Source organism: Cottoperca gobio, chromosome 14 (genome assembly GCF_900634415.1).
Source record: "Cottoperca gobio chromosome 14, fCotGob3.1, whole genome shotgun sequence".
Lineage (NCBI taxonomy): Eukaryota > Metazoa > Chordata > Actinopteri > Perciformes > Bovichtidae > Cottoperca > Cottoperca gobio.
Window position 1 is genome coordinate 12,091,148 of NC_041368.1, and position 144,179 is coordinate 12,235,326.

The 144,179-nt window shown below is 38.9% G+C and overlaps 1 protein-coding gene across 1 annotated transcript; it reads right to left on the reverse strand.

Moving 5' to 3' along the window:
• Nucleotides 1-22,927: 22,927 nt before the first annotated feature.
• Nucleotides 22,928-115,541, reverse strand: LOC115018902 (protocadherin-1-like). The gene is given in 6 exon segments (XM_029448158.1): nt 22,928-26,976; nt 44,627-44,846; nt 102,403-103,457; nt 103,460-104,588; nt 105,334-106,148; nt 114,994-115,541. Coding segments are annotated over 5 exon segments (3,570 nt in total). The 5' UTR covers nt 106,129-106,148; nt 114,994-115,541; the 3' UTR covers nt 22,928-26,605.
• Nucleotides 115,542-144,179: the final 28,638 nt, after the last annotated feature.

The window sequence follows — 144,179 nt, forward strand, 5'->3', positions numbered from 1 at the left end:
ATTTTTTGGGGCATTTTACGCCTTTAATGACAGAGAGAGAAGTGTATATCGTGAAAGGGGGAGAGAGAGAGATGCAAATGGCCACGGGTCAGACTCGAACCACGGGCCGCTGTGGCAAGGACTCAGCCTTTGTATATGGGTCGCCTGTGCTACCGGGACGCCTATATATAATTTACATATATATATATATATATATATATATATATATATATATATATATAAAAACATCATACATGTCATTTACAATATCACTTAATATCACGTCTTAAATCCAAATAATCTTTCTTAAAGGGGACATGTCATGCTCATTTTCAGTTTCACTACTTAATAACTAAATACCTAATTTAGGTTTCTACTACAACATGGGTATATACTTTAATATTGACAACACATAATTTTTCTGAATATACCTGTATATTCTCTGTCGAAACGCTCTATTTTAGTGCCCGCCTCTTTGGGCCCCGCTCCCGAAAAAGCCCAGTCTGCTCTATTTGGTCAGTGTTTCTGGGACTTCCACATCTGCGCTCTCGTAATCCGTGTACCGTCATAGCAGTCAGGGAATGACTGTAACAGAACTGTTGCGGCACGTTCTACATACGTATGTGTCGTTGTGACATCACAACCTTACAGCAGTCCAGACGGCTTGTTAAAAAGGCACAGTTCCTGAATACAGACTGTGTGTATTTTCCATGGATTGAGCATTTTAATACTTTTGCACTATTTATATAGCACCTGCACCTGCTTTATAATAAAACATTTTTATCTAACTTTTTATAATATGGGACCTATACAAAAAAAGGGTGGGGGGGTGAGGGGGAGTCAACTCAAAACATCTCATAGTATATAGTATGCTTTCAGAAGATGCAATTGTGCATTAATGGTGTTGCAGTAGTAACAGCACCTCTTTACATATATAATTTACAAACATTTCAAGTTGTAAATAAATATTCTAGACTATTTGCTCTTTTATAAGAAAGTAGATTTATTAACCTTCATGTCGTATTTGTATTTTTGTACTTTTGCCTGCTATTATATAACCTTTTCATAAATACATAGTACATAAACATAATTCATATTCTATGGGCATACATACATCTAGTGCTGACTTTACAGTAAAAACATTTATTAAAAACTATTATAAATAACCCTAATGCATTGTCATCAATTACACAGTTTCACATCATATACTATTGGAAGACAAAATGCATTCAGTCTTTTGATATGTAGGCTGTTGAACAGGGGAACATATGGAGAAGATAAAATGAAATTGTACCTCATTGAACAGATTTGCCTCCCATATGTCTAGGGCGACAAAAGAGAGGCTCCTGAGAGGAAACCAGAAGCTTCAGGAGTGATGCAGGAACAATAGGAGATGTTGGGATCTTGAACATCTAAGAGAATGGGCTCTATTCCAAAGAAAAAAGCTTTAGAGTTTCAGGGAGGAAGTAAACAAGCAACAAAAAACTGATTGGCTGGAAACCAAGGTGAGAGGTGTGTTGAAGGAGCAGATAGAATGCCTAAAGCCCAAGGAGGGATATGGGGATATTCAATTACAGATTTTCTAATTTACTAAAGACGCGAATGTAGGGGAAAGAAGAGAAAGAGTTTATTTGGTTGGGAGCGGAAAGAAAAGGGATAGGGTGAGACCTTTATTTGATGAGTACCAGACACATGAGGTGAGGGGAAGAATGAGAGACTTTTAATTAGACAAGATCGACAGTGAGAGGTTGTGAAGTCTAATTGGGTGTGTTTGAAAAAACGGTTTTGCAAGTGAGATCGCTCAACTGAATGAGAGACTTCATTATAGCTGAAGGAAAGCAAGAGATGGACAATGCATTTTTTTTAAAACACTATGGGCGACATTTTAGATAACAAGTGCTTTAATTCTTCCGTCTTTTTCATTAGTGAATGAATTTCCTGTCCATTTAATTTTCATGACACAGAGAGCCCTAATTTGGCACCAGAGCAGATCAAGCGCCGTGACCTTGTAAAGTGACAGTCTCATTGGGTACAAGCATGTATTTTCCTGCCTGCACCCATTTGGTAATTTCATGGCTCTCCATGACATCAGCTGGATCAGTGACAAAAATGTGAGGGGGGAATATTATACTGCACACTGCTTCCAAATGTCTCAGCACAATGTCCTGTTTCTTTAGCTAAACATGGGAGAGGCCCAACATAGATGAACAATGTCCCCGAAGTGATCATCTACACTAAATCATCAAATGTTTCTACGTTGTTCAGTAATCCCTTTTTAAAGTTGGATTTGTCATGACTCTTAAAATGTTATAATAAAATAATTTATCAAACTACCACTCATCTCCCTTAATTATGTTGTCTCCGTGATTATAATTGTGATGGTATTAATATAAATAGATGTTATTGAGAAATTTTCCATACTGTTCTGGCGAAAGTCTTCGTTCTAAATAAAAGGCTAAATGACCTCATCATACAGTAGTCTAGTGGCACACCATATCTTTTTTGTTAAATTACACACACACACACACACACACACACACACACACACACACACACACACACACACACACACACACACACACACACACCAAAGACTATATATATTGGTTTGTTGACGGTTTTGAAGCCTCACGTTTGGTAGTTTGGCCATTAACATCTTGGTTTTTGACTGTCACCATCTTGTTTTTTTGAAAGCAGAAGTGCAAAAAAAAAAGTCCTTGCACTATATGTCTAATTTTAACAACCTTTCCATCCACAAAGAAAAGCCAGTAGTAGTTCAGCTCCCACACATGTATTGAAAAAGGCTGTCCAGCTCCCAGCTATACATGAAGCAATATTCCAGCATCCAGCTTTCTAAACAATACAGTCCCCTCATAAATCTCTCTCTCTCTCTCTCTCTCTCTCTCTCTCTCTCTCTCTCTCTCTCTCTCTCTCTCTCTCTCTCTCTCTCTCTCTCTCTCTCTCATATATTCATATATATATGAATATATATGATTATATATATATATATGAATATATATATATATATATATATATATATATATATATTCATATATATATATATATTCATATATATGTATATATATATATATATATATATATATATATATATGACCAAAACACAATGTTTCCACTGCATTAAATAGGTCTAAAGCTAATTAATAAAATCCGGCAGAAAATGGTTGCATCCCTGCACATCTACTGCAATGTCCTTGAAACCAGTCGTAAACCACTGACTAAAGCACCACAAATAAATTCCTGATCATAGGACCAGAAGTAAACAGCTGACTACACAACTGGAAACAAACAAGCAGCAATGAGACCAGAAATAAATGACTGACCCACGGAGCTGGAACTAAACTGGTGATCACAGGAGAGTAGATAGATGACCAATTATCAAGCAGAGAACAGGCAAAGCTCCAAGGGTTTGACATCCGTGAGCTGTGTGCGTATCCCCTTCAGCAAGCCGGTGCCCTTTCGGCTGCCTCTTAAAAGACTTGTTCGCTGTGAATTTGGTGTCTGTCTACACTGACTGTCCCTGAGGAGATGGGCCAGTCTCTGCTAAAGGTTACATTCTGTCACTTCAGGGGAGAGGGTCAGCCATTTGTGAGGATTACAATTCACTAGTAATTGCTGTGGAGTATAGGTGTGTGTGTGTGTGTGGAGAAATATGCATAATGATTTGAAAATAACGTCAATATGTTTCTGTACAGTAGGCTCTTTAGAGTGAAAGTGTACTGTAATAACCACATCACAGCACAGATAGCGCTAGTCAATTAATGTTGGACTGTGGTAAAATGTCCAATAAGTGTTAAATGCAGCTACATCTGCAGTGTTTAAGTTATTAAATTGGTAAACACTCGGAAATTAATATGGCAATAAAACCCCCGTTGGAATAAAAGGTTTCTGCAACCATATAACGTAAAGCCTCACATATGGCGTTAGGATAATGAGTCAATCAATTATTTGGATCTGCTCAAGTGACAGTTGGCTTTCACCATTTAACAAAGTCAACTCGCTGCCTGCTCAATGTCTCTGGGTGTTTCTATTTTGCACAAGATTCCACCACCACCTAAAACTAAATACCCTCAGAGAGAAGAATACGCATAAAACAAAAAAGGAAGTACAACAGCTCCCTCCTGGAAGAAAGTGAACCAGAACCAATTATTCTCTCACCTAGAGGCCTCTATAAAAGGTTGACGGATTGTATGAGACAGGTGATTAGTTTTGAGTGTCAGATGATTGGGTTGTGAACTCTGCACTTAAATAACTATTACAAGGACTAATGGAAGGAAAGCTAATATTTCTCCGAAAAACTCCCTAACAAGCGTTCTTACTTTTTTAGTTAAACATAATGAAACCACCTTAAATGTTGAAACAGATTTCTCTGTCAAATACCTAGGAGCTCTTTTTTGTTGCAGCCGATGTTCCAACTTGTAAGAACTACTACTCTAATTTATTTTGACAATAAATACGATTTTATTTTTACACTAGATCAAGACAAAAACTAACATTTGAAGGAAGGTTACTCTGATGCTAACAGTTACTCACCAAGAAAGATTCTGCCAATTAGACATAATATATAATTACAAATCGCAGCCTGTAAATTATACAGTAATAGGCCAACACTATCTTCCAACAACAGACTGTAATGCCCCCAAGCGATACTGTGTTTCTACACATTGCTCTTGTTTAACATTTAATTTGCTCTGAGATTTCTTCTGTTCTTACGGATGACTTTGGATGTGTCATGTCATTTCACTTGACGGTAAATCTTGAATCCTAATGAATGAACACGCTCTGATACTGTGACCTATTTATTATTATTATCTCCTTCATTTTTTATTAGCCATGAGAAATCATGCTTTCAACTACCATATCATATAGATAATATTTATTTATTTACCTATGTGTTGTCCTTATTTGTATCTTTTTTTTTATATCTCTTCTTCCTCAGAACAAACATGCATATTTTATGGCCCCTGTCTGCCCCTGTCTTCATTCGCCCACTGCTTTTGTGAGCAGCCTATTCTGGCCCTTTTTGTGGTTCTTTACAGTAGCTCGTATTACTGAGAGTAATAAGTGCCACACATACCTCTTCCAATCCATCCTCCAATCATTGACGTTTTCTTTCCATTCCAATCTCTACCTGGTTCAAACTGGGTAACATCAGTCTCAAAAATGTTTTTTTTCCCCTGTAATTGCACTTGACAAACAACCCACTGGCCCAAGTAAGTGTTTATTGACTTGTCTCTCTACAGTGCTGCTGCTCCTCATGCTGCAGTGCCACTGTAGTCGTTTGAGAGGCATAAGGTGCTGGCTTGCACCCATCCCCACCCAGGTGCCACAGTGTGTAAATGTAATGATCGATTTCAAATTTGTTGTATACCAATATACCATTTGCTCTCTAGTTACATGTTCTATGTCCCCCTGGCAGCAGCAGCTAAAAAAAGGCCTAATAAAAAGATGAAAAAGATGAGTATTTGTGCAAGCAAGCATGTACAATATGTACTCTTGTGTGCCTGCCTACTCCAGATTATTCCAGTTGCATAAGGCCTGTTATTGATATGCTTATTATTGTTTTTGGATAGTTTTCACTTATTCACATTAAAGGGAAAAATTAGGGTGAAACACCATGCATTTCCTCACCACATGTTTGTAATAGATTTGGCTGGAGTTCTAAGAGTACATCTAACTGAAATTCAAGTGGGCACTGGAAAAAGGAAAATCCCATCATGACCTCCAATGTTCAGAGGCTTTATTAGTTATTGCACGTAGTAGATATTGAACATGCACAGCTTAAGCTGTTAATGGAAATGAGTAAGAGAGAAGGCAGAAACTGCTAATGTACTTTAGACATCTGAAGACATCTATGTATATTCTGAATACATTTTAGGCGGATGCTAACTGTGTTAATTCCATTTGGACCTGTAGTGGTGGCTTATTAGATTACTGCTTAAATGTCATGTTTGTCAGGTTTAGAGATGTAAATGGAAAGTATTAAATGTATCCGTTAAGGCTACAAAGAGGTACTGTGCGAGCTCTCCCTGGCTAGCACAGTTTGGAAGAGAATTTGTGGCTGATTTAATCTAGTAAGGTTCGCTACTGGCCCACATGCCTTTTGAGTGTGTGGGTGGTTTACATTAAACTAAGTGAATATTGGTGCTACAGTCAGCCTAGAAATTATTTGGACAACGAAATACTGTTTGATATTGTGGATCCATTCTCTTTCTACTTCACACGTTCAACGAGATAATGCTAATGAGGTTAGTTGGTTTTAATTTCGGAGTATCTTTAGATTCAAATTAATATTCAATGAAGCGCTCGTTCTCTTCTTTTATATTTCGCCGTTCAAGCCATTATGCGTGTGTGGTGCCTGCAGATACAAGTGCCTCTCCATGAACAAGGGGCTTGTTGTGAACAGAGGCCAGCAGCAGCACTGAAGCAGCGCTCACCTGTTCAGCCCGACAGCCAGCTCTGCTCATGCTCTGCCCTGCCAAGCTACACCACAAGCAGCTGGTGGCAATCTTCAATTACAACACCTGAGCCGCATTAACTCGTCAGCCTCGACCCTGAAAGCCAGCAGGTGCATGGGGGAGAGGTGCACGGGCCTCGCTGATATACCTGTGGACAAGGCTTGGATCATGTCAAAGGAAACAAAAGTTGTTTAATTAATTTACTCCAGTGTGGAATTTGTAACCTTTATGTGGAAATAAATTGAGCTACATCTATTGTTGAATGAATGAATGATACAAAAACAATCTTTGGCTATCGATACAGCGTGATAATGGAAACATATTACCTTTCAACTTTCCCATTTAGAGTTTCCAAGTGGTAAAATTGTTGGTGCTGCTGTTGCAAAGACCCTTTGGTCTCTTTTTGCTTACCTTAGAACTACCAACAACACAGGACAAACTGCATTTGTTTCCACACAAACTCAACAATGGCGACGGTGGATAACATATTTTCTGTTTGTTGATCTTCATATGAACGGAGAATAGCGATACACAACAGCGTTCCCGACATGGCTACCGCTAGCAGCCTAGCTATTGTCCAAGCAAGAAATAATCGTAAGGATCCCAAAGAACTAGAAACCTTGATATCAGTGGTATGATAAAGGCAGAGTAAAACACTGTGTATGTAGTATTAATTAGTAGGCAGGATTATTGACTAATCTAGCTTCGTAGAAATAACATTTTTTATCACTCTGCCTCCTCTACGCCTTCTTTGCCTTCTCTGTCAACAAGGCTCTTTCCACAGTTAACATTAATCTAGTTTTTCGGCTACCTGGTGATTGCTACTGTAAGCTAGTTTGTTGAGTTGCCTCTTTGCTTTTTGGTAGGCAAGGATACAGATTATATTTGTAAGGCTTTTATAGTGAATGGGAGATTTCGATTTAGAGATTTAGAGGCAGACAGAATTGTATTGTAAAGTGAGGCTTATAGTGAACCAATCTGTACGTCAATGGTGTCATTATTCTACAGCCATTACATTGTGCAATCAACATTTACTGCATAATGATAAATGAAAGAAAATGTTTATCTATTGCCACTTCAAAGAATGATGTAGGCCTATGTGCTGAATACACTGTTGATGTTTCATTCAGCCAGACTGTAATTTGGCAATATATGGTTGCTCTGACAGGACAAGGGCCCTTCCCTTTGATCAACGCAGGCATAAAAATATATATTACTAAACTGGAAGTCTCCATCATCCTCATGTTTCAGAAGGTGGCTCTACAAAATGCTTTCTATTGCTAAAATGGAACATTTGTTTTAGCAAGGGGGACACACTTGTTATAACTCTTATTCTGTGTAAACTCGTCCGTACCCTGCATAATGACTGATATCCCCCACCCTAGGTGTGCTTTTTCATTTATTATTTATTTTATTTGTTTACTCCTTACCCTGAAGGGGCAGTCTCCTGTTCTGCCAAAATGGTTGTTGTCGGGCAGCTTTGGACTGTTCTTGGGATTTCTAGATATAAATCATCTCCCTCTCGATGTGTTATTTAGTGTAATGGTACAGGGAGATGAATGTCTTTGTGTGTGCTTGTTTTATTGTAAAAAAGTAAAAAAAACAAAAAACTGTTGATGTTTTTATTACCCATTACACCATTCATGTAATAGGACTTTGTGGTGTAATAATAATAATACTAAAATAATACAGTGCCCATTAACGTAATATATTGTGCCAGCCATTGACCTGACAACTCATTATGTCAGTGTAACAAAGATCACATTATTGGATTTTGTATATATTTATATATATATATATTTATATATATATATATATATTTTTTTTTTATATATATATATATATATATATATATATATATATATATATATATATATAGCAATGAGAGCACCTAATTAAAAAGGTAGCAACTGAACTGATGTAATGAAAACCATCACAGCGTACATACATTTGCACCTTTACTTTTAAATTAAAACGTGATAATGTTATGTTATCGGAAAAGCATTGGTGCCGTGAGAAGTTATCATGTTAGTTTCTTTTATAGTCTCTAGTGTTGACAGGATTATTATTTAAAGAAGAAAATATTCCACATGAGCAGTCACATATTACATACCACCTTCAAGTAACATAGAGCAAAAGTCAAAGATTAATTCCCATTAGAATTCTTTGAAAAGCAACACGCTTGGGGTTTCACAGCTGAGTAATTGCACAAGCAGATTTCTGGCTTGTTATCTGACCAATTACTTTTGACATAATTAAATGTAGCCACTGTGCACTGAAGAGATATTTTTTTCTTTCATATTGATACCTTTGATTAAAGTAAACCTTCTGTCCTTTTACCTTACAGTCATTATGTCTTTCCTTGTGAAACAAATCATTACAACAAACTAAAATTAAATCACACTCAGTGCCGTCGCATCATAACAAGCACTTGATCTTGATGGCAGCGTTCCTCATTGTTTGAATTAAATTTGAAACACTCTCTGCCACTGGCTCTATTTAGACATACACTAACTCAAGTGAAAATATTAGCTCTGAGATTTATTTTCTGACATCTTCATAAAGGAAACAATTTTTTTGGATTGTTAAAGGGTTTACATTTGTTGGGTAGATTTGTCTATATTCTAAGTTATGATAGATTAATCTACAGCTACAGTCAAGATAAAAATAACTAAAAGATATGTTGAATTAATTATCTTTACTGTATAACTTATGATCCCGGGTGCTATGCTGTATCTTTATTTTGTGCAAACTTTACCTTATCCCGCATACTAACTGCTACCCCCAACCAGGTGTCTTTATTTATTTATGTATTTATTTTAATTTCTTTCTTTTCTACCCTTGGTCCAGAAAGGGCAGTCTCCTGTGTAGATTTGGCAGGAAGTAAATCTGTATGCTGGGTTATGATATATTAATCTACAGCTACATTTGGTCAAAATCCAGATAAAAATAACCAAAAGATAAGTTGAATTAATTATATTTTAAGATAGATGTTTTGATACTGTTGATTGTATAATCTATTTGGGTGACTCTCCTTAAATTGTTGTGAAATCCGCAATCACGTCTGACCTGACTGTCTGACTGCTTGTCGTTCGATTGCAAAAGCTCTGTCAATGCATATGGATAGCTTGTAGGTAATTCAGTAATGACTGAGAGTGTGCTCAGGTGGGAGGTAATAGAGTGTTTAATGAGTGATGCAAAGCTTCACAGACTCAGCTGAGTAGGGAGAGGTTGCACTGACTGCTTTGCGTGCCGGCTGATACACATACAGTATGTCCTCTTTTCTCACTTTTTAGTATGTGTGAGAGCAACTGACGGGCAGGATTAAATTAATGATGAGGTTGCATACGAAACATACCAAGTGCACTTCTCGATAGTACTTATTCACTTAAAGCAAACGTCCTGTAATGATGATTCACTTAAATTTACTTCATCAATTTTAATGCTGTAATAACATCGTCAGTTAATCAAAGTAAAAATGCCGGGCAGTAATATAAATGGCTGAGTGTGATCCGACTTAAAGACTTGTAGCCGTCATTCGATCCACTTAATATTTCTGATATCAATCATTTATATAGAAATGGCCTTGAATGGATGAGCAAAAAACGGCTCAGTGTTTTTTCTCTCCAGCACTTGAAATTGTCGTGCGCACACAAGGATGCAGATTTGGATTGATCTCTCAGGCATTTCTCTCCTCCTGTAAAATAACCGTGACAATGTCTGGAACATTGTTTTGCTTTTTTGAGCGCAGAGCAAGCATCAGAGTAACAAGGCAGTGTCTGATCCATGTTGCATTTGCATTTGTGGTACTAAAAGACATGTATTTTGAAGTCATTCATCGGCATAGCAACCATAGTACAGGCTTTTAGAAGCATGGCTCCCAGGTGCATGGTTTATTATATAGAGAGCAGATGTAGTTTGAAGAAACATTGCTATTTGAAAGTATTTAATTGGAGACTGCATTTCCAGACAGCCATCCCTGCCGCTGGTTTTATTCTAATTGCCAGCAGCAGCGCACTTAATGAAGCGAGTGGTGAAGAGTGTGGGTAAAAGAGTGAGAGTGACCAGGTTTCCACGGCAACAGCAGCGGTAGCCGAGTAGTGTTTTCATCTGAGGAAAAGGCTACAGGAGAGCAGTGTTTCCCTGCAGTGCTTCCTGCAGCTCTATAATGAACATCTATACGGTAATGGACATATCCGTCTAAATGTTGCAGAGCTGAAAAAGGTATGCAAACCTGTAGAGTTAGGCTGCTACAACACACCAAGGAACCATTTTCCTCCAAACCTCAGGATTTGACTTGTGTAGGCCACTACAGAAGCAGAATAGTACACCATCTTAAAAGTGACTCTGCAGGGGGAGAGCTTTGAAAGCTTTCTGCCTTCAGATCTGAACAAATAAATGTACTAGTCATTTTTTTGCCCTGCTTGTCTTACAGATTTATATCACTGCAAGTTCTTTGGAATCCAGAGGGTGTACATTTTTCACTACTCCTACCACTACTTCCCCCAATTGATCTTCCTTACAGACTCAGTACAGTTCTTTCAACTGACCCATTGGGCTCCAACAAAGTATCAGGTTCTGGGTCTTTTGGTGCCCTTTAGCCTCAGGTTGCGTTCAGGGTTGGTTATTTTCAAATATAATTTATAAGTAAATTGTTCTCTCTTTCTTTTTGACAATGCTCCGCATCTATGCGTATCATGTGTTGCAAGTAGGACACACTGTGCCCAGCAGGAGAAGAGTAAGAGAGGCAGAGTGTAGCCAATGTGTTGCATTAGCCTAACGGTCAGTAATGGATGAAATAAAGCAAAAACTTGCTAAAGGGAGTGTCTCAAAATCCCCAATGATTCATGGAAGGCTTCTTCACTGTAGGAATATTCTGACCTTGCATGATCCACGATTATAAATATGAATAGAACTGGCAAGTCCAGCTAGGGAAGATGCTCAACGTTTAAACAAACAAGGAACTAGTCAGTGTTGGAGAAAAGTAATATTGAGCTTGACGTGGACGATCAAGTTCTCAAACCGGCCTAATAATTGATGATCTGTCTTTTCCAATTCCAAAATAAATGATTCTACATCTACAGTATACAGTCTATTTAAGACACAGTTAAGCAGTGTTTATTTTGTACCTGATTTGTATTTAGTTTAAGTCTTAGTCATTGGATGAAGGTATATACAGTATATTAGTTTAAGGTTGAGTTTTGATAGCGTTAGTCTACCCTTCCACAAAAAGAGAAAGCAGATATTTTAGTCTGGTTTTGTTGGCCACTCCTGCCTAATTCTCAGTGCAATGTACTCACATATATATATATATATATATATATATATATATATATATATATATACTAAACTATACTAATAAACTAGTCTATAAATCTTTGGCAGAACATTACTGAGTTCAAGATGTTCAAGATGCTTCTTGTTAACGGTAGTACAACAGGTCAAGTGGCTATCAATTTGTGAATAAATGATTACACAGATGCATGCAGGTAGTTGAATAAGACGTTGCATTAAAACAGTCATTAGTTCACATTTTGTCATAGTTATTGAGTTCAATGGTTTACATCCAAAACCTGCACGCTCTCTGTCAAAACTTTCACTATGCTTATGCAAACTCGCTTCTCTGTACTGAAAAGTCTGATCTGCTCTTGAGATTTCAGGTTTATGTGTCTTCATTTGCATATTAGACATTGATTGGCATTCAAATTTGTGACCTACCAAATCTAACTTGCCCGGAGTACGCACGAATCTCAGATCACATCTCCCCCTTCAGTAGAGGAATGTGAAAACACCTCTCTAGTGACACACTTTGCACAGATATGAGTCAGTATAGTCAAGGTCAGACATTTTAGGGTACATAAATATAAGAAATACACATTTTTGAGTGAAGGCGATCTTTAAGGTTTAGGGGATGATGAATGAAGCCATTTTTATACTTAACCACCACCCTGACATCCACATCAGCACTTTTCAGTGTGCTACAGCAGAGCTTCTTCCTGCTTTGCCACTGAACATACACATTGGCCCTAAGAGTAGCTAAGGTAAGGCAGATCGTTTATTATTATGAGATATTATACTTTAATGTGCTGTCTTGTGTCACAGCTGGCTGCAATTAATGTTACTTTCACTATACATGTAATTTGATAATTGGATAAGATACTTCTTGCATCTTAACCTCTTAAGGGGTGGGGGACTTTACCCGAAAATACTGTAAAAATAATGTATATTTTAGTTTATTCGCAGATTAGGGATAATATGTTTGTTAGAGAGGAAGGAATAGCTTAAATAGAGCTTGGTCTCCGGTCTCAAATGTGGTAGTAGGTACATAGCGATATTGTAATGCCTCAATTTGATATTCACAGTCACAGTTGCCACATTTGATGCCAACCTACTAAACTATAAAAGGAATATGATCTCTGAAACTGAATTATAAGTCAGGCTGCTCTTGAGATATGTATGGAGTTATTGATTCAATTTAACATCTTCAATTTATCATCTTCCTGGCCTCATCTTTATTGCGTTGTCAATTACCACATAGTCTCAGGTCTCTCTCGTCCAATTCCAGGTGACTCCCGTGAATAGCAAAACACTTCCATGAGTCAAAAAGCAGATAATAACCATAATACTGAGACAGCACATCCCTCAAGTAAGAGGGTCTCCAGCAGAACATAGACACATTAATAATTGATAGATAGAATGCCAGCCCTACACGGCAATTCTGAGAAGCCCAGTGCCTGCCACAGGAGAAATTTCCAGCAGCAAATAGGTCTTCAAGGTGCCAGTTATGTCATCTTTCACTACAACAGTGAAGTGGTATGCCGAGCAAGTCTAATACATTAGAAAATAGAGCCCTTTACCCTGAGTTAAAATTCAGCGGAGAGTAACAATGCTAGTAATTCCTTAATAACAATTTAATCAGTGTTACTGAGATCACAAATTATCTGCGAATAATAACTTTAAAATAAAGCTCCTTTCTGTCAAAAGCCTCTAAAACATGGACATGTAACGGTTTTAAAAACAAATCTTTTTAAAAGAATTTGAGGAAGTCTAATACATATCAACATAGAATACTACTTTTGACTTTACCTCTTGTGATGTCAACACTGGTCACACTGGAGGTTTGTAGAACATATAGAACAGTGTTTCAGCCACTGTTCAGCATGCAGTCTCTCTCACTGGAGTAGATGATGTTCTATGCACAGCGAGATAGCTGCCTTATGTCCAGCTTTAAGGTCCCATGCTATTGATATTATTGGCGTCCTCTCACTCCCTAGGAAGAAGGGTAGGCTAAAATTAGCAGCAATGGCATCAGAGCTGATAAACTCAGTAAAGTTACTCATGCAAGTTGCATAGAGCATATTGAAAGAGGTTAGAGAACTTTGGAGGAGGCAAATGTGTCTCTTCAATCTCTTGACACTCTTGCAACCTTCACCCTGTTGCTTGGTGTGTGAGAGAGAAACTCTTGTTTTAAATTATTATTAAAGTTTGTATTGAAAAAGACAGAAAATAATGGATGAAACAGCTTACAAACAGAGACAACAGCAGACAACTGCATTGTACGGACAGAAATGGATAGAGTCCAGACTATTGTACTCAAGTAAAAGTGCTGTTACGTTAAAGAAACTTTACTCAAGTAAAAGCCCTCAGTTATTGATCAGTTATCATTTATTTTGATTAAACATTTGGGAGAATGATGTGATGCAACTGTTAAATTAAAAAACATGTTTAGGCTACAACATAAATTGCATTAAATGTCAATGTACACACTCGTGGAACAACATCAGTGACATCAGCCCTGGTGTCCAAACAATAAATCATATTTCTATAGACGACACTTTGCAGCCTGTGTGTACAGCTGATTATGAGTTGTAAATATCCAGCTGCTTTACTCAGTATAGCCTCACTGAAATTAACCAGAAAAGAGACAAAACTCAAACAATTAAACAAAACGACTAAAAATAAATTAAACAAAAGACCATGTGGATGGGATCACACTAAACCGCTGATGCGGGTCAATGGCCGATTCCTTACTTCTGACCCCTCTACTTCCAGTGCCCTTACTCAGACTACCCATCTTACAACCTTCATTTTGATCTCAACTATACATATGTAAAGTTTTGTGACTGCATCTTGCAAGGTTGTGACGCTATTACGTTGACAAAATCTGGCCACGGACAGACAGACATAAAAACCTGGCTCAAAACTACTTCTGTGGTAGTTCTGCTAAAGTAAGTGTCGCCAGAACCACATATTGCCATGATGACACACACACACACACACACACACACACACACACACACACACACACACACACACACACACACACACACACACACACACACACACACAGAATCACAAGGTGAAAACATTACTAGCCACATGCTGTTGAGGCTGGTAAAGAGGTATGGACACCATGGCATAATAAAACATCCCCAATATATATTATGACATAAACTGACATCAAAGTAACATGGTTACAGTGAAACTGCCTATTCTGAGTTACAATAATGCTAAGAACATTCATCGCTGTTTCAAACCCCTCTCACCCCATGTGGGAAGGTACACGTATGTAGATCGTGTATCGTTTCGGGAGTGTTGTGCAGAGTGTCACCTCTCTGGAGCTTTACCCTCTTGCAGCCACAGACACACCAGTCAATTCCATATTATTCAATATATATGTATATGTATTGAAATGAACTATGTTCCCTATTTGTGGATAATAAGTGATGTAAGTGATCTGTTTGTATAATTTCCACAGGGAGGTGATGGACTTTACAAGTTCTTTGGCTCCAACAGAGGGTTGGACATTATTTTGTTTCAGATTTCTTTTATGTGCAATGATTGATTACAGCTGTAGGTATTGGAGGATTAATTCCTGGCCTATATTGTGTACTCATTCTTCAAAGGTTATAAAAGCTGAATATTGCATAATGTGCTGAAGCTAAATTGGTAATTAAATTGTTTAAAGTTTGGTAAGATTGTCATCTTGGTGATTGTAATTTTTCCAATTCATGACATTGATAGTTTCATCCATTGGTTGATGTTGTCTTTTATTGCTTTGATTGTGGATTTAAGTTAATAGGTATCAGCTCTGACAGTTTGGAAACATTAACACCTAGTTATCTCATGGTGCCTGTGGAAAGAAGGATAAGTGATGCCGGATTCCAACTCTTTTTGGAAAATGCTAACACTGTTGATCCCATTTTAGAGAATCTATTGAAAAGGTAAATAGTTTCTTGTAATGATACGTTTAGGTTCTGTAATCTAGACTTAATACATGGATGTATACCTTTAATGCTGTGACGCTGGTGGACACATGCAGAAAGATAGAGAGGGCATCCTGACAAGAATCATTGAGCATGGAACCAAATTCTCCGGCACCACTCAGACCCAACTCTCACACAGTCATGCAGTGTAAAGAAAGGCAGACTTCATCACTAAGGACCCTTCAAACCCCGTTCACCACTCCTTTCAACTACTCCCATCAGGCAACCGCTTCAGAGCACCTCTGGCCAGGAAGAGAACTAACAAAAACTCTTTCATTCCCTCTACAATATCCCCACTGCAATATCCATTTTAAACAAGGCCAAATAGACTGTTGCTCCTTCTTAATGCAGCGTTGCACACCTGCTCTTACTTATTTATGCTATTATTTGTGTTTTAATATAATTTGATGTGAGTCTTTCATGGGTATATGTTTTTAAGTGTCTATCATTATGTGATAGACAATAATGTTTTTTTAATTTTTTTTATTTTCCCCCTGTGCAATGTGAAACTGGGTGTTACCCCGTTAGTTCTGAATATGGTCTTCGGTGATTTGTACAGTGCCTAAACCAAATGATTATTAAATGCAAAGCCACATTTTTGTAAACTTGCAGAAAGGAATGTCTAATGAACAATATCCAAAGATTAGTTTCTGCTTCTAAAGGCCCTGCCACACGTATCCTTATGACAGAAACGTATGCGTAATACGTCCAACTTTTCATCGGATCGGATCGGAAAAATGACCATATACAGATACGCATCTCTAACTATACTTACGTAAATATAGTACGTAAATACCTACGTGACTACGTTAGAGGAACGTTAATATAGGCTACGTCGGCTGACGGTGAACCCTACAGCCAATCTATTGATAACGAGTGAATAACCTATTCCTACCCTATGTTAAGATTATGCCTGACGACGGAGTAACTTATTAAACGTGTTTCTACAGTACAGCTAGCGTACAGCATGTTAGCCGTTCTCCAGCATCAGCATGACGTGAACCAGATGACACTTTTCCAGCTCCGTTGGCCAGACGCTCTGATACGTTTTAAATAGGTAAGTGATACGCTATCAATGTTTGACATACGTATAGTAATTTGTTATGTATGCGTTATGTATGCGTCAGCTACAACACCGCTGTGGAAAAGTTGGACATATTTGGACTCTGACACATTTTGAGCTACTTTCATATAAGCCGGCATATGTTTCTGCCATACGAAACTGTGTGACAGGGCCGTGTGTCTGGCCTGTTCGGCGTGTCGTCTGCGTCCTTCAAACGATCACAACTTACCCTTAATTTATATCAAGCTATTGCCGATATTTCGTATGCGCCGGCATACGTTTCTGTCATACGGATATGTGTGACAGGGCCTTAAGGAAGCCACTATTGATTTAGCCAGATTGCAGCAATTACTTTGGTCATTCTGTAAATCAGGAGGATGAGGTTTGTCAAAAAAAGTGTCCCAACTGAGCTCTTTTTTATATCCGAGAAAGAGTTATTTTCTTTCTTTTGTTTAAGTTGTGTTTCAAGATATTTTCCTGATTTATTTTTCTACTCAAAGAAATGAAATAAAAATGTATTTCCTTTGTTTGCTGTATCAGTCAATTCTAATTTATATTTCCTGAGTTTATTAAGTCTTTCCTTTGATGGAGTTTTTTCTGAATGTTTGTTTTTAAGTTCCAGGATATCATATTCTTCATATTGTTTTTTTCTTCTTGTGAGATGAGTATGAGATTATTTTCCCACACATTGCTGTTTCCAGAGTAATGTTGGTGATCTGTTTGTGATAGTAAACTGTGTCGATAAAGGATGCCCAGTACTCTCCTGAAGAACCTGTCAAAGTGTGGATCTCTGAGGAGTGAAATATTAAAGTGCCATCTGGCTGTTTGTAAAACTGCTTACTGAGGAGAAATAAGGAGAAAGGGGCATGGTCACTTATTACAATTAAAGGGATTGATGTATCAGTAGTGTCCGGTATAACTGAGTTACTTGTGAGGGAAAGTCAATGCAGGAAAATGAGTGAAGTGGCAGTGAAAATATGAATATTCATTGTGTTGTATTGTAATTGTAATGTAATTCCTCATTTTACTGTTTGGCGAGTGTAGCCATTTCCTGCAATTAGTCCATCCTTGGGTTATGAACTATGTTAAAATCTCCTCCAATGATAATTTTAGAATATTTGAAATCATATAAGGACGTGCAAAACCTGTGAGGTTGATATTGATAACCATTGATATTCAATATTACATTTGACTGAATTATGGTGACTGTAATCTACAGGTGTTGAAGTAGGCACGTATGAGGGTTGTATTTATTTCAGTTAATAAATATATTATTCCTTTTAGGATGTTATCAAATCACTGTGTATGTTCCAGTTTAAGAATTTAGGTGGGGGAATTATTGAGGCTTTTTGGGATGAGGTGTCCTGGTGAGCCATGAGTAATGTGTGTGCGTGTGCGTGTGCATGTGTTTCAAATAAAAATAAAAATATTAGAATATCTTGTGATTTTAGAAATATATTCCTGTAAAACAATAACAATAATCCTACTAAGCTGTTTACATGGCTAATGAATATTAATATTCTAATATTGGCATTTACATGCAGACAAGTATGCTCCTATTAACGTGCTACTTTATGTCAAAATAGTATTGTTTCAGTATTTCACAGCCTCACGCTTTTATTCCTTCAACCACCTTAGAAGAAAGTGTTTTTCTCCTTCCGACCAGAAATGTGTGCTTTTGTTTTGGGCATGCATCTGTAGGTGGTTTGTGTACAACGCAGAGCTGACCGTTAACAGGTTAAGGCCCTGTCACACAGTTCCGTATGGCAGAAACGTATGTTTATATTATTTATTGATGTATTTATGTTATACGTTGTGTATGAGTACGTGATACGCTATCAATAGGCTCTGTATACTTTCATATACGTTGTATATGCTAATTTTCATATGCGCCAGCATACGTTTCTGCCACACAGAACTGTGTGACAGGGCCTTAAGAGGTCATGTGTCGCAAACTGCGGTAACCAACCCCAATTGGAAAGCATATTCCACATGTGCTGTATTCATGTTATAATAATGCTCCTAGAATCGGAATAATATCAGCATATCCCACATGTCTTGTGCTACATTTGGAAGAACTTTGCATTGTTTGCTTGTTTCACCTGAGAAACTGGTTATTGAGTCTGTATTTAGTGCCTTTCTGTTGCTTTCCTTTGTTTTTAATCAATTCTTTGTGTCTGAAATGTTGGAGTTTGGCAACGATGGGTGGGGTGTCACAAGTGACAGACTCTCGAGAAGATATTTTCATTAGACTGTCCTGGATTGCTTGCCTGGAAGGAATTGCTTGACTGTTCTGAATTTCCGATGTAGTTGTGGGCAAATTTATGGCTTGAACAGAGGATTTTTCTTTTCTTTTTTGGGAAGCAAATCCAGTTTATTATTGAAAGATTTAAGGACACTGACCTCAATTTCCGTAGTTCGTAGATCGCTGGTGTCTGTGAATGATATCTTATTTTTGCTTGAATGGGATGGATGAGTTTCGCAGTGGCATACCAGGAGCAGTTATAACTGTTCATCGTAGCAGTGACAGATGTATTCCAGTTTGTCTATTTTTCTCCAGTATGTGTAAAACGTGTTGTATATCTAAACATGGAAACATTTACAAATTGGTCAAAAAATTGAAAGAATTGGCTATTTTCAATAATTTACCTTGTGTTACGATGATGGATTTCACCTCTGTGTGTTAGGTCTCGCATTACTCATTGCCATGTCCTCCGAAGATTAATCTGATGAGCGGACGATTTACGTTTTGTCATAGTTTCAATACTGTGAGTAATGCATCAGATCTACAGGTATGAGGCACCAATAGTTATTTTTTGCTGCACCTGTGCAATGTAATGCATTCAAATATATTCCTAAACACTTTGTCAGAGAGGTATCACTTTAATTATATTTTAGGCTGTAATCAGTGGCATTAAATTAAAACTGCTAAGGGTTTCCATAATTGTCTACCACTTTAAATCCTGTATATCCAAATGTTCTGTTTAATATAATATGTATTATAAAATGTCTGCTTACATGGATGTGTGGTAAGAGGTAAGAGGGTGAGAGACCTTTGCTCCAAGTCACAAACTCATTAGACTGGACCGGAGCTGTGCCATGTTTGGCAGTACCCATCCTTCATACCTAAAGGCATTGGGAGTTCTCACATGGATGCTTTTCATCCATCATCTCACAGGAAGAAAAACATGCATCATAATTATGCCCTGTGTATGTAATGTGAAACGAACAGGTGCTCTACAACACACAGCAACTCTTTGTCTGATATGCTGTAAGAGGGGGCTGGGCGGTGGTATTTCACAAGGAGAATGTAATCGCCACCCCGCCTCTTGTGTATATACTGTGTGCATCGAGGTCTCTCTTAAGGCCTTTTTTTTTAACTCTGGTTCAACTGACCTATGAGCTTTTTTCCATTAGTCTACCCATTATGTAATTAATATGTTGCCTATGGTTTACTGGCCTATATCCTCACATTTATACATGACTGGATCTAATGTTGAGCTGAATGTGCTATTGTATTTGGAATATATTCATATTATGTAGAAACACAGTGGTCCTTAACAACTGCAAGACCCAGTTAACTGTGATGAGCCATTTTTCTGTAACCATTGTATACTCTTGTCACTTTTTGCCACTGTGATAAAGCGTGAAAAGCACCATTATTGACGACAAATGCATCTTCCTGTAAAAAAGCTTTACATTGACTGGAATCTAAGCCATGCTCACTGTCAGTTATGACTGAGGATGATGTGCCTAATGACTGTAGATTAACAGGATTATACAAGGGAGATTGTTGCCTTGTATCTATTTCCAGAATAATTAATACAATTAACAACAGTTCTGTTGGCCAGTGCAGTTGTTCAGCAGGCTATGGGTGCCTGTAGTATATGTTTGTTCTTTGAAGCAAATATAATGTAGGTACAGTACGCTGGTCCAGTGTTAAAGGGCAGTAAAAGACAATTTCATGGGCCTGAATATCCCACACTGTTGAATTGTTAGCTTCATGGGATGACATTGGTCGAGCCACCACTTTCTTCCATACTGTAATATCTCAACAACTATTGGACGGATTACCATGAACATTTGTGTGGATGAGTTCTATACTTCTCCATATGATCCACCAGCAGGTTGACATTTGTGTTTCAGAGTGAAATATCTCGACAAATATCGGATGGATTACCATTCAAATCAGGCCAAAATTAGTTTTCCCAATTACCTAAAGACATTGGGAGTTCTCACATGGATGCTTTTCATCCATCATCTCACAGGGAGAAAAACATGCATCATAATTATGCCCTGTGTATGTAATGTGAAACGAACAAGTGCTCTACAACACACAGCAACTCTTTGTCTGATATGCTGTAAGAGGGGGCTGGGCGGTGGTATTTCACAAGGAGAATGTAATCGCCACCCCGCCTCTTGTGTATATACTGTGTGCATCGAGGTCTCTCTTAAGGCCTTTTTTTTTTAACTCTGGTTCAACTGATCTATGAGCTTTTTTCCATTAGTCTACCCATTATGTAATTAATATGTTGCCTATGGTTTACTGGCCTATATCCTCACATTTATACATGCCTGGATCTAATGTTGAGCTGAATGTGCTATTGTATTTGGAATATATTCATATTATGTAGAAACACAGTGGTCCTTAACAACTGCAAGACCCAGTTAACTGTGATGAGCCATTTTTCTGTAACCATTGTATACTCTTGTCACTTTTTGCCACTGTGATAATGCGTGAAAAGCACCATTATTGACAACAAATGCATCTTCCTGTAAAAAAGCTTTACATTGACTGGAATCTAAGCCATGCTCACTGTCAGTTATGACTGAGGATGATGTGCCTAATGACTGTAGATTAACAGGATTATACAGGGGAGATTGTTGTGAAATGTCTCGACAAATATCGGATGGATTACCATTCAAATCAGACCAAAATTAGTTTTCCGCCAATTGACCAATTGATCAAAACATTGATGTTTTAAATTTTACAGAAATGACAACTAGTACCAAATTTGATAAGTACTTCAGAAAATAATTAAGAGTCAGACCGTATTTATTTCTTCTCTCTAGCCTAATTTCTACATATTATCATAACATCTCACGAGTGACTTAACTTTTCTGCTTACACTCCCTCTTATTATTTAGCCCTGGATTTTGGAGGTGACCATGAGATATGGTTAGTGTCCACCTCTTTGAATTTAACCTTGACTAGGACATCTTGCAGTGTTGAGAAAATATAAGCATTGTTTGCCATTTCATTGTAGAGGATGAGGAGGATTTTTCTTTCCATTTTCATACCCCAAGTGAATAAAAAAGGAGTTATGTTTTTTTAATTCCTAGAGTGCAGAAACTGCAAGCAGCGAGGAGTAGAAGGCATAGTGGCATATTCTCTCTGATCATGTGAGGGAGGACTACATTACTAAAGGGTGACTCAAGACTTGGTCTTGGATACAGTTTGTGAAAGAGGTCATAACATAAATTGTTTAATTACTCATGATACATTACTGTAGTTCACACATTATTAAGTAATATGGTATATGTGCAACAATGATTAAGTCAATTAAGTTCACAGTTTATGTGCTAATGATCAAACAACGTAGAAGTGCATAGAGCGTAACAATCAGACATGGAAAGAGTTTCCCTTTCACTGAATGCGTTCAACCGCAGATTATTGTGCATAAAAAAAATATCCGGCCTTCAAGAAAAGGCACATAGACATATCAAACTGAACATCACAAGACAGCGGTCTTGTAAGCCTTGCACTAAATGTGTTGGAATCTCATCAATGCTTTAAAGAGATGTTCTGTATTAAGCTAAGTGTATGATCGCGGTTGTGTACTTCTGGCACATTGTTTTCCAGTTGAAGTAGTGAACACAGGTCCTGGGACTCTCCTACTTCAAGCCCTGGAATGCTTCCCTCTCAATATTCTGGGCCTTCCTGACTTAGAAATGAGACGCTGGTCCCCACATGACAAGAATACTAGTTCTTCTTAATGAGCCTGGGTCCTAGAGTGAGACACATTTTACACAATGTAGCTCCAAGGCTGCAAAACCTCTTATAAAAATGTAATAGCCAAATCCTTGTTTAACAGTCAAAAGCGATGAATAATAATAGAAAAACAGGGAAAACACTGACAGCATTCATTTTTTCCCTGAAGTGATTTTATTACAAAGTTCATGAGGACTTACAGTATTACAAGAGCATTTGTCAACATGCGAAAACAGAACAAAGCCGAACACAGGAGTTTAACAAACCGGTAAGATAAGACGATCCACTGTTCACAATAAACATAAAAACTGATTAAGTCCTCAAGAGGTGGGAGCCGGTGAATGACTACAGTGCAGGCATAGAACGGCCACATTCACACTGACTCAGCAAAGGTCAATCCAACCAAGGCAAGATGTGCACATCTCAAGAAAACATGTTACAATTTTTATATGCCATCGGCTTTTCTCAGAACTTTTAGAAAGCTTCACTTGTATGTACATAAAACTGTACAAAAACATGGCATCACAAGCATTTTATCCTATATAAATATACCAACAATTAGGATAACAACTAGATTCTCTCTTGCAAAGACATATTTTCAAGGCAATTGTCTTTGTTCTAGATGAACTGTGAAAAATATGAAATGTTCAGTTAATTTCAGTTCGTTTTGGGAGAGGGCCTTTTTGAATATGAACCAGTACTGACATTTCAGAAAGTGAAATAAAAGAGTAAACAGTTTCTACCAATTATCTTTGGAATTCATGCTAAAATCGCCGCCTGCTCGACAGCAGACGCAGGGTTGTGGAGATCTATGTACACTACACCACCAAAAGATTTATTTTTTTCACACAACCAGTTTTCTAAGAGTCTTTGATCAGTAAGAAAACAAAAAAAAATCCCTTGCCAATTTCAGTACAATAATTTGTCCATCTTTGCACAGAAATGTTCACCATACAATACACACTACAGAGAGGCAAAAGATACTCAAGTGAATTCAACATTAAATCAATGTTAAGTACAAATTAAACATTATTCAGTGTATTTAGGTGCTTCATGATGTCCTCTTACATTAATCAAAGAGAGCCGTTCTGTATTTGATATAGAAGTAAACACAGTTCATTCAGCATGAGTTCAAAAGAAAGGTCAAACCTGGTAATATATTGTTCCAGGGGTGAGTAGCAGGAGGTCATTATCGGTTGGAGTGAAAGAATCCAACTCATTAAGAGAGGCCCGGGGTTTTTTTTTCATTTCGCAGAGGACTTAAATCAAACTCCTGTCATTCCGTTCAGAGCAACAACCGCTGATTACGACTTATCTGCTCAGAGTAACCAGCTTGTATTTCACGCATTGTTGATCAAAGAGACAAATCTAAAGATACCAGATTCACAAAAGTGATAAGTGTACATAGGCTGGAATCGGGTTAAGATTTAACCCCAGCGATAAATCTGAATGCGAAGCAGTTGTGACGAGTTGTGTGTGTCAAACCATTTAAATAGATACAGTTGTGATGGAGGCTATGTGACATTGGTTTTATCAGTCACTGCTATCTTTCTCACTTGTCATTAATTCCAGGTCAGCGATCTTACCCACTGCTTTGAGTTCGTGAAGCGGCTATCCACAGCTCTGAGAGGGGTGCTTTGGGGAGCCGTGGGGGTTTAATCACAGTGTATCATGGCTGTTGTTTGAATTTTATTTCAGTCGCTAAATGGCTTTGAAAACGGCATAATGTGCTTTCTCCCCCTCAAGGCAGGATAATCGCCCACCTTATTTAATCATGGCCATGTCCAGTAATTTCCATATGTTTTCAGTTTAATTATTCTAAACGCAGCTTTCAATGGCAACGTGATGAGCTAAGTGCTGATAAAAATACCCTCTTTAACTGATTGTAGCTCTGCGGGTGGATTTGCATTATCTGGTGGGTGCCTTGTCCTGGGGGTGTGCTCACACATGCCCTAGCTCAGGACTCATTACTCACCCTAATTAGGAAATGTCCATTCAAGGCTCTTTTACCCTTACTCAGACACACAATCTCACTATGGAAATACTCTGCAGAGGTGAAAGGTATCTACAAATCTAATCAAATCAATGTTTAAATCAAAGACACGGGCTAGTTCTACGATGTTGTAAGACAGGCTAGTGTTGTCATCATTAACATCCAATTACTGACTAATACACAGTGTCCTTCAGACATATCCTTCAGATTCACTTGGAAAATCTTTGTAAAGATAAATGAAGCCCACAGGCATGCCCTATTTTTTATTCTCTGTTCAATAGCCAGAGGAGGAAAAATGCCTTATAATTTATTAAGCATGTTGTCCTCAATAGAAGGGAACTCATAATTAACCGGAGTTGCAGTAAATCCAGAGTGACTCCGACTGTACTATCTAAACCTCTGTTGAAGCTCAACAATATTCTGCGTTTGCTGACATTTAATCAAATATTTGTATAGAAATCCATCATGTTATTGATAATAACTTCATTAGACTTCAATGTACACACTGTCCATAAATTCCTTTATTTCGGTGTGCACTGTGTATTAAATTCACCTCTGAAGAAGTACATATCTAGTGACAACTGATACTTTAAAAAACAAAGAAAGTATTCTCAACATAGAGCACTCGTGTAGTACATCAGCATGATATTAACTTCCATAAGTGCTCAACCTCTCCTGTGGTTCTCCACGCTCAAGTGCCCTTTTATGTAAATACCTCTTTGTGCATTTATTAGATCTACAGAAGTTCTTATGGATCTTGAGGGGAAAGGACTATAAAGCTTAAAGGGGAACAGATTGTGAGAGCTCGTCTGATTGTCACGACAGAGAGGAGCTTTTTGAACTAATACACTGTTATGATGTCATCAACAGAGTACGTCACAAGTTTTTAATATGAAAAGCCAATCAGAATGTGTCCAGTGAGTACTCCGCGGTCATTGTGACTCCGGGGTACTGTGGCCAAGTCAACCGTTTTCATGATGAACGATAGGTCACAGTGCCGAGAGTCAGTGGAACATAATGTCAGTTTAAATGTTGCCACACAGCTTTCTTCACCAGTGGCAGAGCTCTACAGGGAGCAGAGGTAAAGGCCATTCTACTATGATTAGGGGTCGGAGGTGTGTGTGTGTGTGTGTGTGTGTGTGTGTGATTATGTGGAGCGGATAAATGCCTTCCACAATATCGAGCTCCATTTCGGGAGATGGTTTCAATCAAGTTTAAACAGCAGCAGCAAAGAAAAGCTTAAATATGCTAAAAATTCTGAGGCAATTTCTTTTTTCAGCTTATGCCAGACAAAAATATATGTAGAACACACCATTCAAATGTATTTACAGCACTGTACATTAAGATAGACCGTTTCATTTGATTGTTAGTCAAAAGTGTTATGCCTTCTGATAGGGCCTGACTGTCTGACCTGACCTGTCTGTTAAATGATATCTAATAATGGCACAAGAGCACTGATCACAACTTTCAAATTCAAGAGATCACTTCACAGAATGGGACTTGGCTAACTACAACAATAATTAGTTACCACTAAAGTAGCAATTACCATCTGCATTTCCTTTTCATCTGTTAGGATCGAATCCTTCAGGATTTTGTATAAATAAATGAGTGAGTGCGTCAATTAACTTTGTGGAATTCTTAATAAATATGCTAATAAATTAATAATTTAGGGAGGAAATGACAAAAAACAAGTGTTCATGCCAGTGATTGAATGAGTCACAGCCTATTGTTACCTACAAAACGGACATTGGCTTTAGCATGTGGACAGCCTGTTTCTCCTTCTGAAGTGGGTGTATCTTTTCTTCATCTGTGCACCTCATCGGATGACGTTATTCCTCACAGGTAAATTTCCCTTTTAGGAGTGTGGGCCGAGGGGGAGGTGGGTGGGAACTCAGATGCCACGCTCAGGGGCATCTCCTCTAAGGGGCAGTCCTGACTGGCGTCGTTACCACTGTTGGAATAGGCACTGCGGGAGGGCGGAAGGCGCGACCGGTGCTCCTCGCCACCCAGCCTGGCGCTCCCGTTAGCCAGGCGACCCAGGCTCCCTCTCTCCTGGTAAGGCACGAAGGTGGAGAGTTTCGGGGGGTTCCTGGTCTTGCGTACGGGGGAGGGATGCCCGGGCATCCAGCAGGCGTCTGAGTGGCCCAGCTCGCTGCACTCGGTTGTACAGTTTCCGGTCATCGCCACATCAGGGAGCGAGCGGATATCTGTGGGCGGGAGAGAGAAAACAGCATTATCAGAAAAACATCGCAACAACATTCATAAAAAAAAGGAAAAAGTTGTAAAAAGGCATTTGTGAACAGAAATGGTGTCATCTGAAACACCCCATGAAACCCACCCCCCTCCTTGATGTCTTTGCAGCTGTTGCTAAGCAGTCAGCAGCAGTTGCTATGTAGCTGTTGCTATGCACCGTGTAATGAGCAATACTGTGTGTGTAGTCCACTAGCTGATGTGAGACATTCAGGAGATGGTGTGCTGTGTCTGTGTCATTTAGAAGTATCCAAAAGCAGTTTGTCTGGTATGTTTGTAATATATCACTGCATTAACATTAACATGTTCAATAGAGCAATACATCGACTTCTCTTACGTGTGATTTGTTGGCTGTAAATGGTGCTCCAAAAAAGACGGCAAAGAATTGACAAAATACTACAGACATACATTTTGTAGACATGAAGTGTTTGGTTACAATGGCTGGAGGCAAAACCATTGTGGAAGGAGTTATTGATTGACAGTGCTGAAATTAGTTCCCTGCCCTTGATTTCTATCCAATTTTTATCCAACTGCTCCTAATTAAATAAATGGGTCCATGACCTAGTGACCTCATTTAAATGTACAAGCTGTGAAAGCTCCAAAATAAGTTTGCTTCAGCTATCACTCAAGACTATGAAACGCTTTCAGAACAAACCGTGAAGCTGTACTGAAGAAGAACCCATGTATTTGTTTTCCAGAAATGTGCAGCTGGCAGCTAATAGACTTGTTAAGCAGCCCACCTGTTGACAAGCTAAACACACAGAGCCCAGATTTAATGGAAATACCACTCAATTTATCTTTGTTATGCCGTCAGACTCAGACTAGGACAGTCCAATCGATGTCTGTGAAGAAGAAGCAGACAACTAAGATCTGTGAGTATGTGATGTCACCCTCCATGTAAAGTTTTGATTGCCGTGATAAATGCATTACTGTAATGCCTCAGTGCTGTCCACACCATGAAATAACCTGTCCATCACAGATGTCTTGTTTTGTGGCTACAGCACAGTGTGTGAAAGAGAGTAAATGTATTCGATGGAGAAAGCAGAGGGTGCCGCACACACAACGAGCAGAAAGATGTTGCTGCATGAGAATGATGCAACCACAAGGGATGACGTATTAGAGGCAGGAGTGAGAGTTCACAGCTAATAGAGCAAATGCCACCTTCACAGTACGCCTATGAGATGTACCATCAGTACTGTGCTCATCACCAGTGGCTATAGATAATTATCCCATAAAATGTCAGACCTCAGAGGCTTGAAAAAACCGCATCCGGTCCATCAAGGCTTCAATCAATCAAAAGCCAGAGTCAGACAGCTTGTGTGATGGCAAGGCATGCTTTACTATTTAAAAAATGCTTAATAAAAAGAAGTAGAAGGTATTTATTCTCAATTAATGTTCTTTATTTGTGTCTAAAATATCCATTTCTCATGGTTAATCCATATAAAACTGTCCCATTGTTTAATAAAGAATGCATAGCGGAATCTATTGTTGCCCTTAATCTCATTGTTCCAATAATCCTGAATTGCTAGATGTTTAGGCTATTTAATACATTTACTTTACAAATGAGCAACATTCTGCCTTATTCGTGCTTAATTATATAATTTCCTTAAGTGGCAAATTCTTCTCTCTGTTTACAAGGCTAATGTCAATGCTTCTTTTCAAATGAATGAACTGCACTCTTATGCCTGATTAACAGAGAAGAATCTGAATTCAGTGCTCCAAGAAAAAGAGAAGGCAAGAGCGTGCCCGTGTGCCTCATGTATGATGATTGGAGTTTCATTTTCTCAGCTCCTGCTAAGAGCGTTGTCTGTATGCATCACTGCAGCGAAAATGGACTCTTGATACAAAAGATGTTCATGGGAAGAGAGTTTGGGGAGAGGGTTGAGGAGTACGCTTCTAAGCACAAGCACAGTCGTGTAGGCATCTACTCCAAAAGGATTTCACACTTGATTAAAACCTCTCCACAGCTTCCAGGAGGTTTATGCCACACCAAGCGCCCTTGTGTGTAAAAGTCTACGTAACACAACTAAAAATCCGTATGCGGAGGTGAAAAGAAACGTGCATTTACACAGGTTTTCTAAACACAATTGGGCATATTTCTTTCTTTATGAATCAGAAATTGCCATTGTACGTGTGTTGTGTGAAAGGGTTTATGCATACATGCACAGAGATGTGCCTATTTAATGTATAGTCTCTCTTTTAAATCATTCAAAAGACGGAATAAAAAGACACATAGGTTAACACTGATTGCCACATCATCACAGACTGTCAGGTTGGTAATTGACTCTAGGTCGACTGTGTTTTTAGAAAATATTATTCGGTCTTAATGTAATGAAATGCCAGCTAAAAGACAACATGTAATGTAAAATGATGCCATGCACCGGTGACAGGAATTAAAGCGCATTATGAAGCGTGCTCATCATCATCATCCAGGGCCAAAAAATGACAGCTAAACACGCCGTCTTGCCAAGCTTGCCAAAGTCTGCCATTTTCTTCCAACGGTGCCAAAGCACACGTTGCACGTCATCAACGGAGAACATAGATGCTCTAATGCCAGCTATTTTAGTAAGCCATTACTTTTTCTATTTGTGTCTCATCAACATTCTATAGGGTTTTATTCATAAAGTCTCTGTATAGTGTCTGTTCTCAATGGACTCGTATCTGACTGACTGCAACCGGTCTTGTTGGAGTAAATGCATGCTCTCATTAGCGTTCTATAGTGCATGTCCTTTCCAGTCACACAATGCGGCTTCCAATAATATTTCAACATGTAATAATAATGAACTGCGTTGTTATGGGTTATGATAGGGTGTATCATTTGTGAAAGCACACATTTTTACACTTGCTCGCACTGACCTTTCTTTCACACTCAAATCTATCTCTACAAAAACAAAATCAATACTGATAATTACACTTTTGTGTCTGCCTTTCACTATGGCTATATTAGCCATCTGTAAGCCATAGTACCCACTCACAGTGTGGCAGAATACTGTCTGCTCTGCACATCAAAACACACTCCTACACTCGCCCATTCTCTGAATATTTTGTTGGACATGATGAAGCATAATAAGTCAACCATGGGGTGGAAGCAGCAGTCAAAGGTGGGTGAAGAAATACCAATTTCCCCACCCACTCGAGCCTGTTTTCTCCTGTACCTATACTGTACCTGAAATAAATCTGCTCACAGTCTGGAACAAACCCTTTAGAGTTTTTAGTCTTGTATGTCATGGATGGAGAGCCGAGGTGGACAATGGAGGACAGATAAGCAAAGCACAGCACAGTTATGCAAGTGGCGGGAACAGGCTGACTGGATTTAGAGAGCTTCTGATTTAGTTTTGAAGAGCAGTGACTCAATGACATTTCTGACTCCCTTCTGAGTTCTTTTTCCCTCTAGACTCGCAGATAGATTGCACCTGTAGCTTTCTCCTTTTATATTGGGGTCGGTTTCTCCTGTCTGCTTGCTTAAAGCAATATCACGAAAAAAAGAAAGAAAAACAGTAATTTCCACCTTCTCCCACCTTCAGTACCACATCAACGAGTCGCAGTGAACCTTAGCAAAGCTTCTAAAAGCACCTCCACTGCAGTAGCATAACATGCACAGTGCAGTTCCAGAGTAGGGGTGCACACAGAGCTTAACCCCCCCCCCTCCCGGGCTGACAGATACATGTGAGGGGTGGGTTTGCATGCTGCTTGCATCAGGGTGCCAGTGGGAGGTGTTGAGTGTCTGAGGCAGGCTTCCTCATCGTCTGATCCCCTGCCCATGGGCATGGGGGAAGCTGCCTCTTCCTGAGATTTCACACTGCTCCTCTCTGTTTGATTGCAAATGCTGCCTCTCCCCACCGGCTGCTTTCCAGCATGTGCGCCACACCGCTATGATCGATGGCGTACAAATATGAGAGGCCCACAGCTCATAGAGGGATAACGGGGGAAAAACAGCTACTATTGTGTGCGTGAGTGATATTAATAGTATATGTGCGGTTCCCGCAAACAGTTTATGTGGTAAATGACTAAGATTCCAGAAAGTAAAAGAAGAAATATCCCACATCTGAGCAGACATTAGTGTCTGGCTATCAGTCTAATAACTGGGTGTAAATGCATTCTGTGGTTGTCATACTCCGCAAAGAAAAACAACAAGAAACTGGGGTTTTGTCTTTCTTTAGCTATGACATGTCAAGTCTTGTTATTCAAGTGTTCAGAACAGTTTCTCCCAGTAAGCAGAAGCTACCAAAAACAGTCTTTTTTTTTTCTCCAGAGGGGAGCATTTTTAACAGGGGGAAACTTGCTATAAGCAAGCAAACATTGTGTTGACGCGCACATTTTCCTTGCTCATTGTAATGGAATACAAAAGAACAATGGTGTAGCTTGTAACCTCAGACATGCACTTTTGCAAAATTACAATGTGTGGGCTTGAAGGTTTTGTCACCTTACCTATAAAGAAAGTGAGGTGAGGCTGCAGTTAACCATTTAAGTTACAATACTGTGGTGTTTTTCTCTAGATGATTGGTATGCATTCATTTCACTGCATGCCGTTCACATACGCAGCATCCCTTGCTTTCGTGGACAGCCTTGTTGGAAAAGTTTATATTTTTAACTATCGCAACAACATGTAAACAACACTGCATCACTTTATGCAGCCATAGAGATCATTCTGTTTCTGTTTGGTCTCTAAAGCCCACATTGCACTGGACTAATATTACCTGGACCTCTAGTCATTTGTAATAATTGCAAAGGTCGCAAATTAACTACTATATTACGCCAAACAAAGAGGTCATGTAATAATATATGTCCTGTGCGAATCAGCATGATTTGGTGTTAGTTGTTTTTTAGTTTTCCCCACTTCTTTATTCTGTCTCTTTCCCGGTCATATAGGTTGCGTTGACAATTATAAATTAAAGGTTTCAAAGCATTTTGGGTGCAAATTCAGGAAGCTTATCTCGCTACACAGCATGGACACCAGAACAAGGGCTCCTTGTGAATATAATATAAACATGAATACGCCTATATTATATAATAATGTGTAGAATATTAAATAGAAACACTATATAGTGCAAGTGGATGTTACGCAGAGCCATGACATCATATTTGGAGTATAATGTCAGTAAATTTGAACTGAAATACAGACTTTGCTTATGGCGTGCAAATGCACCAAACACAGATGATGCTAAAGTTGAAATGGTTAACCAATTCTCAGTCAAATTGTGCACAGAAGATGATGCCAAGATAAGAAATGGTACACGTCTCCTTCACAGATTCTGGAAGGAAGGCCAGCCTCTCGCTGACAAAGGCTGATGAGTGGACATGTCGGCCAGAGGCGCTTCACGAGAGGCTGCTGAAGATGGTTCAGTGGGTGATGGTACACTTCCTGTCAGCTCTCTCACCCTCCACCATTTTGTCTTCGCCTACAGTTCCTTTATTTGAAGACCGCCTTTTGTATCACAGCATTTGACAAAGCCTTAGCACCTGCTGACAGATCACGCTATGCACCGGCTCCTCCAATTGAGAAGTTGATATGTGGTGTGATATGTCAACCAATACTAAGGCCTTTGTCAAACTGTGACACGCACGAGGCATCTCCAGATAAAATGGATTCCAAACATCGGTTGGAGGACAGGGAGGAAACGGTTCTAAATGATGATGTAGTTGCTTTTGCAAGTAACATAATCGTTTCTCTGTTGGTGCACAGGGGTGTTAGTGAAATGGTTGTGTGGAGAACAGCTTCATGCCTCTGCCCACAACAATATGTTTGGCTTGCTGGCCAATTACAGACTGGAAATTGCATTCTGAACCTTGACAACACAATATTGATCTGCAGCAGCTGCCAATGCAAAAGAAAAGAAAACTAATTATTTATCACGAACATAAGTGATTCAGGTTTATGATTATCATATAAGTCCACTTTCCAGTTTTGTGACTTCTTCGATTGACTTCAAACAAGACCAGTTTTCTCTTTGCTGTAAGTAAGTTAGCAAATAAAGGTCTCCAAAAGATCTACGTCACGCAACATACAGAACTAAATGTCTTCATTACAGACCTACTGTTACTAAAGGGTGCCTTAAGAAGAAAAGATCATTTTGCTTAAATCTTTTATCAGTGCAGTCAGCTTGGATAATAAACAGCAGAGTTCTATATGCTGTATTCAATCTCATATTAATGCAGAGAGGGCTTCAGGGAGAGTAGAATGAGTATGTTGAGTTTGAAAGGCATTAGTTAGACATCAGTGCCTAAATTTAGAAATTTGCATTTGTTCTTTAGGCCAATACAGGTATTTTAATAAAGCTGCTCATTTGAATCTTTATTGCAGGGCTGTGCCACAGTCGATGTAAGGTGCAATATTAAACACACGGATGCTGATTAGGCATTACAATACAGACCTACTTCTTAACACATGTGTACAGTATGTAACTGAACATGACATACACGGACAATATTAATCATTTGGTGTGGGTATGAAAATGTAGTAATCATTTTTACAGTATAACATGTACGATTGAATAATGAAGGATATTACCGCATAGGCATTTTAGCTGCCATAGATTTATTGGGAAAAGGGTTACCACATTTTATAATCTTATCATATGTGATAACCTGCTTGCATAATTACATTGAGGCCCACTCTGCTGCTTCTGTCTCCCTCTTTATCTCCATCCTGAAATAGGATGCCTCACATTTCCCATTCAGTTTTCTGTGCAATTTAATTAGAAAAGCTCAAAGAAATGTAGACTAAATCCCTGTGGTGTGGGGTTGTGACTGGACGCTCAATAGGCAGACGCTTCTCCTTTTTTTTCCTTCTTCTTTTTGGCACAAAGTCTAACTCTATTATAAAGTCTGCACAGGTCAAGGAACGTTAACCAAACTTGGTTAGAAAATGTTAAATAAACAACTTTATTGACTTTGCTGTGCTGTGAGTGGATGTGTATGTCAAAAAGCAGCAGCAATGTGTCTTCTGGTGCAGATTAGCTCATAAAAAAGCTTGAGAGACTTTATTTTGCTTAATAATTGGTGACAGCTTTGAGGTTAGAAGTGAGGATGGAGCTGAGGAAAACAAATATTTTTGTGAAGTTTATGACTTTCATTGAAACATTTTGTCATGGTCATTAGGCGGACTGTTTTATTGCCCAACCCTTCTCTGATTACGGTGTGACATTTACTTGAAGAGTCACTTGTCTATTCCTGTCTGACACCCAAACATTCTTTCTTCTTCTTGTCTGAATGTCTTTCTTGGCCCCGGTCTTTGAAACTTTCTTCCTGCTTTAAGCGTTCACATTTGCACTCTATGGCTCTTTCTACCTGACTGGCTGAGCTCAATGTTCTCATACTAGCACGTACTAGATGATTTTGCAATAGCAGAAAGAGAAAATATTAAGTATTGCTGTTAAAATGTCTGACACACTTAAGCTGTTTATTTCCTTGAAGCAAATTTTCCTCGAAACACTTACAGTAATGGGCTTTTCGAGTCAGGCCGCAAAATATGTTATGTTGCGCTTTTATCTTTGTTTGCCGCCCACATACTAACCTGTCTCTAAGAGCCTCCATTTAACACATTACTGATTCACTTTCTTTGATTTTAGCAGAAAATAATTTTTCTTTTATGTTTAGACCAGTAGAGAGGTGAAACATGTCACAATATATATCCAACATGTTGGCTCTATTTGACTGTTTTAATGATCAAACTATACCACATAATGTGGGTCCAACTCCACTGCAATTTTCTTTTCATCAATAAGAAAAAATCGAAGGGGTCCTTATATGTGATCTACAGGCCTAATTATCAAAGGGGGAATTATTTCCCTCACAAGACACCTGGAGTTAATTCCTATGCATTACTCACTATGTTTCTCTCATTGATCTTATTGAAATGTAAAACGGACGATGTCCATGATCCATTTGTTGTTTTCCTTCCCCTTTCGATCAAGATGTTATCTCTCCACTAATACTGCCTTTGATTCCCACAGTCTGCAATATGAGACATGGTTAACTAGGGAGAGCAACTATGCTGCCAATAGAAACTATAAATCAAGTGATATGAATTGAAGAACACAGTTTCAAAGAGTGATTTTTTTAATCTGTAGACACATTCTCAATATCTTTCCATGTCTTGTGGGATTTCCTAGCCTTGCCTATGGCCATTTTTGTTGCAGGACAACTTTTATCATCTGAGAGTACTACTGTACGTAGTCTGGATGCATTCCAGGTGAAATGCACATCAGCCCACGTGATATAAAGAGATAAGTGTATTATTTAAATCTGTGTTTATTATTACCACAGTCACAGGATGTACACGAGTTTAATGCCAAGTATGGACAAACACCCAACATAATCTCACAAAATCCCATCTTTAGAATCATGTAAGCAGTACATGCAGTGGCTAAATAACAACCCCGGAGAGGCAAGGCTTTATTTGACCATTTACTGTAGATAGAGCGTTACTGAATGAATAACAACTCCCTGGGAAAGTCAAAATACTAACGCAGTCGGATGGAAAGCTATGTTCACACAATTCTTTGAACAACGCAGCTATGTGTTCAGAGCAGAACAATTCAAATGTATGACTTGATGAAATATGAATATTGTCTTTTGTGTAGCAGAGATGCAAAAGTAAAATAACGGCAGCAATCTCCCGATGCTGCGCTGTACCCGTTGATGCTACGCGATAGCTTCTCCAACAAGGCTTTGATTATGGCAAAGGAGAGAAAAATCACATGGACTCAAGAACATTATTGAATATACAGCATAATTATTAAAGGAAACTGCAAATCTCTGTCTTTAAATATGGACTTCAAGAGAAACGCAAAACACAGAAGGCAGCAGGGGGTGATCATATCGGCTTTTAAGGCCAGCGTGATTCCACCCTCCCCTGTTGTTCCTTACTGATCCGGTGCATTCAGGCTGCTTGCGTTTGATTGACTTTTACAAGCTTCGACATGGGGAAGAAGGGTCAATGTTCATGTCCTTTGATGTTATTGAACCCATCCAACAACAAAAAAAACAAACTAATGCAAAAACACATGTTGACCTAATATTTGCTCAGATATGGGAGGAAATGTGGGGGGGAGGCAGGAACTCAAATCTTGGAGGGAAATATTTTTGGTAAATTTAATAAAAACCAGTCCTGCACTTTAGTGCTGCCTTGTGTAATAAAGGGCCATGTAAATGTTTTATCACATTAAGATAACATAAATGGACATCCACTACATTAGGAGACAATAAGATGAAAATTTAATGAACCGATGGGTGAATTGGGTCACGAACACCTGGGTCTGTCTGTGACCAAGGGTGTGCACGGCTAAACCTCCATATTTGGCTGTAATGTGGAGACTTTCTACTTTTTTAATTAATGTTGGACGTAGCCACTATACTTCCGTGTCATGTGATTGTGGCTTGAGGTGAGCAAGGCTTAAAGTGCAAGGGAGCCATAACAATGACAACAATAAAGCAGGAAAGCAGGAAGAGAACAAAAAAAAAAAAGCAAATGCACAACAACAGCAAACAATGCTGTAGTTTTTTATTTTTTATTAAAGTGGCTTCACTCACCATCTGTTTTTTCAGTGCCTGTGGTGGCTGCTAGTTTGATGGGTACCTCATCTCTAGGCTAGATACTGGACAGCTTATCAAGATAAGTGACAAGTGTTAGGACCTGAGGATCTGAGAGGGAACTGGCCAAAGGAAAAGGGAGCAACATTGTATAATTGTAAAATGGACCTTTGGTGGCGACCAAGGGATTACATATAGATCTCATGTTACAGCTCCATAGTTGCGAACAAGCTAAAATCTGTGACAATTTTACAATGCAGTCAAGTATGCTCTCTAATTAGAGCAGAGATACAGCAGAAATGATGGGAACAAGCTACATCATCATGTAAAATTCTGTCAGAATTGACTCTACTTTTGGCAAGGGGCTCTTTGGGGATAGCACGCGCCAGGAAGCAAGTTTTGAAAGCCAGAAAATCTATAAAAGAATATTCTGATGATTTTGTGTAATAGGGCAGTAACATGTTAGTTGTGTCACTTTAAATGCACAACTTTGTGGGATGCTTGGCCATGAGGTTAAGCAAGACAAATTCTAGTTTTCTATTTAGTTTAAGGCATGTAGAATATTGATTGCATAATGAACCATGTTAACAAAAAAACGCAAATTAAGAATTGATCCTTTCACCAGGAGGATATTACCATTTGTAAAACAAACAACCAAAAAACATACTGCTGCTTTCCTCTTAGTGTTGCAAGGATATTTTCAGTTTCATTGGATGTAGTCCTCATTGAGTTTGTAAGGTCCTTGAACTGCATTGAATTCTGAGATATCCTCAAACGACTGTGGGAAAGCCTTAAAGCGAGAGCGGCTCCATTCCTCTGTAACTCACTGGAAATAAGGAAATGCATGTCAGATCCATACAGTACAATTCCAGTCCCTCAAGTGCCATCCATCATTGAAGGGCAGAACACTAGTTAGAGCGAGGTTCAGCGGCTCTCTGTCCCCATCTCACTATGATGGAGAGATGACCCCCGGGGCCTTTCTCTGATGGCGGCTTGAGCTGCCCGACCAACTGAGGTTGAAGTGGCTCTGGCCCCTAGCCAGAATCCCCTCCCCCGATGCACAATGCTCTTCCTGCTCTACGAATAACATCTGGGGTGAGACTGGGTAAGACCCAATGAGAGCCAACACCACTACTTTCTATTTCTGCCTCCATAATTATCCTTAAAGTTTAAACTCAGGGTCCCATGGGCCTGCCAGTAGACACGACCATCTCTTATAGCCACGAGCTACACCCGGCCAATTAAGAAATTCTTCTCCATGTGTCTTTTACAAACTTGTACTTTCAGGCCTGCCTTTACACACACATTGCCACCTCCAAACCTGCTGCTTCAGCATGCTGTTGCCCAGACTCACTGGCGTAGCAAGAGCAGGCAGCGTGCTATCCAATTTTTGCCTAAGTACAGAGAGCCATCCACTTTTGTTAGAGTAATACATGAGCACATCTAAAGCTTAGGGATACTGGCTTAGGCATACTGGCTCACTCATTCATTTTACCAGCTTAGTGCTAAAACCAGACATATTCAGTGGCAGCATGGTGTTAAAAGCACTATTTATGGGAACCTTATGTGTGCTTATATGTGTGTGCTTTTTTTCTGCACATAATTCAAAACACTCATCTGGGTTTTTATCCATGTTATATACATGTGGATAAGAGCTGTGTAGCTTGTGTAGATCTCAATTAAAATGAAGAGGACTGGGAATGTGTCCCTAGAAAATGTTCCAGAAATCCTCTACTAAATCACTTATGATTTTTGCTTTCTTCTTTTGAATAATTTAAACAACATTTCGACAAATGCTTTCATTATTTAAACAGCAGTTTTTCAGTAATTCCTCCTCTATTTCTTAGAAGATAGCCACCACCCAAAAACAAAAAGCAAAACAGAATCATTAAGATTGAAAAAATAAAAAATACAAATATTATAATATCTAATTTATTTTATTTTGTATACATGTTAGGGTCGTAAAGAAATATTGATACAGTATCAAAATTTAATATTGCGATATTCAAATGTATGAATTCTCAAAAAACACTGTACATTTGAATTAATAGTTTAAGTGCAAAGACTTTTACGATTGCATAAAATTAGTAAATATTCTATGCATATGGCGGTGTGTTATTCTTATTATGACAGCTTTATATAGGTTTGAATAGGATTTATAGACAAAACCAACGCATAGTCTTCCAGTCAGCTGGACACAATGATGAAACTACAGAGAAATCCCTTTTGTGTGTAAAAGAAGATAATAGGGTGAAATTGAATGCAAGGGGGTAGATTTATTGGAATAATGGGACTTCTATTCTAGTTCCATCTAGATTTCATATGTGGCTGCAATCTCTGCCACATAATAATATGTCAGTTCACTCTGAAGCTTACTTTGCTACAGTTAATGGTGTGAGCTGTGATACCACGTCCTTTCTCTCACATGGCCCCGTTCAAAGGTCCAGCCTGTCTGCAGTCATTTGACAAATGCAACAATGTGTGCAGCGGCCAAAGTTTGGGATGAGTATGTAGGTCTCATTGTTAGTGATCACTCAAGCGAAAGCACATTTTTACATTCAAATTGGGCGCAGGGAAATCGTAGACACATTCAAAACTGTGACGTGTTGACACATAATCAGTTCCATTTTGGATTCAGCTGCATTCTCCCATAAAGTCATTTGTAAAAAGGGTTATAGTTAACCATTGTCCATGGTGTCAAAGCCTAATCCAGGGTAGAGAGTTTAATTCTGCTCCAGTTAGGCTCTTCCAGTGACCTAAAATAAAATTGCAAACAATTAGGGGGTAACAAACAGTAGCAGCTGATGTGAGCAGAGCATAATGTGTGTGCTACAACAACCTCGGGATTATAAGCGTATTACTCATGACAAATTGCCTCAGGGGACCACTTATAAGGACTTTTTTTTCCCACCAAAGCATCCACAAAACTGCCAGTCCCATGATCTGTCCCTGCTCTGGTGTTGGTGGTTCCAGAAGTGGCTGGCATAGGCTATTGCGCTGGTACAGGATGGCATGGTCCTACTCCACTCAATAGTACTAACAGGCAGGGACTCTGACAAGGCACAATGGCATCTGTCTGAGGAAACCCACATTCCTGCATCAGCACGCTATACTGGCACCCGGACAGGGGCCCAAGCTGGCACTCACAGGACAAACAAGCACCATCAGGTTGACAATCTGCCTCTCTGTCTACACAACAGTCTTCTTCCACATCTTTCTTTGTTTTAAATCTTTCTCATGCTTTGTGCACAAACAAGCCACAAATCAAATATCCACAGGGAACTCATGAAAAGCAGTAATGGCTAAAACTGTGGCTCCCCCTGTATAATACTGATATGGCAAGCATTGAAAGCAGAGGAAAATCCCTGACAGGAGTTAAAACAAAATATATATATACGAGGCTACATGCATCATCTGAGAGATATAAGGGCAGAAAATCTGACAGCATCACTAAAGCACCTCATTATCATGCAAATGCCATTTATTCCATTTTATCTCACCCTTCTCAGTCGCCCATATGGCAGCGAGTCCACACAGAGGAAGACACAGGGAGACCTCACGCTGGGCAAGCGGCCATTTCAAAATTCCTCCATCTGTGGTCAATTGAGTTTGTGTGTGTGTGTGTGCACGCTGGTACCAGTCTTCAATCCACCTGTGTCCTATTGGTGCTAGCCCTCATATCACAGCCAAGGTGCCTAACCACTGATCCCCGGAAGAGTGATTATTGTCTAGGTTGGACTGGACATGACAGGATTGCCGGTCAAACTTGTGTCCCAAGAAGAGAGAAGAGGCCTATCACAGGTCCCGGATAACTCACGCTCAGTTATGTGCGATGTGTGTTAGCGCTCAAAATACGCTTTGTATCAGTTTATTTTTTGTGAAATGTTGAAATTAAATAAGGAACAATGTGAAACAAGTCAGCTCGAGGATTGAAGATAATTAAAGTTTCTGTTGTTTTTTATTGTTTTTTTCATTTTATGGGGATAAGAAGCCATCAGTAATAAATACAAGTGCTGGACGATAATTAAATATCATAATTTATCTTCTTTCAATGGAATCATATTGTGACTAAATCATATATCGAGATATCGCGAGTCAAATTTCTCAGAAATATCACTTGAAGGTTGCCGTTGTTACATTGCTATTTCAATGTTTTCCAACAGCAGTGTGCAGGATTTATTTATTTATTTATAATTACCAGAGATTATGCTATATCATGACATATATCGTTATCGAGATGTGAAATAAACTATATGGGGATAGAAGATTTTGGCCATATCGTCCAGCCCTACTGTCAATCCCTTTGATTTTTCCCACTAATCAAAATATAATCATCAGTGTCTGAGATGGATGGACAGACAGAGACCAGTCCTCGGTCTTCGTCTGATTTCACTCTGGAGTACAAATCATGCATCTTGACAGGAACCACAATTACAAGATAAGCAGTTTTCATGCTGTCTGAAGCAATCAATTTAAGGTGAATTAAAGAGCTCAGTGATTATGATGAGAGTCGGTTAAAGTAAAATAGCACAGTAATCAAAGTGATTTAGAGATTTGGGATGCAATGCAACACCCTCCAATGCAAACAAAAACATTCATGTATGCACGTGCACACACACACACACACACACACACACACACATGCATGTGCAACCGATAGATAAACATTTCTGGCAAGATTAACCAACAGTTGAGTGATGTGCATGCTACACGCATGAACCTAAGAGTGGAAAATACACATGGGGAACAAGAAATGGAGTGCACTCTAACACAGCCTGAAGACAAGAATTGGAGAAAAAATGGGAGGAGGGAGCAGCTGCTCAGGCATACGAAAAAAGGAACTCCAGAAATTAGGCAGCATACATGTCATATATCAGAAATTGTATTACTGTAGTTTGAATATTCTCTTAATTCCAAATACCCTAATGGAATATGTTGATGTCTACTTCAGTGAACCAGAGACTATTACGGACCACACATTCTCCTTCCTCTCTGCCTCTCAGTCCAATAAACCAAGGTCATATTCAGTCTGCAAGATTCTTAAAAAAAGGCAGCAAACTTAGACCCTCTTAACACCCTCTTAACATTAAAATGTGTATTGTATCCAGATTGTATCAAGATATGATTTAACCTGATTGCATTTAAACCTGGTATTAATATGTGTCTCCAGTGTCGACATTGAGACCCAATTGAGATCCGATTGCTCTGTCTGAAAGGGCTGAGCGGAGGTTTACAGAGGCTACATTACGCACAGGCCTGCAGTCGGGTACTGCCGTAGAGACGCCCGCTGTTTAGTATGAGAGGGCCCACAAACATTTATGCTAAATGGACCATCATTTACTAAATGAACAACATGCGAGAGAGAAGAAGACTTGAAACTAGAGATTCAGACCATAAACTCATTAGGAAAATGTTTACTGAGGTAATAAATCAAGCAAAAAGTAGGGTCATTTTCTCATAGACTTCTATACAATCAGAGTCGCTCCCCTGCTGGATATAAGGGAGAATCGAGGTTTAAGGCACTTGCATTCTGCATTGGCTTTACTTTTCAGACCCAGAGGTTGCCACCTGATTAGACTTGTGTTCAATCTGTCCTCAATGTGTTTTGGGTGCATTTATACAATTGCAAGCTGATCACCCAAAACGCATTTTAATGCAAGGTGTAAGAAGGGTAACAAACCAACCAATAACAATCATTTATTATTTGCTAGTTTCCAATCTCTGGCATTAACATCCCTAATATGAACATGTCTTACATAAAGAAATAGCATGGCCTGGGATCCAGTCATACTGGAATGCCCGCCAAGCTCAGACTTGTAAAGGTCTGGCTGACACCATCATTCTCTAAATGTGGATCTAAAACAGAACATGAACTACACCATTATCCACTGTAGACCACTGACACTCTCTCACAATGTAGATTCTCCACTGTCAAAGTTCAACTTGTTATACAAAACACATCCATGTCGATATTTCCAGGGCCCAGTGATGCAAAGTCTGACAGTCTGGAGTTCATATATTGTGTTTTATCCAACTTAAATGGAGTGACACATCATGCTCACCTCCCCATTTTTAGCCTGTCACTCATCTCTACTGCAATGAATAAAGCTCTGCACCAGTACAACCTGTCACTCTGTCACTCAAATGCTTAAAAAAGAAAGACTTCACGTCACCATTCAGGTGGAGCTGGGGAGGAATTCCTCTGTCTCGTTTGATTTTTCTGTCTAATCCTTCATTTTATGTGGGCTCTTTGTTATCTCCCTGTAGTGGGAATCACATTTTAATTAGGTCTATCCTTGGTGAGCGCTTCATCTTCGCATCTCCCTGTCCTATGTGCTTATCCTATGGGCTTTGCTTCCTTGTCAGAGACTCTTAGTCCCCGCTCCCCGTCACAATCTAACATCTCCCCCATCTTGTGCCATCTTTTCATTCTTTAACTGCTCCATCTTCACTCACAATCTTGCTCTCCTGCTGCTGACAACAAAGAGTCTGACAAAACCTGTTTTCTGCAGACGGGAGAAACACAATAATCAGCTTCAACAATAAAAAAAAAGAAGAAAAAGAAAATGCATATATTACACGTCTTAAGTGCAAAGAGCAAATGGAAATGGTCAGCTGTTGACCCTGGGGCAGTAAAGACCCAGCCTGTATACTTTATATAGGGTGACTAAATCTATTTATTAAATGGGATGTTAAGCATTCTCTGACCTCTATAGGGCCAGAGGGAGGACTTATCCTCTGCTGCACACGCACCACACCTTCCTTTCCTTGAATAATGGTGTCACTAATTGACATAAATAAATAAACAATAAACATTTTGCAATACAGATGAATAAGCTAGCTAATGAGATCCAACACACAGTTGTCTAGTAAAGAGGCGATGCATCACAACGCAATACTAATAATAGAACTTTGTCATCTGCTGTTTTGGTGTGACGGTGACACATTTTAGCCTTTGATCCTGCAACTGCTTTGCAACTGGGAGTGCTTGAGGTTGGAATAGTTTATTTTCCTCAGAAAAAAAAAATAGAAATGTATCCGCACTTGGAGCCAGTTCGACTTTTTTTCTGACACTGTGACAAAGTGACCTGTCAATGCTGATCAACAGCTCTATCAAGCCATTACTGATACATGCCCCATTTCGCATGGGGCTGTAAAAAGCCTTATATTCTTAAAATCCATAAGCGGAAAAGGCAGAACCACACATTCTCTTTAAATAAAACCATACATTAATTAAAAAACTAATTATATACAAACACAAGGAGAACGATGAGACGTTCTTGTGAGCGATGAACTACCACCATGTAAAAATGCCTAATCCAGAGAGCAGTGCAATGCAAAATACTATAATGAGTGGAAATGCACCATGTGAATCACTTATCATAGTGTGTTACAAGACAGGTAATGGATTATGTTTGGCAGCTTAAGGCGGCAAAATTATTATTACGATACACAGTTCACAGAATAGCATTTACAGCTTTGGCTATGTTTTTTTATTTTTATTAAAATGGACCGATGCTGAGACCATCGCTGTTCAGCCTGTGGATTGATTACTGTCCCTAGAAATTATGGCTACTGCACACCTAAGCTGCAATGTAACCTGGGGGCGGCTTGCGGCAAGGAAATGCTACGAGTAAACACAGTGTTGTCTGCACAGATGTCATGGTTCAGATTTATTTAGAGGGCAAATGCTCCATTAGTTGGGCTTTTTAATTAGCACACTTGTGAGAGAGGGTCATTAAGGATGTCTGACAGAGGACCTGCTGATGAGGAGGATAGAGACACTGCTAACTCCAGCCTTGATTCCCCCCACAAACAAACATATATGCCCACACACCCTCCCACACAGATCTGCTTAAAAACCAATAACATTTCACACAGTCATCGACAAACACAGCAAGCCAACGTCACGGGTGCCACAACATTTCCACTCTAAAACGGCCACAACAACAAATCTCCCACAAATGTCTCCCATTGCCAAAAAACACACACACAAAAAGACCCTATTAGAGTAATTTACATGTAAATACATATTCATGGGTTACACGACAGAATGGAAGGGGATTGTCACCGTACCGTTTTCAGGGTGCTCGGTCTCGCCAATGCTGCCATCTGGAGTGGTTCTCTCATAGTGGTCCTCGGGCAGGGTCAGGGGTCCGATGCGAGGACCAGACGATGACTTGCTGCTGGGAGTCTCCGATTCTTCTAAGCCGCTGTCATAGTAGCTGTGCTGAGAGGCGTCCTGCAGGTCCTGCACAGGGTTGCTGGTGGAGAAGGTCACTCGCCGATGGGTGTGCTAAAAGAACAACACAGAGAGACAACAGATGAATATCTCTCAACACAAGGGAAGAATTTTTTTAAATACGTTTTCATTTTATTTGAGGGTTGCATGGAGAAACCCAGCAGGTTGTACAGTGCGGTAACAGTTACAGCTCGAAAATCTACCAATTACTACTACCGTCTGAATTGTTATGGCCTTATAAAGTTCACTCTTCAAAAGTTAGAAAACAGTATTAAATATTAAACACTCGTAAAACGTATTATTCTGCAGTCTACTGTATATATGGAAGAAATATATGAACAGAGGTAGGTTATGGACTTCAATAATGAGCAAATTAGCAGCAGCAGAAATTAAATACCTTGAGACAAAAAAATGCATTCACTATTGAAATATTACATACTACACCACGACATCTAAATATGGTGCATGAGTTTAAATATGCTGCATGATAATGTAAGAAGAAGGATTACAATCCATGTGTATGCCACAAATAACGAAAGAGCATGTATTGTTCATGAAATAATTGTGTCTACACTACCAAATAGTTGATACTGTACGTGATGTAAAACTCTTCATCTAAGAAAATGAAATAGGTATAGATGCAGAATTGTGCAGGAATATGCAGTCGTTGTCCATCTTATCAAGAGCTCCAGATGGAGGTGGCCATGTGTATTATTGCCATTTACACAATTAGACCCAGAGCATTTACTTGAATAGAGGTAGACTCTTATACAGAGATACGTAGATATTGCTATGTATGGAGACAATGTCTACATCCTTGCAAACGTGAAAGCAAATATTAATAAAAAAAAGTGTCATAGGGTTTCACAGAGATTGAAAACGTGAAAAGTATTATTATAGCCATTATTAACATTATTAGACAGACAAAAGTTTAATTTTCTAAATCTTCCACTGCCAAATTAATTCTGATGACAATGATTGGTAGACTAATCAGTAGCCCCAGTGAGCTACTTCCTATCTCCATATTTTAATATTTCCCGTTTCCACAGCTTTTGATGTTTAACCGAGTGGAAAGCTAGACAATATTTCTGCAGCAAAAAGGAATCCCAAGAAGATCTAAATAAGGCTAACAAAAAAGAACAAAACAGAGCTTTGGAATTACAGTTTGTCACTTGTCACTATTTTGCCAGCATTAAAATGAATGATTAGAACGGTTTCCACTGTTAGATTTGATGAAGGAATGAAAGAGTAAATGAATGAATGAAAATACTGATGAAATCTTGGCGATGATGGCTTGAAGAGAAGCCGAGCGGCAAATAATAAATCATTCAACATCACACCCTTTATCAAATTGAATGGCTTGTAAATACAGTTAGGAGACCATTAAATTTCCTCTTCCAAAGATCAGTTTACTAATGGTTATACTTTCCACCGATCCACAACAGAAAGATGACTCCTTGCGGTGCACATGCATTCGCACTCTTCCCCCCGCCCAACCCCCCCACACCCCCACACATGAGCGCCTCTCGTAAAAGTCAGGAAAGCACTGATACAGCAGAACAGGGCTGCCTCTGCTGCACGAGTCAGCCCAGATCAATACCACGGGTCTGTGCTTTCTACCATTCGACCACTTTTCTGGCAAACAAATCCATGCTAGAAATCATTCGAACCATCAGCCTTTTAGTCCACGCACACCAGATACTGAGAAATGCTTTTAGAGCTTAGGTAAGTGCTATCAACACTGTGTCGTTAGCGGGCTTCAAAATGTTTCCAGAAACCTGTTCATTCCCACATTATCCCAACCGGTCATATTTCCCCTCACTTTGCAGATGCAGCTCTCGACCATTCATCTAAATAATGATTATTTGAGTTTTAGGGTGCATCATATTTTTCCACCCAGCAGGGCTACTAAATCAATAAATCACACACAGTATACAGTAAGGAAGCTGTTTTGAAGTTTTCTTATATTTGTAACATTTAATGGAAACTAAACTACATTTTCAAACAAAAATAAAAGATTCTTGAGACATGATGTCATTTCTGTGTCTTTGTTGGTGATACTGATTTGTATGCTTGGTGCACAAAGGAGAAAAATAGGTCAATAAGAGGTTTTGGAGGGAAACACATATGACATAATATTTAATATTTCTTTCTATTAAACTTGCTCTTTGATTTGTGCATCTAACACACTGTTTATCAGTACTCACGAAGAATGTACATTACATTGGTTGACTTGATTCAAATTCTGATAATAAAACAGTACAGAGTGTAAAAATAGACCAAACTTAACAGGAAGTCTCAATAGAGAACAATGAGATATTTTACTATTGTTTCTGTAATACTTCAATAAACTGGCTGTTGACTCGTGTGACTGGACCAGACATGATATGTGTCAATGTTGCATTCTTAAAACATGATCGGAGGACGCTGAGGCTCTAGACTGTTTAAATGTTAGAGGGCATTTAGTTGTTTAAATATGGATTCTTGCTTAAACTTCTCCTCAAGGCATCACTCCAGAAAGTCAGCATGTTTCCTGGGTATGATAACTAGCTAAGGCTGCAGAGATGGGAAATAGATTCTCCTTTTAGTCAGAGCACAAATCCTTTGCCAGGCCTCGGGGGCTGCAGGGATGCGGAAGGATGGAAGGGGAGGCTGAGCAGGAGTGGGGAGCTGGTCAGGCAGACACGGACGGCGCTTTGGCTGGAGGGGACAAGCAGAAGGATTAGATTCTGGGAGACTGGAGGCGGGAGAGGGGGATTGTTTGGGCATTGTGGTAGGAGTAAGAAGCTATGGGGTTGAGAATGAAAAAGAGGGGACATTTACGATGACATCTGAATTCACAACCCCCTAGATTGGACTAAAATGGCCTCATTTTTACGTCTAATATTATGCAGATGGCAATATACAGCAGGATTCTGTCTTTACAAGGGGACCAAGACACATTTGAAAGTAGCAATAAACAGCAATCATCCACTCCGAGAGCTCCTGTAGCCCTTAGGAGACACTTTTTTCTCTGTCAGACTGCAAGAAATATTATATACAACCTACTGCCTCAGAATAATTCCAAGACACACATGGGTACGGCTGAATATTTCCACTAGTACTGTGATGTGCCAAAAAGACAGAAAGAGAATATGTTAGACAAATAATGTTGTTATTTCTGCAGTTCATTACCATATGTTAATATGACAAAGTATTTCACGGTCAAGTAAAAGCGAGTACACTGTTTTTATCATATAAATAGCAATTTCCACTTTATACAATGGCAAATCAGCTGTCCTCCACTACATAAAAGTAGAAGAAGTGTAAATTCGAAATAGCTGCGACCACGTACGCCCATGCATCCAGGCGTTCATGCATTTACACACAAACACTTGACCTCCATGCCAAAAGCGAAAGCTGTGGCCGCCAAAGGGTGGGGAAATATATTTGGACTGACCAACGACCAACCAACTGATAAACTGCTGGTCAAGGCTAAAATTAATAAAAAATGGCAGCTGCTGTATGTCAGCCTATTTGCCTCAAGCTATTCAATGCCATAGATCTGAAACGTATTCACTTATTCAGAGCTAATATGATGTTGCTATACTGTCTTGAACATAATGTTAATGACAGAACAGCGGTACGCCTCCTGTATACTAAATGACAACCTGTGCCTTTATGTCCCGACCTCATCGGTAAACACAAATGGTATTTTTTTTAAACTCAGGTCAACGCTTGAGCTCGACAACTTTGAGCGACGATTGATACTGTTCGAATCACATTCACGAGCAATCTGCGCACATTCACGTTGAAAAACTCTCGCAACTATTTTAAATCATTTTGCAAAACGTATATTAAAAAAAGATAGTCATTTTATACCAAAATGGATTATCTTTTTAATATTATTACTGTATTAAATGTTTTATATTACATTTGGGTATTTATTTTCCATGTTAATAATTTGTGGACTTTGTTTTGAAAGGAGCTGTATGAATAAATGTATTATTATTATTGTTATAATTAATCATTTTAATTTTTTGAAAATGTATGGAAAGTATATTCAGAAGGAAATGTGTTTATTGTGATTGTCCGTCTTTTCTGAATGTGGACAATGCAGCATGTAATGGCCTAAAAATTGCCATGCAACTATGGAGGAGCCTTCTCTGGATTTGCAGATGACAACATGTCATATTAAAAAGCCTTGTCACATCAAAGAGAAAAAGGTACATTAAAAGCCGTTTGATGTGCTTGTATTTGCGGTTGTTATGTAAGCTGAGGGTACTCATTGTTAATTAACATAACTATTGATGTAATATAAAAGCCTCTATAAGAAAAAGACATTTGACTTCATAAGCACTACACCTTCTCATCCTCTCATCCTCCAATTGACATACATCTAGAGGGTTATTTATGAAGACCACACTTTAGGTATTGGTGAATTTTACAACTTCAGAGATGACTACATATCAGATATTAAAACGATGGGATCCGACAGCACAATGTAATAACTTAGCTTAACAACACACACTGGTTATGGTTAAATTGATGAAGAGTGAGATATTCTGAAGCAGATGTGATGATTTGCGTGAGTTAAATCATGAGCTTGAGGTTCAAGGAAATGTCAGGTTATGTTGGAGACTGGCAGCCCATGTCAGATTTTGACATCAAAAATAATAATTTCATAATAGTTAATGAAATCAGATTCAAACTACCTTCATGGGTGGTTTAAATGTCCCTTCACCTGCACTTTGACACATGGCAGTGACGTCACATCCGAGAGCTGTTCTGCATGTTAGCTGGCTGCTACTGCTGCACAAAACATACATCAACCACTTCTGTTGCTAATGTTGTCTGCTGTGATGGAGGACTTCTGCACTGAGCCTAGATATTGCTATGTTGTGAAGAGTGAGGGGATACATCTCCATTATTCACCCAGCCTGCGGCTTGCTGTTTTGTGTCTGTATTGAAAAAAAAAAAATGCACCACCAGTTTGCTAATGTACTCCCGCCTATGTCGTTTCCACAGCAACTGACGCAGATGGGTTATTGTTAATGGTTATATCTAATCACTTGCAAATAACAGTCTGGACAGTCTGTCCTAAAGATTGGAGTTGAAATAAAAAAGAATGTATTTGCCTGCAGCCTTGAATGAAAGGAATAAAAAAAGGGATTCCTGAGGTAAATGGCTGCGGCCAAGCAACGAGGATAGCATTTGGGTGACTGTGGAGCATCAATAATGCCAGTGCTGATTTGCACCACTGATTCCTGATGGAACAGCAGACCCTACTGTTGTTGTGCTCTCCCATAGCACATAGTTCCCGGTCCACTATGAATGCCCAGGAGCTACCTGACACCACTCTGCCGTCAGGTCCCCTTGTCACCCTGCCAAGCCTCACTGATTGTCAGTGCACAGGGCTGCTGGTGCTTATGCAGATGGGAAAGGTTTTCCCTGGCCGCTGCCACTTTTTGAGCAGACTTCCAGCAGAGTCGCAGGTGAGATTTGGTGATTGAATCTCAGGCTTCCAAGTTTACTTTTGTGTTTTCACTGATCTGTGTGTGAACATTTGGCGATCAAGCTGATGACTGCATTGTCTGTACTTTAACTGGCTTGTAGAAATGATTCCCTGGCGTACCATATTTCACAGCAAGTGGTGGCTTAATGGTGGGTACATATGGTGGGACTACAAACCATATAGTGCAGTGACAGCGGGATGTAACAGAATATTAACATAATAATAAAGCACATTTAATAAATAACGAACTAAAAATAACTCAAACGATGATATTTTTGCAGTGGAATAGTACTCCGTTATGCTAATTTTCAGGTTCATACTTGTATTTTGTGTTTCTACTAGAACATGTTTACATGCTTTAATGTTCAAAAAGCACATAATTTATCTCATACTGTCTGTCTAACTATACTTGTATTCACCCTCTTTCTGAAACGCTCCATTTTAGCACCTGTCTCTTTAAGCCTCCCTCCAGAAAAAGCCAAGTCTGCACTTAAAAAGTGAGTTTTTCATGAAATGTCCCCGTAAACCCTTTAGGAAGCATCTAATCTTTGAGGCATTAACCTCTGACTTTTAAGCCAAATTGGCTGATACCCTATTTATAGCACTTTGATTGCATTTTTGCTACTTTGACTGCTTGCAAAAACATATCAAATCAGAGTCAAATGTTGCATAATTTCTAATGAATTAATCACAAAAAATATATTTTTTAATCAATCCAGTTATCTATTTATTTCCAGAGAAGAAATTGTGCTACATAGTGTGGATTAGTCAAAAAATAAAAATACATGATGTGCTTAATAATTTTAGTAATCTAAATGTGGTTTCTATATTTCATTGCTATGAAGAGATTTTTCAGTTGAAAACAAACTGTACTGTACATAAATAAATAAAATATCATCTTACTTTCTATGTCCGATGGGTAACTATGTATTTGTCACAGTTAGTTTGTTGCCAAACTACGCTCTTATCCAGAACGACTTACATTGAACTAACTCAGGGTTAAGTATCTTGCTTATGGGTAGAATGGTGGCAGCCTGGTATTGAACTCCCAACCTTCTAGTGTTTTGTTTGGAAGGCATACCACTAGACCACTAGGCCATCACTAAGATGTGTCACTGTGACCTGTGAAACATGCTGATTATTAAGAAGTTCAGTTGGATGAGCAAAGTACAAAAAGCACACGAGTGTCATACCTTTGAAGAATAATAATCATAATCATTTCTATGGTGTATAGCAACTTAGGTGCAATGTGCTAGGGCAGGGGTCCCCAACCACCGGGCCGCAGACCAGTAAATAATGAAAAATTGTCGTGCATGAAACCGGTCCGTGGTGGTTAGGGTGCTAAAAAAGGTTAGGGACTGCTGTGCTAGTGGATAAAAATGGCTTCTGCAAAGAATGTATGTATGTTTCATACAGAGAGAGCTGAAGGGGGAGGAATCTGTAAGGTTATGAGCACGGGGTGCATTTCATTGAGTTCACAATGAAATGCTTTCAACCGGTGAAGCCAAACAGTTATAGTATACTCAACTGGAATACCCTCAACTTTTCAAGCTGCGGGAAACCTATGTGGCCCTGTTTATCAGTCCTGAGCTGAGCTATATCATGGGTGTACTGGAAGCCAGACTTCTCCTTTTGAATCACAGCTATGTGTCTCTCAGATATTATGAAATGGGTTTTCTGCCCATGTTAAAGGAAACGGCTGATGTCTCAGTGCCCCTGTGATATGAAAAATTCAATTTAAAAGGATGAGAGAAAGAATGCTGTACGGCCTATTTTCATTCCCCCACATTGAGAGATATGAGAATGATGTTCTGTTGTGTGAAGGAAATGATGCCAATCGTACTGCAGAGAAATTCCTTCATAATTCAATTCAATTTTGTTTAAATCCCAATGGCAAGCTCCTCTGCCAAAGCGAGGCAGACTGACAGAGACAAAAAGGTAGGGCTAGAGACTAAGATGGAAGGAGAGGGACTAAAGATTGAGACTGAAACAATGGAGAGATAGACACGGAATCGCAGAGAGCAGCCAGACTTGCTGAAAGGTAAGAGGAGGAGACAACAATACATAGTGAAGGGGGATGCAGATGGGAGAAAAACATTTTAGTAATGATTCATTTTGATTACTGTGGCGTTTTAAGTAGAGACAACTAATTTCCTTTAATTGCTTCTCTGCAGCATCTGACAGAAGCAGAGAAAACAATTATTGCTGAGATTTAACAGTAAAAACTGTTCTTTGTGAAGTAGTGTTCAGACTGGTAGACTAGTGTATCGTAAAAAAGATATTTTGTTATTCTAAATGAAGCAAAATTAGTTACAAAAAGTGCATGTAAACTCTGATAACCTACAAGAGTTCCCAGAGTGTGGGACCTAGAATTTCCATTTAGTTACAATCTTTGTGAGTACATCCTGGCTCTGGCATTTTGGGCGTGTATGCAGGAATCAATGAGCTGCTGCCTCTGAAGGCAGAGAAAAAATGAGCTGCACCAACAAATATGACAATGAAGAAGTGCACCTCTCAGTGTATGCAGCATGCATAAAACCATACAGACTGAAGCAGTTGCAAAGGAAATGCATATGGAACTGTTTTTATTTTCCATTCCACCATTATGTCCTCCATTCTCATCCAATTTCTTTCTCTCTCTCTCTCTCTCTCTCTCTCTACAGGCTCTCTCTCTACAGGCACTCACACACACACCCACACACACAGTTGTTTTTGTAGGTGCAATAGCTCCAAGGCAAGCAGCGTGGAATTGGAGTCTTCAAAGAGTCTTGGATTATCAAAGAGACACAGCTACCAGAAAACTAGGGGACACGCTGGAGAGGGGGGAGGGAGGAACATAAGCGGGAGGCGGGAGGGGGAAAGAGTGCAGAGGAGTCAGCATGGGTTTGGGTGGAGGATGAAGTGATCAGACAGGGGAGGGGTGGGGGTGAGGGAAGGATAAAGACCAGAAGTCCCTTTGTTCGCGTACTGTAAATGGAGAGAAAAAAAGGCTGGAGTGAATGCATTAAAAAACAATCACATAGACCTTAATGGTCTTGATAGGCAAGACTGAATTCACATTCTTCACTGTCTGTGCTGCCGCCTATTCTGGACTTTTTCTTTTTCCCGGCACAGAAGATTTCATTTCAATGGGAGCATTGGCCTTGAAATACCATAATGTTGTCACAGTAAAAGCAAGTATTACGGCAGCAGGACCCACCATGTGTGAATATAGCTGCCACATCTAATGACAAATCTGACTGTTCACGCCATTCCATATGACAGGATGTGGGAGTGCTGGTGTGAATGCATCAGCCTTCGACAAAAAGCTCGCCGTCAGCCCCTCTGTCCCACAATGAGCTATGGATGTCTCTTTTTTTCCTCTATTACAAGAACACCTCTCACCATAAAACACATTTCAAGTCAGTGTATGAAACTGATTCTGGTCGGTTCACTGCTGTCAGCTGCGGGGCATCATCCAGCAATGATCCTGTCCCACTGCCTCAGCTACCGAACTTGAACCTCCCACCATCACTGACCCGATTTGAACTAAAATGACTCATGATGAGAGCGTAAAAATGCTCCTAACACACAATGTCAAAAACAAATCAGAGTCCAAAAAGTAATCTTCCTCTCACAGCGCAACTCTTCTCGAAAAAATGTGGTTATTGTGAAAGATGGGTACTTGTGAACTAAAGTGTTCCCCGCTGCCTGCATCCGTTTTGCAATTTTGGGGAATGCCGTGACATCTTTTGTTCTGACAGTGTAGTATGAGAGTACGAGAGTTGTGTCTATGCAGCGCAAATTGTTCAACTCTCCTCACCTCTGTTCACACAGACCATGTACAGTGTGGGTTTAATGGCATCAGTTATTGAAGGCACTCATGTACACGAACAAAACAACATCATCCAAAACCGCCTGAACAAAGTCCAAAAAGTGGAAACCACGGTGAGCTGATATAACGAAGTGTGTGCATAGAACACATGCAACATTAAGAAAATAAATACCTGTCATTCTAAGTATAGCAACTGTGCAGCAGTTATTTTAAGCTTTTTACAAATCATATAATTAGCAAATCATTCAATCAACTATAATTGAAGCGTCAGTAGCAGTCATTTATTTAAGTTTGCGTGTGTGTATAGTAAACGTTGATATACAGAGTGAGCCAGAGTTAATTAATAACACATAATATATTTTGGTTAATTGGTATTTTTTTCTGACATAAGGAAATGCGATCATGGAATTGGGAAACACACATGTAATATTCTTTGGTGTCAAGAGAGATTTGGAGGCGAGGGATGAGCTTTGGGGAAGCCAGAGAAAGGATCAGTGGTAAAACTTAATTGGGAAGGGCACAGGATTAAACATTTGATTGGTTTAGGGTTTAGATGGTTATGTCTTTCTACCGACCCTCTCATTGTCTTAAACTTTGGGGGATGAATATGCTAATATGAGCTCAAAAGGGTCAAAATACATTTTAAAGAATGTGCACAATTTAGTAGAGTTGGGGGTTTTCAAGTGATGTGCTACTAGACACTGTGGAAAGGAATAAATGCTCCCAAGAGAAGCAAGAAATACATAGGAGAAATAAGGACACAGTATAGAGAAAAAGAAGAAAAATTAAGTCAGAAGAACATACAGTTTAGATGGAAAGGAAGTGCAGAAGCTATTATCTGCCACACTGGAAAGTAAAAAGAAAAGAACTGGAAGAAGAAGAAAAGAAATATATTTTACCAAAGATGAACTTGTTATGAAAATAGTGGAAACAGCAGGAGAGTGAAACTCCACAAATATAACACGACTAGGAGGAGCTTTAGTGACGGCAGTCTAGAACAACGGAAGAGGGTTTTAAGAGTCAGACTTTTTGAACCTTGAATATAACTGAGTTTTAATAATACACTGCAAATGTTTCATAATATCAACATTTTAAAGACTGAATGGCTGTTACACGTTACCATGATCATCCATTAACCATTAGGCTTTAACCCTTTGTGCGCTGAAATATGGTGTGCTAGTGCCTACATTGGTGTTTTTGCTTTTAGTGATCTGTACAACCTAAGCTAAAAGGTTATGCAAGTCAATAAAACCTAATAACTGATAAAAGTATTGATTGAGAATATTTGAAAATATTGAAAAAAACATGAAAAAAAGTCTGAACCCTCCAAAATCAATTTTTCATGACCAGCTTCTGACGCCACCGCACGTTTTCATTCGATTTTGCAGCAAACATATTGCAAATTGCACATCACAAGCTTCCAACATGATGAATAGAAAGACAGAAGACTCAAACAGCTACGTTTTAAATCTCTCATTGATATTTATTGAAATATTCTTGAATTTGAAAAATAAATGTCAAAGTTAGTTTAGAGTGATGACCTATGGGATTGTGACCTTGAGTGTACATTTATACAGTTGTCTGTGTTTTTCATTATCTAATACACTGTATAAAGCACTATATTTAAGTGTATTGCTTTATTTCCCCAATGTAAAAAGTTCAGGTCAACAGGTTTAAAGTTCCATTAGTTTCTCATTGAGTGGTTAAGCTCTATATAACTTCATTTCAGTTGCTCCTTAGACCCAGACATTAACACTCCCTTTGAGGCCAAAGTATATTTGCAGCCTAAATTCCTGCAAGCATAACATCAGTTGCATTTAGAGCAGTTATGAATAAGAGAGAGTAGAGCCAGCACGGTGCAGGGAAAGTGAAAGCAAGAAAGATTTGAGGAAGTAGACGGATGATAAGAACACTATACTTAACCCTTGTGTTGTCTTCGAAAGCTGTTTCTGTCCCTTGTGTTCGCGGGTCATTTTTGACCCATGATTTAAATCCAAAACACTCAAATATAATGACTATCATCCAATAGTGTTTGTACTACATCATAACTAACTTATTATGCATTCATAAACATACAATCCTTTGTAATTTTATTTTACCCACAACATTTCAATGCACTCCTGGGTCTTCTCAGACCCGGACACCAAATTAGTTTTAGAGAGACCTTCAGAATTGGCTAAAATGATCCAAATCAGTTTTGTAGTGTTTATGTAGCTGTTGTGGAGGAGATCTCATGAAGCCTTGTTCCAATAAAAAAAAACTAGATGATAGTTATGATATCATTTTAACTTGAAACGGGTCACGACAGACCCCAATACAACATAAGGGCTAGAAACACAAGTCTAGTCTGTGTTATAGTGAGGGCTTTGTTTCCCTTTTATATACAGTACATACACAATATAATGTCTTTTTTCACATTCAGATGACTTTACTGTCCATTATATTTACATAACATGGAAATGTATCTTTAACAATGACATTTAAGACAACACACAAACCATCCACAACAATACATGACACTACATGAATCTTAAATTGACCAAATGGCAGTAATAGAAGTGATAAGTGGAGTGTTCTTCCACTGGCATGTAAGTCCATCAACTTCACAACAGTGACTGATTATTTAACAATAAATAAATAAATGCCCATTAAAGAAGTGACGTTGTTGGAGGCAAAATGTCCTAAAAAGCAGCTTTAATGCTTAGGGTTAAGATAAGACCTTCAAGATCACTAATCGGCTGCACATTGGAAACACAACAAATGTAGTTGTGAGAATTAGTCTCTCACCTAACTATGGATTCCCATCTGTCTTGGAGCATATTTCCTCCACTCCCAATATGTAACTTTCCTTTCATTAAAGAAGGCTTGAACTAGTGGTGTTTGAGAAATACTTGTTTAATCGGGTTTAGTCTTTCTGTGCACAGGTTTTCTGTAGGGGGACTTTTTTCCCCTGACCTGCCTTACCCTTTAAGAAGGAGTTAACTTCCCCTTTAAGATGTCTTTGTGGGTAATTTGTAATATAATAATATTAGTCAATTCCAAAAATGGGGATGTTAACTTGTTTATCAATTAACAATAATGTATGTTAAGTATTGATTATACATCTTGAGAGGGCACATTTGATTAATATATTTTGTCAATTGAGTGCAATTGAGTACAAATTAGATCCAAATGAGTGGAGATTGATGCCGAGCTCCATCCTGATTTGCCACAGACAGTAGGTGACAGGGTATAAAATATTTTTGCAAGACAGCAAACTGCTTGGTCTGTGTTTCTCAAAATGAAGGAAGGCCAGTGTGTACCAGAAATGTTTTTTTCTCATTAGTTTTCTACAAAGAAAGCCGAAGCAAAAGGACTAATTAAATGGTTTATGTTTTTGTGGCTGGTCCATTCTTTCCACTCACATTACCAACCGTACTCAAGAACAACACCATCACGACACAAGAAAAACATGGTGACAGTGATTTTAATACTTCCAGAAATGTGGTTTCAACTTAAAACCCAACGCCGTCTGACCTCAGCAGGATATTTTAGGTGGCATATATTTGCACCGTGTGCCTCTGTGCCTCTGAAACACGAACATCACAAGCTCCTCTGGTGAGCTGTGCACTGGTGTAGAGTTCACTTCTTTTTAACGGGAGTGAAAGGAGCTGATTTAATTGGCTATGATATTGTAGCAGCCGGCTCTTACCGCAACTATGATATGTAATTTATTCTAATCTGGCACCTATTACTGCACTGCAGGTAAAACATATTTTGGTCAAACCCAAATGATCCAACATTACTAACTTGAGCCGGCATCTGGGCTTGTAAGTGTGAAGTCCATGATGTTCTATGCCAAGAGCGAGAGACATCAAATTTTACATAAATGTCTGGAATTGGCCCTTAAGTTTGTCAGATCACATCTGGTCATGCTCTATAATGCTGCTGAGCAGACGCCTTGGCAGCTTTGCAAATTGCGATAGCTATGTGTGTTTGGCCTGTATGGGTTCTGAGCCCTCCAATGGTCAATTGCAACTATATTTTCTATCTAAATAATGTCCCTGGGGCAAGTTTCCAATTCAATCTCCAACAGCTGCGGTCCTAAACAGAACTGAATTAAGGAAAACTTAGAAGCAATGCTCTAACAGAAAGAAGGAGTAAAGTTAATAGACCGACTTCCCACCATGCTGATTGTAAGGAGAAAGAAGTCAAAGACACAAACTCATTTGGACTGTTTGCGTACTCAATTCAATATCATTTTCTACCTGAAAGTAGAGATTTTTGCCTGACATGGATTGCGGCTGATATTTCACAGTACAAATTGTACTGAATTGTGTTTAGACCGCAAACGGTTGCTTCAAGTTCTGTGAAGCCAATCCATATTTACTGTTCTTAAACCCAGAGAAGAAGTCATCGCACCTTAATTAATAGCTGTCCGTGTATCAGTATGAACTGTCAGTCTATTCACAGTCAGCAAGGAGTGGTAAGCACAATTGAACAACGTTTACGTCACTTAAATGTTCTTATACTTTTGGAATCAAATAGCAGATTGTAGATTTGTCAAGCTTTTTTCTTTCCTCATATGTCTCCTTTTCCTGTAATATACTTTAAGATAAGCATTGACCAAAGTGTCACTCTGAAAGACACATGAGGAGTTAATAACACTAGAAGGGGTTGACAGAAAAGAGAAGAGGATGGCTGATGGTTGGAAGTAAAGAATCAGGCATGAGAAAAATTAATCCCCAATATCCACTCCCTGCTGGGTACCTTATTGCCTCTCAAACCTCCCATCTTCACAGTTAATATCTCTATTGCTGTAGCATCTGTCTGAGAAGCATGAATATACTTCCATTTGTTTGAACTTCAACATAATTGGATTGGGGAGAGGGATGAAAAAGCCTTCAACCATACTTAAAACTTATTTTTTTTCCTTTTTCTGGCCATCCTCTAATATGTGCGCCGCGAGAGCGTGCGTGTGCATGCACATGTATGCGTTGCTATTAATAGCATCTCTCATGGTCTCGCTTGTCTTGATTTGTTACCCTACATCAGAGATGTCCCGATTGGCAATACATTCCGAGAGCTGGATGATTTGGGAAGTGTGTCTGCATCTCGTTCTTGCACTCAAACTAATCCTTTTCGATGCAACTGGATGTGGAGCCCTCATGTTCCTCCATCTTTTCAAGGAACTGAAAAATCATGTTTAATTAGATTCATAGTGACCTTTTTCATCTCTGGCTACAAGCGCCCAGTCACTGCTGAAGCAAGATGTGCTCTCAACATTGATCTTTCCGCAGACTCGGAGATTGAGAAGAGCCCGACGCAGTGAAACGAGGCAGAAAAACAACATATCAAAAATCATCAGATGAAGAGATTACTCTGTTTGAGTGAGCTGCTCTGTGTGTTGAGGCCTTTTGGAGCTAGCGTGTTTTCGTGCAAAGAACTCTGTAATCCACCTACTGCATCTCAATCACAGTGCAAACAAACTCTCATTCACAATTATCAATTCCCTGCCCTCTGTCTCATCGCCCATTTGCCAGACATGCACATGTAATCCTAACCGCCTTTCTCGTTCTCAGATCCTACCTCCACTCGCTTCCTCCTTTTCGCATCCCACCATGCTGCTTTGCCTTCCTGCAACAGCAGTCTGCAACAGAGCAATGATCTCCCTGCAGGCTTCAAACAAAAGATGACTTATGCGTTCCATCCGGGGGAAAAAATAGATGCCAGGCTGATGAAGGCAACGCATTGTGATCTGCCTTTTCCAGCGGAGTGACATATTTTGGTCATATATGCAAGCATGTAATTGAAGCACATATAGTCAAAGCTAAATTTAGTTTATATATTTATAACCACTAAAAGAGGAGGGGAGTGAATCTTTCGATGCATAGCTGTGCTGATTTCAGGATCTACTCCAGCCTGTTGTGCGCTAATAAAGGTGGTGTGGCAGATTATGACATGAAAGCAGAAAGTGTGTATACGATTATGGAGTTTTTATATTTGAAAAGGTTATATCAACTGACACACAAAGGCAAACCTTAGACAAAAGGTAACATTTGTTCATGCTATACTTGTGCAAATAAACACTAGTATTTCTAAATTCTCAGTAATTCCAAGAAGAACACGTTCCTAGTTTTAGAAAAATAAGTGCATCCTGTTGCATAAATTAAATTGGTAGGCTGAGACTAGCTGCCTCTTTATTTGACTTGGCAATTTCAAAAATAAACTTTACACAAAATAACACTAACCCTGGTATTTTGAGTAATTATTCAACAAATCACACAATAATGCTTGACACAACTTTGACTTGGTGTGTAGGATTGCTGTCCATCACAAGCAATATCTAGGTTCTTTTGTAGAAAACAATGTTTAAAGAAATCAATTTTTGGAAGTTGTGAATGGATTAAGAATGTTATAAGATAAGAAGCTCTATCCTTACATGAATCAATGTTTCCCCCTACCCCTAGCTATTAAGACATCTAAACAAACTGTCTTTCCCATTGCAACGTAGGGAATTCTCATTTTCAAAATATGAGCAGATTTGATATGTTTGTCACAATCCCTCTGCAGCTTCGGCATCACTGTGGGGGATACACCAGATGTAGTTGATACAGATATAGTATGATATTGATGACAGATTTGATTAATCTACTGATTTCTGAAATTTTGGTGCGAGCATCCACAATGGGCTTTAGCGCCCCAAAGCACAATATCTAGTATGAATACACTATTGCCATATCCTTTCAAAACTCATTGGAGTCATATCTGACATATTTATGGCTCATCATGTCATATCGTAGCCATCAGAGTACAAGCACCATGAACCATTTAAATACTGTGGGCCATGCTGTCATCTCCTTTTAGCAACATATGTCTGATAGATGCATAAGAAGAGGCACTCAACTGGATTATTTTTATAGTGCTGCAGGAAAGCATGAGACCAAGACTTGGTGAGTTTACTGGCAGGAATTGTTTTTGCAAAGAGGCCTTTTTAGCAGAATAAAAAATTGACACTTTCACATTGAATTGAATGCATGAGGGTCACAGATGTAAAATGTAACAAACCTGAGCCATATCTGGATAAAGAATGGTAAAATATATTTTTAAAGAAGTACAAGTTAACCGTTGCACCTAAGAAATCTATAATGATCCTTTGTGTGCACCTTAACAGAGTTGCCTGGCAACAGAACTAGAGCTCTGCAGTGAATTTAAGTGTCAAACGAAATACATGTGTAATCCAAAAGCAACATGGATTAAATTTAAGACAGTAGGAGAGCCTCTTGGACAAGATTTCAATAGTTGAGGTGGGAAACGTGACTTGGAGAAAGGCGAATCATTTTCTGCACCTTAATGACTCTCAGACTCAGACTCGCACCTGGTTGAATGAGCACAAAATAAGCACAACTAATTAGCTATCGTTAAAAAAAAAAAACTGTGCTGTCCAAATGGATGCCGTTATTCATCTGCCTTCAAAAGGGAGCTGGGAAATATCACGAGGGTGGACCTGATGCTGATAAATCATGATTGCATATAGATCAGTGTCATACCTTTTTCCTCTGAATTATTGATCAACTCATAGGCATAGCTGCTGTTTGAAAACACATTTCCTGTTCATGTTTGACCACTAAAAGCCGCTTCATAAGTGACACATCAAAAAAACAGGTTCATGGAAAACAATGCTTCAAATGTGCTTTATGAATAAACAAGATTAAAAATGTGAGAAACACTCTTGCTAAGTCCCCTTCTCAATGCAAACACACACAAATAAGAAATGTTTTATAAGCAAACTGCTTATTTTCTGCTAAACAATATGAAGCATTCACACAAAGGGACCCAAATGAGCATCTGATTGAAGATAGAATCAGTGCCCAAGCGACCCATCACAGAGCCTCTCAATCCCACATATGCATGATTAATACATCAAACAACATCAATTATCTTTCCTTTTCCACTTGTCAATGAGCACACACACGCACACACACACCCTCATACGCAGTATACGGACAAACTCACACACTACACACATGCGTACACAGACAGAATGTACCCAAATCCTTCCAGGACTGTGCGTGAACACACAGGCCCTGCCCCCTCCATCATGGTTAATACATCAAACAGCATTAGCTTCCTGGATTCCTGAAGCTTAGACAGACACGGTTCTGACAGCCCATGATTCCTCACTGGCTGCCTCCCCCTCTAGCTTCCCCACTTTCTTTATTCCCTATGAAGTCTGTTTTGGTGGTTACGGAACATGCTGCCAAAATAGATTCACTTACATATTACCTTTTGCTTTTTGTAAGCTTGTATAATGTCATGTTAGAAAGCCATCTCTACAATAAGATGACACTGCCGAGCAGCTTTAGAGGCTCGGGAGACGTAACAATAATAACCGCAAGCCCTGATCAACAAACTTCTTTATATCGTAAGATTTCCATATTTTTCTGACATCAGCAGGTATTTATAACCACATGTATACAGGGGTTGCTTTTGTTTCACCGGTTCATGGACATAAAATGGAGTCCCAGATCAGCATAAAACCAACAGTGTATTCAAATCTAACCTTTACAATTGAAATATGTTTTTTTTTTTTTTTTTGGCCATATACTGCAACATCAATGAGCAGGTGGTCTATTGGATCACGGTTTACTAAAATAAACACTTATCTTTAGCATAAAGTGCTCTGTAATTACCATGAGAGGCGTGTGTCTTTACAATGCGGTCCTGCATATGATGTCCTTTCGATTTTACGACGCTTTCCGCATGATATTGATTCAAACTTGATTTTAAAGATCTCTTCAGTCTAAATTTAATAAACAAGAATCTTCGACTTTTCCTGTAATGAACGTCAACCACAAAGGAAGTATTGGTGGTAGTATATCTCCCCTAATATTGACAAAATGTCCGTTTTGTGATGCTTGCAGAGTCAAATGTATAAACATGTTCCCTCAAATCTCCATTTGTTTTCATTTCACTGCGTATTCACTGTGTATTATCACAAACACTATAGCGATCCTAAAATGTTTAAAATCCTTGCAATTTAAAGCCCAATATTAACCATATTCTAATACAAATGTCATGCTGTTGTTTGTGAACTGGTGGTATATTAATTATTATCAAATCTTTTTGTTTTGTTTTGAGCTAACAAGTGATTTACGAATGAGCTTCTTCAGCACCAAAGACAGACGCAGCGCTGATATTTTTCCACAATACTTCCATCGGCCTAAAGTAGTAACATGAAGGCACTTAGCAGATTGCTTCAAGATTTTTGAGTGGTATTCAATGAGTACAGCTCCTTGATAAACACAAAAAGTAAATGAAAAGGGGTTGTGTGTGTTACGAATAGCCTACTGGGCTGCTGATAGTGTAGCTTAAGTGCAGGGAGACTCACATGTGGCCCGCTATACTGCAAATCCTCAGAAAGAGGATAAAGAGGCTTTAGAATCACATTTACAGCACAGGAGCAGCATCCCGCAGATAAATACAGATCATGGTATTTGACCCTGTCCATCAGCACATTGAAAGGCTCTTGGCTTCTACACTATAGAATCACAAACCAGGCTTTGTCACTCACAGATCCAGGGCAATAACTCTAAATAATAGATGCAGTTTGTGAGACTAACAAGCAAGTCAACTATGACTTTTGAGTTTTCCAGAATTCCACTTTCCACTTTTATTTGATCCGTTAAATTAAAAACATAATCTTGATTTTAACTCTCACTCTTGTTTTTGAAAAAGCATAAGAATGCAGAGCCCATTTGTGAAATATGTTGTACGTCGCCCGGATCAATATGCTTCCTAAAAGCCAACGTACCATATTTTTTACTCATAACATTCCACAACAACCTTAAATGTCAATACTGATCACCATCTGCTAGACATTTTATCTGCTACATGAAAGGAATTAACTTCACAAGATTACAGAAATCCGATGGCAGCAGGAGCATGGATCCTGCTCCTCTAACCATGGATGTACTGTTGCTGCTGAAACCAATAGCCTATGTGTTCCTAAGACATTCCTGAGGAAATATGAAACCTGCAGTTTGATAAAATCTGGAACACGATAATATTTTATATTTATTGATATGTATCCTTACAGAGAGCTGTCATGTCTCGTCGAGTTTGTTGAGTTTTTCCATGTTGTTTTGTCACTTCCTGTTTTGTTTTATTTTGTACCTACCTCTTGTTTCTCAACCCAGATCCCTTTACTTCCTGTCCTTGTGTGGTTTCCCTCCATCGTCCGCCCCTGATTGTTTCCACCTGTTCCCAGTCACCTCTTGTATAAATTGTCCTGTCTTGTGCCAGTTTGTCTTGTCATATCCTTGTCAGAGCGTATGCAAGTACCAGTGATCCATGAAGTGTGCTTATCCGATAATTTTGTATATCCTCCTAGTGAGTGTTTTCAGTTGTTATTTTGATTTATGGAAGTAAAGTTTTGTTTATTCTACACTTACCCTTGTGTCTGGAGTCGTGCAATTGAGTCCTCCTTCCCTGTGTCCGAGTCATAACAAGAGCTCAATGTGTACATCTGTTTATTAATTTCTAGTTCTGTTTTCTTGAAGAGAAAACACTCTCAAAGCTCTAATGAATATAATTAATGAATATGGACGTGATTTTTTAATAGTAGGTTTGTGTTTTATTAGCATTGGAGCTTCATTGTCCCCACAATCTAAAGGGAAGAAAGACTGCAGGTTGGCTCTTAACCGTTTGTTTACCTGTTCACAATGCACCTTAATGCATCTGATTTTGACTAAACAACATGTTCCAACTCTAGGTATTTTCAAAATAAAATGATCTGGCCTGAATATGGGGCAGTTTCCAAATCTTTCCTTTTTTTAAATAATGTTTCCGATTTCCCCACAACAAAAAGATACAATACGATCGATACAAACAGCATCAAACATCCAATCCGCTTTCCTCACTCCAAATAAAAAAAAAAATATATATAATTACAATAAAATATAATAAAAAATATGAAAAACGAAAGTATGTAAGTACAAGAGATAGACATATTAACACAATCATTCTGGCAGTACATAATTATCTTACATAATGTTGCTGTGCCTTTTTGTGGTTTATTTTATAGATAAATACAGAAGCCCTCGGTACCTAACCCTAACCTCCTCCAACTGCATCTATATGAGTTCATATCATAGAGACCCACAATAGCTTGTCAGGGGAGAGGTAAATAATTAAACTGGATGGGAAAACATCATACATGAGCTGACATCTCATGTTTATTAATTATTTTTATGTGACAGATACACTGCATAGAAAATTCCCTGAAAAGAGAACAGTCCCAGACTGTAGTATTTATAGGTTATAGTTTGCAACTCTTTATATAAAAAGTAATGCATATACAATGCAACAAATAATGTCTTACTGTGCAGAACAAACGAGAAAATACAAATGACAATGAAAGTAACAAAAAATGACAGTCAATGAAGGTGTCGTGCTTAATGTCTTGAGAAAATGGAAATAATGAGGGCCTATCTGAAATCTTTATTGTATGAGATGCGCTAACTGCCGATTGTCTTAAGATTCTTGATTATTGTAGAAGATGCTTTAAACAACGGCCTTGCACACCAATTAAAATGCAAGGAACGCCATTGAATACATACAAGTAATGTTAATATTTAGTTTTAATTGAACTCTGGTGCGGTTCAACCCCTGATGTGGTTCGGTTGGTCCCAGATCGTATACCGATTTTAACCCTAACCCTATTGCAGTGAACCAAAGGCTTATTTGAAGCTATTGTTCAGCACTTAAATGATTGTACCTATTTGAAGCTAATGTACCTGCAAAATTCTTGCTGTTCGGAGTTGTATCCTCATGATTGTTGACACTTATTGGAAATTAACTGTAATGTAAACGATAGGTTAACATGAGTGGGAGAGGACTGACCGGAACAAGGAACACTTAGGCAGCATTACTGCCGGCATCACCAAACGTATCTACCGCATGTTCTCCTCCAGGTTGCTTGGTTACAGTTCTTTCCGCACTTGTTGTTTACATTTTCCACCAGCAAACTTTTGGACCAATAAGAAAGACTTTTGCGAGTACATTTCCGGCCCTACCCTCAGCGGGTCCGCTTTATTTTGTATACTGTGATACTGAACCAGACTGAATAGAAAATGAACCAAATTTTCTACTAGCTAAATGGTCTATAGCTGGTGAAAACACCCTAAATTAGCTTTTAGATTAATCTTGTACCATACAGCTATTGTCAGATGAATAATGAACTATATTATTACCCACTACAAACAAACATCAACACCTCGCCCTTACTATAGACCATTTCAACACATATGATTAGGTGCAGTATCCTCACACACAGACGGTTCAAACATTTTTGTCTCACAGTTTGTTCAGCTTTGCAATACTGGTAAGCACACATGACCTGCGAGCCCGGTTTGTTTTGGAGGGATGCCACCATATGTTGTTGTACGGACTAAATAGGGTATGTGATCCCTATCTAATAATTCCTTTCCTCACCACTCGGTTTCTATATGTTTCTGAGTGAGAATCTAACATAACACAAAGATCTTTGCTTTACAGAAACATGTTTTGTAGATTGTCCTTGCACAGTGAATTTGTATTTTATTAGTTCCAGGCGAGGACCAACCCCTGGGTAAGAAAGCCTATCTACAGATATTTCTTGGAGTTAAGTGTTAAGTAGGATTCAAATCATCATGCAGAGGCTGCCATAATGGTATGATACTTCTGCTACTTATAAAAAGCTTCAGCAACACAGACAATAAAGCTATATTTTCCTTCAAATCTAAACTGATTTACTGGATTTCAAACACTGCGCATCATCAGATAGGCCTGGATTGATAACCGTGTTATTTGATGAAGATAATGAACAACCACTCCAGGAATTCAGCTGTGTTTTCTTCCTTCAGACATTAGAGGCATATGAGAAAAAAATAGCTCTATTTCCCTGGTGGCATTTTAGTGACATTTTGATGAAGCATCTCTGGTGACTTGGAAAGAAATGTTGTATATATGTTCACATAAAAAAATCAGTCTGCGCCTGATAACCACCTTATTTCATCTATCAAATCGATTGCACGAGCCAAAATCCAGATGACCACCCTGAATCAATAAGAGGAAATTAAATGTGTCTTCTTTATCTAATCTTCATGCATTTTCACATTGTGTTGGATGGGTGTGCTGACTGAAGCAGTGGCAGGGAGGTTAAGTTTTAGAGTAAATACAGTCATGGCAGGTTTTCACTAGTGTTGGAGGTGGTTTGTCATGCTTTTCTCCTTTCCAAAACTGAATGAGAGCAGACCTGGATGACTCATTGGCACAACAGTAGTAGGTTCCTGCCTTATTTATGAGAGCTGGTGGTTTTCTCCAGCGTGTCTCCTAGGCCCAGTGATTCATGAATGGACTAGACAGCCTGAGCCTGCAATTGTGGAGGTGCATTGGGAGCAGTGGATATTGAGGATTAATTTCTTTCGTGTCAGACTGTTATTCCCAACCCCCATCAAATCCATCTCTCTCTTGCTCTCCATCTTCAATGACTTTCCCATTTCTTAGTTTAATAGAGTGAAGCACAATTATGTGTCCACCGCCTGACAAATGGTCTGAATATTACGATTGAGCAACCCTATGATATACTGTAGTATGTATTATGTTGTTGTTGGTGGTAATGATTTAGACACCACCAAATTCTAGCTTGTTTTCCAAGTGCATATAGGGTTCCAATATTTACATGAGGACTAAGGCAGAGAGAACAAGTGGGCCTCTTATATATTATGCAGAATGCTGCAATCAAACGTTCAAAGAGTGAATGAAACAGAATATCTGCGGTGCTAATGCAGCTAAGCTCAATTATGTCATGGCTAAAGTAGGATCTGGGCATTTTCTTGCTCTCTGTCTAAACTGCATTGTCTTAGCAATCAAACGGGGAATGCCCACTCGTGTGATTGGCTAACATGACAAAAATCATGTCACATCTTGTGAAAGTTAACTTGAAATGTAGCCCATGTCTCCAGTTTCAGTGACACAGTAGGTGTCCAGAGGAATCTTTGAAATAGATGACTATGTCCTGGTTTCAACAGTAAGTGTCCCCAGATATTCAGTTTTGGCAGATTGCTAAATATTCCTCTCTACGTAATGTTCCTTCTGCATCCTGACCCACAAAAATCAAACCATAAAACAAACAGCCATAACCCCATGTGGGCTTATTCCTGCAGCTGTTGATGGTTGCTCAGCTGCTGACATGCCAGTCAATCACAACTGAAATAGTTTGAACCGTCCTCACGACATTGATTGTGAAGCAAACTCCTGCTGTCTGACAGGAGAGTATGCTGACATTTTGCATTTCACCTCAACAAAGACAAATCGTTCAACAAAGACCACTTGCTAGAATTGCTTCATCGTCGGTTCATACTTAGGCAATTTATCTATATCCAGAAATAGCAACGTCAAGGGTTGTTTCTGAAAATAAAGGACAGTTTAACCTTTTTAAAGTGCAGTACAACTTTATGATCACTTTGGCCTGCATTTTGCCCAGTTCTGCATACAGCCAGGTATATACAGTGTGTTATGCTGGACTCAACCGATGCAGGCTGTTCTCATACACTGTCCGTAGCTATATCTGTGAAAATGAATGAGCCGTAATTTGTATATATATCCCATGAAATAAATTCAATTGTGAAGCAGGAAGTTTAAAGAGTCTGCATGGGAAAGAGGTCTGGGTGAATGGTGGGTCCGAAAATACCAAACTTTAACCCAGAAGAAGCGTTTGTGACCTGTGGGAAACCAGAATTTATTTATTTGTCACTTAACTTCCGTACTGAAGTAACGCCATTACTGTAGTTATTTGAACCCAAACCACCACCTTTTCCTTTAAGTTATTTTGTTACCTAAACCCAACCAAGTTGCCATATAACAAGTGGGAATTGACATGTGTTGCTGGACATTGGTAGGAGAATACAAGAAAAAGAGCAATAGGTTAAAAAAGGTTATTTTTCTTTATTGGATAGAACATATAGTTAGACAGGAAAGGGGGAGAGAGACAGAGGGGACGACATGCAGTAAATGGCCACAGGTCCATTCGAACCCGGGCCACTGCGGTAAGGACTCAGTACATGGGCACCCACTCTATTAAGTGAACTACTGTGACACCCATACAAAAGTTTCTAAAGGGTGAAAAACTTATTTGCATTTACTATAAAAGAAGTAAGTGCTGCAGACTTCTAAAGACTGATAACACTATTTTCTCCTGGCCCACTCAGTGTGGTTATTAGACAGCTTCCTGGCTGATCAATGTGTTAATTTGATTTATAAAGAACAAGATATATCGAACTTAGCAATTACTAAGGGTTGCACCAAATGAATGCAGAGAAGCTCCAAGCACACCCACAAAAAAAAATTCTGTGTCACAGTGTAGCTCTGATCTGTGGGAAAACAGATGCAGATCTGTGCGCATCCTTCACATCCTAATCCCATTTTATGGTATAATCTGTTCTCTCGTAGTCCTCTCATAGTTCAACAGTTATTGTCAAGTATTGCTATTTGGACTCGAGCATGACATATCATCTCAAATTTCATCAGATTTAGGTTGTTCACCTCTGCTTCACATTGTCATTTCTGACATTGTTAAAATGTGAGGGGGAAAATCACAACGCCAGTAAATTCAAACTCAGTTATGAAATAGAGTTTTTAAGCTTTCAGATACACCTCTCTGACACTGCTAATACAAGATAGGCTACTACCCTCCAAATAATGTCTGCCTCTTTTGTTATTTAATATATCACATACTAGTCCATTTTCACTATGACAACATAAGTACAAAGGGAATATTACAGTACAATACATCAAAAGAAATAACTCTGAAATGCAATGGTACTTCAAAACTCGTATTTCTTTTACTAGATATTATTATGGCTTGTGGTTTGTAGCTATGATGCAGCAGGTAATGGCATAGCCAAACTGTCACTAGAATAACAATATTATACGTTACTGTGTGTTGAACACATAAAGTATTAAACTAGAGAGCAGACCTCCTGCCAAGACCAGCGGTGCATTCTATTGCTCCTCGGATGGTCCCATCTCCCAAGTTCGGAAGTCGTTCTTCCGACTTTGATGTGTTCATGAACTTTGAGTCCAAAAGTGGAAACAACATGGACAGTACAAAGAACATGTATTGTAGGCCTATTTAATTGGTCAGTGTTTCCAATATTTGGTGACAATGAAGAGCAAAGGAAACGGATCAGGTGAGCCATGAAATATGTACCAAGATTTTCACCGAATTTCCTAGTTGTTGTTTCGACTTGAGGGGGCGTTTGTGTGAGTGACTACTTTTTCTGATTAATGTGATAATGTGAGAAATGCCATATCTTGTATTGTTATCGAAAGTGAAACTTAGCTTGTCTCTCCGCCCCCTGACTCCGATTCACTATAAAAGTTAATATGGTCTTCCTTGGCCCATGCTTCACCTTTCCACCAAGTTTCATAAAAATCAGGCCAGTGGTTTTTGAGTTATCCTGCTGACAGACACATAGACAAATCAAGTTGAAAAACATAACCTTGTTGACTGAGCTCGATATGATATTGTACTTTAGTTCCCAAATCTCAGCCTCAGATAAGGATTGAAATATAGCCACTGTCGTTCAATCTAAAACAAATGCAAGATTAGTATCTTTAAATATGACTTGTTCATTTGAGAAAGATAACTCCCACTGGAAAGTGTCTTTCCTCAGTCTGCACTCAGACCTAACTAAATAGCCAGGAGGGTTATGATGAGAACATAACCAACAGAACTCGTATAGCCCTGGAGCTAACAGTTGGTTTATCATAAGATAAATATTAGAAGAAAGAGATGGGGAAATTCAATGCAGCTCGATGGCAGCCGAACAACATGACCCAGACACTCTTTCTCATCCTGACATCTTCTTCACTACAGCCAAGCAAATAATAAGACAGAATTTCCTTTCCTCTTCTTCCCATGTCTCACTCTCTTGCCCTGGTGCTCCGTCACTCAATGTCTGCGGTCTGCCGGGTGTAAGAGCATGTCTGACACATTTCCATTAGTGTGGAGACTATTCAATTACCATAGCTCAAGATATTTAAACTTTGCCAATTACTGAACATCTCCCCTTTAAATTATGCATACACAGAGCTGATAAGGTTGTGTGTAGTGATTTCTCCTTTTGACACGTTGCAGTGTGTTCTGCTGTGTCAGACTTGCTTCTTCGGAGTGGGATTCACACGCCCCATTTCACACTCATATTGGACATCCGAACTTATATCTACAATTGTTGGTGGCCTAAAAGGTGTAGTGAAGACCTGAAAGTGTAATAATGGGCAAATTTGGAAGTCTTTAAAATACGCAGTTTGTGTATTTGGGTGGTAAAGTGCTGATTTTGCAGCGGGCCTTGTGATCACAAAATTGCTAACGCTTGGTGGTTTTCTCTTAAACAAGTAATCATCATTGGCTCTAATTTTCTTGATGCCAAATTCAGTCGACAAATTGTGTGTGCTCTCCGAGAGCATCTGATCTCATCCCTTGTATCCTAGCAACCCCCCTCCATTTCAAACGATACAGTACCATTCACACATCCTCCTACTCGGCAAACCCACATACCTCTACCTGGCCTCAGTCTCTGCTCTTTGCACCTGACCCAATCCCCAGGTGAGCAGCTGCCTCCATCTCCTACGAGAATTTTCTTCACCCACTCATTGTTGTCATTGCCTTTTTCCGCACAGGCACATAAATAAGAAAATAAACACAAACCTCAATGTGACTCTGCTTCTCTCTCTCTCTCTCTCTCTCGTCTCTAACTGTGCTCTATACATCAACTGTAGTTCTGCATTTATATATTGAGCTCTTTGACACTACATTACAGTATGGTCGGCTGCCAGGCAGCTACTATTCATTGCTCTCACTTCTTGCTTTAAAAAGACATCACTTACTTTCAAACTTGAGAAGAAGTGGCCACCCTGACGCTAAATCGGATGATGAAGACGCATGAGAAATACTGGTTTATAGAAGAATCTGCCCACCCACTGATAAGAGTTCAAAGGAGAATATACTGTATGTGCTGTGGAAATCAAAGACAAACTGAAAAGTAATACACAACAGGGTGAAGGCATGGGGCAAAGTTATAAGGGATCTGCTGGAGTGTCAGACCAAATTTCTATTGTAGCAGAGACTTTCTAGCTCTATGGTCAATGGATTGCCATTGCTATACAATAGTTTAAATGGGTATATAGATTATGCTTATACACATGTTCTAAAATATTAATTATAATTGACAACTAATACTTTTAGCACGTCACTGCTCTTAATTCTTGATGAAATAATTATAAGACTTTTGCTTCTCATTTACTGTTCATTGCAGTAAATTACTTCTGGCTTTTTAAACAAGTTGATTATCACCTACAGCGCAATTCAGGATACTCTGCTGCTGATTCCTTACCTGCCTCCAGCCAGCCATGAGGAAACCATGCTTCCAAAAAGCATTGTTTCAAGAATTAAAACATATAAAATGTATAATTTCATCAACAGGTCTAATTATACTAATTATAGTATTAACTGAGGCGATCTTAATCCCAAAAGCACTTAAATAGATTTGATCAATAATGCAAATATACAGTTAATTGGTACTCAGAGAAAAGCTTAGTTAGATTGTATCTCTTTGTCCCCACAAAGAGTGTTGATACAGCAGGTTTTCAGTGCTCGGCAATGGGAAACGGGGGCATTAAATCCAGAAACGAGATGCTGCTTCAAGATTTCTAGTGAGATTCAGGACAAAAAAACTAGGGATGCACGATATACATCGGGCCCATAAATGATCAGCCCGTAAAGGGGAAATTTATATTATTAGGTATTATTCCGATAATGACATAGCCGATAAACAGATTGCCAAATTGCTTCATTGACACTCCGATACAATAGGTGGTGGTATACACCCTAATATATAACATTAAGTTGTCCATCTTTGCCCACTACATCTTAGCCTCACGTGTGAATAAACTACTGGTTAGTTGTTGTGGCATTTGCTCATTACTGTAATGGCACACTGTGTCAATGCTTTCAGCCGACGACGATTGATATCTACCGGTAGGTCTATACTTAGTTTGACGTGTTTGTTTACAACTTAAATGCCAGTGTCAACTAACATCTACAAGCTAGGTTATGATAAAATATCACTCTGAAGCTTAAAGCCTTTACGTTCAACAAAGATTCGTAAAACATTTTTTTTTGCAGCATACTACGACTCTGAACACATGTTTAATGTTTTAATACCACATGCAAAAAAGGGAGATCACCTTTCGGGTAATTATTTCTTGGTTTAGATGTTTCTGTCTCTCCTGAAGCTCTTGGTGTAGTATAAGTTTTGACCTAACTGCTAAAACATTGCAGGAACCCTAATTATGAGAGAAAAAAGCCTAGCCCAAGGAAGTACTAGAATCAGTCCTGCAATGCTCAAGGAAGGGGAACAATTAAGACCAGAATCCTCTGCAGGATTTGTTACAAAAAAGGGCACGCTTAATACCGAAACTGTAAAAACTGGAGGGCATACTGACATCACGTAAGCTCTCGTCTTATCCTGGAGAAAATGACATATGCAAGGGCCATTTTGATAAGAAGAAAAGGCTGATTTTAGCGAGGGGAAAGACGAAGCAGATGGACCTTTTTTGCATTACATCAAAACTGTCACAAAGCCCTGAATTACATGGTTTTATGGACTCTTCAGAAATATTCCAGGGGTATGGGATTCTTCATAGACCAGCAAATGTCATCAAGATGTAGATTAGAGGTGTCATGATTGTGGCATATTATTAAATACATGTCAAATCTAAACTGAATGTGTGAAGGTGCTTTCTCTTCCACAACCTATTCAATCATCACTATTGTGACTGGCAAGAGAAAAACACTTTAAAATGGGGAGACACTGGAAAAAGCTGCGAAGATGAGTGTGCTTATTTTGTCATTCGGCTCTTCACACAACATTTTGATAAACAAAGTAAGGTCTCACTACAAACCCATAAATCATCTCAAATGAGTGGAGAAGATTAAGGACTTTCATGAAACTGCGTGTCCAAGAAAGCAGAAAAACAGAAGCCAACGGCAAATTGTATTCTCTTGTGAAAACCGTATGTCTTTCATAGGAACTCTGCTATGCGTTATTACTTGTGAAATGAAGGAAATTAATTGAATTATATTCGAGTCGTAAGGGTAATTGTTTCTGAGTCAATGACTGTTTCCGACAGTGAGGCAGACAAGCTGAAAGACACAAACAAGCTCCCAGCTGGAGAGATGCATGCACAGATTCACAGTCAAGCTAATTGCAAATGGCTATAATCAAATGCATACCCTGACAGTATTAAAAACATGCTGAGCTCCAACTGTCTCAGTGCTTTTATCAGATCATATTTTGTATCTGAAACCATAAACCAAATGAAATAATCCACACCCTATTATCACTATCAGACATCTTGTACACCTGTGCAGCAAGTTGACATTTTGGCTTAACCAGATATAAATAAACGAAGAATGGAAAAGGAACAGTTATTATCATAACCTTAGCTTTCCCCTTGAGGGAATAAAATATTGAGTTTACAATGCTAAGCCAAGGGCACTGCTCACATGGGAAAACGTTATTCAATTAGAGATGGCTCGTCACAGAGGCATCGCAGGTGTCACACAGAGTACACACAGGTGCACACGGGTCCCAAAAAATGTTTTGGTCAGATGTGTTATGCTACAGAGGGGACAGGTTCAGGGTACACAAGTGTACAGGGTTCAACGTTCAAAGAGTATTCTCACTTGCCCCCTCTCAATTTTACCATCTGCGACAGTGACGCTGGCATTGTTTTCAGTGTGTGTGTGTGTGTGTGTGTGTGTGTGTGTGTGTGTTTCTCATCATGGCACTGTCGTCCTGTAGACAACCGTAACAGTGTTTATATTTCTAGGGGGGGGGGGCAGAGGAAGGGTCCATAGACGTGCCTGGATGATGATGGTCCGTAGTTGTTATTTGTTAGCAGTTATCAAATAACAACAAAGACTTAAGTTAAATGTCCTGTTCAATCTTTATTCAAGTAAATTATTCTGGAGCTTCGCCCACATCCTCTAACACCACCCAACTGAAGTCCTGTTTCCAGAATAATTGAAATTCTCCCTTGTGCTTCAGCTCATAAAGTTTGTCTTCATTTTCTCGCCAATGCCCGATTGGTACTGCACGTGTGCAAATCTCCAAAGCGAACAAGATGGCTCACTCCTTACCTACTTCCATCTTCAGCTACGGAAAAAAAGATTTTGCAATGAGTTGCTAGATTTACTCGCCCATTTTACTTGCAAAAGGGCAATCCTTATTGTTGCCCTGATGTACTGTCTAAAACCCAACCATGTCCCTCCTCACTACAAAGCAAAGTCATGATACTCTGCTACAAACAATAATCCATCATCTTAAAAACATTTACACAGAGTTAGGATCAAAAACATAGTGTTGAATGCACAGAGAACACCAGATCAAAAGCATAGGCTTTATAGAGGCCTATAGTCAAATGTAAGGCTTATCACACACTTGCAGCACATTGATTTTAAGACGTATGCTTATCAAGCACATACAGAAAAACGATTAAATGCACAAGCTCTTTCTAACATATTCTTTGTTATGGGTTTTCTCAAACAGACTCTGAAATGTTCAGGTTTCTGGTATATTGTATTGGAGTTTATCCATCTCTGCAGGATGTCTGCTACCCAGTTAACAAGGTGGAAATAGTCAAAGGAAGCACACAACTGAGGGAGCATATAAGAAGCTCCAGTCAGATAACAAATATGCCGTGGTGAGTGTGTATTCTTGACATAGTGTATATCAAATCTGCAAATCAAGTAATCATGGATCTGTTTTTTTATTTTATTTTATTCACCAATAGCCCAAAAGCTGATTACTTACCTCATTTCAAATATTTCTGGCTTCAACAAGCCGCATGGGGAGACCAGTCCTCTACCTGCTTCTGCGCTCTCCTCGAGGCAGTGGAACCTTTCAGTAACTTTTTGTAATCATCAAAGCGCTGATTGAAACGGCCCCTGGTGGGGTATCAGGTAATACCTGATGACTGGTGATACCTTCAAGCATTCAGTATAACTACTGTTCAGTCTGACTTCAGTCAACAGGAATAACTGTAATTGGTGAAATGAGTCAAGTGTTTTTTGTTTCTTTTGGATAGTGCAAGGAGATATTGATTGAAAGCACATGAGTTATTATTTTATCAACAGTATTATTAATATTCAGGTATTTATATCAAAATAGGCTATAGTATGGTCATTAGGGAGAAAACAAGAAATTCTAAGCAATATCAGACAATATATATATATATATATATATACGTTAAGGAGGAGGTAATGCACAGTAATTGAATTATGTGCACACAGTGCTTTGCTCTATATTACATGCGCTCACAGACAACTATTCATGCAATGTTGCCGGAGCTGCCATGCCAGGTGTTGGCCTGCTCAACCACCTGAGCTAACTGTCACCCCACATACAAGTGCATCATTACTCGTGAACAAACTGGTGACTGCCAGCATTCAGTATGGCCACCAAAGGGGAACATAAAAAGACACATTATCTGCCATTGCTAGCATTTGCTGAATATTGGGTGTGAGTGCCCTTGGAACTCTGCATGTTTTTATCAGAGAACAACAAGGGAAGGTGCTTCTAACTCTCCCCACCATTGCCAATGTCAGTGTGTCACAGTGGGAGAGCGCTGCTTTTAAAGGGGATAAAGGAGCAAATGTGATTGGCCACAGTTGTTACAGCCACTAAACAAGGCTTACGCACACACCTATTATGTATTCAAATTGATTTACCCAAATCCAGCGCTACTTCCATGTGCACACAATAGCACTGCATGCCCAGAGCCACAAAATTACTAAAATGATGTCGCCACAACTTCTGCAAATTGCATTTTTTACTGGACTATGTTTCCTGCGCCTTGACAAAATTAGTGTCCATGGTTATTTTCTGACCAAACACATTAAGCCTGAACCTATAAATTAAAAAAAGAAAGAAATATTTGCATTTTGATTGTAATCATAAAAATGCATCTAAAATAGTTTTTCTTGTTAAATATTTCTGAAAAGCTTCTACATTTTACAGATTATTTAATCTATCACATGATACTTTGCTCACTTCCTCAAATCTCATATATTACACAGTTATACATATAACAGTTTATTGGGAAATTCTACCGTTATGTCAAGAGGCCATATCACCTTATTTAGCTTCTGCATGCTGATGTGACACCTACACAAAGTGGAAGCAGTTTGTTTAAGCCCCAAAGCAATGCCTCTGGAATAACTCTGAGAACGACTTTTTTCAATGAAGCATCATTTATTAGTCAATTAAGGATATGCAGTGTCTGTATTTATTTGGTCTGTCAAGATTAATGGATTATGCATATAAAGTCCATCAACTCCATCTTCATCTCAGCCGATATATATTGCGTCTGTAAGAGCTCTGGGGCTACTTTGATGGCAAGGGACTTTTTCTGAAGCAGCACTAACTCCCTCTGTGTAAACCCATGGTATGCAAGACGGAAAGAAAATGCTGCCTGAGAGGCTGAATTTAGGGTGAAGCTGCCCCAAAAACACGCAGCAGTAGAGGGGAAAGAAAAGTGAATTTAACACATTATTCACTCTTGTAAGAATATGCTTAATAGTGAATTAAACATGTATACAGTAAATTTTGTTCTACACTGGGTTTTAAACACTACCTAAAATGTGGTAACCGTTTCAGTTAAATTTAACTCAATAGTGTTGTGGCCTCAATGCGACATTATTTTGCAGCACACAAGAAGCAGAAAACTGCTGATGTAGCAAGCTGTTTTGTGGTAGAATCTCTTTCTCCTGGTGGCTCTTTTAACTTGAATTTGGAAATGTATGAATACATTTTTGCTGGAGTTCTGAAGTCAAAAGACAGGAAGAGTGTACTTACCGTGTTAACCACTTGACGCACACACACACACACACACACACACAATAGAATCTCAATTTGACAATACGAAATGCATATTTATAGGATTAGAACGAAAGTATTCACAAATGTATGTTTCATTACGCAACAGCGACTGCAGCTGCAGTGGATGTCACAGTCTGCCCCATTACTTCCTACCTCAGCCCAGTACTTTTCCACACCCTGCCTCCTTCTCACCTCACCAGCCAACCACTCCCACCTCATCACCTCACCTTGAGCTCAGGCTGCTGCTAATTCATAATCAAGCCTGTATTTAAGCCTCTCCCAGTCACTCCCAGAGTGCCAGATTGTTCTCTACGTATGTCAGACTTTCCAGCAATTACCCCCGGACTGATTTCCTGTTACCGACCCTGCCTGTCTCCGACCTACCCGCCTCGTCGAATCCCCGGAATATCCACCAGCCTTCTGTCCCTGACCTCGAGCTCGTCTTCCGCATCTCCAACCCTGGGCTACTTTTGTCAGAGTGAGACCCTCTGCTGTGTGAAATTATCACTTTGAATTAGGTCTATGCATGTGTCCTGAGATTTCATGTACCTGCCTGTTCTGGTAAATGAACCTGTGTGTCTACAATTCCTGGTTTCCTATGTGTTGCATTTGGGTCCATACACTCCCCGTGACAGTACAATCTGGCCAGTCATGAACACAGCGCCACCTCTGAATTGGATGGAGCAGGTGGAGAACGCCATCCATTATCATGAGGTAAGGTACGAACGAGCTATGGCAGTCGCTGCTAGACGGTCCTCCAGCTTCTGCTTGGCTTTCTTCGGCCCTGCAGTCCTGGGCTGATGCGTCTAATTGAAACTCATCATCATCTACTGCCTCAGTCTCTGGAACGCCTCTTCCTTCCCTGCCCCGAGCTTCGGTGTTCAAACTGGTTCCTGGTACAACAGGAGCAGCAATAGTTTCAGGGAGGGCGAGTGTAGTTCCAAGATTAGGCAAAGCCTCAGAAGACGGAGGGGGAGCATTGACATCCTGCGACTGCTCTTGCTCTCTGGTGGAGAGAAGGTTGCGTCAACATTCATTCATGGTCCGCAGGATGTGCTCTGGAAAGCCTCTTCCTTCCCTGTCCTGATCTTCGGGGTTCAAACTGGTTCCTGGTACAACAGGAGCAGCAGGGCTGGTGAGCTGAGAAGGGGAAGTAGCAGGTGGTGCCGTGGCAATAGTTTCAGGGGGGGTAGTTCCCAGATTAGGCAAAGCCTCAGAAGACGCTGCAGGGGGAGCCATGACATGGTCAGCTGGTGTGCTGGATGCAGCTGGGTCTGTGCGACTAATTTCCGGTCTGACAAGTGCTGCCTGGTCTGGGTCCATTACTTGTTGAGGCTCGAGGGCCGGATCAAATGGGAGGTTCCCCACCCCTGAGTCAAGAGAAAATGGGAGGTAGCTGCCATACACATCTGAATCATCAGAGTTGCATTCCTGCGACTGCTCTTTTGATCTGGCGGAGAGAAGGTTGCATCAACATGTCATGGCCCAGAGGATGTGCTCTATCTGTGCAGTTGAGTATAGCTCAGGCTCCCCAGTGTTGGGCACATGGAGGGTCTGTAGGAAGAGCTCTGCCTTCGACTTCCTCTCCGCCTGTAGCTGTTTCTTCTTGGACTCCTTGGCTGCCGCTGCTAGACAGTCCTCCAGCTTCTGCTTGGTTTTCCTCAGCCTGCAATCCTGGGCTGATGCGTCTAATTGAAGCTCATCATCATATACTGCCTCAGTCTCTGGAACACCTCTTCCTTCCCTGTCCTGAGCTTTGGGGTTCAAACTGGTTCCTGGTACAACAGGAGCAGCAATAGTTTCAGGGGGGGACGGGTGTAGACCTCAGATTAGGCAAAGCCTCAGAAGACGCAGGGGGAGCCATGACATCCTGCGACTGCTCTTGCTCTCTGGCGGAGAGAAGGTTGGGTCGACATTCGTTCATAGTCCGCAGGATGTGCTCTGGAAAGCCTCTCCCTTCCCTGTCCTGAGCTTCAGGGTTCGAACTGGTTCCTGGTACAACAGGAGCAGCAGGGCTGGTGAGCTCAGAAGGGGCAGTAGCAGGTGGTGCCGTGAAAATAGTTTCAGGGGGGTAGTTCCCAGATTAAGCAAAGCCTCAGACGCAGGGGGAGCCATGATATGGTCAGCTGATGTGCTGGATGCAGCTGGGTCTGTTTCCACTAATTTCCGGTCTGGCAAGTGCTGCCTGTTCTGGGTCCATTACTTGTTGAGGCGCGAGGGCCGGATCAAATAGGAGGTTCCCCACCCCTGTGTCACGGGAAAATGGGAGGTAGCTGCCATACCCATACTCATCTGAATCATCAGAGTTGCATTCCTACGACTGCTCTTGCACTCTGGCGGAGAGAAGGTTGCATCGACATGTCATGGCCCACAGGATATGCTCTATCTGTGCAGTTGAGTATAGCTCAGGCTCCCCAGTGTTGGGCACACGGAGGGTCTGTAGGAAGAGCTCTGCCTTCCTCTTCCTCTCAGCCTGTAGCTGTTTCTGGCTGCCGCTGCTAGACGGTGCTCCAGCTTCTGCTTGGCTTTCCTCAGCCTGCAGTCCTGGGCTGATGCATCTAATTGAAGCTCATCATCATCATCATCATCATCATCATCATCATCATCATCATCATCTACTGCCTCAGTCTCTGGAACGCCTCTTCCTTCCCTGTCCTGAGCTTCGGGTTCAAACTGATTCCTGGTACAACAGGAGCGGCAAGGTGTGGAAAAGTTCTGTGCTGGAGTAGGAAGTGATGGGGCAGACTGTGACAGTGGATGCATATCGTTTGAACTAAAGTGGAAGCCGGACAATCGTCCTACAGTAGGACGCCCTGGAGCTCAAACTGTGCGACCATGGAAATATCAATGTGCTGGGCTAAAGAACTCTTAGATGCAAAGCCACTCCAGCTGTGCCACCGAACCTCTGTGCAGCTGTAACCCAACACTCCAGCCTTAGCTGGCCTGTTTTATTATCAATGTGATGCTGTATGAGTACAGGCAGAGCCCGGATAGTTTGTGAACACGTGCAGCGGTATAACTTATTTTAAAAAAACACAACAAAACAAAGAAAGATATTGTTTGAAAACTGAAAACAATTGATTTTTGGTCTATGAACTATGTAGAGAATGCTATTGATGCATTTATCAAAGAAATGGCTAGTAATGCTTAGATCTGATCAGGACACTGTGATCAGGGCTCAAGCTCATGCTCAAATGTAAGGCGCAACTGTGAGCAAGACTTCAAAGGGGGAAAAAAGGAATGTTTCACCATTCTGGTTGCTAGCCAGCTCTAATTAGATTGAACTACTTTAGCTAACCTCCAGTAACAAAGGGGATGATATCAAGGTAGGAAAAAAAAATGGACAAGTGAAAGCTGCTGATCCTTTTTTTTTTTTTTAAAGGGTTTGGCAAACTATTTCCAAAATACAGTATGTAGCTAAAGTTAAAAATGAAAGGGCTTATTTTTACTTTGTGTTGTGTGTTCACATTCACACTGGAGCACCTAAGGGGAGTGCTCTAAAAAGACGACACATCCAAAACACGAGCCAGATGTGTGCAAACCCATGATAACTGTAAATAAATAAATGTGCAGATGTGTGTGAAAAACTGTCAGCACCAAGTAAGTGGAAGAAGAAGAAGTGTTAAACAAACATATAAAAAATGTTTGTCTTAATAATTTACAATGAAAATATAGAGCTGATGTAAAAAAATAAATAAACACAAGTATGGCATCTGCTTGGCTATGTTTTATCAACAGTGCAAATTCTTGGCCGGTGACACAGTATAATCATTTTAATAGTATAAGAACACTGCCAGTTATTCTGACCTCGAGACAGCAGCGCCCACAATAATTCTTGTGGCAAGTAATTAGTTTTATCACACATTGACATGGGTCACCCGTAAGGGCTTGATTATAACACGAGAACAATATAAGAAAATGTGTGGTTCAGTGGAGCTCTCAAAGGGGATTGCTTCTTCATATCTTGTCAAATTCCAGATGACATTTCATATGACTGCAAAGCAGAAACAATCCTTCCCTGTATGAGCTGCCGCAGCCTCTGAGAGTCATTATGTAGAGAGCTGAAATTCCACACTGCAATGCTTTAGTCCTCAGTCTAAGTGCTTGTTTGTACCAGCACTTAGCGGAGGGAAAGAGGAGACAGAAATCAGATTTTTAAAATCAATGTTTGCAAGATCTTCTTGAGTAAAATATGCGACCATTATATAAATTTGTAAATAAAATAGAGAAATTGTACAAAGGCATTAAGGCCATTGTTGTTAGCTATTAATCTTTACCTCTAACTGATTGACAGAATTTATTCAAGGTTGTATAATTCATCACACTTTCCATTACCCGTGGCGAGCTGTTCTCTTAATGGCACTGCATATTGTGCCTGCCCAAAGGAAATGGCGTGGCAAACATGCACATTTTGCTTTTATTTCATTCTCGACTCCAATCTGTATGGTATTGACCATATGTTGAATAATATAGCCTGCTATTTGTTATTCCAATTACATTCGGTACACAGTATTTTTTAGCTCTGCCTGATGGATTTCCACTCATCTAATGTGCGCAGTGTACTGCTGCTTTACAGACTGAGAATTTGCATTATAATGATTTAGAACACCAATGCATTTTTAATGCTCATAAACAAGAGTGTGCACTGTGGCTTTTTTTTTTTTTCTTCACAGAATATGTTTACTCTACCATTTAACTGTGTGTATGGTCGTGCCATTTGTAGCGACTCCTTGGTATGAAATTGCTCTTGCTTTTTTGTATGATGAAAATGTGTCTTAGCTGCAACAGAAAGACATTTAACTAGAATGTGAGGTGAGCTGTGGCGTTAAAATTACACTGACTTTGCTCATTGCTACGGAGCAACTGTGGCTGTAAGCTTGCCTTTAAGAGAAAATTCTAATTAATAGTGTGTCTCTTATCGTAGTTTTGGAGACCTGATGTTTTGATATGGATCAGCTTTCGACTAAACTTGAGGGTATTGTTTTGCATTTATAAAATGACACTGATTAGCTCAAGGGGCCTTGCACAGTATATCAGATACCACTGACTGACTTTTTCTTTTTTTGTAAAAGGAAAATGATGCACGTCAACAGTGCTTTTGAGCAGTTTCTTTTTAGATATGGACAGATTGGCCCAGAGGGGGTGCTATGCCTTTTTTATTTGACTATCCATATTTTAAAAACCTGTCACTGAAAATTAAAAACATTGCAAGGAAGGACAAATACATTCCCCCAGCTATCAATTTGTGTGCAGAATTTATGTTGGGCACTGAAAAGAAAAGCAGCAAAAACACACAAACTACTCATATAACGGTATAGTATCATAGCAAATGTCTCTGAAGCTCAATAAAAATATTTCAAGAAAGCAGGATTGCATTTTCTTATTTTTGCATATCTTGTTATAGCTTGTTATCAATGAAAAGTAGGCTACACCTGAAACACCAACACAAGGCATCGTAACTCACGCAATGCGCCCACAATAAAAGCATGATAGTCGCACGAGTCTCTTAAGGTATTAGGGTGGCCCTAAGCCTTCATCTTATCAGGTTTCAGTCCAATACACAGGGGGATGGGGGCGGGGACAAAAGGAAGCGGAGCAATTAATTGTCTTCTCTGCTTGGCATCTTATTCCAACACCCCAGAAGGTCTATTACAGGAGCAAGACAGTCATTAAACTTCAACAATAATCACTGCTGAGCTATGCCTTCATCCTTCGTGCTACTTCAGTGTCTCCTGCTTAATGGCATCCGGTTATGACAATTCCCCCTCAAAAGCAATAAAAGTTTGATACATGCAAGGCCATTTCTAGCATTTAAATGCCATGTTAGTCGCATGGGGGACACGAAACAGAAGCGGGGACGTAATTATTGTATGCTAGAATCTAAAAACGGACTAAATAATCCACTGAAAGACTACATAATAGAATGTAGCAGGACCTCTTCAGAGTCAAAAACCTCCAATGCTTCTCACAGAACAAGAAAGAAAATAGGGGAAGGCAACAGTGGGAGGAAGTGAAAGGGCATAACGGGGAGAACAAAAGTAAAGTAAAAAATGTAGGACAGGGGAAAGTGAGGCTCAAAAAGAGCTTGGTGGGTGAAAACGAAGAGGATAGGGGTTGAGGGCGCTGGGAGAGAAAATGGTGGGAGGGAATGGGGAAGAGGCTGAGGGCGAGAAAGGAGTTTGAGAGGAACAAAACTGGCAGTTGGGGAAGAGGAGATGGTTCATTTGTCACTGTCAGATCAGTTTGTTTCTCCTTCATAACTGCAAGGACGAGATCTGGCCCACAACCCAGCCCCCGATCCTCCCCATTCTTAAGCTAACCACCCATCACCATCTATCCTCCAACCTCTGCCAGCACCTGCCCTCGCTCCAATCGCTGGAGATGAGGATGCAACCCATGCTACACTGCACTCCGTACACACACAATTGTGTCTGCCTGCATGGACATGCTCACTGAGCTTAATGGAATGTATGTCCCAGTAACAGTAGCAACCTATAGCCTGGAGTAAAATCATCTATCCAAAGGCCTCTCTCAATTGTATTAGCATTTATTTTGGAAGCTAAATGAATAAGTCATATCCGCGCAATCAGAGTCTTTTACAAAGCTCACATCTCAAATAGAAGATTAATTATTGACTTGACTATCATAGGAATACAGAACAGCTGCTTATAGCTCAGTTTGACCATCGCCTCCTCTTTCTTCTCTATATGTACCTCCTGCAATGAAGCAGAGCCAGCATGCTGATATAGCACTCCTGGATGCATCACAGGCAGAATTCAACAAACTTTTATTGGCTGAGTGTCTACCCCAACCAGAGTCTCGTAATGAGCACTGTGGCTGTGCTTTCTCCGTAAAAAATCTCTCAGCTGGAGGTTAAAAATCACTTTCATTGCCTGAGGAAGCGCAGTGTAGTTGGCAATCATATTGCATGTTCAGTCCCCAGTGGGTAATGCATCAACGCATCTGTCATCAGGTGTAATTAACCTGAATTGTCTGCGGTGTGTAGGTAAGTCTACAATTACTGCACATAAATGAAAGATGTTTCTGCTGCTCATGCAGTTATCCTACAAGCAATTCACAAATGATAAGAATGGTCATAAGGATACAATCTCTGCTTTGGAGTCTAACTTTTCTTTTACTGAAGCTATTTCCTTTTGGCCCTCTATCTTTACAACCTGTGGGCTAAGCATTCCTTTGTCTCCCCATTTGCTTTATTTATATCTTTCTATTTTTTCATCTGTTCGATGGACAATTCATTCATCTCTCTTTTTAACATTTCTATTGTTGTTCTTGAAAAGAACAAATAACTTAAAATTACTGCATCTATATGTAACCGTACGAAAGTCAATGCTAATATGAACATATCAAATATTTAAAGGAATATGTACTATTTTGAGATATTTGCATAGGTATTAAGAGTTAGAAGATCGATATCATTGAGTTCTATGAGTGATCAATGCTGCAACAGGCGTGTACACTACATCCTGCTTACAATCCCGCAATGCAATGCATTCCATTTTTATAGATGCGGTGTGTGCAGCCGTGTTCAACCAAGGAATAGTTCCAAAAGCCACAATTTTCTATTTCAACATGTGTTGAATACACACCTAGAATTTGGAGGTATGTGATATTTCCTCTGCTTCTAATCATTGTGCTTAACTACGGTAACACGTCATATAGCTTCCTCTGATGCCTCTGATTCCTCGACGCTTGGAAGTAACACTTTTCTATTTACAAGGTGAGAAGCTGTAGCCTGTCAGCACATGGAAAGGAGCTGCTCTGGCAGTTGTTTCTAGTCAAAAGGTGATAAGAATTGACACAAGGAGATTGGATCTACTTAGTCGTATCTGGACCTAAAATGAGTGTAATTGTCTTAAAGCTGTCGCAGGTGCAGTCAAAACGTCCTCCCGTTAAATGAAAATTCAGCATAATCATAATTGTCCTACAATGTCAGAAATGTTAATGAAAATCTTGGCTGTTCCACTAATAAAGTCAAAACTTTTTTTGGATACATTTTGACGCAATCTTTTGATTCACATTAAAATGTTAGGCACATCAGATTTAATGAGATTATTTCCTTTTGACAATTTTTTTTCTTTCTGCGTCTTTTCTCCCTTCAGTTAAAAAGCATAAGAGCATTGAGGTCTCTAATCAGAAATGTTAATGGTTTGGACAAATTACTGTTGTCTAAGCCCTATTCATTTGGCTTTCACTAACTTACAATGCATTTCAAAATCTTATTCATAACACTAAGTACTTATCTTTTTGAATTAGACATTGGTATAGGTCAAACCTGTCAACACCATTTTCTTTGAGCCATTCTTACTTTTTCTTTCTTCTTACTTTGATTGTCAAGGCAAACGCAACAGGGCTCGGACCACATCATCGGCCAAATAACTTTGTTTAACAAGTTACAAGATACATACTGTAAAATGCTAGAAAGGCAACATTGCAGGTTCATAATAATTTGAATATACGTAAATATTCATGCAATCAAAAAGGTTAAACAGCTATAATATGTGGCAGTAAATGACACTTTAAGATACATTATGGATGTGAAAGAGAAAGTGATAAAGGATGCAAAAAATGCAGAGAGCATAATCACTTGCACAGTGAAAAGAGGAATTTGCACCTTGGAACACTTCAGGCAATGCGTTTCAAGTACTTTATTTTCTTGGGAAATTCATCATAGGTTTTCTAAAACTGTTTTTTAAGTTTATATAAATAACAGAATACACACATATATATATATATATATATATATATATATTTATACTGGTTAGTGGCAAACTTTATAAAATATCCTGGCCATAAGCATATAGAGCATAATCCTACAAAACAAATATATAACTTTATTTAGAGCTGCTGTCATGCAATGGAAAACTAAAGCAATAGAAATGCAGTACCTTGGACAATAACCAGTCATACAGTCTTGTATAATGTGTGTACAGTACATACAATTCAAAGAATGTATTTTGTATTTCATTTTCACGTGTTCATCCATCATTGGAACAACAAGAACAACACAAAAAAAATGAATATACTGTATGAGTTCCCCACTTGCTGCTGTTAACTAAGTCAAAAATAAAGAGCATGAAACACATGGAATTCATTAATTAATAAACAGTGTGTTACAAAGAGAAATCTTTCCCCAAAGCTAATTAAAAACCATTCATTAGGCAGTGCTCCCAAAACTGTGTGTGGCAAACTTTGGTTTGTGACACATCGTGCTGCTTAAAAACCTGCTTTACACATTTTACACACTGTTGACGATATGTATTAAATGTCATGAGAATGTTTCAAAATACCAAATGGTAGATGGGATGTAACAGCCCCACAGAAATGAACCAGAAATAGCAATTTATGACCAAGTCAGGGATTCACCTTTGACTTTATCTAGAATTTTGAATTTCACACTCGCTGTGAAAAATGTGTCTGCCACTGGAAGATTTGGGTCAGGCTCATCAAACGTAATAAGCAGTGCTCTGATCACATGAGAGGCAGTATTCTGAGACCTCTCAGCTGTATGCAATTGTTCCAATCGAAGTGAAGAGCTACAAAAGACTGAGTGAAATCTCAGCTGGGATCTGATTTAGCTCAATAACACTTATACCAACTCATATTTATCGTGGCCGTGTTGCATTATGGTCTGGTTCGCTAACTGGGAAATTTTTTTTGATAACTGTATATTCATAAAACATCACTGAATCTTTCCAAACAGCTATATGTTGTTTATGTAAGCAGCGTATTATGACCCAATTTACCTTGTTGTTAAACGGCGCCCTCTAGGGACCTATTTTAATTTACTGACGTTATAAGGTCAGTATGTTACTACAATAGTACGTAACTACGTCACATGCGTGATTATGTCGCATACTTATTTTAACGCAAACCATGATGTTTTCCTAAAGTAAATCAAATAAATAGTAAAATGTTGCCTAAACATAACCAATTAATTCTGTTTCACACATTTTTATTAGAACGATCACGTGATAAAGAACTGCCGCGGTGCGACCGTTCACAACATAGATCGGTCATGTATATCGTTTTGGGAGTCACTAGCAATCCACGAAGGCTGTTGTTTTGGTTTGAGGACCTATTAAAATGTGTTGATGATTAACACTGACATATGACATATGAAATTTAACTCCTGTCGCGACCATGTAGCAAAAATGCTTGACGCACGAACCAATGCTTCTTGTGGAACATTATGTTGACACTTTGCTCTGAATGACAAATCAAATATGTTTTACACGATCTGTAACTGTGCACCTTTGTGGCTGACTGGCCTTAAAGGTGTCTGCGGGGCAGAGCACTTCCCTAATGGACCTTAATGGGTTTTATGGGGCACTGCAGGCTTATAATGGGGTAGTATGTCTGATGGGGATGCTGCACTTTGGTCCTCCTGGGCCCTGTCGAGGTTTCTAATGTGACCTGAAGAGAAGAATACATAATGTATCACTGTCTCTCTAAGTCAGAGGTTAATACCCAGAGTTAAAGAAAGTGGAGAATTTTGGGGGGTGAAAACAGGGAAATGTGAGGTTGTGAGAATGTGGACGAGCAAAAGACACACGAAGAGAAGCCCAGGAGTTAAAGCAACGGGAGAAAAAATAGCATGGCATATTATTGAGGGACACTTTGGTGCTAAGCTGCTTATTGATAAAAGCACTAATCTGCCTGGCAGAAGGTAAGAAGGTTGGGGTGTGTGGTGATATAATATCTCAGCTAAAGGCAATGCCATCAGGGAGCTGAGCCTCCACACAGCTTTACCTAAAGGAGTTACTCGTTTTATTTTATTTTTTACATAAAAGACGGAATCTGACCATGTGCCACTCGCAGAGAGCATATGCGCCTGAGGAAAATTTAGAGCAGATCATTGTGAACCACTAGCTTTTCATCAGACATTTCATCTGGCTTGATCGATAGGGAGAGACCATCACTTTTTAATATGTATATAGATCACTAGCATCACTTTAATTATTTTCCCTCTACATCAAAGAGCAAGTCAGCAATGCCGGGCATTTTGATGACATGAAGAGGGCCCGTGGCTGGCAGTTAGCGAGCTGAACAGAAAGTTCAGTTACAGTTGCCATTCATCAGGAAGATTTTTTTTACGGGTCCTTTTCCCTTAAATCAATACATTGTTACATTATTAAACATTTTTTAAAGCATAATCACTACATTAAAGCTGACAAGATGGATGAACATTTGTGGTTGGGGGTGTTGGGCCAAATAAAATCTAGTACTGGAATCTCACATGGTTACCAGGAATATTTCTTTAGCTAATATTCAACTTTTTTTTGTATGTTGGATTGTCCAAAAAACTTGGACTATACCCAGTTTTAGTTTAGGGTTGCGTTTTTGATCTTGTTCCCGGCCAGCAAACTCCCCAGATACGTTAAGCTCCGACGCTAGCGAATGTCTTACCAAACCTTTTATCTCTTCTCATCATTTTTTATTAGAAAAGACCAAAGTTGAAAATGTGCAGATACCGTTAAACTGATTTTTTATTGTGGTGACTCTACTCTTTAGAAATAATGTAGCTGATCGCGGCATTTTAAAAAGGTAATGTCTAGATGGTAACCCTCGATTTGTGAAACTCGAGTGAGGCTCACTGCTTAACAATATCTCAACTCAAGGTTACCATCAAGACACAACCCTACGGGTACATTTATATTCTATATGTATATGTTGAACTATTTAACCTTCTAGTTCTGATTCAGGACCGCCATTATTTGGATTATTTGGTAGTTTGTGGAAAAAAATCAGATATAAAGGTCAATATCCATGAACATTGCATATCTTCTGCTGATCATCTAATTTTCAGGACTTTAGCTACAGTTCGTGGACATTAATTAGGCTAGCGTATTTAATATTAATGTTGATTTATCTAGAAGCCACCACTAAAAACTGGAGAATTTCTAGTTTATCGCCCAACAAAAATCATAGATCTACATAAAATCTTTAAATTGAAGTGAATTATAACTTGTTATTTGCAAATTGTGAAAGCTAAAGGGAATGAGATTAGATGAGGGATTCAAAAGATTTGGTGGATTGCTGTTGAAATGTTAATCACCTCGCGATATCGTAACACTTCTAACGCACAGTGCAAATAAAAGCCCGTCCAAACAACGGATAAACTTGAAGTAACATGTTTTACACTATGCTGCTATTTGTGCACCACAATCAACAGCATAAACCGTGTGGTATTACACTTCGCACATTTTCCTAGCGTTGTTTAAAATAAATAAATAAATCACATCTTGCCACTGCTGAGAACAATGTGTGGAAAGTTACAGATTCTGGCTTTTTTCACAGGTCACTGAGTGAAAAGACTCTCCGTATTGAATAGACATGGATGTTAATTATGCGCCATATACTGAAAGGTATAGCACTCCCTCCTGTGCAAGGTCTAAGCCTGTTATCTACGCCTGTCAGTCCTGCCACTGAGGCTGGGCCAACCAATCTCTGAGGACCAATTCTAATCATTCCAGAGTGAGGGACAACTGGAATCAATCCTTATGTCCTAGTTCAAAGGATGGTTCTCTCATTAGGGCAAGCCAGTTAATTGAAGTAATTTGCTTCTCCACTGTCTCTCTTGCACTCACCATGTTGATCATCCCGTCAAGTTATTATTTAATTTTTTTCGGGAGCATTCTGGATCAATACTTCTTCTGTTACCCAGAGTGGTGGGACATCTCTAAATATTATCTGCTTTGTTGGCAAGTGCAAGCGTCTCCAACTGCTTCCGACTTCCGACGATAAAATTAGTTTTCTAATTCCTATTTTTTTAGTAACTTCAGTTCAAATTGATTGAATTTCTTAACGACATAAAATAAGAGAAAAGATAAGACGACAGGAAAATGAGAAATATCTTACAATAGCTAGAAGACTTATTTTGTTACAACTACAAGAACTAGTCCACTACTCTGTAATGTTACTTGGTGTCTGGGGAATCCTATCACACATTCCCATACAAAAACATGAAACATAAGAGGCCTTTGTGCCGTCAAGAGAGTTAAATGGATTAGGAGACTCTTGGTAACATGGAGTGAGCTACTGCATATTTAAATGATTACATTAAACAATGAATGAATAATAAGTAATTATACGCAGCATATTTACAGAAAATCCTTTAAAGGATTGTACCTTTTGTCAATCAATATTATAAAACGTTCTTCTGACTGTAATTGCTAGATACATGTTTACATTTAAATACAAGCTCAATTTATACTTTTAAGCCCTATAATAAATAGCCTCCTGCCAGATGTGCACTTCAGGTGCTGAATATGTAAACCAAGGTAAGTCCAACTTCACATCCATGGATTCTGACTTTGAGTTAAGTCAATTTTTAATCTTCTCTCCTCAACTACCTGGAACCCACCAATAAATCCGGCACTCCAATTGGTCTGCCGGTGTAAAATCAGCAATCTGCATTCTAATGAACATCCCATGCCTCAAATAGGCTTTGACTTGTTAAATCACAAGAACTTACAGAAACTCTCTCCCTCCCAAGTTTGGACAGCTGATAGGCCTCTGAATAATTAGAATGTATCCTGATATTTAGGCGCTCCAGTCTTTAAGTGAACATGAAACAAGACAGCGTCAGAAGGCTACTAGGAGGGTGCCAAGAAATTGTAAATGTGCTGAGTATAGCAGGCAGCCTGTGCACCCAGCGTTTCCGCATAAGCCTTGATTATTGAGCTGTGCCATCTTTTATATTGTGCAGAGCCAGATCGCACAGCTGACATCCGTCTCCGTCTACTATAACTCAAGGTAACACACACCCTCTCTACCCTGGCAAGACACTTCAAAGGATGTCGGGGGATGTTATGTGAACATTTTTGGCCTCAATCTCCACCTGCCTAGCGCAGTTTTTAATAGCAATGAGCAGTAACACCAAAGAAGATATGAAGGGGTGGAGTTTAAGGATTTCAGTCTCTAGCCCACCAGACTTATGCAGTGGAATTACAAAAGCATTAAAATGAAAGTAATATTCAAGTTACATCAGCTTGTTGTGGCTGTATTCATTTGGTTATTGGCTTAGACATCGGGCCTTTCATGTCTGTTGACATGTCTGTATATTACGCAGAACCAAAGAAGGACATGAATTGATATTGTACGCTTGGGGCCCTATTTTACACCCAGTCATTGCTAGTTTCAGGCCAAAGCAGTCATGTTCATGCCCAGCGGCCACATTGTTTGAATACTTGCACCCATCTGTGTGCCCATGGGCGCGTTGGTTTTAAAACGAGTTGTGGCCAGTTGCATTGTTGGTGTAAAGCTATCTTGAGGCAGCAGAAAGCCATTGCACCATTCACCAGTATTTTCCTGCTATTTAAAGGGCACTTTATTCAGATGTAAGATGTGCCTACGTAGGCTGGTTTTCAATGCCCGTACATTCACACAGGGGCGCAAAACAAAGCTCCTCCTTCTCAGTTGAAATGGGTTATCGTTTTATGCATTTGCTCATGTGCAGCATTATGATCAAGACGGACTCAAATGGCGGAGACGGCGGAGGCAGAGGGTCCAGCGGTCTTCTCAATTCGCCATTTAAATAGCAATGCTTTTAAACGGGAATATGAGATGACACTCTCATTAATTCATGTTAAGCCCAAAATACATCTTTGATTCATTAAGAGACTAAATACTAACCCTTTGCCCTAAGATTATGAACCTTTTGATTAGCAAAAGTGGAGTTGGACACGCTGTAAATGCATTTGCTCCTTGCACTTTAGACCATGTGCTATATATGGTTGGAATAGGGCCCTTCCACAATAATCGTTCCACAATCCAAATACACCCATACTCTTTTCCTCATTGAATTTAGAGGGACAGTTTCTTTTCCCGAGGTAGTGGTTAGTGTTAAAAAAATGAATATATATACATAGGTTTTGGTTTGTTCAATTTGATCATAGTGCTGCTTCTGTTGTTGTTATGTTAAGTAGCTATTTCTGTCAATGAGTTAAATGCCTAAAAAGCTGCCTGCCTATTTGTAATGCAGTTTCACAAGCTTGGCTGCTGGAGCTATAGCAGCAGTTCCAACCGGCAGGTCAGGGACAAATGAAACAGAAAACAGAAATATATTTGATGTGGTTGTACGTTACTGTAAACTAATGAGCAACAGAAGATTGAAGGATGTTTCAGAGACATCTGTGCTACTAACCTAAAGTCTGATCTACAGACCACTGCCACAAAGAATAAGCAAAGACACTCTCTCTTATTATCGATTTTGTAACTTAAATGACCAACATTATTTAACGCGACTCAGATGGATGTCTGCCCAGGTAAATTCAAACTGTTATTGAGCCAACTAGCTACATGTCAAACAATGTCCTTCCATCTTAATGTGGCCTGCAGAATTTACTATAGATTAAATGCTATCCATTCACAAAAGGAGTTTAATCTGTCATGTAGACAAAACGGTGCTGCATGGTTACAGAAGATTTTATTTTCAAGTTCAGAGAGATTTAAGATACCTGACCATCGGACAAATTCATAATTTTGGAAGCTTTGCAGTCTGTCTATAATGCCAAACATGTAGTAGCAGTTACCTCCAGTGATTAAAAAAAGGACTTCATGTTTTTATTTACAGCTTTTAAAATCAATTTTCTTTATTTTAGTTTTTAAGTTTATGTGTAGAATAGCCCACATCATTTCCAGATGAGTAAAGAATATTTTATCATGCTTTAACTTAATTACTGTCCCAAGGGGAAGTTGCCAGTTCGGTCTTTCTGTTCAGCCATCCTAAACAAAATGAAATTAGAGGCACATGGTATTTAAAGGTGATGCTTCAGCAGAAAATAATGAAAAGTCTCTGGAGTCTTTGGCTTCATTTTCTAATGCAAAACAAAGTGTGAATGGGAGCAGCTGAAACACTAACAGACCACAAGTGTAGCATACCAATGTGATGCAACAGTGCAATGCAGGGCAGTTAGTGTGTATTGTTGTGCTAACAAACCAAGGACTTGGTCTTGTTCAGTTAAGCAATAGCTCACGACAGGCCGTGGTATATGGTCATTATATCACAGTTAAGGGGCGTGGTTCAACCTCCTTAACTGTGATATAATGACCATATATCACGGTCTGAAGTGAGCTATTGCTTTTATAAAACGGTTACCAAATGTGCTAATATGAAAGAAAAATACACACTCCAATTTATGTAGTTTTTATTATTAAATAATGATGTTCAAAATAAAATAGTCCCTCCGTTGCCTTCTGCACAAAACATAGTGCAAGGTGGTTGCTATGCAACAACACTAACAGTTTTGTTTTTTTTTCCATTTGGTGTACCTGCTCTTCACGTAGCTCTGCATGTCGTCTTTTAGGGGCTTTTTTCTCTGGAGATAGGCACTGCTCAATCCACTCCTCCATAGTAAAGCTTTGTAAAAAAATTTCTTAATGGAGGTAATTTAACAGCTGTAACGGTTGTAGCTTTTTCTCAGACGCGGAGGGATACTGACTTGTTGTGAAAAGTAACTACAATTCTACCCGTGATATACGCTCATTATATCACGGCTAAGAACCAATCAGATTACTTGATTTGACATTATGATATTATGATGTACCTTGTATTTGATTATTCCGTGACCTGTAACTGAGTCCTTCACCAGCAACTCAACACCAATTATCTCTCATTCACAAACAAGTATGTGTTTATATCTCAGCTTAGCACATACACACACATGTACCGAATAGTCCTGGTGCTCCTTGTCTGCATCATCTCCCTCTTTTTCCTTTCATGCTCATATTCAGAGAAAGCCTAAGAGCATCTCTCTCTTGTCAAAGCGTATATAGGATTCTTGCTCACTGCCAGGTTACGTTACCCATCAGTCCAACCATTTCTCTTGTTACCTGAACGCCTGCCTTCCAGTTGTTTATATCCTGCACTACTCGCCACTTATGTTGCGGGCTAATTGCCCTTTACCCACTCTGCTGTACGTTGTTGTCTGCAATTGAGTTTAACGTTTTGTGTCAGTTACCTGAATGGTGACAGTGTGTTGGGGGGGATGAACACCTTGTTTTCTAGGATGTTAAGTTATATAACTGTAGTAGCAGCATTTCTCAGAGGTAATATGTTACTACGTACTACGTATACTGTATCATAAACTAAAGTCACTATTCTTTATTTAAGTAGGTTTGGTAACCCAACAAAAAACACACAAAGAGCAAACATTTGGAAATAGTTTTGTTAAGATATACTGTATAATGGCAACAGTAATGGTAACAAAACAATATACATTACTTTCAATACAATGCTGCAACGTATAAACCAATGTATTGAAACAGTAGGAAAACATGCAGTACAGGCAGGGTAAATTATTCCAGCATCTCCAATGCGTTTTACCTCACTTTGCTTCTAGCCTTCCTTTTCTGGGTAATCAGCCCGTGTGTGTGTGTGTGTGTGTGTGTGTGTGTGTGTGTGTGGTGCCTGTTTGAAAAATACTGGAAGGCAGATTGGAAACCGAGATAGGAAAACATCGGGAAAATAAGTCCGCTGCACTCTTTACTTTCCCCACTGTTCACTGAAATGCAGATGACATATTTTGGTAGATTTTCAGGTTTTACTGGTCTTGAGTAAAGGCAAGAGAGAATACTGTGTCACAGTCTTGTAGAACAATTAATTTTGCCTCCGGCCTCGTCTGTAATACACCTCTGCTGAGTTCAAACAGCAGTATTGGGCTAAATTGGGCTAATCCCAGCTCAAAGGGATGCCTAAAGTTCACAAAGTGTGGGCCCTGCTTAACAAAGAAGAAGGTTAATTAAGACTCACAGTGACTCACTCTACCCCCTTCCCTGCTTTAAGAATCCACTTGGCTTTAGGTAAGATGCAGACAGGAATGGAGATGAACGAGTAATCCTCACGGGGACAACACTCATCCATTTTTGATAAATAAAGCATTTCAACAGTGTGAGTGTATATACAGGGTGAATTTCCAGCTTTTCAGGCGGTCATGATTGCCAGTTAACACATAATGCTCAGCATTTCATACCACTCACAATGTGTTTTGTTCAAAAGCAGGATTCTCATTAAGTGAAGTGTGAAAAAAAGGTGCCATCTCTTGGACCCAAAAGGCCTAATTATCAGCTCTAATGGCCAATGTGAGGCATTGGTCTCTCCAGTAAACATCATGCAATATCACACATTTTAAGGCGACGAAAGAGAGGAACTAAAAACTGCAGAGAGCGTCCAAACCTACAGCTTTCATGTTTTAGAAAGGTATAGCTTACCATGATATTTCCAGATACAACTGTGCAGCAGTAGCTGTTTAACAACGTGGTGAGACATTCATCTTCCATGATGATTAGGACTGATTTAAATGGACATAATATGAATTTAATTGAACAAATCGCTCACAGGTTCACACATACTTTTCAAAAACATTCTCAAAAACAGCAACTTTAAATGAGTAACAGAGTGTGAATGTTTGTGTGCAATCATATTGTTCATATTAATATTATTATGTTAATATTATATATACACTGTGTATATATATATACATATTCTCATATTGATGAATATTTCTTTGACATATCCATACTTTCCTGTATGTAAATGCAACCCTTGCTCAATAACAAAACTGTGACACACACCTGAGAGTGGTTTAACTTGCCAAGACCCTGAGGGAAATTCCCAATGTCCCCACTTTAATTACAATATTACTCAAACAGGTGCAAGCAGTATGAAGGTAATTGTAAGGACCTCTGTTCGCATGAACGCTGTAGCTTTTCTGTGCTGGAGAGCTCATCCTGTTTGTTCAAATATAGTATGAAAATAGTTTGGGTTTGTTTGTTGGTACATTTCCAATTAAAAATTGTTTTTCTTATCAGACATAGTTGAGAAAATGGCTTTAGGTTTTGTTTTGTTTTTCTAGGCGTTGCTTGGTTTTCACCACTTACAGTAAAATCTGCACTTTTTAAATTTAGCATTTCAAACATTTAACTAGAGTTTGGTATTCTCAAGAGTGTGTTGACAAAGGAGCACTGACTACAGGAGTCTGTCTATATCAGCCTTACACGGGCCTGACATCGTTCTCTCTGCTCATGATGAAATGGCACTCCATCTGCACTGAGGAAAAGCACTGGTTCACATGGTTCTGAGTTTCATTGGATTTAGACACATGAAGCACATGACAACCATTGGTTACAGTTGTGGTTACGGGGTTTGGATGTCTGAGTCTATTCCTGGCATTTACTGGTTCGTTTTTTTTCCCTCTTTGGAACAAGCAATCTAGAAAAAGGATTTACTTTGAATTTGCTGTGAGAGACAGTATTTTTTGCTCAACTGTGTTTAGAGGCAGTATGTCTGTTGTAATACACGTTACATCGTAAACTGGCACAGAATTCTTGAAATGCAAAGTGGGTTAATTTAAAGCAATTAGAGGGCTGAAAAAATCTCTACAGTTTCTTGGGAGGAGATCAAAAATGTTTCTGAATTGATAGCAGTGTAGGAAACAAAATAAATATTTCCCTGCACATATAGCTGGCACACACCAAAGCCATCCTTGAGTTTACAGTGTCACAGTGTGTGTCTTAACTTTTGTTAAGACTCCACTGTTTTCTTTTAGCCTTGTTCGTCCTTCTCTGCTCCCAGAGTTTCTTCCCAGCCAATCAGAAGCCTAATCTCCTCATTCTGCACCTGCACCTTCATCCTCTCTTCAGATCAGTTTGTATTTAAGTCCTGGTTTTCTCTTCAGTCTTTGTTTGATCCTTGGTTTTGTTCTGTGTTCAGTTTTGCCTTGCCTGAATGGACCCTGAATTAAATTTATTTCTCCAAGTTTCTCCTGCAAGCTCCTGCGTTTAGGTTCACCTGCTCCACTCTTCATGACATACATCATACAATATTTATATATTCTGCTATTCAGGCAGGCTGTTCTCAAGACTAGCATTTACAGGTTCTATGAAATATATCCTCTGATGAATACAATTGATTATATTTTAATGGACAAATCAATGAATGTGTGCATTTACTGTAACTAGAGTTAGGATGGTTAAGCTGACAAGGCAAACAAGTATATCTAAATAAATATTAGGGTGGCGATACACAATACAGTAGGTCAAGTACTTGTCTCTGTTCTTATTCTATGTACAATAGTTGTATAATCATATCTACATCACTAAGCTACCAATGCTTGCCAAATCTACCACTTTTGCACATACATTTACAAACACATTTGTCAAAGAGGCTGTGTTGTAGTCAAGACCACCTGTAGATATATACATATATATATATATACATATATATATATATATATATATATATATGTATGTATATATATACATATATATATATATATATATATATATATATATATATATATATGTATATATATATATATATATATATATATATGTATATATATATACTATATAGCTATATATATATCTATCTAGATATAATACTCATAATATAATATATATCTATATATTATGTATCCATAACTATATATTATTCTATATATATATGTATGTTATATACATATCTTTATCTCTCATAATTATATCAACTATATATGTCAGATATATCTATACTAATCTATATTATATTATATATATCTATAATACATACTATATTATACATATAATATATATATCTCTTCTCTCTCTCTCTCTCTCTTCTATCTCTCTCTCTACTCTCTCTTCTGTCTGTTCTCTCTTCTCTCTCTGTCTGTCTCTGTCTCTGTCTGTCTCTCTCTCTCTCTGTCTTCTCTGTCTCTCTGTCTGTCTCTCTCTCTGTCTCCGTCTCTCTCTCTCTCTGTCTCTTCTGTCTCTCTCTCTCTGTCTCTCTCTGTCTCTGTCTGTCTCTCTGTCTCTGTCCTCTCTCTCTCTCTCTCCTCTCTGTCTCTCTCTTCTCTCTCTCTGTCTCTTCTCTCTCTCTCTCTCTTCTCTTCTCTCTCTCTCTCTCTCTCTCTATCTATATATATATATATATATATATAAATATATAGATATACCCACCCACCTATCTATATCTCTCTCTACTCTCTATCTATATATATATATATATATATATGTGGTATATATATATATACACACACACATATATATATATATATATGTGTGTATATATATATATACACACACACATATATATATATATACATATATATATATGTGTGTGTGTATATATATATATTTATATATATACACATATACATATATACATATATATACAGTTAGTGTGTATTGTTGTGCTAACAAACCAAGGACTTGGTCTTGTTCAGTTAAGCAATAGCTCACGACAGGCCGTGGTATATGGTCATTATATCACAGTTAAGGGGCGTGGTTCAACCCCCTGAACTGTGATATAATGACCATATATCACAGTCTGAAGTGAGCTATTGCTTTTATAAAACGGTTACCAAGTGTGGCAATATGAAAGAAAAATACACACTCCAATTTATGTAGTTTTTATTATTAAATAATGATGTTCAAAATAAAACAGTTTTGTTTTTTTTTCCATTTGGTGTATCTGCTCTTCACGTAGCTCTGCATGTCGTCTTTTAGGGGCTTTTTTCTCTGGAGATAGGCACCGATCAATCCACTCCTCCATAGTAAAGCTTTGTAAGTTTGTTTCTTAATGGACGTAATTTAACAGCTGTAACGGTTGTAGCTTTTTCTCAGACGCGGAGGGATACTGACTTGTTGTGAAAAGTAACTACAATTCTACCCGTGATATACGCTCATTATACCACGGCTAAGAACCAATCAGATTGCTTGATTTGACTTGTACGTTTTATAAATATATATATATGTATACACACGTGTATATATATATATATATATATATATATATATATATATATATATATATATATGAATATCCGCAAGTTTGACCATGTACTCACTTTCAATGTCTTAAACTCAAACTAGATTTCACCCAACAATAGATTGCTGTTTAAGGAGTTGGAGTTTAAGGAATGTTCATGCCGCAGATAGCGAGAGCTAAACTCTAAAGAAGTTTGACTACAAATGCTATTTATATTCTGTGTGCTCATCATCTGTAAACACACAGGCAGTTACTTGCAGACATAACATCAAGACATTTAGCACAAACTGAGACACCTGACCACATTCTCAATGAAAAGGCATTGTCGAGTGTATCACAGTTAATTAAAGTAAGGGCACCATTCTACATCTGTCACATCACTTGGCAGTTACTTTAATTATATATTTTGGTCAATCTGTTCTTCCTGATGTGAGAGGGGATGCCATACATGAGACAGCATCTGCTGAGGTATGTCACATGAGCTTCAACATCTGTCCATATTTTTACACAGCCTGTCAATCACTTGAGTCCTGTCTCATACGCATTTATGTTATCATATTGAGAAACCACAAACACTGTCAAGTGCTGTGAGCTTACATCTGTGCCGAAGTTACAATTAACAGTCTTTTACTGAGCAGCGAATCTACACACAAACACAGAGATTGGCACTACACACAAATACCCAGACACACCCCGTGGCTTGCAGTCATTTTGGTCCCTTATGTTGTCCATCACGAAGACAGTGGTGACTGTTCTCTAAACTGACTCCACCCACAAAGGCTTGTGATCACCTAAACTGTCAGCAAGCATCTGCTGAAACTACCAACCAGCCAACTGTGCCACTGGCTCTGAAGATATCTCCACAGAAAATGTGTCACCTACACATGTTCAGAACTCAGCAGCATATTTTCCACTTCTATTTTTGTTAATTTTCATGTGTCAAACTTTATCTGCAAAGCCCTCGGAGAATGTCAAACAGTTTTGTATGCATGACACTATGATTTGATGTATGGAAGCATCTTGAAAGCCGATGTCAACTTGTCTTGGATGGAAATAAATTGTATACATCACTGTCAAATAATACAAATAAAAAAAATAAAAAAGATGGCCTTTTTCAAATAGCCCTGTAGCAACATGAAGATCACACCACTAGAGCTAGTCATAGCTGTGAGATTTACAAATCAGTTATCTCTCAGAGGTGGCGACAACTATCACTCATGATAGCCAGGTTGCCGATCGTGGATGAATCATGTTTGTCTGAGAAGGAATGTCCCTTTAGCAGGCAGTCTTTGAATGTTGGTGCTCTTTGAAGTTATCTGAAACCGTTTCTAAGTCCTGGATGATTTTTTCCTCTAGTAAAATGAAAGTTCAGTACAGTAATTACTAGAAAAAGGGGGATGCATTACAATAGTCTGTGTTTTACTATCTTAAAAATGTTATATTATTTAACTATAATGGTAGTTTGACTTAACACATACACATCTACAAATGTCAAGTCCAAAACGTATATTCACACACTTCCAGATGACACAGATACCTAGAGACACAATAGCTTTCTATCCCTGGACTACAATTTTTCCCTTCGTAATCCCCTCTGAGTCTATTAATATTTCTGTTTCCATGGCGATTTGAGCCTTGCCAAATGTTGTACAGATAAGAGGAGATAAGAGCATAAGGAGCACAGAGATAAGTGCAGCAAGTGACCCGCAGAGATCAGAGAACTAGAGGTCAGGCAGAAGAGCAGAAGTAAGTCACTAAGAAATGAACCTTCCCTGCTCAACTCCACTACCAACCCAAAACAAATAAAATAATATATATGAAGGGCCATCTAAGTTTTCTAGTCGCGCAACATTTAAACACAAACTTGAAGTTCATTTTTGCAGCAACTTTCTCTTTGTATAACATTTTGTCATCCACAAAAGTTACATGGGCGTAAAACTGATAGTTGAGAGGCAGTATGAGAAGCAAGAGAACTCATTGACACTGTATTAAATCTACAACAGGAATCCAAAATTTAAATGAAAACTGTAAATATCATTACATTATTCCAAATGCATAGTAATGTGGTCTGTTTGACTATAGAAACATTTTAAAGGCAACTAGAATTTTGGGGAACCATGTCATTTTTAGCAAGTTTTATACTTTACAAATGGGAGTATACATTGTATCTCTGCTTAATCTGCCATCTCACAAATGATGTTCTATTCTGCATAAAATAAAGTTGTGTACAGTAAAATCTGTTCACAACCCTAACCCTTTTTTTATATATTTAAAACTTGGCCTAATGACACAAGATAACAAAAGCCATTCAAATTATTTAAATTTGATATGATGTTATTGTCTTTTAAGTAGATCAGGGCGTATTACACTTATTATTCCTATGAGAGTTGTTTGTTCTATCAGACGTTTTAAAATGGTTGCACACAATAAGAATAATGTGTATTCTAAGGAGTTCTAAAATGTTATTATCCCTTTTAAAAAGCCTAAAACAATGTCACACACCAATCATCCACTCCTCTAACAGACCATCTACAAAGCAGTTACTTTTTGTAAAGGCATGACTTTACCTGCTTGTTGCTGTACTTCAGTTGGCTGGTCTTGTAGCTGTAATCTGAGTACTGGTCTGAGCCGGTAGAGTTGTCATCTCCTCCCGTTCCTACAAAAGTGTTGGCGGCAGGAAGGTCCTGGACAGCCTGATGTTTCTGTGAGGCTGAAGGGGATTGGGCCTGCAGCTGGATGGAGGGTAAGGGAGAGTTGGAGCGGTAGTGCCTGCCTATATCAGGGCTTCCTGGTGAATATGTTAGTGGCAGGTGTATCCTGGGGCTATCATTGACTCCATCAAGGTTGAACTTGAGACTCTTTTGAAGGCTGACTTCCTCATCTTCCCCGAGTGGTTTTGGGGACTTATGGGGTTTTCCTTTTCTTCCACGTTTACCTTTAGCATTCTTTGGTGTTTGTTTTGGTGCATATAAGTCCTTTGTTTCCTTTTTTCCAGCCTGATACCCACTCTTAGTTTCTCTCTGGATGCGATGTCGAATAAATACTACCACCAAGATCAACATGACAACACCTGCCACACCGGCAAGGCTTCCAAACAAAATGTTACTACGCTGTGCAGCAAAACCATTGTCAGGATCACCAGCAATGTCCCTTTCCAGTGGAGTGTAAAGACTGTGTCCTACTAGGGCCTCCACTAAGCTGACATTTGAAATGGTTTCATTTACATAGATGTGGACCAGGGCAGTGGCATGGCGTGCAGGCTTCCCCCTGTCACTCACTCGCACCACTAGGCGATGTAGTCCGCCATGTTTCCGGGTCATCTCTTTTGCTAGAGTGATCTCCCCACTGGACGGGGAAATGCGAAATAACTGGTGAGGGTTTCCACCAGAAATACTGAAGACCAGCTCTGCATTAGGCCCACTATCCAGGTCTTCAGCTTCCACTACCTCAACATGGCTATCTGGGGAAGCGAGAGGGGACAGGCGCCTAAATGAAGAGTTGGAGGGCTTGGTGACCACAGGGTTGTTATCATTTTCATCCAGTACATTGATGGTAACGCCGACATATGAAGACCGTGGTGGCTCTCCTCCATCCACTGCTTTTAGACGGAAAGTGTAGCTGCTTTCTTTTCTCTGTCAAATGAGATGCTTGAAAGAATGGTGCCTGTTCCATTTTGAACAACAAACTTCCCTCCATCAGGCTCTACAGAAAGGCGAACATGAGCATTTTCCCCTTTATCCACATCCAGGACTGTCACCATACCAACTGGACTGAGGGGAGGCATGTTTTCCAAAACTGAAAAACTGTAGCCACTAAGCATGAACTTGGGGTCATTGTCATTGCGGTCAAGGACGTTTATTACAACAGTTGCTGTTCCTTTATGAACTGGTGACCCTTTATCTGCTGCGGTGACCCGGAACTCGTAGCGTTCTTTATGCTCACGGTCAAGCGGGCTTCGGGCTCTAACTTCACCTGTATTTGGATCAATCTCAAACAGACCTTTGATGGATGAGTCTGCAACAATACTATAGAGGAGTTCCGCATTAGTGCCACTATCAGCATCCGAAGCTATAACATCCAAAACCTTCTCCCCAGGTTGGTTTTCTTCGGCAAAATCTACCTCAAACAAGGTTGGGGAGAATATTGGAGAGTTGTCGTTCACATCAGTCACCTGCACCTTCAGAGAATTTGTGCTAGAGAGAGCTGGATTTCCAGAATCCACAGCCACAATCTCTACTCGGTAATCCCTAATCCTTTCGTAGTCAAGGGGAGTGGTTGTCTGTAGGAAATACTTCCTCTTGTTGTCACTAGATGAATCACTGGCAGGACGAAGCTGGAAGGGCACATCTCCTGCGACAACACAAGTGACCATAGCATTCTCTCCCTCATCCTTGTCAGACACTTGCACCAACGCAACAGCTGTTCCAACTGGCATGTCCTCTGAAATGTTAGCCACTCCTTCACTGTGTGTCACAAGACCAATTCCACGAATCTCCACAACTGGAGCGTTGTCATTCTGGTCAGTCACCTCAATGGTTACAAATGTCTTTGAGCTTTTAGGTTGAGGACCCTTGTCCCTTGCCACCACATAGAAGGACAAGCTGCTGATTTCCTCCCTGTCCAGGGATCCTTTGACATAGATGATGCCAGTGGACCGATCAATTCTTAAGAGTTTCGGCACTGGGTCTACTGCTTGGTGAAGGGTGTACTCAATTTCTCCATTAGGGCCCATGTCAGAGTCATTGGCTTTGACCTACAATGAAAGGAAATATGCGGTTAAAGGCGTGATTTATGTGTAAATACTTGGGGTTAGAATTAAAGGACGTCAGTGTAGGATTTTCTCTACTAATCATTGGTCAATTAATAAATTAATCAACGGGTGCCTGATCACTTCAAAGCACAGCAAGTTAACAGCTGTATTTAGTCATGTTTCATTATTGCCCTTCTCTCTGTGCTTTTGATGGTTATTTCACTAGCCCTTTTTTCTCTTCCACCCCCTTTCTTTTATTCCAGAAAATGGGGTAGAGAAAAGGTTCACATAAACAAACAATTTACAAAATATTAGGGCTGCTTTTTCTTACATGACGGTTGGTACAATTCCACAGGGGTGTTCAGAGAAAATATGATGAAGATCTGTGAGTTAAAAAGAACCTTGGTTTCCCAAGAGTTCCTTATGAGAGGTTAATATTTGAACATTCAGAGTTGTAAGGCTATTTTTAAATATTTTAAAGCCTAATGGCAGAATAATAATATATATATTTGATTTAGATTTTCACAAGAAGTTTGTATCTGAGGAATAAGCACTGCACAAACACAGACTCATAAAAATCTTGATAAATTGGCTGAGGTTTTTTTGAGTCCATATTTCTAAGTTGCAGGATATAAAATTGTAATCAGTACATCAAGCATCACAAACAATTTTGGTTGCAATTTAACTATTCACTTTTGACTGTTTGATTAAATTTTTATAGTCAAGTATATTTGTGTCACAATCTTACCTGCAACACGGAGTGCCCCACTGGACTGTTTTCCGACACTTCTGCTTCATAAGAGGACCTTTCAAACTTGGGAGTGTTGTCATTGGCATCAGTGACTACCACTCTCAGCAGAGCACTGCTGTAGCGCTGTGGATTTCCTCCATCCATTGCCTTGATCGTGAGGTCATAGGAATCCTTTAACTCGCGATCTAGGTTGCCGAGGACAATGAGCTGCGGGAGCTTCCCCCCCCTGTCGTCAGCCACCTGTAAACCAAATAGGGTTGCTGCGTCTGGCCCTGCAGTCAAAGCATAATCTGCCACCCCATTCCTGTCTGAGTCCCTATCTGTAGCTAGAGGTATGGAGAATAGGGCCCCCATAATCGTGTTCTCTGGGACAGAGATGGTGAGCACAGAAGAGGGGAATTGCGGAGTGTTGTCATTGATGTCTTGTACCTCAATGCGTCCTTCAATGAGTCGTGGGCTCTGGTTTTGTATCAGGTCTGTGACTGATACTTCAAATTCAAGGTAGCAGGGCTTACCCTTGACCAGAGATCGACAGTCCCTCAGGGTCTCTCTGTCTATGGGAATCTCTGTGGTGAAGATGTCTCCAGTTTTTCCATCAACGCGAAGGTAAGGGGCACCCACCTCCAGCTTGTAGAGATGGCCCGAGTCTGGCAGGCCCTGGTCTGCTGCCAGGCTACCAATAAGAGTGTTGGGAGGCTGCTCCTCCTGGACGCGGTACAGGATACTGCCTTCAGCGGAGCCACAGTGCAGCACCAGGACCCAGAACAGCACTAATCGGAAATGTAGTTCCATTAGGTCATCAGAAGATCTGCCTGCAAAATGACAAAGAGTATTTGTGTCAAAATCTTGTTTCCTTTTGGAAAACATGTAAAAACATTTCACTATAAAATTCCTGGCAGCTTTAGAAAACTCCATAGGCAATACTTGCCTAAGTAAAAACACATAACTCACATCAATAAGTCATAAGACCAGACTGACACATGCAGTCAGCAGGAAAGAAAAATGTCTTCCCTGTATTTTTTTTAATTATAACTCTGTAAAATGAATTATTTTTGTCAATAAGTAGAACCAAACTCTACAACAGGCCTAGAAGCACAATATAATAATTAGACAATAATAACAACAAAGGGAAAAGAGGCATTTTTTAGTGCAATCATAACTATTTCCCAGCATGGTTTCATTTCTGTCCCAGAGCTTCAATATCTTCAATGAATGTCTCAGCTTTACAAATTTCCTGTGGAAATTATAGTAGGAACAAGAAATTGTATTGTGTGAGATTACACAAAAAACAAACTCGAGGGCCAGTGTGGATGGCATTGTTTCAGCTGCGTAATCAAATAAAAGTACTACAAAATCAAATTGCCTAAGAGACTCATTATTTTGGTATTACACTACCTAGACATTGAGCGGTGAAGCAATGTAGCCCAGAAGTAACCTACGGTATAGAACATAACCTTGCACATGAATGCTTACAAACCTGCCAATATAGTGTCCATTGACACAGTCGGATTGATCTCTTTCATTACCGGAGAGGCTTCTAACAACGAGCGCTTGCATACTAAGAGTGGTGGAGGTAATGAGGACATGTCTTCTCGTGCAGATTATGCAACTTGGCCATTAGTTTTACATGCAGGTTGAAACAATGCACAATGCAGAACTTTCCATCCATGCTCCATTGCTACTGGCCAACACAGAAACGGTATCATTATGTTTGATTTTGAACCTTTCAACTCTGTAATTATGACCCATTAATTTAGTGTCTTCTTTGATCTGTATTCCCTCTAGCTAAAGAAATTCTGGATTTGTTCATGCTACAACGATTTTAGAATATAATTATTTCCTCTGAGTGTGTGTAGAGTTCTATTGGTAATTGAAATGAGAGCAGACATTGAGGTTAAGTATCAAAGCCCAGTGCTTTGGAAAACTTAGTGGTGGCAACATTTTACCAGTTTTGTGTGTGTGTGAGTGTGTGTGTAGCAACATCACCATTTTTGGTTATACAATGATGTGTAGTTGAAGCATTACCTTACAGTACACATAGAATAATTTAAGTAGAAGAAAAAGAAGAACAGGTTCTGAATCTAATATCAGCCGGTACCCTAAGGGACCCTCAGGGAACTGAGCGAGATCAGTGCAGCCTTAGTTTGCGAGGTTCTGAGAAAGATAGAAATATATATGAATATGGTCAGATGGCGTTATACTGAGCTCAAATACATTCTGCATCTCTTCACATGAAACAATGTTCCAGAGATGAGCTAAGCAAATGTGTATTAAGCGAGACAGCAAAATACAAATATACAGAAATCCAATGAGAAATTCAATTAATTTTGAATACATTAAAATTGGAAGTGCAGGTTATTGATGCACTAATTGCTCAGTTATCGATGTGTCCCTTTTTACATTTGCACGTGGAGCCCGAGTCAATGTGGCGTGAACGGTGAGTGTGCATTCTGTGTGCTCATGTGTAAAACGCATTTCTTCTACCTAACAACTGACATTTAACATTAAAACGTTATCACTTGGGAAATAATTATAATGGAAAGGTCAATCTAAATCTAATTGTAAATGTTTCATATTGCTCACCCGGTTTACATTAAACAAAAGAGTTTGTAAAAAGGTGCGTTAAATAAAGACAGTAGATTGTCATAATAACGTGAACATACCCTTACAAAATGACGACGCACAGGTCTAGAATGTGACAATCGCTTTAGCCTTCTTGACACTTGCATCATCTTTTCTCTTTCCCATTCTTTATATTCACTATTCATTTCAAGTTTGCTAAATGCTTTTTAGTTTTATTTAGCAAAATGGCCATTTCAAAATGAAAAACATAATTAATGGCATAATGTTTTGTTTAGCTGTAACTGTCCCCCTGCCATTACAACCACTTTTAGAATGAATAGGCGTGCTTTGATAGTGACATGATTGTTATGGTTGATGACACTCATGACTTAATGTCTTCCAGTTGGCCTCATGCCTGTCTTCCAGATGGCACCGTGCCTGGCAGCTATGGCAAATTGGTGTTCTTTTTTCTTTGTTTACATTGACATTGTTTGTGAAATATGCGTTTTGCCATCAATCAGTGAGCATCTCTTATCAGTTGAATATTATTGACACCGTTTTCATGGGCTTCTATCTCATGTTTCTCTGCTATCTCACAAATATTTTATCAAAAGCTTGAGAACATCCTTTTTTTGCCCCTTCATCTCAAAGAAAGGTGGTGGCGAAGGGAAACATGTGATGTGCTGAGATTGTTCACGACTAGACTACTGCATGTCTCGCCATAGTTGTCTACCTGAGAAGCAAAACGGATGAATTAAAACTGCTGAACACAACTAGGAGTGACATTTTCTGCATCTCAGCATTTTATCTTCTAAAAAACTTGGTTATCATCTGCCATCCCAGATGGTGTGGTAGACCCACAAGACTACAAGCTGATTCAGGCAAATCATGAAAACATAACTCAGCACAAAATAAAAGCGAAGAACAAGAAGTTATTTCAGTGTGTTCAAACGTGTCTGCCATATTACAGTCGATGTCAACCACTCTGACCATTGCACCTGTTAAGACTAAACTCTACAATGATATCCTTATTCCACCAACATTAGTGCAGGTTTTTTAAACACGGGAAACACCTGCTAAAAATAGACGGTAGACCAGTAGACTTATGGCGGTCAGTTCTTTTTTCTACTGGTGTGTCATGTTCAACAACATGGTTCAGTCAACACCGGAAAACAGGGTTAGTAATCAGTAAGCAGCTCAATGTTACGATTTTTACTTCTCTTTTTATATCTGTTACTTTTTCAATCTCGCTTTCCAACTCTTAAACCAGAGTTGTTGATTGTTGGAACAGTGGAAAGACTAACAAAGACCGTATTGATTAGTTTTATACGAGTTTCATTTTGTTTCTGTCGAGTTTTAGAGTGTGTTTTACCATGATCAGTGAGGTAAAATTACTGTTTCTGTCAATGGAGTCTGGTGACTTTAAGGATAGCACATTTTTCGTTTGATGTACGTTAATAAATTATAATAATTATATATTCGCTTAAGAGGCAAAAATGATCGTGTCCAGACATGTGTCATGTTTTGATCACTGCCGATCGGAACTACTGTAGAGTCATCTGTCCCGGGAATGAATGCAGATTGTAACCTTTCCCATTAAAGGCAAAAGACAGATGTTAGTGGGTGTTAGTGTTGTTTTGTCCTGTGGTAAAGGGGTTTTAGAATGCCAGTGTGGAACAGATACTTGGACTGAATCAATCATCGGAATCACTGAAATCATCAGGAAATGCCAGGTTATGAAAGTGAAATCCCTTTGTCTATTAAAAACTCACACCATCAACACCCAAGAACTTTGGCAGCAAAGTGGTGTTTAATTGAGAAACTTTCTTCACTAGCCATTATAACTAAAAAATGCAGCTCCTATACTTTTTGGTAGCTACACCACAGGGCAACTTAGACATGACTAATTCTTGGTTGACCCCTACTGTACTACAAGTTGTATGAATGCAGTACACACTGTACTTCCTATAAACACAGCTATTAGGCCTCTGCACGGCCTAAAGGGCTCATACTGTAATTCCCGTAAACTCCGTACACTGCAAAAACCATCCTGCACAAATACACAAACTACCAAAGACACTGATCAAGACACTTATGGAAGAGCAACAAATATTCGGAAGAAACATCTATCCAAATATAATCAACAATTCCACTCTCTTACTGAGGAGAGAACTTTAACTCTACCAGTGAAGCAGCATTCAACACATTGCCTCACGCTGTGATCATGCAATGGTCCAGATGGTTCCAGCATAGAGGAAAACTGAAGGCAGCCTGTACCGCAGTATGGAGGTGGACTTTCAAAGACAGTCTCAAACTGCCTGATGGGTCTTCTATGTGCTGAATCTCCTGTGAAGATCTTTAACTTTGAAACAAAAAATGCAGTTAAAGAAAAAAACTGCTCAGCAATGGAGTTTAAGACCCCAAGGCCTGCCACACGGCAAGAACACTTCCTGGCCAAAACCCAGCTTATAAAGACCATCAGGGGAGCCAAGTCTAAGTACAAGACCGGACGAGGGAGTCTGAGTTTCGTGACTCATTCTCAGCATAGCCATCACCACACAGACTCACAAGCTGAAGGAGAAACTCACCCGAGCATACCCCTTCACCTGCCAATGACCTCTGTAGATAAGCGTTTCTCTGAGAGAGCAGGGAAAGTTATTCTCACTCCTGCTCTCCGTGCAACCTTGAAGTCTGTTGTCACTTCTGTTAAAGTTTCACTGAAATATAGTGTTGTGATTGACATATGACTGCAAGACTGCCTAAGGGTAAAACAAATATGTTTACGACCAGGTTTTGTCATTAAAATGAGACAAAACAGGCAATATATACTATAGGGCTATCACAATATCCGACTTATACTACACGATTATCATGACCAATAGAATTCAGGGTGACAATGTTATCACGATAACTATTGAAATAAAAATAAATTGCAATGCTAGCAGTCAGATATCTTTTTTGACTTTGTTTATTGTCCATTTTGTTTTTGACAAATAAATCCCTCTCATTTGTGAGTGGGGTGTTGGGGGAAGGGTGACAAAGCAAGAATTGAAAGAAACGGATATGATTTCTGAGGCTCTGGATTACACGATATTATCATATGTGTATTATCATGATATCAATATTTCATTTTTTTTATATGATTTTGACAATTATTGTCAATTCCGCTTTATTGCGTCACCACATATATTCAGATGATATTGTAAGTTCTGAAAACTGTCAAACACTTGCACACCTCTCTCCACTACAAGTACCCACATCTCTTATCAAATAATTGCAGGGATACATTTTTTGTTTGTTTATACAACCAAAGCCCTTTGATAATGAAAGAAAAGAGGATTTGTTTTGTTAAAAAACTAAATATGCAAAAGAAGAATAAGCAAGGAGCAAAAAGCATCACAATCAGTATATTGGAATAGTTGAAACAACTTCAGAAGGAACAGAGAGAAGACTTAAATTTCTCCAGCGGATGTGGAAATAAGGGGATGCCTCTTCACATCTACCCATTTCCTCTAATGCCATTTTGAATGAACTCCCAAATTCCTCCTAGCAACTGTCTACAATCCTCTATCCCTCCAGCTCTCCCCTAAGGCTCAGTGCCAGAGCTGCTGCTCGGCTCCTCACAGAGGAGAAGGTGAAAGACTTCTCTGGCAGTTAAACATCAGTCAAACTACAAGGTCTGATTGACTCTCACCTGGAGCCCTCACACAGTGCACCACCCAGCTGACCCCATGGTGGAAGAGAACATTTCAATTTCTACAAGTCTTCAATCACTGACCCCACACATTTTGTCTCATTTCCAAAATGGATACGTTTTGTGATCTAACTAGGCCAGGGGAGCTGAACCCAGGCATAAACATAACGTCAGAAAAACTGGTACCATCTTAGCTTACAAGCCCACTCCTCCGCCATCTGGAGTTTGTTTGCATGTTGGTCAGTGAACAATGCAACAATATCTGCAACTATGGAATCGGTTTCATTCGCTCTAACTCCGAAACCATCATCCTAAAACTGCTCCGCAAGTGTTTTGCCAAAAACCCTTCTGCACTACAGGCAGTTGTCAAACTGTCTTCGGGAATGTTGACGCTTCATAGTCAGGAGGAAATAAATAAATAAGGGTAACGGAGCATTCTGTTAGTGTTCTGATTTTCATTTTGTTGTTAGGCACAATGCAACAATATTAATTGACTCTTAATAGCAGAGTGTTTATCACGCTTTGCTACATATTGGTACTCTGGATCGGTGGATCCAGTATTGATATGACGTCAATTAATAATGTTAGGGATTATTAGGCAATAATGCATGACACATGAAAATTATTTTCTCATTTAATTAGGAACTTTAGTGCAGAATGAACATGGATAGTTATCTATCATCCACTATATCCTGTATGAACATGTCACCATTTGTTTGTAAAGTTAAATCATTTGCAATAATTATTTTTTAAAGTATTTAAGGAAATTAAAAGTGTTGCTTTTAAAAGAGATATAATATCCATCAGATATTTGGCTTGAAGTAGAAGAATAAAAGAAAAAGAAACGGTGCGTGTGGCTGCATACACGTGAGTGTTGTCATAATTCAAGGTATGTGAAAAAAAACATAATTGTGTTGCAGAGCATGTGCGCCTGTCCTGGTTACCATAGAGACAGACTATCTACTGACTGAGTCAACTCAGTAACTGACTGGGGTGACACTTGCTCTTTAAGTTGGCGGCTCCACAGGACTAACAGAAATGACTCATTTGCAGAATCAACCGAGGCATAATTGTAAATGAATAATAGGTCAAAGAAAGTCTACATTATAGAATATTAGTCCAGCAGCACCAGCAGTCCTCGTGTGCCTCTGCAGAAGCTGAAGTGTCACCTGTTACTTGGTACAAATCAAACTCATGAATGTCGGCTATAAGATGTGATCTCCCCAGCTGTGATAGTGTGAGGAAAGATAACGGATGATTTAATGATTTTCTCAACTGAGGTGATTTGATATATTGGCTGACTCTGCGCCTTTAGCTAGTATAACAGGTAAAACCCATTACCCTCCCACCAGCATGATTTATGATGGCTAGTATCACAGCTTAGGTCTCCTTACAGCTGATCTTCCAAAAAAATTTACTGCAAAATGCTACTCTGCGCACTTCGAGAGACAGTAAACCCTGGCTATTGGTAATGAGAAAGCAATGGCCTCTGGGTGGAAACACTTGCTAAGAGCAGGAGCATTTAGCTATTCATGTAGGCTGCTCCACACAAAAACACTGATTGAGAGTCACTCCCTACCACATGAAATATCATTAAATGCACAAAGAGGCTGCATTCAAACATTACAGCATTGTTTAAAGGGAGATATGTAGGGCTGCAACTACCGATTATTTTCACGGTTCATTAATCTGCAGATTATTTTCAAGATTAATCTATAAAATATCAGAAAAATAGTGGAAAATGTTTTTCCCAGTTTCTCAAAGTCCAATGGGATGTCTTTAAATGTCTTGCTTTGTAAGACCAACATCAAAGATATTCACTTTAATATGATATAAAACAGAGAAAAGCAGGAAATCTCCATTTGAGAGGATACAAACTGCTTCTTCTGACATTTCTGCATGAAAAATTACTTTAACAATGAATCTATTTGTCGACTAATCAATACAGCTCTAGAGATATAAACATACTGATTTCCCATAGGCTACTTTATATTCCTTATTGGTCTGTATGTAACTAAAACCTGATTAAGGATTATGTATTACTTTGTACAGGTTTACGCTCTCAAGTTCAAATAACTGTTTGAGCAGACATGTCAGAAAACCCTTGCGACCTTTCAATGATTTGATATGTTTATTGATCAACGATGGCAAGGGGAAAGAAATTATGAAATGGAAAATATAGAGGAAATTGAACTGACAGCCAGTCCTTTTGACATTTATTCATCATGTTACATGAATATAGATAGATAGACAGATAGATAGATAGATAGATAGATAGATAGATAGATAGATAGATAGATAGATAGATAGATAGATAGATAGATAGATAGATAGATAGATAGATAGATAGACATAAGGCGACTTGTTCACAAGAATTATAGCCAGAACTAATAATTATTTTTCCAAACTCCCATCTCACACAACTGCTTCATAATTGACCGACCTAGACCATCACATTCATCAGGTTTATGTCTTATAGACATGTTGTCAAATACGGGGCAGGACTGGGTTATATAGACCTGTTCTGATGCTCTGTTCTATCGGCTTCGTTGCCTACAGTGTGTGTGGGAACTTAGACCGACATCACTACGTGGAGCAGACTATTAAAATGCGTCTGGTGGTCGGTGGAGTGGCGAGAAACAACACCCCGGACACTCACTGAAGAGCGGGGGGAGATTACCCGTGCAGATACGCTGATCAAATATTTTATTTTTTCTTCCCCACTCCAATTATATGCGCGAATATATCCATATAGAAAAACTACCCATTAGTTCTTAACATGACACGCTATACAGTACAGTCCGATTTATTTGCGCAAAAAATAAAGATCCACTAATGAAGGCAATTAGTATAATGTTTGCAGCTTGTATAAAATAAATGAAGGGAGATTGCATGACACGAATGGATCACATGTTCTACTTCACAGAATCATTATGGTATATTAAAAGACATAATTAGCCCATTGCCAGTACACATTATATTGAAGCGTATATTGTAGGTGAAGTGCAATGATATATATCATAATGACTTGATGCCATTACTCACGGAGGCTAGAAACTCCACTCGGATGTGTTTTAATTGCGATGCATCGTGTTGTTAATCACGCAGCGCATCATTCTTGTGGCTGACATATATATATATATATATATATATATATATATATATATATATATATATATATATATATATATATATGCCTTTCTATCAACCTGTAACACGGAGCCACTGCTTTATCGGCTCGTCTATTACAACTTGTTGTAGGCTATAAACCGTCTATTTGGAATCATGACCAGTGTTATAATAGATTGTCTTAAATCTTTTCAAAATAAACTTTGCGACGTAAATCTCACAACAACATCGACAAATCGCGACAACTTTATCGGTTAATTTCATTCCAGTACCTGAGCCAGAGACTTCTCTATGAGCGCTTGTCTTGTCGCCAATCCGTCCGCAGCTGATGCGTCCGGCGGTGATCCCAGAGGCAGGTGTCTAACCCTCAAACCTCCGTCACAGTGCTGACATCAAAAATAACTTCAGCAGCAACACAATCCACTCACAGCAATTTGCAACTTTGCGCATCCAAATTCTGGATTCCGTGTCCACCGTCGTCCCGGCAGTCTTTTCAGAGCAGATTTCAGTCCGTGAAAAATATTAGAAGTTATCAGCTGTTCGATTATTATTATTTTTATGACCGAGCAGGAAAACAAGGAGTCTCATTCCACAGGGATAGCCTACTGTGTGCCATTTTCCAATCTTCAAGAACTGATCCCTGCCAAGATATGCACTCGTTGGCGCATCCCTTTGCTCCAAGTTTCCCGAGCGCTTCCCCTGATATGAGTAGCCACTCTAAGGACCCACTGGATGTCTAAACGATAGCAAAATAAATTTATTTTTTTCTTTTGCAACGTAAAACGGAATAAGCTAACCGGCTCTAAACAAGAAGCCAATGTGAAGCATTTCCAGAGAGCAAGTGGTGAGATGCTGTGGGTAGGTTAGTTGCTCCTCTCTCTCGCTCTCTCTCTCCCTCCCTCTCTCTCTACTCATCAGAGCGTGGGAGGAGGTGGGGCTCCCATCCACCGCAGCACACAGCAACTTCACACTCAACATCACATTATGCCCGGGCTGCCTACCAGGAAATTGTGTGATTTCCTACAGTTTAGAATCTCATCAAACTGGGTCACCTCAAATGGGGCGAATTCAATGCACCTTACAGAATAAACATGCAGTCACTGTGCATGTGTTGCACTCCTGCTGCAGAAACGACCGCTGCTCCTGTTGATACAAAATGCACTGATTGTACAAATGTGTCTACATGTGATGTAACAGGTATCCCTGACAGTTTACTTGTTGATATGCACTCCATGTAGCAAAATGAATGGCCTAAAATGGAAGCTGGTTTGGACACTATTTATTCATTTGGCGCCACCCTCAGGCGGTTATAATAAGGAAGGGAAATAACACAGTCCTCCACATCAGCTGAGGGGAATTAGGGGAATTGAATGATAACGTTGAAGTTTGACTAATGCACATTATAGGCCTATTGTTGCTTTTTTTTGTCAGTGAAGACAATGAAAATGTTGTTGGTGTACATTAGAATAAACTATGTATAACATCATCTGTTAAAACGGCAGCAGTGTAATTAAAAAAAATAAAACAATGCTTTAGCTGTGGGCTATAAATCAGCATGGCTCAGCAGGGAGCGAAACCCATCCCACGCCACAGTTATTCTACTCCTTTCTTCCACAACACTGATGCCAGTGATAATGACTGCTTAAACATAAGCAATGGACCAGGAGCAATGAGTCAAACGCGGGTTTTTGTCACAAAGGAAAGCCTTAAGCAATGTCCCCTCCGGAGAAAACTTGATTTCCTATCTTCCCCAGCCATTCTGAGGCAAGAGTTTATCATAGTGCTTCCAGTCTGTGATCCTTCACTCCTCCCCCATCTCTCATTAGCTGCAAACACACAGCTGTTGGGTTACCTCTCCAGGGCTCCCATTAAGGGCTGCCACTCAGGCTTACAGTGTCCCTGAACCAATCATATTAGAGCTCCCGCCCACGCACCGCCACTGCTATGTCGCTCTTCACCAGCCATACTAATAACGTTTTAAGTATTTTCACAGGTGGCGCATGAGTCGCCTAGAAAGAGAAGGGAAAGTTAAAGATTTTCGACAGTAATAGTATATGCCAATAAAAGACCAAATCATATAATTAGGAAAGTTAGTTAGTCAATGATTATTGTACTGTAAATGCTCTTATTCTGTCTATTCTTGTACTAATTGTTATGTTTTTGCTGTGAAGCACTTTGGGCTGCAATTCTTGTATGAAAGGTGCTATACAAATAAAGCTTATTATTATTATTATTATTATTATTATTATTATTATTATTATTATTATTATTATTATTATTATTATTATTATAATAATGTTCAACAGTGAGCGACCAAATAATTTGAGCCAAATCATTTTATTCCATTTAAATGTTTGAAAGTCTGTTATGTTAACAGAAATGAAGTTTGAGGATATTTTGGTGTCTAATACATTGTTTTTGTTTCAGCTTTGTATAATTAAGGGGAGACATTCCAGGTGAATTTGGTAAAACATTTGAACTAATTGATATCACCATGAAACTATACCCGTTGATTACTTACATTAGGGCACTTAATGTTTAAATCTGCAAGTGAATATTGTGCTAATGTGTATACATTTCTGGAACATAAATCTGAACATTGGATTGAGAACATTCTTGTTTTATTGTGTTGACACATTAGAGTGTGTATATATTTTTGTATCAATTCATGAAATTGAAAATATTGTCAACAGTCAAAAAGATCAATTAGATTTAAAATATTAAAATCAAATCAAATGTATTTATAAAGCCCAATAACACATTATTATGTTCCATATATTTTGCAAGCCACTACAGGGGAACAAGGGAACAAATGTTAAGTAGTCAGTTGTTAAGTGACTATCACTATAACACTTCCCCAGTTAATAACTTAAATTAAGACATTTCTTTTTTGGTATTTTTCTGAAACGTTACGTTTAATAATGCACATAAGGTATTATCTTATACTAACTTGTGGCGAATTTAGGAGAACTATACAGACACAAAAAGTTACTAAAATAAAAACCTAAATGTGTATTTTGGATGTTTTCTAGTCTGAAAGAAAAGATGTTATGGAAGCAAAATAGGCCAAAATCTCAAAATGCATAACTTCATGAACAAAATATGTTTTGCCTGTAGTGTCTCACCTTAATCATATAAGTAATAACATGGGAATTTAAGGCAGTTTAGAGATAATAACAATTAAACTGACTGCATGTATTGTCAACTTATGTATGATAAAGGTACGTGGCATTCATATAATTAACTTTTTTTAATCATGCTTTTCTTAAACCAAACAGCAGAGACAGACTGAAGCCATGTTTCAACAGTGTGTTGTCCGTTTGTTCGTCTGTGCTATAACTGAGGCTGGAATACTGCTTCATTTGATGTCTTTATTCAGTTTAAAGATTATAGGCTTGTTTGATTCCCACTCACCTTTTGCTTGAGGCCATATTTGAATATGAGAGCGGTAAAATGAGGACAAGGCAAGGGTAATCGGTGCATCAGAACAAAGGCAGAAAATGCCCTCAAACTCTCCCAAATTCCCCAAAACAGTCTAGCCACCTTGCAGTATCTGGCTAGCACAGTGTCTGTGCCCAGTGCCCTGAATAGTGCAGCCTCTTACTTTAATGAGGAACAGAGTTTTTTCCCAAACCTGATTCAGTTGTATAAACACATTCAACAAGCATCAATTAAGCAAGTTTTTTTCAAAAAATATGTTTACGAGACCCATCTCTATTTACATTAATTGACGGTGAAAACTTTGAAGCTCGACATGCTCGAATACTCTGTAGGCAGACGGGATGTTGTAATTCTAAGCTCATGGTTTGTTTGCTATTGCAGCACACAACAGCACCACGCATGAATGTGATCTGTATACATTTACATCTACTCTCTTATTACGTACCACACCTGGAGCACGTCCCCACCCCACAAACACACACACACACACACACTATCACACAAGGTATATGAGAGAAGGCACACAGACACTACAACAGACAGATGCAAAGGTACACACAGGTACACATTTAACACAGATGGGGATACATCTAAAGAGAGGAACATGAGGAAGAGGAAAACACGTAAAAAAAAATGCAGCAAAAGTTGACACTTTGAAGAGTAAATCAAAAATGGGCAAACACCTGCTGCTGTACTGCTCTTTTGCTATCTCTAGGTACAAATGTTAGCAAAGCCTGTACCTCTGGTCACATCCCAGTCAGTGAGGTCACAGCAGGAGTTTCCCCTTTGACACATAGAAGTGGACGTAGTCACCATGATGTCACCCATTGGTTTACAGATTGAAGTCTCAAGTTTGGCATTTTTGCCAGAAGTGACTGGAGAGGGTGAAGCTAAGGTCAACCGAATGCTGAACGAGACATTTTTAGGCAATTAATATGTTAAAATGGACTTTTATGGACTGAACACTCTGTTCTACAACGAAAACACTGACATCGTCTATTTTACTCTAAATTGGACCATAGTTTACAAAAAGAACATCACGCTGTATTCAAGAAGAGGTGAAACTAGCGATTGAGACCATGAACTCATTAGTAAATAGTTTACCGAGTTAAAAAATTTAGTTAGAAGTAGGGTCCTTTTCTCATAGACTTCTATATAATCTGACTTCTTTTTGCAACCAGAAGAGTCGCACCCAGCTGGATATTAGAAAGAATGAGAGTTAAAGGCACTCCCGCATGGTCTTCACCTTTCAAAATTGTATGTTGATTGATGCTGCTTTGACAGATAATTTAAAACGTCCACAGGTTGTAGCGAGACGTAAAACAGCATTTAATCCCGCTGTCATCAATCAGCGCAGCAGCATCTTTCTGCCAATTGGTGTGGATTTACTCTTTAAACTTCCCCACAAGAAAAACAGAGTCTGTAATACATCTTTCCCCGCTATGAAGAGAAACAGACACTGAGTTGAAGAACATGTTGCATTTAAATTTGGAGCACATCCACTTGTGGAGCAGGAGCTGTTACAGATGGGTCAACCGAGGGAAAGACGGAGCAGTGATGCAAAAAGGAAACTTTATGATTCCTGATCTGTTCAGTCTTGAGGCAAAGCCAAGCGACACAGAGTCAGCAGTTTGTGTAGCAAAGTTAGCACTGATGTACCGCTAATCTGATTGGTGAATAGTTTTCATCACGACTGAAATTAGGTTTCCCGTTTACTGGTGAATCTATACATATTAAAAATAATATCTAATCATATAATATTTCTAAATGCAGGCATTGATTCAGCAGTGGGTGTAGTAGGGAGTTCTAAGTGTATAATGGCAGTCTGGGAATACTCTCCATAAAAACTAGTAATTTGAAAAGAAATGCTTAAATCAGATCGTGAAGTATAAGATACAAGACGTTTATGGACATTTAATGAGACATTATAGTGTAGAGCAGTGATTTCACCCCATTGGCCACTTTTAAAGTTGCGAGGGATCTCGTGGAACGATTGTAGAGTACATCAACTAGTTTTAAAAAAATCTCTTTTTAAAACTCTACCCGGTGATAAGTTGATTTTTCACGTCAATAAGAAACAGGGAAAAAAAACATAATTATCTGAGGGTTGACATGATGACAGAACAAGACGTGTTAATGGACAACGGATTTCCTAATGGCCCTGGCATCTGAGGAGATTTAAAAGAGGTATGTTTATAAAGCTGTCAGCACAACTCCCCGTCATCCCTGTCATGATTTATCTCGGTGTGTGTATGCGTGTGTTTCTGATTGGCAGTTACAAAGGCGGAACAATTTCCCCACTAATATTTCCACCAGCAGCTGTCCATTCCAGTTATCACTTGACTCATGAACACTTGTTTATCTTTTCCAAACAATATCATACATGAGAAAGTTGGGGAGCTTAGCCGTAAAACAGGAACTGATGTAATAAAAATAAAAGAAGAAAAAGACAATCAGTAATGTGACACAGCCAGCATGAGTAGGAAGACATGGCTGGTTATATTAAAGATATAATATGTAAAGTTTCCACATTAATATGACTGAAAACTACTACACTTCTGTTATATATCTTGTTGAGTTGTTTACTTACATTATTCAAAATATTTTCAACAATTTTCAAACCTAGGGAAATCTGTAATTGTTATCAAGGTTTGTTTCATTTGGTTGCCTGTAATGTCGACGTATCCTCATTGCACATGTGTCAGCGTAGTAGTTTAGCAGATGCTGTCATAAATAGACTTTTATCCAGTTTTAAGCCACAGTTTTACAATATACTGTTAAGATCTTGGCCATTTTTAACTTTATATTTTAGTCATCGGACGTCTGGATTTTAATTATCAGAGAAACAAGCAAATGTTGGCATCAGCCAAACAGCATCTGAAAAACACAGATTTTTTAAAGTGAAAATGCTTTAATCAGTGTTTTTATCAGATTTTATCACCGACTCCATTTGTTTTGTAGAGGAGGAGACCTCTGTGGATAATTTGGATCCTTGTAAAAACATTTGGATCAAATGTTAGCAGTTAGCTCGTAGCCCCTGCATCCTATGTCCGCAAATATAATGTTTTTACCGTTTCTTTATCCACCGTGCCTGTTTATTTTGTCGAGGAAGAGAACTCTGCTGATAATTCGGCTCCTGGTAAAAACATCCTGTACGATGAACAATGAAGGAATCCTCACCGGGAGAAGCTGAGTGCAATGACGGCAGTAATGGTGAAGACAACTACTCCCATGATCCCACACTACTTCACAACACCACCAAACTCAGTCTTTTGTTATTGTTTTTATTGAGAGACCCCTAGTGGCAAAAAATTACATATTGTGCTTTTAAGGCTATACTTGGACTGGCACTTTATTCATTCTCTGTGAGATCTGACCCTCAACTCCCCTTAGTTTCCCACTTACAGGTATATATACACATTTAGTCTATGTGCAGCCTCTGTGTCTTGCTCTTATTAGCTGGGAGAGTATACAGTGAACTTAAATCAAAACAAGAGAGCATTTGGATTTATGTTTGGCCCCATGTGGTTTGGTTAATTAACTGAATGGGTTCTCTGGGAAGCAGAGAGCATTAAGAGGTGGGAAGATCTGCATCACTCCTCGATCTTGTCGGAAATGCAATATCTGAACTTGAAAACAAGGTGCTGTGGAAAGATTTCCTACATCCTTCACAACACTTGTCTACAAACCAGAAACCCATGTACATTTAAAATTAATATTCTAACACACTGAGTACATTGCACTGTAGGGGCACGTAATCCTGTTACTGTCATGTAAACATGTCTCTATGTTTTATACTCACGCCTCGTTATCATATTCACCGCACTCAGTATTTCTCTTAAAGGGTTGGGGCAGTCGCTGAGTTTAACCATGCCAAGAGCTACAGTTGCATTTCCTTTTTTTTGTTTATTGTTTATGTTTGCCACTGGGTTGGGATTAAATCCACATGATCCTGACAGTTAGGCACGCAATAGCAGCAACAATAACAAATCTGATAGTGAAACAGTAGGCTTTAAACACTCCTGCAGTCATTTGCTGCACAGCACAGCTGCAAACCCTGCACCATATAAAGGAAGGAGAGAGAGAGCGAGAGAGCGAGAGAGCGAGAGAGCGAGAGAGAGAATTAAGCCACTTACCATTTTGGTCTTGCTCTTTTAAAAAGATTAAATTATGTAAAAAGTCATAAATAAATTCTATTGATGGGAATGGAAGCAAATGGCAGCATTCCTTTAGGTTTGCAGTCTGAATCAGGGCGCCGGATTGAATTGTTGATCCGTGGAAAGTGAAGTTGATTCATCTCATTTTCCAAACTTGTATTTTTGCTTATATTTGTGCCAAACCATTCAGCTGATTACAGACTCAATCTAATGGCAGTGGAAAGGTTTCAAGGTTTTTTATTATATAGTTGATGTAATTGTAGGAAAGTATCAGTAAATAACTCTTAGCTACAGTATGATCTTCAATATAAGTGCAGTGTCATGCACTTGCCTAGATTCTCAGAGTGACTGCAGAGCCTAAAACAATGATATGATAAAGAAAAAAGGTTCAAGTGTATATCAAGGGGTTTACAGACTGCACATCTTTCTTCTGATGTCTATTTGCTCATACTGCTCAAACCCAAATGAAAAAATCAAACAAGAGCTACTCATAAAATAATACAGTAAAGCAGATAACTATCACCAGGATAAAATGGTAACTGCATTTCATTTTAGATTAATGATATGCTTTAATATTAAATATTCAACATGCATTAATCAATTTAATTAGTAAAAGTTCCATGTAGTGCAATATATTATTCTATGTAAAAATGTTAGATGTCTGGGAAAATATGGATTGAAAGGCAAAAGACTCCAGTGGCCTTTGTATTATCTGTATTGTTATTTTCATTATTAGATGTTGGTAAAAAGTAATCTCTTTTTTATGAGTTTAATAATGTTCAAAATCAGATTCAGGCCTCTGAAGAACTTTGGGAAAAGGCTGCAGCAGGAAATCACTCTTCTTTTTTTATTATATTCAAATTATTAAAGTCGGCTTAATGAACACCATACTTATAATACAATATGTTTTCCCATTTGGATGCACAACAACAAAATGTCAGCGTGTGTGTGTGCGCGAGAGTCACTGTCAGTCAGCCTGTCACACAGACACTGTTGCTTGCAGTAAAACAGAAATAGATGAGTCATTTCCTAAGGAACAGTATCCTTAAACCCCACCAATGCAAAAAGTTTATTCACTGGTTCATAAAAAAATAAAAAAATAAATAAAAAAGGTACATCCAGTGAGAATAAATGATCTGATAATTGCAGAAGCTCACCCACGCAACTTTTTTCAAAACCATTGTAGCCAGGTAAAAACGTAATTTGTTTCTACATTCTTTTTCAGGTTTTAAAAACTTGATCATGACCTGTCGAGCCACCGACATATTGTATTGCATAGCTGTGATTGAACTTTTCTTTAATAATAATACATATACAGGTCTTGCAAATGGAATTTTTGTAGATAATACTATAGTCCTTGTAAAGCAATAATCTTTAGTATAATATGCTCCAAAGTTCTACCACAGTACTAAAACATGAGGCAAGTTTGTGTCTAGGTCATTAGGTTTACATTATATTTGAATTTATTTTAGCGTTATAAATATGAAACAAATGAAATTGTAGAGATGAGAACAATAGTCAAACGTATGTTATGCGAGACATCGATAGCCATTGCATTAAGTCAACCTAAAGATGATTTATCATTCAAAGTATCTGAAAATTATTTTAACATCTAAAGTATGCATTAGTAACAATATTATCAGGGACATCCATTTCATTTTAAAATTGAAAAAACATGTCCTTGGTTATACATAGTCAATTATGTTTGCTATTCATTTTCCCAATGAATGCCTGTTCTACTTCAGTTGATGTCTAGACAGAGCATGTTCTTATACGATGTTAGAATATATATAGAATATATATATTTCAAGAGGAGTAGAACTACTAAAGTGTTTCATCTGTTAGTCCAAATCCGCAGTAATTATCAATGGGATCATCTTGTGTAAAGTTCTTATGTTCTAGTTTCCAAGTAATTGAAAATATTTTTTAATCGTAATTCCTGCAGAGAAAACTAGAAGCCATCTTGTGATGTTATCCCAATAGCCACGACATCAAATTGCGCCAGGGGCGTGAAGTGTGCATGGGGTGGGATTGGCCCCACTTCCTACCCCTTCTCCACTTCCTGCCCCCTCTATCTCTGGCACCCTTGCTGAGACCACACCCATCTTTGAACTCAGCCTTCATTTTGATTCCAACTGCACACCTGTAAAGCGCCATGACTGCATCTTGCATGGTTGCGGCGCTTACGCGGTGACCAAATATGTCCACAGAGGGTACTCGAAACCTCCTCTGTGGTAGTTCCCACTACAGTAGGTGTCTTCAGGAGCACATTTTGAAATGATGACACCAACACAGACTCACAACATGAAAACAATACCATCATCGTTGTCATGGCTAGTAATAAGATCATTGTAGCCTAATGTCGTACATGAACTAAACCTGTTAAAGACAGATTATTTTCAAGGGGATAGACACAATAACAGTACAAATCTAATGCAATCCAAATACCCTGCACCACAAAGCATCTTGGTAAATCTTCTATTATTGTCTTGTTTAAGAGAGTTGGGATTTGACACTATAGGAATGTTGTTTTCCCAAATGGAAGAGAACCTCAATTAGTCTTGACCTTTTAATGTGTTAAAGTCTTTATGATTGCAAAAAAAGTTGAACATAATATCTCTGGTTATTTTATTTCAAGCTCAATGAACGAAATCCTTGGTGTGCTATCTTGTGTCACTAATGTTATACCATTTTAAGAAATTATTGTTTTCCTCTCTTCAATAGGAGCCAATATGGCTGATATCCAAAAAGAAAAGACACAAATCCAGTGATATTCATTCATGTTGACCAAGTTTGTAATAAATCACAAGGAAATAATATGAGAGCAGGCCTTAAACAGTGTATACCCTCGTGGTCTTATAGGGCATTTTCAATGAAAAACATTCAGCAAATGACATCTATATAAGAATATCCACTGGCTGAAAATGAAAGAAAATGTTCTTGCTTTATTGTGCATCCAAATAGCTTCTTGAAAAATACAGAGGCTAGAGGCTGCCAATAGAATACTTTGGGGAAAAGAGAGAAGGCAAAACATCTGGCCTCCGCATTTTAATTGGATTTACCATTGGGATTTCTTTCACTTTACGTACTGGGGTATTCTTTCTTTTCCTTGAGGTATACTTGACAACATGATGGGAAATAAAATGTAAACTATTAATTTAAAGTGGAACACCATTTATTTAGGAATTCATGTCCATGTATAACTCTTTTTTGACTGTCAAGAACAATCTACAACAGCAACTCAAATAATCTCCACATGCTACAATAATGGATGTTGGATTTTTGTCCAGTGCGTTGCTCAGAATCCACAGACTGATATTGAGCATTATCGTGACGTCTGAAGATACACTGGAGACAAGCAAAGTTTTTTTGTCAGTATTTGTGTTTGATTTGAGACTTTTATATGCTCAAATGGGGATAGTTTATCTGAAGTGCACCTGGCACTAGAGCAGAAAATGCAATGATATCTATAGAAAATACCCTAGAGTGAGTTTATATCACTCAGGGAGGAAAACCGCTGCATCACTGCTTTCGAAGTTTGAAGCATTGATCTTTCTCCATTCCAAGCATTCCTTGGGCAGTCACTCAGTCACCATTGTACACTGTATTTCAAGACTAGCCAGCCGTGCCCTTAGCTTACCGCCGATTTAAGCATATATATACTGTATGTATATATATATATATATATATATATATACTGTATATGGACAGTGCTCCTTATGTTTCTGATCTCCAAAGCTTGTGAAATGTTGGTTCCAACTGACAATGTTGGTACTGGTAATGTGATTAGTGTAATAACATGTGGGCAGGCCAAACAGGTAGTTAACCAGCTGGGGGGCCGTAGTTGCTGACCGTTGTTTAGTCCCATCTGTAATTTGAGGAATCCCTGCTTTACTTCATGTCATGATTCCAATCATGGGGTAACTTATGGTGAGGTGAGGTAACAGGAATACTATTTGCCTATTTGCAGTCCGTTTTTTGTATTTTGCCATCACTTTTTAATATTACTTTGAGTTCATATAAAAAGAGAAGTTAGATACATTGTAAAATAAAAAGGGTGGCAGAATTCATGACAAAAAAATGCCCACAAAATACACAACAACACAAAACATACAAAATACAACTATAATTGGATAAAGTTACAAGGTGTGCATCTTTCTTTGTCTGCTGTCCAGTTTTCTTTGTCTTTACAGTTCAGTTACTATTTGTTTGAGCATCACTTGGGACGTTGACTTGGTTAAGGACCACTGCGTACATTGACTTACTATTATCATCCAACCAAATTCTTGCTGCAACAAAAAAAACCTGTACATCACTGCAGTATAGTTCACATGTATATAAACCAATAACTGTCTTCTTTAAGTAAATGTTAAATAATTTAATCTTTGCAACGCCACCGCCCAATCTGTTAGCCTAGTTTGCTAATTTCCACTTGAGTCTTATACAAACTTATCAACACGATGGGTCCTTCCAATTTTGGTAAAGGTAAAACTCCTGAAAAACATAAAAGACAATATGTTGGCAGGAGGTTATAAAGGGTTAGAAGCGTCTTTGTGTACCTAGAAAAGCGCAATATATAAGAAATGTATTATTATTATTATGATGAGCTCCAGTCAGTAGCGGACCACAGACGTTGACAGTGCGTAGCAACGCAGGCTCTCAGATAAGCCCTACTGAAAAATGGAAAAAACAACTGCAGTATCGTAACACTTCATATGTCTTCAGCCAAAACAATTAGGAGAATTCTGTTTGTCTTTAACACTCAATAATGTTTCCAATTCATGAAAGTTCCTTTTGCAGTCTCATTGCTCATTAGTCTAATCCTAATATTTGATTAACTGTATTGCAGATGTGTGTTAATGTTCTGCTGTTAACCAGGCAGGTCTTTCTTTGAAAAGAGACGCACACAGTAGAGTTGCATTTCTCACTATATGTATTAGATGTCTTCCTTCATTAAAATGCTTTAACATGTGCACTAATTTTTCTTAATAATGGTAATAATGTTGGCATATATTGTGTTTTCTGCTACTTTATATTATGCTTCATTATTCATGGTTTTTTAACAGTATGCAAGTAAATGCAATGATTTAAGATACATTTAAAATAAACTAAGACACCAAACCAGAATTACCTAATTGCCGAAGAATAATAATGATTTAATTATAGAAAGGTTTTCTCTGTACATATACAAAGAAACCATGAGATGCATTTACCTCAAAAATGTAAGCACCCCAGGTAAGATTTCTAAAAGCCTGAGGGTCTGGGAAGGCAAAGACTGAAATGCCTTTGGCCTTTATTCTAGACTACAGAATGGCCAAAGGGGTCTTCAGGTTGTCAGGTTACACTATTGCTTATGTTAAAAGATCAGAGACAGCTTCACTCAGACATACCACAGCGTTAAAAGTATAACCTTAAACCTGTAACTCCAACAGAGACAACAGGCACATAACCTTAACAGACAACCAGGCCAGAGAAGCTAAAATGAAGGTAGTGTGTAGTCATAATTAATAACTCCTTAAATATGAGTCGCAGGATGGGATAAATGGAATAAAATAACTAATAAATTTCCCTCTGGATCAATAAAGTATCTATCTATCTATCTATCTATCTACAACAAACAGTTGTGAAGTAGCTTTTAGCGACTTCTGGTCCATAAATCGAAGTGAACACAATAGCTTGTCAAAGTAAAAGCTATAAATTTGCTAACACTCTCATAATTTGTGATGTATCAATGTAGCAGTGAACGGTGTATTTTCATGTTAATTGTTCCTGTCAGCTTACATATAATGAGAAATTACTCATGCTTTTTTAATGAATTTGTGAATACAGAGCAGGCATTAAATCCTGGATGTTCGTGTAATTAGTGCTTATAATTGTGCCAGAAGGACTTGAGAAAATATTTGTGAATAAAACATGATATTAATGTTAGCAGATGTATGTGATGAAAAGTATAACAGTGTTTAAAAGTGAAAATTGTTGGAGCATTTGTGCATATATATACTCTCTTTACTGTGAATATGACCAGAAACATCCTTTAGCTTGTTTATTTTTTGCCTCTACAAAGTCCATGCAGCGTCAATCACTTCTCTGTGTTTTGCTTTCACTTTTATATCCTTCCTTTATTTCTTGATGGTTTTCTTAAGTGCACTTGCTTTGCAAATGCAAAGTGTCAGGGCATTAGACCAGAAATTGACCCTTAAGTTTAACCTGACACAACTGAAGTGTTGGAACTGAAGAGATTGTTGGAAATGTGCTTACAGGTACACTGAAGTAGTATGCTGTGTGCGCTGTGGAGAGATGCGTCACTTCTGCTTTTCAGCAAAATTACAACCACATCAATTTGCATGTCATAGACAAACTTCACTTGATCCTAAATATGTTTTAGTTTTGCATATAGCGGGAAATGAATCAGGAAAAGAAAATTAGCTTTTGATAACTCAATGGAAAACTGCCCATCTCATATTCACTGGACTGAGGGAAAAATAAATGTGAAACATTTTGGACAGATGGTGACACCAGAGGAACTGTTCGCAATGTGCACACAACCGGTGTATATCAATCCACAATGGTACTCTATAATTTTGTCTATGATTAGGAAAAGCAAAGCAGTGAAACATTACACTTGTTTGGCAAATTCATTTGCACATCACATCAGACAGTTTTGTGATTATCATAATCACATGAAATTTTTTTTTTAATTTAGACTGCTATACAACTTCCTACTCAACAGGAAGAATGTTTCAGTACTTACATAGACCAACAGAAAAATGTGTTTTGTGAAACAACAATTAAATCTACTTAAATGTAAAATTAAAAGCAATTAGAAACATAAATAGGGAAATCTTTCACACCTAGTGTTTTTCATACAGAATGCATCTTTCTTTTTCCTGATAATTGAAGACAGTTAAATACTCTCACACGGCCAACTTTTTCTTTCACTTTTATTTGTAAACTAACCACACGTGCGCACAGCCCTCTGACGTCATTCCACAATCGTGTCCAGCCAGTGGCTTCTTTCAATCAGCAGCTGGTTACTGTTGTCCGAGTCCGACCGTAAATAACCAACCAAGCAACATTTAGCCACCGCGAAATTGATCGGCAACAGATAAACATCGGCCACTGCCATCGGAGAAAAAAATCATCTTATTTGTCGCTAGCCCGATGGGCGGCAACAAGGTGTATACCGGTTGATCCCGATGTTCGGCCTATACATTGTTACATTTCTACCTTGGTGTAATATGGATTCATGTCATAAGATATGTTTTAAGGTAATTTGGTTGCCAAATTGACAATGCTGGTTTGCATATAGATTATTTGCAAAATGAGTCAGTTAAAGTGACAAAGAAAATATTTGTTTTTGCTGAAAGCAAGGCCAGCTTTTGGCAGTATGCCAGATGGGCTCTACTACTAACTATGCATGATTTACGGGTGACAGAGGAACATCATTTAAATGGTTTCAAGAGGCTTTTTCTTTAAAAAAGGTAAGGATGATGGTACTTCATCTTTCGAGTGAGAATGAACAAGGTTGACATGCCGAGCTATCCCGGGTGAACCCGTAGGGACACAGGCAGCTACAGACACACTCAGACAGTCACTATGAACAGACATTTTTCTACTCAAGTATTCAAGGATTGGTCAAGATCATATTTTGAGGTATACGATATGATGATAGAGATTGTCATTACGATGAGAAATGTCACTCTTTGCTGTTTTGAAGTAGACGCCAAGATACAGAGGAAATGAGAAGCTTTTCATGTTTAATTAATAATGCTAATGAAACTTAATTAGAGCAGCTTATGAAAAATGCATTCAAATGAGAGATGAGCTTTATCCTTAAATAACAAGCCTCCTGTGCTGGATTTGCTGTCCTATTACATGCTAATTAGACTGCACTAGGGACTGTTAATGAGCATAGATCATTTCAATCTTTGGCACAGCAGGGCCCCCACCAACCGTCTATGAACATATATGTGGAAATGATTGCATATGTATGTATACAGAAGAAGGTAAGACTTGTTCATTGTGTGCAATAATAGTTGGAGATCTAACTGGGCTATTGTTATTATCCACTGGAACACTGTTAATTTATTGATTACTCATTCATTCATTAAAAACTTGAAATTATTATAATTATAATGTACATAAACATATACATAAAGCCTAATTTTGCCTGTATTTTTTTCTTTTGTCTACTTTTTTTTATATTTATCACATGAAAAGGTTGTAAACTAGGTATTATATACAAAGATTATTGACATGCAAACAGTATCTAACACAAACTATATAAATATCACTACTGATTTGCAAAAAAAAATCACTATATATATATAGATACATACATATACACAAATACACAAATACTTACACATGCAATTACAAATAAATAATTATAAATAAACATAATAATAATAATATTGTGGACCCTAGGTAATGTGTATGTATCTTTGTCAAATTCCAATTATTATTTGTTTGTTTCAAATAGACGTACTATACTAATACTATACTTACTATAAAAAAGACAAATATTAAAAACAATCAACTTACTCTTGTAACTCTGATGTGAAATCATTTGCGATCTAACATATTTTAATTGTAATGACTTACATTTGCTGCACTGAAAACAATCCCAGACTGACAGATGCATCATACATAGCCTTAGAACATTTGGGCATTCTAGAATCCTTTGGGAGTGTCTATTAAAAAGACCTTGCATGCTGCGGGCTATAAGTTCACAGTTTACAGGTCTGGAAAAAAAAAATCTTCAAACAAGCTTGTGCTGTTCATTTGTTGTTCGCTGTCTCACATCCAAAAGTACATTTTCAGACACATCTTTTGTATTATTACACGCCATTTTGAATGTAAGTAATTTCCATTGTGCACATTTGGTTTTGTGCACTTTCATCGGAATGCAAAATGTCAAAAATAATAGATTTGCAATGCTATAAAGCATATCCATTGATGCATACTGTGTGCTGAAAGTACATGGATGCTTTCTTACGTAGAGACAGTGGTGAACTGTGACAGTGTGTGTCATCCACTGCTTTCTAACAGCTTACTAACATCACAGCTCAATTGTTGAAAATGCCTGTATACCCCGCAGGTAAGGGTCTATTAAATCCTCCTACACTGTGATCCTGCTCCTACGCCTGATTCTATCTCAACCTGCGAGGCTTTTGGTCAGCAACACTCATTGCAATTTACTTCTCTTGAATTCCAACAAATTAAGCCTTAAAAAAGGAACAAAGCAATCATTGATTTTATAGCTTACATATTACAGTTTATACCACTTGATGAATGATAAGTATAATACATATACATCAACTAATTAACTATATAAGCGGTGTCTCTGTGTTACAGAAAGAGAGGGGGTTGGATGAATGGGTGGATGTGTGCGCTCTGTTTTACACTGTCAATTTGGCAGACGCCTGCAGGGGCTGGTGTGTTGCCATGGTGATATGAGCGAGGCATGAAAGAGCAGCAAGGTTTGCCTAACAGGACCAGTCTCATAAGGACTAATAAAATGAGAACCTTTCTTTAAGAGTCTCACATACACTATGTGCCTGTTAAAGAACAACCCAGAGCGTCCCTCTTAAACACAACATGATTTACAATATAATTGAATCAGACCTGCACATTTAAAACTTGAATCAGTTTAAAACATTCACTTTTATGAACATAGATTTCTGCTTTCACTACTGTGTTCAGTGTATCCTACACTTATCATATTGGAATATTTGTTACGAATGATATCATTGGCACTGGAAAACAATCCTCTTTAAACGGAGAGCACTTCATCGACAGCTGAAAGTGTAGATCTCGTTCCATTACTTTTATGGTTGGTTGACTGATTATAGGTTTGACTCATACTGTGTATAGGAAGTGGGTGTAGTCACTGTGACGTCTCTACGTCTGTGGACTGCGGATTTGAAGCCTTGAATTTGGCATTTTGGCCATTTCCATCTTGGTTTTTGGTTGTCTCCAACTTGGTTTTTTTGGAACCAGAAGTAACACGAGAGTACAAAAGTACAACCGAAAGACATTTTTAGGCAACTAAAACATTACAACTAACTTTCAACTAACCAAACGCCTTGACAACAAAACTGTTGACAGTGTATGTATGTGGGAAGTCAGTAAGGGATCACATCCTTTTACTCCTACTGGTTGAACAGAGTGGGATCTTCAAGGGCGGAAAGTGTGCCATGAAGCTCTGTGTGGATTACCCTCGCAGTCAAATTTCTCACACTTAGATGAAAAGAAGCAGCTAATGTGACTCCATGCCTACATGGCTGTTCATACCCGCCATAGGCCAACAGTGCGTAGACACAAACACACTCTATGCGGTGCACTTTCATCTCACATTGACCCTGAATCACATTTTTGTTTTCATTGTTGGAGGATTTCGTATTGTTTTTGGCGTGGATGTTTGTTTGTTTTTTATTTATATTTTGCGTTTCTGATCAATGTATATATACCATATTGTTATACTGTATATATACACTATACTATAATTTTCTGTTTGTCGTTAAAAGCTTGCTACACAAATACATTTTCTACATATTAAGATGCACATCCTTTTTCTGTGTACTACAGTATCGACTTTCTGTTGAAATCAGAATCTCAAAAAGAGATACAGATAACAATATCATTTAGCTGGACAAAACTGACATTCTTATATAGTACAGTTACCACTCAGTGTCAATGCAATAGTCGAACAAAACAGGAACATTTCCAACGTTAACTGCCCTAGTTACAGGTCATTTAGCAGATGCTCTTACAGTGAACTAACTACAAGGACAGTCCCCCTGGAGTAGCTCAGGGTTAAGTACCTTTCTCAGGGGCTCAATGGTAGCACCCCTGGAATTGAACTTGCAACCATTTGGTGTTCTATTTGGAAGCTGCACCACTAGACCAGTAGGCCATCACCACCACCTCATGGTGAAAAAACATTGAAACCATTTGTCCCGTACGGCTCACAACTTTTCATTTTGGTGGCATTGGTCAATTTACTGGCACGATAACTATGTTCTAAAAGCATGAATTAAGTGTTTTGGGTTAGTTACTATCGTTTGTGGACATGCAATAGGGTTGTAATCCCATGAAGCAGCTTTGACAGTTGCACTTACAGTTTAGAGAATGTTAGGACTGATTCAAATATGAGCCAAAGCGATTGAGTAAAACTGTATTAATGGTAAAGTGCATGGCATGCACTGTATGTGAGTGATGTTTTAGGAAGTGATTGGTAGAGGTTGCATGTGGTTATACATTTTTTTTATATTTTAAGTAAATATCTGTGGGCAATTTGCATTTCTATTTGTCTTCCTCTGCCCCTCTCTTTATAGCTGACTGTAATGGACAGTATAAACATTTGCATTGGCTTTTTTCTTTCAGATAACTGGAACTGGATAATGTTAATGTTTTCTTTTCTTTTAATTTCCAAAAATGTTGTCTGTCTGTACACAAGTACATTTCCTGTAGTGAATGAATTTTCAACCAACAACCGTCATTATTTAATGAATCCATCAACAAATTTTATATTTAATTCCTCCACCTTTTATCTGTGTTTGTTGTGTTGTGTTAATCCCAGTTGTTTTCTCTTGCTATTATAGTGTCTCAAATACTAGCTTGTTGGAGTGTGAAGTGTTTTCCGACAAGTCATTAACCATAACTAATTGTTTCTATGCTGTGTTCTGGCGTTTTATGTTCTTCTTTTTTTCCTACCTGGCTCACTGGATCATCATCTTCATGCTTTTTTTCAAAATGTCAATTGCTTTTCTGTTACAATCTTAACCCGGTGTTCCTTACCATGTTAAGTCTGTACTGCAATCCAACCCGGCTGTAGCAGAACTTCTTTTATCTCCTGGCCATCCAATGAAACAATTGACTGTTTACTGTTCTCATTAGGGATCTGCTATGCTCCAGTCATTATTCCAGTTGACAGGACAGTGTACCCTTTGGGTGAGCCTGATTCGTTTTCATGCGTGAGCCCAATCATTAATTCAACCAGCAGACATGGCCTACAGCTTTAGAGAAGACAGAATAGTGGGTACTTTATGCTGCCTTTCAGCAACCTCAGAGGCCCGTAATTAAGAACTTCCGACCAGGACAGACACACATGGAGGGGCATGCTAACTCTGAGTTAGAACCGCCGTTAAAATCTCAGATGTTTCAGCGTATCAAACTGGACATAATATCACATGTTCACATTACCAGAAAGATGAAAAGGCTTAAATTGGACATTCTGGTTTTCAGTGAATATCGGTGGGCAATCAATCATCCTCAGCACATTCAGAAATGATTAATACCTTCGCAGCTTTGATGTTCAAACTTCACTACTCAACTCTAGACAAAACAAACTCAGCCGTCCTCCAGAAGGAGCTGCATGGCGCTGAACCATCTCCTTGTGTCAGCTATTTTCAGCTGCGCGCGTCTAACCGAAAAAAATTTCATAAAAGTGGAAGAAATGGTGAGGACTCACAAAACTGCTCCAAATGCTTTTGACTTTCAACCAGAAAAGAACCTAACTCTACAGAGGAGAGAGGTTATGATTCATACATCTACACACTGACAAAGCGTATCAACGACATGCGTTGTTGATCTATCATCATCCTTTATGTATGGCCAATTAAACAAGCTCACAGTAATCTCACTGGAACAGAGTGTTACTTTCAAAGTTATACAGTTTTGGATTGGTAAAAAAAATATATATATATATATATATATACACATACAGTATATATGTAAAATCACGAGTCAGTAAGACAAGGTTGCAACCGACAGCTTACTATTATGTGAGGTTGGAGTAGGAGAATATAGATAGAGATGACAAGAGAAGAGAGCCACTCTCTATGCATTTCAATTGGTCCATTAATATAATAGTGTAATTTCATAAATATTCTTGACATAAATTAAGTTTGAAAAGAAATAGAAGGTGTTGGATGACATTCAGGAAACAATTGTGAATAATTGTGTTCTAACAGCATTGAAAAGTAAAATAGAAATTGCAATTTCTACCAATAATTGATTTAGGAACCGTGGATTTAAGACTCATAAATTGTGTTATTTATAGGAGTAATCCTCCCACCTTTCAGGTTCACTCATTTAGTATGTTATTAGCCAATTAAATTACCTTCATCCAGCAGTGTCAGATTGGAAAATGTTAAACGATTGTACCAGAGGCTGAACATTGTAATTTTTTGAGGAAAATTATCGTAGGCGAGTCATAACCACAGGAGCAAATAGGTGTGTATAATATTACAAAACACGTATTCAAACAACTTTTTGACACACGTACAAGTCAACCCACATACAAAATGACAGTTGTGCTCATAATTCATGTTCATTTACATCATAGCCTATAACAAGGATGAGGAAGGAAAAATGGTCACGTGAGAAGAAATGTGTAAATACAGACATATGATCCATATTTTTCTATCCGGAAATTAATTAAAATGAGACATCACAGACTAAAACCAACTAATGATCGTAAATGTCATAAAATTGTCAAATGATTGTACATTATGGTACTTTTGGCATTGTTGATCATACAGAGAGCAAAATGATCGTACAAATACCATAATTATCGTACATCCGGCAAACACTGGCATTAACAATGGTTATCGTTACTATTCGAACACATCAGACGGGCCAAACTGCACCTACTACATTGTAAAAGTGAAACTTAAAAACAACACATAAAAGCAAATGGAACGTAACATGTTGTCCACAAACAAAACAACTTATATGGGTTTAGGCAACAAAACTATATATTCTTTAGGTTCAGACAGCACAACTACTTGGTTAGGTTTAGGAAGAGATTTAGGTTAAGTAACTACATTGGTAAAGTGGAAGTGAAACCTAATGTTGTGAACACAAAGACAACAACACGTTGTTTGTTTCACACACAGAACACCAGTCTCCTGGGTAAAAGTCTTGGGTTTTGTCTCCCATCACTTGCCCAAAACCACGACCAAACTCCCCCCTGAAGAAGTGTCTTGCTCTTTATACTACGTCACCTGACTTTCATCTTTTCTCGGCTGATAACATTCCACTGACTGCTCTTGGGCTCGTGTAATATGACATTCACAAGTGTTTATTTCTATTTTTACACCACTTACAGGTTCTTAACGTCTCCTTTGTCCTTCCCTTTAGTCTTTGATTTTCTTAATTTTTGTTCTCTGTCCCCATCAAATTTTTACCAACTCCCTTTCAATTCTATCCTGTTTATTCTCTTCTCTAGTATTTACCTTTGTGTTACTCAAACTTCTTGATACACTGTTTGTTTGTCTCTAAACCTCTCCCACCCTCCTCTTGTTATACTAATTGTAATATTCAGCCCTTTCTCCCTTTTCTGAATTCTTCCTCTCTGCTCTCTTTTGTTACCTCCTGGTTTATTCTTCACCTAGTATCTTTCCTCTTCGCCTTTTACTCTTGTAATTCTCTCCTCCAGCCTCTCGTCTCCTTTTGTGTTTCTCTGTTCCTCTCATTTATTCCTATCCTCCAGCTCTCTTTGTGTTCATTACTATGCTCCTAATCCTGCGCTTCATTTTCCTGTCTTCTCAAGTCTTTACATTTCTTCCTTGTTTCCAACTTTATAATCTTGTACCCTTAAATTAACACAGTAAATGTAAGCAATAATAATAGTTTTTAAGCAATCCATCACCCTGTAAATTTGCCTGAGGACTGACAAAGCAAAGACACCAACCACTAGAATAGCACTCAGAGAGCCAATGTAAGTGATGCATAAACATGCTTCTCGGATGTTCCCATTTCCCGAGTTGGGAAGTGTTGTTTCTACTTTTGTATGCTCATGAGCTTTAAGTTGTATTGTGGAAACTACATGAAAGTTACAAATAAGATGTGTTGTAGGCCTAATTTATTGGTCAGTGTTCCAGTATTTGCGTGACATCGTAAAGCAAATTAAACGGATCAGTTGTTCCGACTTGAGAAACTTAGTTCATGTATCTGCCATGTGATTCGGATATGTATTGGGTTCCTTGCCTGTGGCTACAGCCTTCCACCAAGTTTCATGAAAATCTGGCCAGTAGTTTTTCCGTTATCCTGTTGACAGACAAAAAGGACAAACAGACAAACCGAATCGCAGACTTAACCTCCTTGGCGAAGGTAAATATCCGCAGCAGTTCTTTTGTCAGATTCTGAGCATTTGAGAATCGGAGATAGTGACTTTCAACAACGTTTGGTTTCAACAGGACATACAGTATGCACACCTGGCTGTCAGGATCATGCCTTATTGACAGAACCTGTTGAGGGAGCATCAAGTCTGATGTTACGTACTGAAAGTTTATCAGTGTGTCCACATAATCCTCTTTTATCAGACCATTTTTTAATAACTTTTGAAGTCCTGTTACTGGACTACAAGCCAGTAGGCAAAATATCCTACGCTCGATGTTTATCTGAAAGTGCTGTGACTAAATTTAAGGAAGTGATTCCATCAGCACTTAATACAATACCAGAACTCAATATCAATATAATGGAGGACTCCAATGCTAACTTTAGTCCCTCCCAAATTAATCATCTTGTTGATAGCGCTGCAGCCTCACTGCGAATAACACTCGACTCTGTCGCTCCTTCTAAAGAAGAAGATCATAAAACAGAAAAAGAAAGCTCCATGGCTTAATTTACAAATCCGCAAACTAAAACAAAAGTCGAGAAATCTTGAAAGTAAATGGCGTTCCACTAAATTGGAAGAATCTCGTTTAGTCTGGTTAGATCATCTTAAAACGTATAAGAAGGCTCTCCGTAATGCCAGAGCAGCTTATTACTCTTCCTTAATAGAAGAAAATAAGAACAACCCCAGGTTTCTTTTCAGCACTGTAGCCAGGCTGACAGAGAGCCACAGCTCTACAGAGCCTTCTGTTCCTATATCTCTCAGTAGTGACGACTTCATGAGCTTCTTTAACGATAAAATTATAATTATTAGAGACAAAATTAATCTCCTCCTGACCTCAATTGGTAATGACTTAACTTCAACTGTTGGAATTTTAAAAACATCTGTAACTCCTGAAATATATCTAGACTGTTTTACTCCAATCAACCTTAACCAACTAACTTCAACAATCTCATCGTCTAAACCATCAACCTGTCTTTTGGACCCGATTCCAACTAAACTGTTTAAAGAAGTTTTACCCTTAATTAACACTTCGTTATTAAATATGATCAACCTGTCTCTATTATCTGGCTACGTACCAAAATCCTTTAAAGTAGCTGTAATAAAACCACTTCTTAAAAAGCCTGGTCTTGATCCAGAGGTTTTAGCCAACTATAGACCGATATCTAACCTTCCCTTTCTCGCTAAAATCCTTGAGAAAGCAGTCGCAAAACAGTTGTGTGACTTTTTACATAATAATAGTTTATTTGAGGTTTTTCAATCTGGATTTAGAGTTCATCATAGCACAGAGACGGCACTGGTGAAAGTTACCAATGACCTTCTATTGGCATCAGACAAAGGACTTGTCTCTGTTCTTGTCTTGTTAGACCTCAGTGCTGCTTTCGACACTGTTGATCATGACATTCTACTACAGAGACTGGAACATTGTGTTGGCATAAAAGGAACCGCACTAAGCTGGTTCAAGTCCTATTTATCTGAGCGATCTCAATTTGTATGTGTTAACGATAAATCCTCCATGACAGCCATAGTCAGTCTTGGAGTTCCGCAGGGTTCTGTACTTGGACCGATTCTATTCACCTTATATATGCTTCTTTTGGGCAATATTATAAGGAACCACTCTATAAACTTTCATTGTTATGCGGATGATACCCAATTATATCTATCAATTAAACCAGATGAACCAATCAATTGGCTAAACTTCAAGCATGCCTTAAGGACATAAAAACTTGGATGTCTAGCAACTTTTTGATGTTAAACACAGACAAAACTGAAGTTATTATACTTGGCCCTAAACGCCTCCGAAACGCATTTTCTAATGACATAGAAGCTCTGGATGGCATTAACTTGGCCTCCAGCACCACTGTAAGGAATCTTGGCGTCATCTTTGATCAAGATCTGTCGTTTAACTCCCACATAAAACAAATCTCAAGGACTGCCTTCTTTCATCTACGTAACATTGCAAAAATAAGACACATCCTGTCTCAAAATGATGCAGAAAAACTAGTCCATGCATTTGTTACTTCAAGGCTGGATTACTGCAACTCATTGTTATCAGGTTGTCCCAAAAAGTCGCTTAAGACTCTTCAGTTGATCCAAAATGCAGCGGCACGTGTATTGACTAGAACAAGGAAACGGGATCATATTACTCCTGTATTAGCTGCTCTGCACTGGCTCCCGGTAAAATACAGAATAGAATTCAAAATCCTTCTCCTGACTTACAAATCAATTAAAGGTCAGGCTCCAGCATATCTTAAAGATCTCATAGTACCTTATAAACCAACTAGAGCATTACGCTCCCAGACTGCAGGGTTACTTGTGGTTCCTAGAGTCTCTAAGAGTACAATGGGAGCCAGAGCCTTCAGCTATCAAGCTCCTCTCCAGTGGAACCAGCTTCCAGTTTGTGTTCGGGAGGCAGACACACTCTCCACATTTAAGAGTAGGCTAAAGACTTTCCTTTTTGATAAAGCTTATAGTTAGGGCTGGCTCAGGTTTGCCCTGGATCAGCCCCTAGTTATGCTGCTATAGGCTTAGACTGCCGGGGGCACACCTCCCTGCTCTCTTCCTTCTCTCCCTCTCTCTTCTTCTCCCTCTCTATCTGTATGCATTTATGTAAATGTATGTTACTAACTCACCATCCGGGATATCATCCCCGGAGTGTCTGTCTCTCATGTGGCAGGTTGCCACTGATAAAGTTTACGTCAGGATCATGAATCGTGACAGCGCCTGCTGACCTGGTCCTGCTGGACACCGGGAAGCCTTATTGACATTTTCCTGGATTCATCCAAACTTTCTATTTCTTTTTTTCCAACACAACATAATTTCTGTCAAATGTTGTATTTGTACTATGTTGTTTATCCTGTACACACGACATCTATTGCACGTCTGTCCGTCCTGGGAGAGGGATCCCTCCTCAGTTGCTCTCCCTGAGGTTTCTTCCATTTTTTTCCCCTTTAATTTTGGGGTTTCTTTTAGGAAGTTTTTCCTTGTGCGATGTGAGGCTCTAAGGACAGAGGATGTCGTAACCTGTACAGTCTGTAAAGCACACTGAGACAAATGTATAATTTGTGATATTGGGCTATACAAATAAATTTGATTTGATTTGATTTGATTTGTAACTGTAGGGCGACACTTCAAGGTCAATTCCATAGGATTTTACTCTTCTCTCAGCCAGAGTTTTCTTGTGGGGTACACAAACTGCCAAACTTGCAATGTGCATCTTTGAAGATAGCTGCAAATAAAATGTTCAAACTTGCCTACATTTATCTTGCACCTCATAAATTACATTTACAATTGGTCCTTGCTCTCTGTAAAAACTTGATCTGTGTTTACTAATCTGTCCCTTCTCTTTAATCTTGACGTGAAGGCTGAAGTCAATTAAAATGTGTTACGGACATGCTTAATAGTTCTGTCACTAATGAGCATCCACAGATGACAGGTACTGGAAGTGTTGCTTAGGCTGCATGATGCATTTGCAGCCAAGAATGGATTTTCTAGAGACATTTTGTGTCATTTGATGCAATTTAGCAAGGAACTAGTCCCCTGTCTAGTGGAAACACTTTCAAAACTGGCTGGTGCTTTTATCCGCTCATTTACACACATTTATTCACTTTCCTGCAGTATGTGGAACTTCATGCAGTAGTTAAAGCTGAAAAAACAATTTTGCCTTTTAATTTGAAAACTTGTAAATCTTAAATGGAGTAATAAGATCTGTGAAGGACACTTTCTCTGTTTATGTTGTGGAACTTTTCACTGAGAGCACAAAAACTGATTTCATGACCCATAAGAGTCACTGCAGGATCGAAAAAACTCTACATCGGTAAAATAAATCAAATTTACCTTTGGACTTTGGCTTGGACTGTTTATTTAATGTTAATCCTAACATTCTCAATAAAACCAGATGGTGGTGGTTAACAAAGATATGTATTATTTGGAACAATTGACAAACTCTATGCGTTAAAGAAATCAAATAGAATAAAAGGAGGGCTCTTAACATGAGAGCAATAAGGCATCACAGCCAAACTAACTAAGATAAAATGCATAAACAGCGCCGGAGCACCTAGCATGCCTAACAAAGAACTCTGAACAGCTTGTTCAGCAACTAGACAAACCAAACCCTCGGGTTCCGAATAACTAGTACAAAATACTAGTACAGTATGCAATATACAATAGTCTATACAAAATGCGAAAGTCTCAGAACCAAACACAAGTGTACATGGGTGGCTGACAACACCAGCCCCGACTGTGGAGCTACACTCCAATCAATGTCGCCGTCGCCGCCAGGAGGGAGGAGGTGAACAGCGCTGCGGCCAATCAGGGGCCGGGGACCTCACATCCTAATTACCATAAATAATAGGGAACCAAAGGGGCATGCATACACAGAATACCCCCGAAGATTAATGAGGCAGACAGCATTGGCCGTTGCAATAATTTATGATTAAGATTTGGCGCTATATAAATAAAATTGACAAAGTAACTAATAGTTATTTTATTGAACTGTTTAAAGGATGAATTGTTGAAAACGACTCAATGCACAACACATTCCAATGAATTCTTACTTTTGTATTTTATGGATAGAGAAAAATAAAACTACTGCGAAGTAAAATTCAACTCTAGCGGTGTGCATATCAACACTTGTGAGAGTTAAAGACAGGTGTGGTAAAAAGCAGAAGAGACTTGATTCTTTCAACCCACAATTATTTAAATTTTGGGTTTAAGTGTTGTTGAGTTAATCCCAAACGGCCAAAAGGAGATTTATTAATGCAATTTTAAACCAAGCGGCAACCTCCGGGTCTGAGAAGCAAATGCGGAAACTTCTTTTTTAACTCTCAACTCCACTGGTTGTAAAGAGAAGTCTGATTAGAAGCCTTTGAGAAAATTACCCTTCTAGTCACTCTATTTATTACCTCAGTGAACAGTATTACAGTATTACCTGATAAGTTTATCTTCATTATGTAAGTTATGGTCGCATTTAATGTAAAATAGACAAATAAAGCAAAGTATGCTTTAGAGCAGGCCTATTCAATTAGCGGCCCGCGGGCCGGATACGGCCCTTCTGCACTTTTTTCTGGCCCGCAAGAGGTTGCCTGCAAATCGGGCTGGCATATAGGTTATAGCATAAATAAAACTAAAGCCTGATTCACACCAAATGCGGCGAAAAAGCAGGTGTTTCCTTTCCACTCCGAGCTGCAGCGGTGTCCGGAAGAAAAGGCACTCTGTCCTGCACCTGCCATCAGCTCAGTCAAGCTCACGCTGCACACTGGGTTGGCGGGCCACAGTGAAATCCCCCGCAAATAAGGCTACTTACTGTTAAATTGTAAAAATGTATAAGATATGTATGTTATTGTGAGTCTGATTTACTGTTTTACTATGTTCTATTTGCATTTAGTATTTCATTTTATGGATATGAACTTGTTTTCAAAGCACCTTATTGGTTGAGGATATTATAAACAGGGCTACTTACTGGTAATGCGGTGAATACTGTTTTATGATATTCATCTTTCTTTCTACATTAGTGGACATGGACCTGTTGGGAAACAACTCATGTCTCCTTGGTAGCCAAAGCTTTCCTACTGTTTTGAATGGACTGGTTGCTTTCTGTAATGAATTAAGGTGATACAATTAAAGTGAAAAAAGGGGATGCACGTGACTAGTTCATTTCATGTATTAGTAACTATTAACACTACTGTATGTAAGAGTTATTTGTTTCGATTCATTGACAAAGTATTGTGTGGCCCACAAACCCCCAGTGATTTCCTATTCGGCCCACTTGCTAATGAGGTTGAATAGCCTTGCTTTAGAGCAGGGGTCGGGAACCTATGGCTCACGAGCCATATATTGCTCTTTTGATGACGAGATATGGCTCGCAGTCAATTTTGAGCTGACATTTTTAAACATGATTAACAAGTAATATATAATTATACTGTGTCATTTAAAGTAAAACATTTAGCAGCGGATTTTGTTTTAGTTCTCCCCTCTCCTTTCCTCCGCTCCGTCTCTGACTGTAACTGTGTGCTTGTGTGTGTCTGTGTGTGTCTGTGTGTGTGTAGGGTGCGGAGCCCTGCACTTTGCGAAACAGCAGAGGAGAAACTGCGCAAAGCAAGCAGTAGACGAGGGGTGTCAAACAGTGTGTCATTACACTGGAGGTCAATAAGCTCCATTTGGATGTTCACATGTGCCGTTTCCACGTCAAATGCAAACGGATTGGTGAGCAGTTCATGTGCAGTCGGGAACACAGCGGGGGAGATGTTTGTCAGTGTTTGGAAACACGTAGTGACCAAAGTTTCCTGCTGCATCAGAGTCTCCCACAGGCAGCTCGGCTTGGAAAACTGTCACTGCTTTATACATGTCTGTGATCACACGGCCCTGAAGCTGGAAGGTTTAACAGTGAGATGCTTCGTTATGTTGCACAAACAGTCCAGCTCACATCGCCACTTTTCGTCCCAGAGATCTGTGGTGCGTTTCCCTTTGCTTCTCGCCACTCGAAAAATCTATTCAGCACTTTCCCTCGACTCAGCCATCGCACGGCCATGTTCAGAATGTATCTCCTGAGGAAAAGACTTACATTGACTCTTAGAAAGTTTCCTGTCTGTGTTACGGTGCTTATTACATGTTCCATCTCCAGAGCATCCTGGTGCTCTTTTCATCACATCGCAGGCTCTGTCTGTCGTCGGACCCGTCAGTTTGTCCCGGGGCAGTTTCATTTCTAACACATTTAGATACTTCCTCAAATATGTAT